This window comes from Bubalus kerabau, chromosome 20 (assembly GCF_029407905.1).
Source record: "Bubalus kerabau isolate K-KA32 ecotype Philippines breed swamp buffalo chromosome 20, PCC_UOA_SB_1v2, whole genome shotgun sequence".
Classification (NCBI taxonomy): Eukaryota; Metazoa; Chordata; class Mammalia; order Artiodactyla; family Bovidae; genus Bubalus; species Bubalus kerabau.
The window spans coordinates 60,325,383-60,466,765 of record NC_073643.1 but is presented as its reverse complement, the minus strand read 5'-3'; the positions used below and the strand labels follow the sequence as shown (position 1 = coordinate 60,466,765).

The window sequence follows — 141,383 nt, the reverse complement described above, 5'->3', positions numbered from 1 at the left end:
GAAGAGCAACGTCTCAGAGAGGGGCTCAACTTCGGACCTGGGGAATCACCCCACCTGGGGAATCACCCCACCCACCCTCAGGCCCCTTGTCTGATAAATGGGTGTTGTGGGAAGGTTTGCCTGAGGAGGTGGTGACAGGGGAGGGGCCTGGACCCCTGATCTGGGCTCAGGGCGAGGTCCTAGGCAGCCCTGCCTTCTCCTTGGACCCATAGTACAGATGGAGAGACTGAGGACAGAGATAGGCCAGGGGCCTGCCCGCAGCCACAGGGCTGGGCAGAGGGGCGCAGGAGGGGCCTGAGCTGACAGCCTGGCCAGTCCTGCACCCGCCAGGCTGTGTGACCTGAAGTACAGCACATACCCTCTCTGGGCCTCTGCTGGGAATTCCGGGAGGATGGGAGAGCGGACTGAAGCCTCAGGATGCATTTCGCTGGCTCGTGAACGGACGCCGGGGACACCACATCACATGCTAGGAGGCACACACCTGGCACACAGCGGGGTTGTGTTGCTGGTCCACGTTGGTGGCCACCGTGACCATTAGCGGGAGCTGGGGTGGGGCTGGAGCAGCCCCCCACCCCTCTACCCAGGGCGTTCACAACCCTCCCGGCGACGGAGAAGCGGTCCCACCCATTAGAGACGCCCCCCAGGACAGGCAGGAGCACAGGTTTGCGGGGAGGATGGCTGAGAAATATTTTAGAACCGTGTTCCCTGCTCACAGCAGGCCAAGCTCACTTCCTTCTCAGTGATAATCACCGACACCCCCCACCCAACCCCGCCCCAGCCATCTGGGGCTTTTTCCGCCACTCCCAGGCGCTGGGCAGGCCCAGCGGGAGCGCTGAGGACGCAATCACCAGCCTTTTAGGAACTGGTGCTTGTAAAGGAGGCGCAGACGGCTTCTCTCCAAGGATGCTGAGCGAGCCTTTCGGGGCTGGCAATTTGCAGAGCACTCCAGATGCCGCAGGACAATGGGGTCTGATTGGCAGAGGGTGGGAGGGGCCAGCAGCTGCCGCTTAAGAGCCGGGGAAGGCAGGGGCCCTGCAGGAAAATCTGACGGGTCCTGCGGCCACGCGGTTCCATTCTATGGCCCTAAATAAAAGCGCTGAGCCAGCTGCCCAGGGACAGGCCAGGCGGGAGGCTGGGGCGAGGCAGAAGGGAGGTGGCAAGATTCTCACGAGAACTCTGTCACCCATTAGTCCATCCGTCCATTCATTCATTCGAGCATCGACTCCCTGGAAGACAGAGAAGGACTGGCAAGAGCTCTCAGAGTCATCCAGAATCCACGGTTTAAATCCTGACTCCTCCACCACGAGAGTCCCTCTGCCTCACTACCCACAACAGAGACCCGGGCTTGGTAGGAGGCAGAGAAAGAATCCTAAATGCCCAGCGCCGTCCTGGCCCTGAGCTGGCGCTTGCAGCTGGCGCTGGTAGGCTCAGCTTTCCTGCCCCCCTTTCTCACCTGAGTCACTCTGACTCCTACTGGGTACACGCTGCGTACCGAGAACAGTATGACACAGACATGAACAGAACCCCCAGCCGGGCCCCGGCTCTCAAGGACTTCACAGCAGGCAGGGGCCAATGAGGGGAGGCCTCTGGGTGACCTCAGGGCAGGGGTGAGTGCTGGGAGAGCTAGTCACTCATTTAGTGACTCACCGCCTGTCCATCGAATAAAATGTCGCCTCAGACTAGGGCAGAGGACACAGACCCTCCCCACCAGGACTCACAGTCTAGCAGGAATTTAAGAAGGTAAGAAGCTGACTCAGTAATCAGGGAGGCAAGAAAAGGAGGGGCCATGGGAGGTGGGTTTTGAAGTATGCATAGGAGTTCCCTGGGGAGAGGAGACACCTGAGGAAAGTGCCCTCCCACAGAAGGAAAAGCAGGAGCAATGCACAGCTGCCTCGTGGTGCTTTGAACAACTGCCCTGGAGAAGGGCAACTCACTTGGCCCAGCCCGGAATCCTGTCTTCACGCCCCAGCTACACAGCAACCCCAGCTGCCCTCCAGGACCTGTTCTGGGCCTCTGATTGCCGGAGGAAGAGCTGCCATTTGTTGAGTGCCAACTGCACGCCTGAGGAACTCCCCCTAAGTGCCCAAGGCCTTGACATACGCAGCCTCCCCTCGTCTCGGCAAACCTCTCAGAGGGTCCTCCTGGCTCAGAGAGGGGAGGTACCGTGCCCCCAACACCGTGGGTAGGAGATAGCCGGGATTCGAGTCCCGGGTCTGCCTGACCCTGGACCACGCTCTCCCCCCACCAGCAATCGGATGGGGCTCCCGAGCCCTCCCATCACTAAGTCCTCCAGGTGGGACCTGGACTCTGCCCGGCTGCCCACCTCGCACCCCCGGGACCTGAACCTGGGACTCCTGGCCACACCCCTGTCAAGATTTCACCCACTGCCCTGCTCCAGACTCAGCCTTTCCCTCTGCGAAATGGGCCAGGCCCGCCGCTCCGTGCTCCCAGCACCCGCTCCCCGCTCCTCACACCCACAACTGCAAGATCCCAATAAACCTTCTCTGGGCCTTTAAGGGCCTTTTATGCCTCCAGCCACGCTTTTCTCTACATTTTGATAAGCTGCTTGCAAAACCTGTGATTGATGAGCGAGAATGAGGAGGATGTGGTGCTGAACACTTTTTTTTTTCTTGGGATCGCTTCTGGCTGCACGCTCAACTTTAAATTGATTAGCTGCATGCAGGCCCAACATTAATTATCAGCCATTTGTCACTGAGGAAGGCGGCTGTCCGAGCAGCCCGCTTCTCCAGCACCAGCTCCAGGTGCTAGGGGAGATGTCCGTTGGCCCACCTGGGTGTGGAGGGCCCTGGACATTTAGGGCCCCGAGCCCTGTGGGAGCCTCTGGAGGCCCAGACCGAGCACCCCAGGGTGATGGTGCCCAGCACCTGTCCTGCCCCAGGGGGCCCACGACCTCACCTGACCCTCGGGTATAGGGTCAGGGGACCCGGGAGAGTAGAGTCAGGGGACCCAGGAGACCCCAGAGTTTCTTTGTTCACTCGACAGACGCTGAGGGAGCAGGCATTACATGCAGCCATCTCTCGGGCACTGCAGGGACAGCAGAGAAGAAGACAAAGCTGGGATCTGGGAGGCCGACAATACACAGGGCAGTGTGGGAGGTCAGAGGGGCCAGGGCTCTGGGAGCAGAAAGGCTGGTGGGGGGCGCCCGGTGAACCACTGAGACGGGGGGGAGGGTAGGGGGAGGAGCCATGGAGATGTCGGGGAAGAGCCTTCTGGGCAGAAGGAGCCAGGCACAGAGGCCCTGCGCAGGGAGCACGGCCGCAGTGCTCCAGGGCCTGAGAGGAGGCAGCGTGGCTGGCACAGGGTGAGGGCTGGGGGAGGCCAGAGGGAGCGGGCGGGGGCATCCCAGGGAGGTGGGAAGGAGCCCTGTGTCCTGCGCTGACGGAGGGGAGGTGTGGAGGCAGGAGCAGGGAGCCGGGGGGCTGGAGATCGCCCCCCACCCACCCTGTGGTCCGGATGAAGAGCCACCGGGCCCTGAGCTGGGGGAGGAGGGAAGCAAGGAAGGAGCACGGTCCTCCTTCCACAGCAGGGCTCAGGCAGCACCCACCTCTCCTGTCCTGATACCGTGCTTGCCTGACCCCTGGGCCTTCCGACATGCCGTTCCCTCTGCCCAGAACACCCTTCCCTTCTCATCAGCCTGCTCCTCATGTTCCTGTCCTCTGGGAGGAGGGGTGACTCCTCCTTCTTGGCATGGCTCTGCAAGGTTAGGGGCTCTCCCTGCCAGAGGATGGGGTATCAGCATAGACCTGCCCCCGCGACTTCTCTGAGAGCCCCACCTCTCTCAGAGCTGGAGCTGGGTCAGGGCCCAGGCCAACCATCCTCAGGTCAGTGCTTGGGGGTGAGGGTGGTGAGCGCTCGGTACCATGCCACCAAGTGCTGGTAAACCCAGCATTCTGGGCCACGTCAGTCTGTGTCTCCGGCTGGATTCCTGCAGGGCTTCACGTTTTGTTCATCGATTAATTCTACCAATGTTTAGTGACCCCTGGGCTAGGCCCTGGGGACTGGGCAGTGAGTAGCAGAGGCGGTGCCTGCTGCCATGGGGGTGGGTGCAGATGCTGAAGCCCTCTGCTAACAGTCCTTCAAGAGGGCGCCAAGCGCTGCAGAGGGCTGAGGGGGTGGCCAGGGGTGCTCCCCTAGCTGAGACCCGAAGAGCAAGAAGGCTCCAGCCAGACCAGGACCTGGGGCAGGAGTGGTACAGACAGCTGGTGCAAAGGCCCTGAGGCCAGAGGACAGCCCAGGAGCTCAAAGAGCTGCTGGGGGAGTGGGGGGGCATCAGGGAGCCCCTCGGGGGCTCCCTCGGGGAGCACAGTGTCTGGGGAGGACGTCGGAGGGCAGGGGTTTGTGGGGTGCAGGCAGGTGCACTGTGGGGTCTGGGTTTTATCCTTAATGCAGTGCGAAGCTGCAGGTGGGTTTCAAGCACCTGAGACGACATGGTTTGTGCTTCTCAGAGCTCCCCTGGGGGCCGAGAGGGCAGGAAGGTGACCGGGGACCAGCTGGGGGTCCCAGTGTGGGTGGGGAACGTTTGTGCCTGAGGAGGCGCTGATGTAGGGGCCCAAAGTTCGGGGGCAGCAGAGGGGAGCCATGGAGGGGCGGCGCTATAGGCTGGAGATAAAAATCTGGAGGCCGTCTTCCAATGTCACTGTTTCAGAGACAAACACTTATAAAGTCCAGGAGTCAATGATGGCCTGACAGGCATTGTGCCCACCCAGATCCCGGGAGAGCCCTTCACAAGGAAGTGGTGTCAGGATGAGTCCTGGGGAGGGCGGGGGTGCCTGGGCACGGAGCCCATCACCAGCTGTGCCCAGGGCTAGTTAAGGTCCCCAGTCCCAGGGCAGGCGAGAGCTGCTCCAGAAGAGCCCAGCCTGAGCCCCCAGAGGCCGGCGAGCAGGCCTGGGGCCCACGCAGCCCTGCTCGGACCCCAGGGGACCCCAATGCGAGGCACCCACATCTCACTGCTGGAGCGGGGTGAGGGCCTGGGACCACGGCCATGCATCTGAAAAATGGGCACAAAAGGACCGGCGTCCTGGGTTCTGTGCGGAGGAGGAGGGGCGCAGACCGCGCTGCAGACGCCCAACCGGGCTGAGGGGGCGGGGCGACCTGTCGGCTGCCTTGACGACGTCCCTCTCACATCCCAGCTGCCGTGGCCGCCGGGTTCTCTCCCTTCCAGGCCGTGGCACACGGTGTGTGATCAAACAACGGACTAAACAGACTCTGTGGTCCGTCCCACTAAACGTGAGCCCCAGGAGGGCCTGGGTTTGGGGCGGGCTGCGCACGCCCGGAGCCGCAGAGCTGAGGACACGGCCTGTCTCTGCCCAGCTGCGATCACGTGTGACCCCATGGCGTCGCCGGGGCTCCGACGCCAGCGGAAGCTCCTCTTCCTCCCCCATGTGGAGGAAGAGGTCTGCACCCACCCCCATGGGGCCCAGAGTCAGCGCGGGGCCCTGGGGGGACGGGGGGGGGGGGGGCGGTGCGGAGGGCCCCTCCCAGCCCGCCGTGTCCCACCCGCCACCCCGGCAGGTCGGCTCGCAGAAGGCGCGGGATCAATCGCCCGGGGCCAGAGCTGTCTGCTCGCTCTGATACCATCAGCTTCCCATTAAGTGGATCAATAGCTTCCACTGGTTTCCAATTTGTGTTTCCAGAAATTCATCTCCCAGACACCTTTTTAATTAACCCCCTCCCACACACCCGGGACGCCCATAGATCATCCACCCCAGGCCCCGTCTGCGGGCCGGGGACCACGAGGCTGGAGCCTCGGGGAGCTGCAGGTGTGTTTAAAGCTGCCGGGTCGCCGTTCCCGCACCACGGGCCTGAATGTCAACCTGGGGGAGGGCCGGGTCCCCCGACGCAGAGACAGCCAAGGACCAGAGAGGTCTGGGCAGTGGCCGGGGCGCCTTGCGGGGCCAGCATTCTGTAAAAGCCCTCCAGACTGCAGAACAGTGGGGGTCTGGCTGGCGGGGGTCCCCCGGGGGCCAGCGGCTGAGGCCTCTGGGCAAGGGAAGGCGGGGTGGCCCCAGGAGGGTCTGCCCACCCCCACCCCCCTCCCCCGCACCTGCGGGGCCTCCCACCCCACGGGGGCAGGGGCAGCTGCCCGTCTCTGTCAATGCTGCGTCACAGTGCCCCGCACACAGTAGGTGCTTGGTAAATCCTTGCTACATGCACAGGAAGAGCTCTCCTTTTGTGCCGGGCATTGTCCTAAGGGTCCCACTGCGTCTTCAGTCCTCACCGCGATCCCCGAGGGGCACTGCTGCTGGGAAGACTGCGGCACAGAGAGGTAAGGTGACCCGCCTAAGGTCACACAGCTGGTGCGTGGTGGAGCAGGGCGGGCCTGCCGTCTGACCGTGGCCATCAGTCACCGCCCAGCTGACTGCAGCCGCCTGTCCCTCCACTCCCCGCTCCCCACGCCCACCTGAAGGGCCGGCAGTGTCCTGTGCCCCGTGTAACTTCATGACACGTGCTCTTCATGTAGACGTGTCTGTGCTCTCTGCTTTCCTTGAAGCACAGCACACGTGGCCAGTCTGGGGAGGGGGTGCAAACCTGGAACACAGCAGGCTGGGGATGAAGAGGAGGGAAGAGGCGCGCCCTCTGCTGAGTGCTCACCAGGAGCCCTCACCTGTGGCCTTCTGAGTCCACGCCGAACCTCCCTCAGCCTCAGATCCGGGCTCTCTGCAGTCTACAGGGTGGGTTCAGAGCCGTGATTTCGTTCTTACGTGAAGTCTTAAAACCTTGTAGTAAGTAAGTGGATTACAGCTGACCCAGCTTCCCAGGTGGCGCCAATGGCAAAGAACCCGCTTGCCAATGCAGGAGACGTAAGAGATGCGGGTATGATCTCTGGGTCGGGAAGATTCCCTGGAGGAGGAAACGGCAACCCTCTCCGGTATTCTTGCCTGGAGAATCCCACGGACAGAGGAGCCTGGCTGGCAGGCTACAGTCCATGGGGTCGCACAGAGTTGGACACGGTTGAAGCGCCTTAGCACGCATGCACAGCTGACCCAGCATCCAGGCAGAAACCCACCGGGGGCCAGAGCTCAGCCCCGGGTCTCCCTCGTCCTCTCTCTCCTGCCCCCCAAGCCCTGGCTCTGGACTCAGTTGCTCTCAGGGACCCCAGGCACCTGGGGTCATCACAGGTCCTCCTGTTCACCCCTCACCTTTGGCCTCCACCACATGCTGGCCCAGACAACACTGGGTCCGCCTGGAGGAGCAAGCCCTTCAGCCACCCCCCAACACGCTTGGCATGCAGGGGTCTTCCAGGCGTCACCTCCCCCCCCCCCCCTCCGCCCATGAGCTCGCACGTGCTGCGTTTGTGAAGCCACTGACTGAACAAACATCGCGGTGGTCACCCGTCTCCAAGGCAGACGGCTCAGAGGTCACAGCCTGGACACCCTAGGGACATGCCATCTCCCGCAGCATTTCAAGCCTGCTTGAGAAGGGACGCCACACGCCAGCTCCAGGGCCGTGAAACCCCCCAACCGTGCAGAGTTGGCCGGAATGATGGAAAGAATAAACAACCTGGGTGGTTTTATGGAAACGCTTGGATCTTAATGAAATGCCAAGCCAAAGCCACAACAAACATGTAAAATGCCACGAAGCCAGCAGACCCATGGCTGGCTCGTCGCCGGTGCCTTTTTCCACGTGGAGAAGGGGACCCCCAGACAGAGACCCCAGGCCTCCGCACACCCCCAGGAGGTACTGAAAGATGGTCACCCAGGGGCTGAAAGGTCAAGCCGGGGCCAAGCAAAGCAGTGAGCAGAGAAAACTAAAGCCAGTTCCCACCACCTCTCACCTTGAGCTCCAGACTCTCTAGAAACCACCCAGGTAAGTAAAGGCAGTGGACATCACCCCCATGACCGCCATCCCCATGGCCACTACAATTAACTGAGTGCCTATTGTGTGGCCGGCAGTCAGACACTTCCCACGTGTTTATCCTTCCCAGCAACCAGTTCAGGTAAGCATTCAGCTCCCCTTTATGCCTGAAGAAACTAAATGGGCTCAGAGAGGTTAAGTCACTTGCCGAAGGTCACACAGCTGCTGAGAGGCGCCGGCAGGGTTAGGACCAGGGCTTTGCTCAGACCTGAGCCGGAACACACATCCGGCAACCGGTACAACGTCTGCTGGTGTCACGGTGGCTCTGACTCGGTCGGGTCATTCAGCCTGGTTTTGGCAGGACTTCCACTCGTGCCTGAGGACTCTGCTACCCACCGCTGACCCCCTAAACCCTGGGCTGATGGGCCGACACTCTGGGATCCACTGGGCATGGGCATGGTGGTGGAGTCCTGGTTCACTGCCAGTGGGCGCAGACCCCAGCCACGGATTCTCCAGTTGCAGAGCGTGGGCTTTGAGTTACCCCTGGGCATGTCGGATTTTAGTTCCCAGACCAGGAATCGAACCTGAGTCTCCAGAATTGCCAGGCAGATTCTTAACCACTGGACCGCCAGGGCAGCCCATTAAGGACCCTCTGACACTCATGTGAGTGGCTGTAGTGTCAACTAAGAAATGAAGCCTTTATTTTCAGACAGAATGTTATTGAAGGTATTCTGCCATCATAAGCTCTGCGGCAGGGCAGTTCTTGTTTTCATCCATGAGGAGTTCCTTCAGGAGCCTGCCCAGAGGCAGGGCTACGGGTCAAAGCCCACGGACGCTTGGGGAGACTCGACACGAATGCCCACACAGTGCTCCAGGCCGCAGTGAGCACGGTCCTGCCCACTTTCCAGCCTCGCACACCCAGCTCCTGTCTCGCACAAGGGCATCACCCCATGCCATCGCGAGCCAGTCTTGGTGGGAAGCGCCCTCCCTAGCTCGGGCGGGACTGGCCTGTCCCCCTGAGTCTGGAGTCCAGACCTGCCTGGCTCCCGGGCAGAGAAGCCAGGCTCCCTTGCTCGTCGAGTCTTCTCTGCGCCGACAGAGCTTCAGAAAACGCCACGGGGACTCACGCAGGGCAGGCTGCAGAGAGAGAAGCACCCTGTGATTGGGTCTGTACGAATCTCACGAGAGAAGCACGGGTCTGCAGATCTCAGAGCCCCGCTGCGGGGTTGGCGGGGAGGCACCTGCAGGGGATGGCTGCCCAGTTGGGAAGTGCTCGGAAGGAAACCGGGAGGGATGGCGGGTGTGGGTGGGGAGGCCATGGCCTCCTGCAAGCTCAGGGGTCCCACAGACAGCACATCCTTCTGGGGTCCTGACCTCCCATGCCGACCTCCAGACAGCAACCCCCTGTGGGCATGTCCAGAGCACAGGCGGTGGCAGAGGGCTCACACAGGGTCCGCCAGGGCCCTCGGTGCCCTGGGCTCCGTGTCGACTTATGCAGGGGACCACCCACCCTGGGTGGCAGGGCGCAGGGCAGCTTCCTCTCCGTCCTCCCCTCCCTCCTCTTGAGGCAAAATGTAAACAAACTTCAGCACATCTGGATGGTGGCTGTAGGGGCACACGGGGCTGTCCACCCACCCCGCCCAGGCCCCTGGGCAGCTGTTTGGTGCCTCGGTTTCCCTAGCTGAAAACGCTGTACCCGCCTCAGGGGGTCGTTACGAGCATCTGCGGAAGTTTTGCTCATATTAAACGCTTTAGAATGGTTCCAGGAGCACAGGAAGAGTTATATACTGTATAGATGGTTAGTTTCTTTTCTTTAGATTTGGAATATTTTTTAATCTAAAATATACCCCATAGAAACGTAAATTGGTACACCCACTATGGAAAACAGGTTCCTCAAGAAACGAAAAATATAACTGCTACATGACCCAGCAATCCCACTCCTGGGCATATATCCAGACAAAAGTATAATTCAGAAGGATTCACGCTGTGTCCATAGCAGCTTTATTCACAGCAACTAAGACATGGAAACAAGCTGAGTTTCCACCAGCAGACGATGGATAAGATGTGACACACACCATGGAATATTACGCAGGCATTAAAAGGAGCGACCAATGCCGTCTGTAGCGACGTGGATGGACCTGGAGATTATACTGAGTCAGACAGAGAAAGACAAGTAGATGGTATCACTTACATGAGGAATCTGAAATACGGCTCTCGTGAGCTTAACTACAAAACAGACGCACACACAGAGAGAAGAGGCTGGCGGTTGCCGAGGGGGTGGGGTGGGGAGGAGAGGAGCTGGAAGTCCGGTGTTAGCAGGTGGATAAACAACAAGGCCCGGCTGTACAGCACAGGGAACTACCTTCAGCTTCCTGTGATAAACCATGAGGAGGACGAGTATGGAAAAGAGCGTCATACGTGTATAACAATCCTTGTGCTGTGCAGCAGAAATTAACGCCACATTGTAAGTCCACTACACTTCACGTGCCATAAATTAAGAATAGGGAGGGCGGTGGGAGAGGGGTGCAGGATGGGGAATACATGTACACCCATGGCTGATTCTTGTGAATGTATGGGAAAAACCACCCCAATATTGTAATTAGCCTCCAATTACAATTTTTTAAAAAAGAAAACAAACAAAAAAATAAAATAAGGAAAAAAAACTCAACCATACAACAGCAGTTGGGTGATTCCAAACCGGTGTCCCGACAAGTGTCTCCACGGGGTTCCGCTCTGTGGCCCCACCAAGCTGCCTGGCCCTGGCTCCCACGGGCCTGCGTCTGGCCCAGCCCTGCCCTGCCCATCCGGGCATCCCTCCGCCCTGACCCATCTCTGATTCTCCTTGGCTAGATTTTAGCCAGAGTTGGTTTCTGTCTCCTGAACACAAAAACGCTGCCAGATACCCCATCGTCTCAGGGACCTTCTGGGCTGCTGAGCCCCCGGACCCCAAGCAGAGGGAGGCAGCTGCCCCAGCCTCGAAGCTTGCCAGGTCCCTGCAATGCACGACTGAGGTCTGGAGATTTCCTCGGGGTGGGGCGGGGCGCCAAGTAGAGGGGCCATGCCCATGGACCTGTCTTAGGGGGCTTAGCCAGGACCCTCTGGAAACAAGGGTGACGGCGGGTCTGGGGAGAGACTGTGCCCAGCTGCCACCAGTAAGAAGAGATGCCGAGGGGGCTGCAGGGATGCGAAGAGGGGAGACCAGGACGCAGTAACAAACCAAAGGGAGCCCAGTCCCGCCTGCCCAGTCAGGCTGGAGGCCCCCTCCCTGCAGCCAAGGCTGGGGGTCCTGACCTCGCCCCCAGCCCGGAGAGCTGTGATGGGAACAGTCTGCGTGCGGCAGTCAGGGAGGGCTTCTCTGAGGAGGCGACACTTGAGCGGAGGTGGTTTGGACACTTCAAGGGTCTCCACTCCAGACACGGAAGCCTCTCAGCTGTGAGTCCGGCCACGGTAGCAAGGGTGTGGCTGGCGGGCAGGGCTGCCTGTGCGGCTTGGCAAGAAGGAGTGGGGGCCACCGGCTGGGGGTCCACATCCCTCTCCCTGACTCACTGCACAGCCTGGTATAGGCCCCGGGCCGGTGCACGGCGGGCATGGGGGAAGAGGGGGCGTCTGAAGGACCTCGGGGAGCTCCCGGGAGCAGAAGCTCCCCCACCCCCATCCTGCACCTCACCACAAGGCCGCACAAATCAGCGTCTGATCTGCCCAGCTTCACATGCTGTTCCCTCTGCCCAGAGTGGCTGTGATTAAACCCGCCCTGGCCCCGGGCCGCACAGCTGCACGCAGCCCCGGGTGGGAGCCGCCATCGTCTCAGGCTCCTGCTGAGCGCCTGGGCCATGGGGACCCCTCCAACGCCATGCCTCCCTCCCTCCCCTCCAGGGAAGGGTCTGCTGCCAGCCCTGCTCATGGAACATCTGCACACCGGCCCGGACCTGCTGCCCACTCTCCCTCGAGTCAGCAGCTGACGGGCGATCGCCTGGTGGGGGGAGCCCCCAGCACCCGCCGCCTGCCTCCCACCCCAGCCCCGCAGCGTTTCCCCGGCCAGTGTCAAGGGAAAGGGCCCTCAGGGAAGGGATGGGGGGCCTCGGGGTGAAGGAGGGGTCCGGTGGTACTCCACATCTGGACACATAAAGAACTAAAACTCAACAAGAAAGGCCCGAAGAAGCCAACTCAAAATCGGCCGAGACGACCAGCACCCGTGAGACAAGATGCTCAGCTGAGGGGGATGCGCATCAAAGCGTCAGTGAGATTCCACTTCAGCGCCTTACATTGACTACTGCCCAAACCCCACAAAACCCACAAATAAGCAAACCTAAAGCGTTGGTGAGGATGTGGAGAAACCAGAACACGTGTGTACTGTTGGTGGGAATGTAAAGTGGTGCAGCTGCTATGGGACACGGCGTGGGGGCTGCTCAGCAGGTGAGAAAGGCCACCCACATCCAGCAGTCCCACTGTGGGGCACACACCGCAAGAGGCCGAAGCAGGGCCTCAGAAAGATATATGCACACGCACACTCAAAGACTCACAGCAGCTAAAACGTGGAGACAACTCACAGATATACGTGCACCCATGTACAAATACTCACAGCAGCTAAAACATGGACACAACTCACAATATATGTACACCCATGTACAAACACTCCCGGCAGCTAAAACGTGGAGACGACTCGCAGATACATGTACACCCATGTACAAATACTCACAGCAGCTAAAACATGGAGATGACCCAAATGACCATCAGCGCATGACAGATTAGCAAAGCATGGTCCATGCATACAGCAGAGTGTCATTCAGCCTTAAAGGCAGGACATTCTGATTCCTGCTGCTACGTGGGGACTGCGGGGACGTGATACTCAGTGAAAAAAGCCAGTCACAAAGGACAAGCAGCGTGTGATCCCACTCACGCAGCGTCCCTGGAGGAGTCACGCTCACAGAGAGTAAACGGTGGGGGCGGGGCCTGGGAAGTGAGTGTTTCACGGGGACAGAGGGTCAGTTTGGGAAGACGGGAGGCTCTGGAGGTGATGCTGGGGTGGGCCGCACGACTGTGTGAACGCTCTTAAAGCCACTGACTTGTACACGTTAAAATGGGTCCAATGGTAGATTTTACATTACGCTGATTTTCCCAATAAAAAAGTAAGCAAAAAATAAGAAGCGTGAGCCCACATGAGCCATCTGATCCCTCCAAACCCTCCTTAAAAGGGATCCAGGGACTCGCGGGGCTCAAAGCTAAAGCTTCCTTAGCTGTAAACTTGCGATATTATGAGAAACAGACGTTTAAACCCAGGTCCATGGTGATGGAAGCAGAGAGGGAGCTGGTTGTGGGGTGTGAACCGTGAACGGAGCTCATCTAATGCCTTGAGACCATCGCCATGTTGCAGCTCGCCGTTTATACTTTAAAGCAGTGAGTGAAAGTCGCTCAGTCGTGTCCAACTCTTTGAGACCCCCACGGACTATACAGTTCATGGAATTCTCCAGGCCAGATTACTGGAGAGGGTAGCCTTTCCCTTCTCCAGGGGATCGTCCTGACCCGGGAACTGAACTGGGGTCTCCTGCATTGCAAGTAGATCCTTCACCAGCTGAGCTATCAGGGGAGCCTTTCACTTTCATAGTTCAAAGCAGAGATACTAATAAGCCACAACACAGGCTTAAGGAAGACCAATACAGTTCTGGGTTTTTTCCCTCCAGTGACTGATGCTTATTAGGAAATAAAAACCTTTCACGAAAGGAAGGAAACAGCAGCCAGGGGGCTGGCTGTGGCGGCGGCTTCTGGACCCCGGTGGAGAGCGCCTCCCAGGCGGGCTGTGCAGAAGGTCAGTGCAGAATGGGAGGGGCTGCGGATCCATCACTCACGGTGGGCGGCGATGGAGCTGATGACGGGCTGGGGGACAAAGTGTGGGCCCAGAACCCAGCTCTGGTTCCCAGGAGCAGCACAGCACTGCCGTCGGCCCCTGTGAGCACCCAGGCTCGTCCGCGCCCCACCCCACTGGCTGAGCACAGCGACCCCCTGCTCCCCCCAGTGCTCTGCAGCCCTGCCTGGGAGGTGGCCAAGGACTCAAGGGTGGAGAGGGATCCACCCCCAGCAGCTCTCGGCTCCCTTGGGAAGGCTCTGGCCTTTGAGGCACGCTCTTTGGAAGGCATTCTCTGCACACAGGCTGGCCGCCAGCCACTCCAGCTCAGGGACCAGGGTGTGCACGGGGCTGGCCAGGCACACTGCAGCAGCAGGGACCTTCAGGGCCCCGAGAGACAGGCCGGGACTCTGTCCTTCTCTCCCACCTCCCTCCCGGCCTCACAGAATCCAGGGCCGCCCTGTGAGGTGGTGACTGGCACTGCGTCCACTTCGCAGGTGAGCAAACTGAGGCTTTGGGAGAGTACCTCTCGCCACCCAGGTCTCTCCGATCCCAGCCTGGGTCCCTCATGCCGGCCCTCTCCCGGAGGATGGCGGGAGGGCCCTCGTTCCGGATCCCAGCTCCGCGGCTCTTAGGCTGAGCACACTCAGGCAGGCACGGGACCTGTCTGGGTTCCACGTGTGCCTCCCAAGGCCGCATGTGGCACACACTCAACTAATGCCAATTCTCCCCCTTCCCTTCCCTGAGGAGGAGTTGCTCTCAGTCTAGAGGGAGGAGGCGTTCAATTAGGAAAATCTTCCTGTGCGATCTACGATGGGGACCTGAGCAGAGGGATCTCAGAGCTTTGGGGAACGAGCGAGGACAGGGCCAGCGAGGAGTCCTGCGGGCAAGGAAGCAGGTCCAGGAGCCCCAGGTCCGGGGCCCCAGGGGCACAGCCCAGGCTTCCTTCAAAGTGCCGCTAAACCAGCCGCCTCTATGGGGCTCCGGGCAGACCTCAGTCACCGGTTAAATCCTAGCTTTCGTCTCTTAGAGCTCATACCCTGCCAGGTTAGGGGTTACACCCAGGGAACGCCAGCGGAAAGGGAGCTTACGCAGATTCAAACAGAAGGCAGTTTCATGTAAGTCTCACCTCCGGCCTGTGTGGCCCCAGCGCCCTGCGGCCCCTGGGGCACAGCCCTCATCCCCAGAGGAGGACAGCACCTCCCCTCGGCCACTGTCGTCCTCGGTCACGGTTGCAGCACCAGCTGCCCCTCACCCTGCAGCCACCACAGACCCTACACCAGCGGTCAGCAGGCCACGGCCCCCCGCCACATCCAGCCACTGTCTGTCTTTGTAAGTGATGCGTACATTTCGTCTACGGCGGAGACAGCTGCGGGACAGAGTGGCCCGTGAAGCCTAAAACAGAACGAGTTTGCTGATCCCCGTTTGACACTGGTCTGCTGGACTCCTCACAGCCTCCTGGGGGAGGGATGTCAGTGTCTCATTTCACAGAGGAGGTGCCGAGGGCTGGGAGAGGAACGGCCAGCCCCATGGAGGTCGGGCTTCTGGGCTCTTTCCAGCACGCAGCGCAGGGCAGGGCGGCACGGACAGCTGCTTGGTGACTGTTTGGTGAATGGACAGGTGGACGGTGATGGATGGGCGGGTGATGACGAGGCTGAATGACAGTCCAGTGTGGAGTTTGGGGTCACAGGGACCTTCCTGGTGGCCCGTGAGCACAGGCGCTTGCTGCCCTGGGGGGCGCTGGCCCTGAGCAGAGGCCTGCACCTGTGATGCGCCCAACCTGTGCCGAGGTCTAGGGCAGCCGGGACCCAAGTGGACCAAGGCCAGCCCTGAGAGGACGGGGCACCAGCCTGGCCGTCACGGGAAGCCAGGCAGGCACAGGACAGGCTGATTTTGCCTCTGGAAGATGGCAGGTTTGGGGGTCTGGGGGCCTGGTTTGGGGAAAGAGAAGGGAGGCGCCCTGCTCCGTCAACAGTGGATCGCTAAGGGCGCGCGGTCAGGACGGGCGCTGAGCCAGGCCTGCCCAGCTCCCAGCTGCGACACGGAGGGGCCAGACAGAGAACTGGTGGTGAGCAGCCCTCCAGAACCGCCGCGCCCTCGGGCTCAGGGGACCATTGGGGCACCTGGAGGCTGAAAGGGGACCTCCATCTAAACTGCAGGCCCAGCTCTGCAAGCTGGGTGCCAACCATGCAGGTCACCCAGGGGCAGCAGGCGCTCCCAGAGCCTGCCCTGGGCCGGGCCCTTCCCTTCCAGTGGGGAGATGACAGTGTGCCTGACCTGATGGGGGTGGCATGCTGTGAACCACAACTGCGCCCGGAGAAGGGGCAGCCTGCAAGTGCAGCGGGCTGCCCAGGGGCAGCCTCGGTGAGAGGAGGCTGGAGGTGCGAAGGCCTGAAGCAGATGAGGGAGCCACACGGCGTCTGGGAGGAGGGTGAGCCAGGCTGTGGGCTCGGCCAGTGCAAAGGCCCTGGGGCAAGAACTTGCCTGGAGCCCAGGGATGGCTGAGGCCAGGCAGAGGATGGGCAGATGGCCCGTCCACCTGGGGGGCTGCGTGGGGACAAGTTCTGTGGCCCCCGTCGGCCCCTCATGGGCAAGGCTGGCTGGGATCAGGGGCCAGGAGACAATGGGGTGGGCCGTGAGGGTTGCTGCAAGGACCCTGTCTCTGCTGTGAGTGGGCAGGAGTGAGCAGGAGGGACCCCTCTGGCTGCTCGGTGGGGAAGGGCTGACTGTTCAGAGGGAAGCAGGCAGAGCTCCGTGCAGAGCTCAGGGCGGCCCCTCACGGAGTCTAGCAGCTACTGCCCGATGCCCTGGGTGCTGGGGCTCAGCACAGGCTCTAGGGGGAGCCCCACTCCCGGGTCCCCAGTCTGCCTCCACCCTGCAGCCTAGACCCCGAAGCTCAGACAGTGACAAGGTCATAGGGTCATTACTGGACACCTGCGGACCACAAAGCCAGGCTTCTGGGCCCACAGCTGGCCTGCTCCTCAGACATCGCAGGGGCCACTCCCGAGTCTCCCTCTAGAAGGGGGGCCGGAGAGATGCAGCCTGGGGCTCCTTGAGGAGAGCTCCCACGGGACAGGCTCCAGGGCCCCCCTGACCCCGGGGCAGGGCTGGGGTTCACCACCCTCTTGAGTTTCATAAAGACCATTCAAGTCTCTGAGAATGAATTTTCCCTAGGAAGACAATTACATGTCAAGTAAGACACCCACTGAGCAGATGATTAAGAAAAGGATCCAGCCGAGAAGGCTCTGTGCGGGCTGACTGCGAGAGGCAGCTGGGAAGGCATCACGGGTGGCGGCCGCGGGAGGCGCTCGTCCTGACATCGGGGTCTCCCCGGCCCCGCAGCTGCTTTCAGAGCTGCCACTGGCATCTGAGGGGAGGCCAGCCTTCTCAGGTTGCCGATAAAAGGAGCGTAACAGGAGCACTCAGGCCCAGCGGGGAGGAAGCAGACATCCTCAAGCTGCGGGGCTGCGAGGGGATGTGGTCTGTGGCCCCCATCAGCCCCTCGCCAGCACATACCTGGTGGGCTCACCTCGCCGTGTGGGCTGGGGGCTTAGGAGAGGTTGCAGGACAACTGTGCCTGCGGCCATCCTTCGACGACAGAAATCAGAGCGGCGAGTGGTGGTGGGGATGCAAGAGGCAACGTCCTCCTCATGCTCGCTGAATTGAGAGGCTGCAGACTGGGGGCGTCCAGGCTGTGACGGGCGGGGGGCCGGCAGGTGTCAAGAGCTCCGGAAAGGGCTCCAGGGGGACTGTCCTTAGCGATGTGACTGGCCTAGGTCTCGGGGCCCAACCCTACCTCCTGACTCCACTCCCGGGCAGCCCCTGATGGATAAGAATTCATCTGCACTTTCCAGAATCTTATGCAAATGGACTCACACATTTCAGTCTGGCTTCTTTCACTCAGCATAATGATTTTAGATCCACCCAAGCTGACTGCAGCCATGAAATTAAAAGACGCTTACTCCTTGGAAGGAAAGTTATGACCAACCTAGATAGCATATTCAAAAGCAGAGACGTTACTTTGCCAACAAAGGTCCATCTAGTCAAGGCTATGGTTTTTCCTGTGGTCATGTACGGATGTGCGAGTTGGACTGTGAAGAAGGCTGAGCACCGAAGAATTGATGCTTTTGAACTGTGGTGTTGGAGAAGACTCTTGAGAGTCCCTTGGACTGCAAGGAGGTCCAACCAGTCCATTCTGAAGGAGATCAGCCCTGGGGTTTCTTTGGAGGGAATGATGCTGAAGCTGAAACTCCAGTACTTTGGCCACCTCATGCAAAGAGTTGACTCATTGGAAAAGACTCTGATGCTGGGAGGGACTGGGGGCAGGAGGAGAAGGGGACGACAGAGGATGAGATGGCTGGATGGCATCACTGACTCGACGGACGTGAGTCTGAGTGAACTCCGGGAGATGGTGATGGACAGGGAGGCCTGGTGTGCTGCGGTTCATGGGGTCACAGAGTCGGACACGACTGAGCGACTGAACTGAACTGAAGCTCTTGCATGTATCAACCATTCAGGGCGGTTTCCACCAAATGGATGTACCACTGCATGACCATCCACGCCTCAGTTCATGGCCTTTGCTCACTTCCTCCCTTTGGCTCTTACGAGCCGCACTGCTGTGTGCACTCGTGCACAAGCTTTGTGCAGATGTGGCTTCATTTCCCTCAGGTAAATAAATACCCAGGAGTGGAAAGGCTGGAGCATGTGGTAGGTACGTGTAACCTTTTCAGAAACTGCTAAACGGTGTCCCAGCGTAGTTACACACCAGCTCACATTCTCAAAGTTTCAGGTCCTCCACATGTTCAAGCGCACATGCTACATAACTCATTTTCATTGTCGCCCTCCTAACAGGTGTGTGCAAATACGTCGTTTCGGTTTTAATCTGTAATGAAGCCAAGCATCATCCCTTCATTCTTGGTATTGGGAATCTGTGCCTTTTCTCTTTCTTCCCTGGGTTAATCTAAGGGTTCATTACCTATATCAATCTTCTCAAAGGATCTGGGTTTTAGTTTCATTTATTTTCTCTGTTTTCTGCCTCATTGATTTCCACTCTGATAGTCACATTTTCTTTCTTCCACTGATTTTGGGCTTAATTTGTTCTTCTTAAAGAAAAAAAGAACCTGAAACTTGTTTCTTAATGTGAAATTTAAGCTCACTGATTTGAGACCATTTCTCCTTTCTAAATATTACTGGTATCTTGTGCCTTAAAACGTCCCTCATGTGTTGCTTAAGTAGCATTCCACAAATTTTTGATATGCAGTGTTTTTATTATTCAGCTGAAAAGACTTTGATTTCCTCTTTCACACAGGTTCTTTAGAAATGTTATTTATTTTCCAAATATTTGGGAACTTTTCCAGAAATATTTCTAGAAGTTCTTGATGTTTAATCAATTTCAGTACATCACAGAACATACTTCGTATGATTTGAATCTAAGGTAGTTTTATGACACAGAATTTGGTCTATCTTGGCAGACGTTCCAGGTACACTTGAGAAGAATGTTTACCTGCTGCTTTGGGTGGAATGTCAAGACAGGTAAAGCTGGCTGATGATGCTGTTTAGATCTTTTATATCCTTATTGATTATATCTACTTCTGTTCTATCAAGTATTAAAAGAGAAATAGCAAAATTTCCGATTATAAAAGTGGATTTGTATATTTCTCCTTGCCGTCTTTTTGTTTTGTTTTTTTTTTCCTTTATGTATTTCAAACATGTTATATAATGGCATAGGACTGTCACTGACCTGAATTGATCTGAATTGACTGAACTGATCTCTTAATGACTATGTCCTGGCCTTCTCCGTGCTTGCTAATGCCCTTTGCTCTGAGGTTTGATGTTAATACAGTCATTCCACTTTTCTTTTTGACTAGTGTTAGTTCTACATATTTTCCCATCCTTTTAAGCCTATTTGTATCTTTATATTTAAAACATTTCTTATAGGCCGTACATAATTCTCACTTTTTAAAACCATCTAATCTGAAAATCCGGAGAAGGCAATGGCACCCCACTCCAGTACTCTTGCCTGGAAAACCCCATGGGCGGAGGAGCCGGGTAGGCTGCAGTCCATGGGGTCGCTAAGAGTTGAGCACGACTGAGCGATTTCACTTTCACGCGTTGGAGAAGGAAATGGCAACCCACTCCAGTGTTCTTGCCTGGAGAATCCCAGGGACGGGGGAGCCTGGTGGGCTGCCGTCTATGGGGTCGCACAGAGTCGGACAGGACTGACGCAACTTAGCAGCAGCAGCAATAGTCCCGTGTGTGTGCGTGTGTGCATGCACGTGTGTGTGTATGCACGTGTGTGTGTGCATGTGTGCACACGTGGCTGCATGTGCACGTGTGCACACACATGTGTGCGTGCGTGTGCACACGTATGTGCACGCGCATGTGCACACGTGTGCACGTCCGTGTGGGCACACACACGTGTGCACGTTCGTGTGTGCATGTGTGTGTGTGTGTGTGCACGTGCGTGTGTGTGCACGTGTGTGTGTGTGTGCACGCGTGCATGTCCCCCATATCTTCTCCACCCTTTCATCTGCTGGTGGACACTTTGCTTCTCTATCTGGCAACTGTGAATAACGCTGCTAAGAACACTGAGCTGCGTGTGCCTCTTTCCGTTGGTGCTGTTGGTTTTTTTCAGATATATATACACACACCTAGAGGTGGAATCACCGGGTCCTGTGACAGTTCTGTTTTTCATGTTTAACGAGACCTCCATACTGGTTTCCACAGTGCATGCACCCATCTGCACTCCCACCGGCAGTGTATGAGAGCTTTTTCTCCACGTCCTCACCAACAGTTGCCACTTGCGGTGTTTCTGATGACAGCCGTCTGACAGATGTGAGGTGATAGATGACTGTGGTTTTAATTTTCATTTCTCTGATGATTAGTGATGCGGAGCATCTTTTCATATGCCTCTTGGCCATCTTTCTGCATTTCCTATTTGGAAAAACGTCTATTCATTTCTCCTTCCCATTTTTTAATTGGGTTGTTTTTTGTCTGTTTCTGATGTTGAGTTGTACGAGCTACTTATATAAGCTGGATATTAATCCCTTATCTGTCATATCATTTGCAAATATTTTCTCTCATTCCGTAGGTTCTCTTCTCATTTTCGTCAACAGCTTTCTTGTTGCGTGAAAGCTTCATAAGCTTAATTAGGTCTTATTTATTTTTGCTTTTGGAGACAAATCCAAAAAAAATTATTGCTACAATTTACGTTAAAGGGTGTTCTGCCTACATTTTCCTCTGGAAATTTCATAGTATCTGGCCTTACATTCTGGACTGTAATCCATCCTGAGTTTATTTTTATATTTGGCCTTAGTGGGTGTTCTAATTTCATTCATGGAGCTGTCAAGTTTTCCCAGCACCAATGACTGAAGAAATTGTCTTTTCCCCCACTGTAAATTCTTGCCTCCTCTGCTGTAGATTGATTGACTGCAGGTGCGTGGATGTACTTCTGGGCTCTCTATCCTGGTACATTGATGGATGTGTTTATTTCTGTGCCAGTATTATGCCGTCTTGATTACTGTAGCTTTGTAGTATAGTTTGAAGCCAGAGTGATTCCTCTGGCTCTGTTCTTCTTTCTCAAGATTGGCTATTCAGGGTCTTTTGTGTGCATATAAATTTTAAAAATATTGTCTCTAGGTCTGTGAAAAATGTGATTGGTATTTTGAAAGAGATTGCATTGAATTTGTAAATTGCCTAGGGGAATATAGTCACTTGAACAATATTATTATAATTCTTCCAATCCAAGAACATGTGCTGTATCTTTTCTTCTCTTTGTATCGTCTTCAATTTCTTGCATCAGTATCTTATAATTTTCCAAGTACAGGTATTTCATCTCCTCAGGTAGGTTTATGTCAGGTATTTTACTCTTTCTGATGTGATGATAAATGGGATTGTTTCCTTAATTCCTCTTTCTGATAGTTCATAGTTAGTGTATAAAAATGTAACAGATTTCTGATATTAATTTTGTATTAATCTGCAATTCTTTTAAACCAAATTCATTGATGAGTTCTAGTAGTTTTCTGGTGGCATCTTTAGGATTTTCTCTATGTAGTATCATAGATACTATCTCTATATAGTATCAGCAAACAGTGATGGTTTACTTCTTCCTTTCCAATTTGGATTACTTTTATTTCTTTTTCTTCTCTGCTGTGGCTAGGACTTCCAATACTGTGTTGAATAAAAGTGGCAAGAATGGGCATTCTTTTCTTGTTACAGATTTTAGAGGAAATACTTTTGACTTTTCACCATTGAGTATGACACTGTTGTTGCAAAGTCATGTCTGCCTCTTTGCAACCCCATGAACTGCAGCTTACCAGGCTTCCCTATCCTTTACTATCTCCCTGAGTTTGCTCAAACTCATATCCATTGAGTCGGTGATGCCATCCAACCATCTCATCCTCTGTCACCTCCTTCTTCTCCTGCCCTCAATCTTTCCCAGCATCAAGGTTTTTTCCAATGAGTTGGCCCTTAACATCAGGTGGCCAAAGTAGTAGACTTTTGGCTTCGGCATCAGTCCTTCCAATGAATGTTCAGGGTTGATTTCCTTTAGGATTGACTGGCTTGATCTCCCTGCAGTCCAAGAGACTCACAAGAGTCTTCTCTAGCATCACAATTTGAAAGCATCAATTTTTCAGTGCTCAGTCTTCTTTAAGGTCCAACTCTCACATCCCTACGTGACTAATGGAAAAGCCATAACTTTGACTACACAGACCTTTGTTATCAAAGTGCTGCCTCTGCTTTTTAATATGCTGTCTAGGCTGGTCATAGCTTTTCTTCCAAGGGGCAAGCATCTTTTAAATTCATGGCTGCAGTCAACATCCACAGTATTATTGGAGCTCAAGAAAATGAAATCTGTTAATTTTCACTTTTTCCCCATCTATTTGCCATGAAGTGTTGGGACTGGATGCCATGATCTTTGTTTTCTGAATGTTGAGTTTTAAGCCAGTTTTTCCACTTTCCTCTTTCACCTTCATCAAGAGGCTCTTTAGTTCCTCTTCACTTTCTGTCATTAAAGTGCTATCATCTGTATATCTGATATTTCTCTCAGCAATCTTGATTCCAGCTTGTGATTCATCCAGCCCAGCATTTCACATGATGTACTCTGCATAGAAGTAAATAGCAGGGGGACAATATACAGCCTTGACGTACTCCTTTTCCCGAATTTTGAACCAGTCCGTTGTTCCCTGTCTGGTTCTAACTGTTGCTTCTTAACCTGCATACAGGTTTCTCAGAAGGCAGGTAAGATGGTCTGGTATTCTCATCTCTTTTCCCATTCTTGTGATCCACACAGTCAAAGGATTTAGAGTAGTCAATGAAGCAGAAGTAGATTTTTTTTTTTTTGGACTTCCCTTGCTTTTTCTATGATCCACAGTATAACGTTAGCTGTGCGTTTTTTGTATACGTTGAGGTAAGTTCCCTGTATGTCCACTGTCTGGAGAAACTTTATCACAAACGGATGTTGAATTTTAGCAAAAGCTTTTTCTGGGCCTATTGAGACAATCATATGGTTTTTATTCTTCAGTTTGTTAATATGGTATATCACATTGACTGACTCGCAGATGTGGAAAAATCGTTGCATCCCTGGGATACGCCCTGCTTGATTGTGGTCTGAAAGTGAAAGTTACTCAGTGGTGTCCGACTCTTTGCGACCCCGTGGACAATACAGTCTATGGCATTCTCCAGGCAGCATACTGGAGCGGGTAGCCTTTCCCTTCTCCAGGGGATCTTCCCAACCCAGGGATGGAACCCAGGTCTCCCACACTGCAGGCGGATTCTTCACCAGCTGAGCCGCCAGGGAAGCCCCACTTGATCACGGTGTACGGTTCTTTTAATCCCTGTTGGATTCAGTTTGTTAGCATTTTGTTGAGGACTTATGCATCTATATTCATCAGGGACATTGGCCTGTAAATTTCTTTTTTGTGATATCTTTGTCTGGTTTTAGTATCTGGGTGATGCTGACCTCATAGAACGAGTTTAGAAGTGTTCCTTGCTCTGCAATTTTTTGGAACAGTTTGAGAAGGATAGGTGTTAACTCATCTCAAAATGTTTCATAGAATTCACCTGTGAAGCCATCTGGTCCAGGACTTTTGTTTATTGGGAGTTTTAATTACAGATTCAATTTCATTGCTGGTAATCGGTCTGTTCATATGCTCTATTTCTTCTTGGTTCGGTCTCGGGAGCTTGTACCTAAGAATTTGTTCATTTCCTCCAGGTTGTCCCTTTTATTGGAGTATATTTGTTTGGAGGACTCTGGTACTTCCTGGGGTGAACCTCGCTGCCTTGGTCTTCCGGGAGGGCCAGCTCTGTCTCCTCAGCCCAGGGGGCAGTTGCCCCGTGTATTCTGTTCACTATTGGATGCTGCAGGCCTCGCATTCGGTTTGAAGCCCGATTCAGAACATCACATGGGTTTTGTTCTCCAGCACATTTCAGGGAACCATGCGGGAGACTGGAAATTGATCCCACGTTACAGCAGAGACTCCCTTTACACCAGAATCTCCTCCCCATGTGCCCAGCACAGTCGCCTCTGCTATCTGAATACAGGAATGGGGAGGGGGCTGAAGCTCTGCTACAGATAAGAAAAGGAGCCACGTGTATCTTGCAACCATCTGATATTTAAGTCTGATGTCAATGCTGGTGGCCCAGATGAACTTGTGGTGTGGACATAACACACTGCACATCTAACCAGCTGCCCCATCAGCACCCGCTCTGTCCAGAGGGCCGGTGGTGGGGAAGGAGAGGCTGGCCAGGGGTCCGGTCATTCCTTCTGTCCAGGCTGTCTCAAGCATGGATACACGTGTCCCCAGAAGAGAGTGCTGGAGTGCACAGAAAGCGAATTTTTCATCAGTGTGAAATATCCGAGTGGTGATGAGCTCCCTGTCCCTGGAAGGGTGTAAGCAGGCACTGAATGATCAGGGATACTGTGGGGGACGCTGAACCAGATGGCGCTCTCTGCCCCTTCCGTGTGGCACAGATCCCATGATCTCGCTCAGGGAATGAGAATCCAGCCTCATTAATTTGTAAACCCTTGCTCCTTGCTAGGAGTGTGTTTCCATGGAAATGCCAGTGAACTGCAAGGACCTGAAGCATCTCCTCACAGAAGCATCTCCTCACATTGACCCCTGGAGGCTTGGGTGGTGGGCACCCTCGGCACGACTGGCTCAGCCCTGCCTCTCTGAGGGGTCTAGGGTGTGCCTTATTCAGCCAGTTATATAACTGACCGCTTTAAAGAGTCATGAGTCACACGGGTTAGCAAACTAGTTCAAGGTAATTTATGATTCTGGGACGCTTGGGTTTCTAAATACAACAGACAACAACAAATTGCAAAGGCTTCAACCTCCCTCCCCAAGGAGACAGAGCCTGGCCTGGCCAGGGCGGTGGCTCTGACGGTCCGCTGGCAGAGAAGGTTGAGGCACAAGCAGCTTGGCCTGCCCCGCCGTGGGCCCCGGCAAGGCCCACCCTTGAGACTCAGGGAAGACCACGTCCCCCAGCCACCCCTCCCTCCCTCACCTGCGCTGTGCATGCGGCGGGGACGAGGACTTTTCTCTTGCTCTGCGGCGGCGGCCACCCCTGCCTCCCTCACCTGCGCTGTGCATGCGGCGGGGACGAGGACTTTTCTCTTGCTCTGCGGCGGCGGCCCTGCATTCGAGTTGCCACAGCTCAATCGGCTTGTCTATGCTGATAATATTTATTGTGGGTAAGTCAGAGTTCAGGAGCAGGAACTCTGTAACTGGAAACTAACCCCCTGCCCAGGGCCGCCCGTGAGCCCCTCAGAGGACCGTCCACTGCCCCTCATGCGGGTCACCTTGCTGCCCAGCCCGTGGTAGACTGCTCGCCCTCCGTCTGGGGGCGCTGGGCTGCCTGCCACGCCCCTGTCTCCACCCACTCCCTATGCAGTGCCTGGGCAGCTCTCCACATCAGAGGTGGCCTCCAGTTTCCCCACCTTGAACCTGTGCTGCCTCCAAGACTTGCCCTGGCCTCGGGCCAGCAGATGGGCTGGAAAGGACAACTGAGCTCGTGCCGGGCCCAGGCCTCGAGCGGCCTTGTGTGCCCAGCCTCCTGGGACCCTTTTACAGCACGTGCAGAAAGCCCAGCGAGCTTCCTGGAAGAATGAAAGACACGCAGTCCCGGTCACCATTGCCCCCGGTCACCTCAGCTAGCAGCCGGCTGGCCACTGACCCCCGGCCGCATGTGGGGCCCCTGCCCTGCTTGACCACACGTGCTTGTGGGAGCCCAGGAGCCCACCCAGGCCACGAGCTACTCGTCTAGTAAGCGGTTCTTGACGTGAGCTGCTCCATGTTGGAGTGCTTGTTACGCAGCAGCAGCCAGCTGATGCAGGCGCCACAGAATCCTGAACACACAGGTCTCTGTGCAAAGGCTCTGGGATGCATGGACAGGGCCTGGCTGCGGACAGATGGGCTGGCCTCAGGCTCTTGCCTCCTGGCCCTCACAATAGCCATTGATCAGGCTCTGCCCTACAGACTGGACCCTGGGCCTCAGCGCACAGAGTCACAACCAAGATACAAGCTTGGGCACCCCATGCCCAGGCTCCCCGGGGTATAGGCCCTACTCAAAGCCTTCCAGCAGCTTCTGCGACCCTCAGGGTCAAATCCAAGCACACAGCTCCCACCGGCCCTGTGGCCCCTCAGCTCCGTGTCTCCCACCCTCTCGCACCACTCCAGCTCCACGGGCATCCAGCCCACAAAGCCCAGCCCCTCCCCAGGGTCTTTGCGCTCGCAGCTCCCGGGGCTGGAATGCTCCTCCCGGCGCCCACCGGCTCTCTCTGCACTTCCTGCGGCCCCTCTCCCAGTGCCTTAGCGTGCCGCAGAGCAGCCTGCTTCTTGTCAAGGGGCCCCACTGTCCCCCACGCCCTGCCCCTGCTCGCTCTCCTTTCAGAGCACGGGGCATGACCTGGTCCAACAACACCCAAGTCACGAGGCCTCCAGCGGGAGCCAGTGAGGGTTAGGGGGCGGCGAGGAAGGTCCCCGGGCTCCACCAGGGTGCAGAGCCTGGGCATCCTGCTGCTGTCCTCTCCGCCTGGCAGCTGCCAGCCCCTCTGTGGGCAGTGACGGGCTGCAGCCTCGTCTAGGAGCTGGGCTCTCACTCAGCAGCACGAGCCTGGATGTATGGCCACAGGACGGTTGCTGTAGGCCTCCTGTGGGTGACTTTTGTCAAAGATACCAGGACTTGAGGTGGCCCCAGAGGTCTGTTTCGTGGAGCATGGAGCCCCTGCTGTGTGAAACACTCTAAAATTAAGGGCCCAGCATTCAGGGCCGATTCTCCCACTGCGGGGAGCCAGGGTATCCTTACCCTAGAGCAGGCGGCCCGGCCCAGCCTGGTCATGGAAGAGAAGGGCATTCTCTATGGCCAGGGAGGCTGGGACAGGCCCAGGCCCCCCACAGATCCAGAGGTCAGGGGCAAAGCTCTTCTAGGCTCTGCGAGGGGGCACAGTCCCCCTGGGGAGTGGGCTCGGATCGGTCTCGGGGAGGCTGAGCCAGGGGCCAGGCCCAGGTCCAAGGGGGCCTTGTGGCCTTGTGCGGGGAGCATGGGGTCTGAGGCCAGGCAGCAGGGCTGCACACCCTGGGCCGCCCTCCGGCCTGCTGCGGGGCCCTGGGCTCTGGGCCTCGGCCTTGGCCTGTCAGGTGGGCACACCAGCATCTCTGCAGGGCTGCGAGGAAAAGCTTTCTCAGACCCAGGCCTGGAACGTGAAGCCGTCATCATGGTTATCTCTGTAGGGTGAGGGTCTGTGGGCCTCCGTGAGCCTCTCCTTGTGAGGAGCTGTCCTGGATCCCGGGCCTTCCTGATCCTGTGGATGGGTAGGGCAGAGATGGCAGGGGCTGGACTGAGGACTTAACTCCGGATCGCAGGTCCGGGAGGGGAGGCCACCTCCTTTCCTGGGTCCAGACCTCTGAGTGGGCCCTGCGTCAAGGGCCTGGGAGGTGGGGAGGAACCGGGGGGCGAGCCAGGGGCAGAGACCATGACTCGGAACCCCCCTGGCAGCGGTGCGGCATTCACCAGGACAGCCGCTCTGATCCAGGCTGCAGGTGACGGGTACTGCTCCCCGAGGTCTCCGTCTCGCTACCAGACCAGGCGCTGGAGGTCCTGCAGCGGCCTCACTGTCAACATGACGCCGGGGGATGTGGTGGGATGAGAAGCAGAAGCAGCGAGCGGCCTTCTGGAAGCACCTTCGGGGAAACGTGGCAGAAATGCCTCCACGCCGGGTCAGGGGAGCCCACCGGAGTGGAGCTGGGGGTCTCAGCCCTCTGCTGCAGCCCCAGACCGGGGTCCTCACCCACCAGCCCTGCTGTGTGTGGCCACGCTGCCAGGGGAAGGAACCCAGACCTTGCCCTCTGGAAGTCCCGGCCATCACGGGGTCACCCCACACAATCATCCCGTCATTACAGGCTCAAATCCTCCTCTATGCTTGTGTTTCCACAAAAACATCCAGGAATCAGGACACTGTGTTTTCTGGGGCCCTCGCACACAATAGAAATTGCAACTGCAAAATGAGGGGGAAGGGAAAAAGACACAGAGAGCAGGAAGGCCCACGGGGTGCTCACAAACCCCAGAGATCTGAGGGCCTCAGGACTGATGACTTTTAGACAAAAGGCTTCTAGATGTGAGACTGGAGAAAGGAGGCCCATTCAGTCAAGGACGCAGGAAAGCTAGGTTCATTCCGTGTGGGGAAATGAACCTGAATCCCTACCTCACACCTCACAGTGCATCCCAAGTCAGGTCTAAAGCTGCATTTGATAGGGAAAACGCGACAACTTTTAGAATAGTTTTCTGTGAGGAGTTATCTTCCTACAGGTGGGACTGGGAACAATTTCTTACACAAGGAAGAAAAAGCTCTCCAGGCTTGGGAAAAAACTGATGGGTACGACTACAGAAAAATGAAGGATTCCTTTTTACCGGGAGACAGGAGACAGAGAAAGCGCAAACGGCAAGAAGACATTTGAAATACGCACAACTGCAGAGCACACGCATCTAGAAAACAAGCTCCTGCGAATCCACAGGGGAAAGAGCGAGGAGTCAGAGGCCTGAGGCAGGGGAGGAAACAGGCGAACAGATGAAAACGTGAGACGAGGCACCGGTGGGCTCTGCTCGTGTGCTGGTGCCGCTGACACCCCGGCGCCTCGCTGTACGCCCACGAGACACGCCAACTGTGGGGCAGCTGGCACCACCAAGGGCTTCAGAGGCAAAGACCCACGAGAACACATAACTGCTGGGGAGGAGAGAAAGCTGCACGACCGCTGTGAAAGCCAGCTTGGCATTGCTTGTAGGCGGCCATTCATACACCCTAGAACCCCCACGTTCGCTTCCTAGGCATGACACAGGGTGCACGCAAGCGGACCTCCTCGCGGCGCTGTCCACAGGGAGCGCGCCCAGGACCCCGTACACACGGACCGGAGAACGGGGTAGGAAACTGCTGAGGGCTCTCAGCTCACCTTCACAGCAGCGGCGAACAGCTGCAGCTACACGCAGCGCTGTGAAGAGAGCCTGAGAAACGCAACGTGTTGACTGAAAACCGCGAACCTTGGAAGTCCACACGCAGCGTGCCATTTTTACGAAGCCCGAGAACAAACAAAACCACGCCTTGTTTAGACAGATGCAGCTAACCAACACACAGGCGATTCAGGACAGTGACCCTAGCGTGGTCAAGACTCAAGCTACTGAGAAGGTTCTGGGTCTGGAGCTGAGTGGCGGGTTCACGGATGCTGTTCTACTATCCCTTATAGTGGACAAAACACACTAACTATTAAGGCAGGCAAGGAGACAATAGAGGAGAACACAGTGTGGACCCAGACAGATCCGGTATGACTGATTCCTCGCCGCACACGTCACTGTTTTTCCTTTGTGTCCCCCGCTGGTACCCAGAGGCCAGACCAGGAGGTGGAAGAACCTGTGCTTGTTTCTCAATAAGCGAGATAAGAGGCTGTGCCAGGAATGGCGCACGGCTGGCACACGTCACCCAGGCCTGCCCACCTCACCCACGGCAGACATTACTAATGGATCGCAGCTCTCCTTCACACGGAGCGCACCTGCAGGTTAGGCCTCCTCCTCGGCTTCACGCTCGTGGCAGGCTGCCCGGGACGGTGGATCAGAGAAGGCCTACTAAACCATGCCTGCTCGTGGACTTGGAGGGTCCAGCCAGCTCTGACCCGGAAGGTCTGAAGCCCAGCTGGCAGGCCAGAGCGGCCCTGGAGGGCAGAACCTCTCGGGAAACCGCCTATCGGTTTTGGAGCCAGCCCCAGCCAGCCCCCAGCAGTGGGGGACGTCAGCTACTACCGCGCCCAGCCCTGTGGACTCCGGTCTCTTGAGCCCCTTGCTGGCCACCTGCCACCCTTCTGGGTCTCCGTGCTCCCACCTGCCACGGGGGAAGGCTCACGTCTACCCAGTGCTGGAGAGCTTCCCTGGACTTGCAGCCAGCTCCCCAGCACAGGCAGCCAGGCAGGATCGCCACCCTCTCCGGTCCCCATGGCACGGCCCCACTGAGCCCTGATCATCTCCCCACCCGACCCCACCCCACCCCACCCCCGGCACAGGGGCTGCACCCCCGTCTCCACCATGGCCTCCTCAGGCTCCAGGCCTTCCTTTCTTTGTTCCTGAGCTCCCTCTGTCTGCTGGGGGGGGGTCCCCATCTCTGTCTGCTCCCTCCCAGCAGGAGTTAACGTCCCTCCTCTCCGGCCAGGACCCACAGGTCAGCTTTCTCATGCAGAACGTGTCCGTTTCTGGGCGTGTCTGTCCCTCTAGTTCAGGGACCCCCTCAGGGTCAGCCTCACAACTGGCAGGAAATAAATAACACCGCCAGGATGATGACAACCATTTCTCAGAATAAGTGGGTCGCCCGAGCCGGTCCACTGATGGAAGGAATGCGCCTGACACCAGGGAGGCGGGCGGTGGTGTTGGGGGCGCACTTTACTCTCCTTCTGCACGATGAGAAAATCAAGGGCCACGGAGAGGGTGGCTCCCAGTGTCATAGCCCAGCTTCCTGCCTTTTGCAGGCCTGGGGCTTTCCTTCTGCCTCCCAGCAGGGCCCTAAAGCCCCAGGCCTGTGTGGACACGCCTCCCTCCCCAGCTCAAGGGAGGCTGAGTGACCACGGTCACTAGTTCCTGAGCAGCAGGCTCGCCCTATGTCATCCTGATTGCCGCCGACTATTTTAATAACAAGATCATATCAGAGACATGACAGCCAGCGACATGGTGTTTTGGTGATTCACCTCACTTCTATTTTCTTCATCTTACGCAAATATTAAACGGCTGCTGGGGCTGTGGGCACAGGAAGCCTCAGTTTACTAGAAAAAACTGTCTGGCAGCTTCTCTGAAAACAAGGACGGGAGCTGACGGCCCCGAGGCATCTCCAATGCGCCAAGTGGCCTCCGGCTGCTCCATCCTGAACAAAGACCCCCGCGTGCCCACCCTGGGCCCACCTGACCCCCAGGCCAGAGCGCTCACAACACCAACATACAGAAGGGCCTGGAACCTGCTACGATCCGCACTGTCCACAGACACCACACTCTGCTTTTCACCTACAAAGGCGCCAAAACAGGAGAGCTCTGTTCACAGCAACACAGAGGCTAGATGTTCATTTCTGGTTCTGGCTGCTCCTGGGTTCATCCTTTCAACCCTTGGAAACTCTGGACACACTGCTTTTTGCCCACCACACCCCCAGCAAGCCCTACACCTGGTAACTCCACGTCCTCCTCCAAATCAGGCTGCAACACCCCCTCCTCCAGGCAGTCCCTCGTGCCTTCCCTCCAGCCGCTGTTACACTCATTTCCAACCAGAATGATCCAGTGGGTTCAAATGCTGCTGTGTGTGCTCAACAGGGTGGGTCTGTGGGCCCAAGGCTCAGGGCTGGTATTCACCCCCATAATCTCCAGCCCCTCAGCCTGGGCCCTGGCACATAGTGGGAATGGAGCAGGGCCTCCAGAAAGCATGAGCTAGGGACTTCCTGGTAGTCCAGTGGTTAAGAATCCACCTTCCAATGCAGGGGACGTGGATTCAGTCCCTGGTCCAGGAATGAAGATCCCACATGCCCCGACGCAATGACCAGGCCCACGGCCACAACTAGAGAGAAGCCTGCACCCCTCAACGGAAGATCCCGCGTGCGGCAGCGCAGACCCCGCCTGCCACGACCCAGACCTGACGCAGCCAAACGAACGCATAAATAAATAAACGAGATAGTTTTTACAAAACCCCAAAGCACGAGCTAAATACCTAAGCTTTGCCTTCAGGAAACTTACAGTTTAGTGAAAGAGAGCTAACGACAAGCGAGATGAATTTAAGGCTCTCTGAACATAGGTCAGGCAATCCCTCCCTGATGACTTCACATTCAAGCTGAGATCTTACTGGTATTAACCAGGCAAAAAGGTATAAACAACCTTCCAAGGAGACAGGATAAAGGTGGAAGGCAGCACTTGTGGGATGGAGTAAAAGCAAGCATCCATGGGTTATGTGTCAAGTTAGGGCTGAGTTACACTGAGTAACAAACGCTAACCCAAATCTCAGTGCCCGTCAGAAAGGCTTATTACCCTCATGCTATCTGCTCACATCCTTTCCCTTAGGACTTGGGCTGATGGAGCATCTCTATATCAGTTCAGTTGCTCAGTTGTGTCCGACTCTTTGTGACCCCATGGACTGCAGCACGCTAGGCTTCCCTGTCCTTCACCATCTCCCAGAGTTTGCTCAAACTCATATCCATTCGTTGGTGATGCCATCCAACCAGCTCATCCTCTGTCACCCCCTTCTCCTCCTGCCTTCAATCTTTTCCAGCTTCAGGGTCTTTTCCAATAAGTCAGTTCTTTGCATCAGGTGGCCAAAGTATTGGAGCTTCAGCTTCAGCATCAGTCCTTCCAATGAATATTCAAGACTGATTTCCTTTACGATTGACTGGTTTGATCTCCTTGCTGTCCAAGGGACTCTTAAAGAGTCTTCTCCACACCACATCTTTATATGGATCTTCAGCATCTCTATGTGGATAATACCATTGCCAAGAAGAAGAAAAAGAAGTGGCACACACCAGCAAAGGGTACTGAATGTGGCAAATTGTAACTTGGTTCCACACCAGGCTTAAGATTTTGATGTGTGTCCCAGGAGCGATGGAAAAGCATTGCATAAAAATTTCCATTTTTAGTAAACCACTCTAGCCATAGTGAAGAGAGCCCCAAACTTGACTTTTAGTGATGGAAGGACCCGGTACTCACAAACACCCCCAAAGAGATTTTCTACAGCAGCAGCCCCCTCTGCCACCACATAGGAACTAGAGCCCAGGGTCCTCAGGCACAGAAAACCCCAGGCCCCCCCTCTGCCCTGGGTGCCCTCAGCAGCCACGGAGTGAGGAGGGGTTCAGACGCACAGCTGTGTGAGTGTGGACTCGCCTGAGCCCAGCCCGGCCCTGGGAGTGTTGCGGTCACTGTCCATGGTGCTCACGGGCTGACGCGGCCATGCTCAGACCCAGCCACGGGCTGTGAGAGCGAGGGGCTCCAGGACCTCGCTTCCCCAGGGCTGCATTTTGCAGAAACGAAGAAAGCAGAAGGCCAGTGTGTCTGTGTTAGCCGCTCAGCTGAGTTCAGTTCAGTTCAGTTGCTCAGTCGTGTCCAACTCTGCGACCCCGTGAATCGCAGCATGCCAGGCCTCCCTGTCCATCACCAACTCCCGGAGTTCACTCAGACTCACATCTATCGAGTTGGTGATGCCATCCAGCCATCTCATCCTCTGTTGTCCCCTTTTCCTCCTGCCCCCAATCCCTCCCAGCATCAGAGTCACTCAGTCCGTCCAACTCTTTGCGACCTCATGGACTATAGCCCACCAGGCTCCTCTGTCTGTGGGGTTCTCCAGGCAAGAATACCAGAGTGGAAAGCCACTGCTTTCTCCAGGGGATCTTCCCGACCCAGGGATCGAAGCCGGGTCTCCTGAATGGCAGGCAGGGAAGCCCCCTGGGGGGAGGGATTCGTCAGGGTCACAAAGTCAGGGGCAGGGTGGGAAAGCGCACCTTCAGATGCTTCCTCGGACAGAACTCATTCCCCCACGAGCCTCCTGCCCACTACTCAGAGCAACGGACAGGCCTGAAAACGCATAGCACACACAGCGGGCGCTCAGTGTGTAACAGAAGCGGGGCGGTGGTACCATTACCAGGCAACCGTTACCTCGAGACCATCAGCCCTGCGGTTAGAGGTCCTTTGCCGGCACAATACCTCCCACCCCAGGTCCCCTACACTCGGCATCTCTTTCTCTTGCTTTGTGTGGCAAATAGAAGCATGCTTATCTGAACACCAGGGCAGTCCCTGTCCATGGGGGAGCCCAAGAGCCTTGGCCCTACCCCTATCTCCCCTACTGGGACCTCCTTCCTTTGGGCCTTAGGAGACCCTGCTCCCCACCTGCTCACCAGAAGTCTTGTCCAGACCATGCAGAGACCTGCACTCAGGTTGGAATGAAATGGATCCACCCTGCCCTGTCCACATCTCCCATGAAACTCAGCTCACGTGCTCCTTTCTCTGCATCTTGGCCTCCGTGGCTGCCACAGGAGAGACCGAGCTGACTGTGAATCCACAGGTCAGCCCTGGAAGGCACTTGTGAGGCGAGATCTGACCGCTGAGAGGCTTTGGTTATGAGAGACCTCGCTCTTCCTGCTGTAGAGGCTGCCCGTGGTCCGGAAGCAGAGCTTAGGCCACAGTGAATCTGCAGCTGTTTTGATGGCTGGGGGCTTCTGGCCATGGTGGGGGTGGGGCGAGGTCCCTGAGGTTCTGAAGGCCTACTGTGTGCAGGCTGAGGAGGCACAGAGAAGAAAAGGTGGAGGCCTGCCCCAGAGGTGTTCACAGACCACCCGTGGACAGGCCAGCCAGGCAGACTGCACATGAGCTGCTTTTATGGGTGAAGGGTAGGGGCAAGGGCACAGACGCAGGGGAACTGGTGAAGCACAGAGACTGTTTACCTGAGACTGGGGGCTTGTATCAGTTAGTTACGTGCTTGGCTGAAGTAACAGACAAGCCTACTGAGCGTGGCTTAAATTACAAAGGCATCTAACATTTTATGTTTAAAGACAATATGTGAGATAGGAGGCCCAGGCAGGGCCTGGGGGCCCAATAGCGTCATCAGTGACTCAGATACCACCCACTTCTCTACTCCACCGTTACCAGAATGTTGGTGTCGTTCCCTCATGGATGCAATGTGGCTGCCTCTGCCCCGGCCATCACAGCACTCAAAGCAGAAGCGAGGGGGCACCTTCTTCCCCGTCTTTTCAGGAAGGAAAATCTCTCACAGAAGCCCCCCCCAGACTCCCTCTAAATATGTCACTGGCCAGAACTGGATCACGATCCCTTGTCCTGACCAATCACTGGTGGTGGTGGTGGGGAAACAGTTGCCATGACAGCTTAGACCAACCGTGAGTCCTCCAAGTCGGGCATCCACAGGAAGAAGGCGGGGTGGGCCAGGCAAAGGCTTCTAGCTGAGGAACCAATACCGTGCTGTCACAAAGCAGAAGCGGACAAGGGAGCTGAAGGTCAAAGACACGGGAACAGCAGAGGAGAGCAGCACGTGCGGTCGGCAGAAGCGCCAGGGGCAGCCCGGGGGCTCAGGGTCACTGGCGGGCCCTGCCCGGGCGCGGAGGGTGGCCAGGGTCTCCTCAGAGGTTCTGTGCCTAGAGTGAAGCAGGCTTGGGCAACGGGGAGCCACTGAGACTCAGAGAGCGATGCCAGGGCAGGTGGGAAGTCACAGGTGTGCAGAAGCCGTCTCGCTCAGGAGCTGAGCAGAGCCGCTCCGTGATGGGCAGTAATGTCACTAATAGACTGCGGAGGCCTCTGTTCAAACACGCGATTGCAACTGACGAGAGAGAGTACACGTGACCTTAAGTAACGAGTCTGCTGGGGCCGCTGCCCGTTTCTGGATGTCAGAACACAAACACTCAGCCAGTTCCCAGACAGCCCCACTGTCATACCGGCTGCACACACACCTCTCCTCTCTCACCTGCGCCCTGCCTGGCCTCGGGGTCTGCAGACCCCAGGGCACTCAAACGACCCCGTGTGGGCGAGGCTGGGCGTGGGGGGTGATCACTGATGGAGGCGTGGGATCTCAATCCATCAGCCACTTATGATCCCAGCATGCTTGCTGGGTGTGGAGGCCTTTTCTCTCTGTGACGCTTTGCCGGGGGCATATGTGTGACCCCCAGAGACACGTCATTCCTTCTTATGACGTGGGTCTCCTGGGCCTGGCACGAGGAATACTCTGACACATGGGGACTACAGTCCCTGGGGGCACACAAGGGCAGCTGTGCCCAGGACTGAGAGGACAGCACCCCCAGTTAAGGTCCCTCAAATCCCAGGCAATCAGGTCCCGGAACTAGGGGCCTTAAGGGTCAGGTGGCCATTTCCAGCCACGAGGGGCAAACCGTCAGCATCTGGGGGCTCGTTTTTTAAGTTAAATCACACATTTACAACCAACAGTCAAGGCCCTTTGTCAGCAATCTTGTAACCTTCAGCCTCTCAGCTTTTATTTCTCTCTGGGACTAAGTTCTGGGCATTAAATTGAGTCCCATTATGGACATAAATACTGTCCCTTTTACATGTCACCTTCAGTATAAGAGCTTCCCCCCAACTCCCCCTTCCTTCCCCTCGTCAGCCCCTCCCCACAGGTGAGTGGGGCTCTTTTAATGCAGTTCTGCAGATTGGTGAGCTAAGGATTTAGAATAACAGGGTGAGCAGGGGCCTGCCATACAGGAGGGCAGGGTGGGTGGCGGGCAGGGATGATTCACCTATAAAAACTCAGCTGGCTGAAATGTCAGGACAGCGGCCGCCAAGGGCTGAGACGTGCGGAATAAATGGATTCAGTGTTGGCCCAGCAGCCTTTGGGATGGCTGGCCCTGGAGCACAGCTCTAAGTGTGAAAGAGCGGGTTCCCCAGCGCCCGGACTCCCGCCTTCTAGAAATCGTGGTTGAGATGTGCAGATGCTTTGAAACCAGAATACTGGGGTTCAAGGCTGGCTCTACCCCTTGGTTAGTTCAGTTCAGTCACTCAGTCGTGTCTGACTCTTTGTGACTCCCATGGACTGCAGCACACCAGGCCTCCCTGTCCATCACCAACTCCCTGAGTTTACTCAAACTCATGTCCGCTGAGTCGGTGATGCCACCCAGCCATCTCCTCCTCCTCTTGGTTAGTTATTAAAATCAAAAGGAGCCTCAGTTTCTTCATCTGTAAAATGGGAACACTGAAGTCTCTCCCTCTTAGGGTGGGGAGGGGATTGAACGGGGCGACAGTGGAGCAGGGGAGTGACTGGGCTGAGGGTGGTCCCAGGATGCCGCTGCGGCTGCTACGACCACTGTCTTCCAGGGCAGGGTCAGCACGCTTTTCCTGTGAAGGCTCAGACAGTAAGTATTTTAGGCTGCATGGGACCTACAGTCTTTGTCCCAGGCATGACCCTCTGTTGCTGCAGGGCAAATGCAACTTCAGCTAACAAGTCATCCATCCTGCTCTCTCACTTCTTAACTTGAGATATAATTGGTACATTGTTGATATTTTCCCTAGCAGTCTTGATTCCAGTTTGTGCTTCATCCAGCCCAGCATTTTGCATCATGTACTCTGCACAGAAATTAAATATGCAGGGTGACAATATACAGCCTTAAAGTACTCCTTTCCCGATTTTGAACCAGTCTGTTGTTCCCTGTCCGGTTCTACCTGTTGCTTCTTGGCCTGCATACAGGTTTCTCAGGAGGCAGGTAAGGTGGTCTGGTATTCCCATCTCTTTAAGAATTTTCCAGTTTGTTGTGATCCACACAGGCTTCAGTGTAGTCAGTGAAGCAGATGTTTTTCTGGAATTCTCTTGCTTCTTCTATGATCCAGCAGATATTGGCAATGTGATCTCTGATTCTTCTGCCTTTTCTAAATCTAGCTTGTACATCTGGAAGTACTATTGAAGCCTCACTTGAAGGATTTTGAGCATTACTTTGCTAGCATGTGAAATGAGTGCAATTGTATGGTAGCTTGAACATTCTTTGGCATTACCCTTCTTTGGGATTGGAATGAAAACTGACCTTTTCCAGTCCTGTGGCCATTGCAGAGTTTTCCAAATTTGCTGACATGTGAAAAAGGAGGATGAAAAGCTGACCTAAAATTCCACATTCAAAAAACTAAGATCATGGCACCTGGTCCCATCACTTCATGGCAAACAGGTGAGGAAAAAAATGGAAACAGTGGCAGATTTTATTTTCTTGGGCTCCAAAATCACTGCAGATGGTGACTGCAGCCATGAAATTAAAAGATGCTTGCTCCCTGGAAGAAAAGCTATGACAAACCTAGACAGTGTATTAAAAAGCAGAGGCATCACTTTGCCGACAAAAGTCCATAGAGTCAAAGCTGTGGCTTTTCCAGTAGTCACGTGTGGATGTGAGAGTTGGACCACAAAGAAGACAGAGTGCCAAAGAATTGATGCTTTCAAATTGTGGTGCTAGAGAAGACTGTTGAGAGTCCCTTGGACTGCAAGGAGATCCAACCAGTCAATCCTAAAGGAAATCAATCCTGAATATTCATTGGAAGGACTGAGGCTGAAGCTGAAACTCCAATAGTTTGGCCACCTGATGCGAAGAGCTGACTCACTGGAAAAGACCCTGATGCTGGGAAAGACTGAGGGCAGGAGGAGAAGGGGATGACAGAGGATGAGCTGGTTGGGTGGCATCACCGACTCGATGGACATGAGTTTGAGCAGGCTCCGGGAGATGGTGAAGGACAGGGAGACCTGGTGTGCTGCAGTGTTTGGGGTTGCAGAGTCGGCCACGACTGAGCGGCTGAACCACAAGAACTGCCGTGGGCCGCTGTGTTAGTCTCAGATGTACGGCGTGAGTTGCACTTTGTCCATACTGTGGAGTGATCACCACAGCAAGTCTATTTAACATCCAGCACCCAGTTACAACGCTTCTCCTTGTGCTGAGAACCGTTGAGATCTGCTCTCTTAGAACTACTCCCGTCCAAACACACAGCACAGTGCTGCTATCCAGCATCACCCGCTGCACAGGACACCCCAGGACCCTTTATTATGTGACCCAGAGTTTGTGCCTTTTGACCGTGTCACCCACTTCGCCTTCTCTGACCCCGCCCCTGGCAGCCTCCAGAGTGTTCTCTGTCTCAATGAGTTTGGGGTTTTATTCAGGTTCCACATGGAAGGGAGGCTGTATGGCATGTGTCTTCTTCCGTCTCACTTCCTTCACAAGCATAATACCCTCAAGGTCCATGGCTGAAAATGGCAGGACCTCCTTTCTCTAACGGTGGGTTAAGATTTCACATACACATAGACACGCACGTCACATGTTCCCTGTCCGTTCATTTCTCTGCCGAGGTTGTCTCCGTGACCTGGCTGTTGTAAACAATGCTGTAGCGAAGGTGAGGACGCAGGTATTTCTCAGCACAGTGATCTCCTTCCCGGCAGATAAACACCCAGAAGCGGGGCTGCTGGGCCGCACGGCAGTTTTCTTTTCCTCTGTGGAGTCTCCATACTGTTTCCACAGCGGCTACAACAATTTCCACCCCATAAATGCATGAAGGCCCCCCTTTCTGCACACCCTGGCTAACTCTTGTTACTTCTTGTCTTTGGGTGGTAGCCCTTCTGGTGCGTGTGAGGTGGCACCTCGCCGTGGTTTTGATTTGCATTCCCTGGTGCTTGGCGATGCAGAGCATCTTTTCATGCACCTGCTAGCCATGTGCCCTTCAGAAGAATATCCACCCAGCTCCTCTGCCCACTCTACAACTGGGTTTCTTGGTCTTTTGCTGTTGAGTTGTATGAGTTCTTGAGATACTTTGGGTATCAACCCCCTATCAGATACATGATCTGTAAATATTTTCTCCGGGTCTGGAGGTGCCTTGACCTCTGCTTTCTGGAGGACGGTGGTTGAGGCTTGGGATTTTCCATTTTCACTCCTGTGTTTCCAATTGGTGGCGGTGCTGTGTTCTGGTTAAACGGCCTGTGGCCGGGATCACTACTCACTTTTCTGGGAGCCGGCTGCAAGGGGTGTGGTGGTGGGTGGGAATGGTTCTCCTGCAGTCATCGGGCAGGTGGTCATGGGCCCTGGATTCACATCTCCCAGCCTCAGATGGGGCAATTCGTAGAGGACCTCGCTGCTGAAACATCGAGCGGGTGCTCTGTCCCTTGTTGGAACAACCTGGAAGCCAAGTTGTGGGGAACAAGGAATTCCCCTGAGTCATGAAAGCTCAGTTGAGGCCTCCTGGGAAGCTAAACCCTGCTCCAGGCCGCTGTCACTGAGGAGGGGAAGGCCTCGGGCTGCCACGGGAGAGCTGCGGGACTGTACTTGCCCTGCTCGCCCAGGGTCAGCTCTGGGACTCGCGGAGTGCGCGCTTTGCTGGGGGCACATAAGAGGGTCGGGTCTCCGGTGGGGGAGACTCACTTTTCCTCTGGCTGAGGACCTCCTGTGTGCCAAGCACAGCCGTCCTCAGAGTCACGGTGTGAAGGCGAGGCGCAGAGAGGTCAGGGAGGGTTTCCGGGTCACTCGGCCGCAGGGGCAGTGCTGGGCTCCGACACACCCCTGACGCCTGGCCCCCTTGCTCTCCTTTCCCCAGAGCCTTCGGGTCCCACACGCCTGCATCCCGCAGAGAGGCCCAGGGACGGGCACCGGAGCCTCCCTGCCCAACGAGCCGGACCGCCGCATTGAGAGGGAGGCTGGGGCGTCTCCAGAGTCCCCGAGGCTGACGCTGCTCTCGGCGCGGGGCCCTGCGCACACTCCGGGCGGAGTCCAGCTCTGTCCTCGGGGCGTCTCTGTGTCCTCCGTGCCTATGTCCCTGTCCCCACGGGGCTGGAAGCAGCAGTCACTTCACAAGGTTCTGAGGGGCCTAGAGTCCTTGAAGCCGTGCCCGGCACGCAGGGAGCGCCGTGGGGTATCTTCTCCTCTTCCCTTTGCGGGACGAGGAGGGGGCCTGGGGTAGGGGGCACCTGGGCTGCACCAGGCTCTCACCCCACTCACCGTCCTGCGGGGGGAGGTGCCAGGCTGGGCTCAGTCCCCTGCCCCCCCGGGCACCCTCAGTCCCCATCTCCGCTGCCCTACGACTGTCTTCCGGAGGCGTCTCTGTGCCTCCCTGTTCCCTGCCTGCCCGGCAGCCCCTTCCAGGGGTTGTTCCAGAGCCTCCTGGCCCTTGGCCCCCACACCTTCTCCGTGTTGGGTGTGGGTGAAGCAATGGACAGTCTGGGGGAGTCCGACATCCCCGTGTGCCCACGGCCTTGAGAGCCCAGGTGGGGCTGGAGTCTCATTCATGTGCTGATGTGCTCCGTCTTAGCACCTACTTTGCTGGGTGGTCACAGGGGACAGACCAGGGGATTGCAGCACAGCCTAAGAAAGGGTGAGCCCGAGCTGGCCTCCTAACTCCTCTCAGCCTTGGTCTTCTCCTCCTTTGAATGGAGGAGCCTGCTTCTCCTGCTGTGGTGGGAGCAGGAGCCTCCCAGCACAGCCTGCTGTGAGGGGAGTGGCAGCCTGGCGCACTGCCACACACCATCGTCCACGCCTCAGAGGCCAGAGCCCACGTATGGAAGTCTGGGGGTGGGGGGCGGGCAGCAGTATCATCACGCCTTTCTGCAGGTGGGAAACAGGCATGGAGAGGTGGCGTGACCCCCGATCACAAAGCCCAGGCAGCCCAGCCCCAGTGCCCATGCTGGCCGCCCCTCATGCTGGCCGCCCTCAGCCTCCTCCGGGGCCCACAGCTGCAGCCTCAGTGCCATTATTCTGAGGGAGCACGGTGGGGGCATGGGGGCCCGTCTCTCTGAGCACTGCACACTGTGCTACATTCACTGCTGGACACCCAGGCCCCGCCAGCCCGGCCACACTGCAGGGCCTGAACCAGAGTTTGCTGAGTGACCGCCTGACCATCAGCATGGACCTGCACGGTGCCCAGCGCTTCCTCAGCTCTGCAGCACGCCTGGCTTCACGGCTGTCACCTCCATTGGGCCCCCTGTCAGGGACAGTCAGGGGACCAGAGCTGCTCAGCAGGGCACAGAGAGCCTTGGGATGCCTGTGGCTGCCTCAGGTCTCCCCTGGGCCATCCCAGGCCAAATCCCCAGGAGGCCCAGCTGGCTCTCAGGGTCAGCAACGAGCCCCATCCCCGGGGGCATGCACACAGGCGTGCACACTCAGCGTCTGATGGAGCGCTGGGGTCAGGCTGCTTTCAACGTCCATTCCAAGCCTGCACCCCTGCCGCCAACACAGAGCCGGCCGTAAAGACACTAGCTGTGCGGCCTGGATTAGAGCAGGTTCCCTGCCGTGCGACCTTGGGCGGAATGACCCCTGGGCCTCAGTGTCCTCATCTGTAATAAAGAACTACTAACAGGGCCTGAGGAAGGCTCACTAAGCTGCTCTTATCACCATCCCCATCGTCACATAGGGAGGGGGTGGAGGCCTGCTACAGGGACAGGGTCACATGGCCCCATTCCCCACACCTCTGAGCCACCGTGCATGCTGTTCCACCAAGCACACCCACACCCTTCCCTGTCCTGACCAGATCACACCACGGTGATGTTTCAAGGTCCCCAGACCCTAGCCCACCTTCCCCACCAGATGTGTCCCTACTTCGCCTCAAAGCCCCCCATCTCCTGGCCTCCTCATCTGGCATTATTCTGTCTCTCATGGACAGACATCCAGGCTTCCTCCTCACAGTCCCCTGAGCCCCCGACCCGGGACCAAGTACACAGCAGGTGCTCAAGGCAAGCTTTCTATGAATACATCCTATTTTAAGCCAGCCTGACATGACACTTTGCAATCACTTAAACAAATGAACAAATCAACTGTACAGTTTTTGGTTTTTTTTTTACCATATCTTCAATCTGTTGACTAATGTGTGGGCTTCCCTGGTGGCTCAGTGGTAAAGAATCCATCTGCAATGCAGGAGATGTAGGAGACACAGGTTGGATCCCTGGGTTGGGAAGATCCCCTGGAGAAGGGAAAGGCAACCCACTTCGGTATTCTTGCCTGGAAAATCCCAGGGACAGAGGAGCCTGGCAGGCTATAGTCCATGGGGTCACAAAGACCTGGACACGACTTGGGCATGCACCATCAGTTGACTAATGTATGTTAGGGTTCCTCTCCCTCTAAAATCACAGGCCATGACTGGAGGAGACATAAGGAGTTAAACAGGACTGGACACCCAGGAGGCCCTACAGATCCGTCTCCACAAATGGACAGCTCAGACCAAGGCTCGGCCAAGCAGGAGGCCCTACAGATCCGTCTCCGCAAACGGACAGCTTAGACCAACGCTCGGCCAAGCAGGAGGCCCTACAGATCCGTCTCCGCAAACGGACAGCTTAGACCAACGCTCGGCCAAGTTCTAGCCTCTGCTGTCGTGCCGTGCATGGAATTTGGTTGGTTTTTCAAATTAAGCTTTTATACTTGTCAGCCTAGCAGGGAAGTTGTCATTTCCGAACTCATTTTTCCAGCAATAATCAAGTTACAGCACGCGTGAGACGGCCTGTTCCCTGAGTTATTTAATTAGAATCTGCAGCTATTAGCTGGGAAAGAGTCAGTGCAGCATATTTCAAAACAACCTACATCTCTGGGAAGGGGCGGGGGTGGTGCCCCTGGAAGATATCAGCTCCTGACTCCTCCAGTCAGGAGCATCAATCTTCCCGCCGTAAATTTCCAGAGAAGCACCCAGAGGGAAGAGTGGGCCGGAGCTGAGCCTGGCTGTCCCCCACGGGAGGAAGGGCTGGAAACGTCAAGAGAGCCATGGTCCTGAGAGAGGCTGGGCCCAAGGGAACAAGAAATGTCCCCTGAGGACTGCTGCTTGGGCCAGGATAAGGCTCAGAGACTGTAACAGAGAGCCCCACAGCCGAGTGGCAAATGGAAGCTCCCATCCTTCCCACTGGGTCTGGAGGCAGACAGTCCAGGGCTGGTCCCTGAAGCTCCTCTCCCTGATGCCCGTCGTCCCTGAGGAGTGGCTCGTCTACATAGGGGCAGGATGAGAGCCAGCCTCAGAGCTCCTGCTCCCAGGGGCACGACCGAGGCAGAAGCAGCAGGAGCCAGCGTCTCTCTCCTAGGACACATTCTAGAGGCTCTACAAATCTCCTCCCTTCCTGTCCTGAAGGAAGGGAGCTTCACACGGCCAGCCTCGCTGCAGAGATGGGAATCCTTTATTCCTGGGTGGCTGTGTGGCCAGCTAAATGTTGGTATTCAGTGCTCTGGGAAGTGGACAAGACTATTGGGAGCCTCAGGGACCCCTCAGCCCCACCCCTTCTAATGTTCTGCCCACCACCCCACCCATCTCTACCTGAGGTCCTATTTTATGAGACTGTCGTGTGGACCAGACAAACCGCGTTAAGCAATTCATAATTCAGGAACCAGCTACATACTCTGGGCTTCTGGCTGCTGTTGAGTTTTGCTGGCAGATTGCTGGTGGGGATCCCTAAGGGACTGAGGTTCCCCCGCCCTGCCGAATGCCCTGGGCACCTGTGGCCAGATGTGCCCTGTCCAGTGGCAGGCAGCTGTGTCACTCCCTGCTCGCGGCTACCCCACTCTTCAGGAAAAGCCCATAGCCCTCCTCAGGAGACTGAGCTTGCACTTATGAGGGTGAGCAGCGGCAGCCGTGGCCCAGCCCAGGCCCGGGGCTCCCGGGAGAGGAGGCGGCGGTCTCGGGAGGGCGTGAGCCTCCGGCATCAGAGCTGCCGCTCCCAGGCGCTGAGCTGGGGGTGTGAGTTTGGAGCCGCCAAGGACAGCGCACCACCGGGGGTGCTCCTGCAAGCAAGGGGGCCAGGCCTGCCCCGACTCCCCATGTCTGCCCTGCGTGTGCCTGACACCCTGCTCTCTTCAGCCCTATGCCTGCTGCTTCCTGTGCTCAAATTCACGCATCGGGGGCCCGCCCTGATGGGGAAAGGGGAAAAGGCCCGACTCCTGCGTGACAGTCAGAAAAGCCAGCTGCAGAGGAAAGCCCAAGCCTCTTTGGGGGATCACCCCCCCCCCACCCCGCTTTTTCTGATTTCCCACACGGGCTGGTTCGTGGGGCTTTACTATCCTATGACGAACCTCTGGGTCGTACGGAACACAGACCTCAGGGCAGAAGTTCCCCTCGGTCCTTTGGGAGATGGGGTGATGTTGGTGCAAGATAGTGATGCGCGATTTCCACATTCCCACCCTGCGGCGGCCCCTGGCCTTTCCCGGTAGAACCGCATTGGCGGCTGCTGGGAATTGCCTGATACTTCTTCTAAGTAGTCATCCCATCTCGTTGCTCTGATGAACTCCAAGCACCATGTCACTCCAGGACCATACACAGCCCCACCTCTGGGCGGGGAGGATGCAGGACAGAGCATCTGTGAGGCAGCTTTCTGGAGCATCCAGTTCTTGTCACGATGAGGAAGGACCAAGTCCTTGATGAAAACCATCTCTCTTCCCCACCAGCATGGCCCTAGGTGGGTGGGGGGCTGGCAGGCTCGCTGCCCTGATTCCTGGTCCCCCTCAGGCCGCCACGTGGGGACGAGAGGCTCCTCTGCCCAGAGACATTTGGCTGAACCTCACGGGCTGGGTGAGACTAGACCTCACAGCTGCTGAGGTCAGCGGAAGGGAGCCCTGGCAGTCATGGGTGGGCCCTGCACGCTGGGTTTCCTGGAGCTGAGACCAGATTCGTGGCCGTCACTCTAAGTCCTGGATCTCGTCCCTTCAACGCCCATGGTTCTCATCCCCTCTGCCACCTGGGGGTCCTCGCTGTCCCAGGGAGGCTCATGTACGGCCTGTGTTGACCCATGGATTCCTCAGGATGTCTTCTAAAGTCCTCTGGCACTAGGGTCAATGGGCATCATTTTCTCCAAGAGGTTTCATGCTCAAACGACAAGGAACCCAGTGCTGACAACACAGTACCCGCTGCCGCAGCTCCACACAGTCCTCCCCACAGGGGGCAGGGGCCTAGTGGCCACGGTCCCAGGCTCCACGCTTGCACCAAGGGGCTGCCATAGTTTTGGCTCAGGAAGAGTTCCAGGGCAGCGTATGGGGGACTGCAGAAGTAGGGGTTCAGCTTACGGCCTGCGAACTTCCTGCCAAGGCCCAGCCTGCAGCCCTCACATCAGAGAGGAGGGCTCCCGGCTTCAGGCCCCTCACTCGGTCCCTTCCTGGTGGCCGTCCTGCGGGTGGAGGTTCGCTCCCGATGTGCCCAGGCCTGTGTGTCCTGCGAACAGCCTGGCGGGTCTCCTCCAGTCAGTCCCCACGGATAACTTCATGAACTTTGTACATAAGACCTTCATCCCGCGGCCTTCATGGAAAAGTGCCTGGAGGCAAAAGAGCCCTCCTGATTTTCCTTAAGGACCCTGACGGCCAGCCGGGCCAGGGTCACCTTGGTGAAGCTACAGGGGCCAGTGATCTCGAGGAGCTTGGAACAGTCCACAGGAGCCTCCTGTCAGCAGGGAGGCCTCAGCGAGGCCCTGTGCCGTGGTCACCTGCTAACTAACTACACTCACAAGCAATGCTAAGTGTACTAACAATGCCAGCAACGCCAACTAACTAGCGACGCTAGCAGCGCCCACTGTGCTGACTGGTGCTCAGCTGGCGAGGAACCCGCCTGCAGTGCGGGAGACCTGGGTTCAATCCCGGGGTTGGGAGAAGGGCAAGGCTCCCCACTCCAGTATTCTGGCCTGGAGAATTCCATGGACTGTATAGTCCATGGGGTTGCAAAGAGTCGGACACGACTGAGTGACTTTCACTTTCATACTAACTATACCAACCATTCTATACACTAACTATACTAAAAATGCAAAAAACAATCTAAGAGGAAAATCACAAAGAAAACAATTTAAAAGAGAGTAGAGAATAATGAAAGATTAACAAAATGGGATTAAAAAGGAAAAACCAAGCTAACTGTGGGACCAGAGGGTCACCAGAGGGAGGTCAGGTCACCAGAGGGAGCGTCCTGGGTTATAAGAACGGAAACCCTGGGCCCTGCAGGGACCTCTGTAGATTTCCTGCAAATAATCACAGCAGCGCCTTTTGAGGTCAGAGCAAGAAATGGACCAATCACAGCTGGGGATGAGCCACAACGATCTTCTCGCTAATTGGTCTCAAGACCTCTTTACTCTTAAAAACAAAAAAAAAGGACCCAAACAGTTATTTATGTGAGTTATTAGCGATTACTTCATTCAAAATGAAAACTGTAGGGTAATTCAGTGGACTTTTCATTTCTAGTTTGAAAATCTGTATAATTTGTTACTTTTAAAGACCTCATAACATCGACACTTAAAATGTTAAATTCTTTCTTCTTAAAGGTCTGGTCCCTAATACTATAACTCAGCTGACATCACGACACTCTAGGGAAATGATAAGATATGACAAGCATCTTTATTCTTTCTGTTACCAGGTCAAATATGCAGCATTTGAAAACTGGGAGGTTGAGGCAAGATTCTAGGATTTCCCCTTCACAATCCAACCAACCCGCACAGAGGAAACAGTTAGAATAGAACAGATGGGGATTCGTGTATTATCAGCTCTAAGAGCCGCTGGCTCCAGGAAGTGATGTGTGTGAAAAGCTACACAGAAAAGGAGAGAATGGCCTGGGTTGGATACACAATTAGCATCTGTAGAGCTGTAAGGAAGATAGCTTTCATCATGTTTTCACCAGTGATATTGGGAGATTTCTCAACCTTTGAGGCACAGGCTGATGTAAAGTCAAAAAAGCTGTCAACCACGAATCCTATATCTGGTAAAACTGCCCTTCAGAACTGAGGGAGAAATTAAGACCTTCCCAGAGAAGCCAAAGCTGAACAATTTCTTTACCACCAGACCTGCCTGCAATGAGGGGTTTCCTCAGGTTGAAATGAAGGATACGGGAAATGTGAAGAGATAAAGATCTCTGGTGAAAGTAAAGTCACAGATAATTAGAAAAGCTGGCACTCCTGTAACTTCATTTTGTAGGTCCTCTTTTTCTTTTCTACTTAAGAGACTAAAGTACTAAAAAAAACACCAAACACAGTGCATGAAGATGTAATTCTGGGACATCGGTAACTGAAAGGGAATGGAGTCGGAGCTGCAAGCAGCAGAGTTTTTATACTTTGTTACATTTGCTGCTGCTGCTAAGTTGCTTCAGTCGTGTCCGACTCTGTGCGACTCCATAGACGGCAGCCCACCAGGCTCCACCGTCCCTGGGGCTCTCCAGGCAAGAGCGCTGGAGTGCGTTGCCGTTTCCTTCTCCAATGCATGAAAGTGAAAAATGAAAGCGAAGTCGCTCAGTCGTGTTAAGTTGGTATAAATTGGCATTACAGAACTATAACTTTAGGATGTTAAGTGTAATCCCGTGGTAAGCAGAAGGAAAACAGTCAAAGAATATACACAAAAGGAAATGAGGCGGGCATTAAAATGGCTCACTAAAAAAAAAAAGTCAGCTAAAAACAAAAGAAGATGGCCAAGTTGGAAAAGAGGGACAGAAACGCCATAAAGCATATAGAAAGCAAACAGGAAAATAAAAGCAGCAAGCTTTCCTGACCAGTCATTATTTTAAATGTAAATGGATTAAAATTTCCAAACAGAATACTAATTGGCAGAAAGGATACAAAGGTCTCATTCTAGTTCCAAAGACACAAAAACGCTGACCACGAAAGGACAGAAGAAGAGAGTCCATGCGGACAGCAGCCCAGGAGGGCAGGGCAGCTGTGCTGATGCCAGACACCGGATTTGCATCAGGATGTGTCCAGTCACGTCTGACTCTTTGCAGCCCCGTGGACTGTAGGCTGCTAGGCTCCTTTGCCCATGGAATTTCCCAGGCAAGAATACTGGAGTGGGATGCCATTTCCTATTCCAGGGAATCTTCCTGACTCAGGGGTCAAACTCCCGTCTCTCGAGCCTCTTGCGTTGGCAGATGGATTCTTCACCACTGGTACCACCTGGGGAGCCCCAGATAGGCTTCACATCGGAAAAGGCTTCAAAAGGCAAAGAAGACACCACACATTCAGAGCAGCTAGAAGATAAAGGAGAAGGCGATGGCACCCCACTCCAGTACTCTTGCCTGGAAAATCCCATGGACGGAGGAGCCTGGTGGGCTGCAGTCCATGGGGTCGCAAAGAGTCAGACATGACTGAGAGACTTCACTTTCCCTTTTCACTTTCATGCATTGGAGAAGGAATTGGCAACCCACTCCAGTATTCTTGCCTGGAGAATCCCAGGGACAGGGGAGCCTGGTGGGCTGCCGTCTATGCGGTCGCACAGAGTCAGACACGACTGAAGTGACTTGGCAGCAGCAGCAGAAGATAAAACTGTAAACACGGATACTCCTAACAGACCAAAATATGCGAAGGAAAAATGGACAGAACTGAGAGAGAAATAGTTGGCTCTACGTAATAGCTGGAGCCTTCAATACCCCATCTCAGGGATGGCTAGGACACCCAGACAGAAGTGAGGAAGGGGGAACCTGAAAAACACAATAAGCCAGCTAGATCCAAGACATATGCGACCCTAGCAACCAACACAACACACGCGTTCACAGGAGGCCTTCTCTGGGACAGACCACGTGTTAGAGCACAATTTAAGTCTCAGGAGACTTTGAAAGGTAGATATACACAGTATCTTCTCCAGGCACAATGGGATGACGTCAGAAATCCTAACAAAGGAAAAGTGGGAAATTCACAATCTGTGGAAAGTACAGAACGCACTTAAAAAGAACCTGCGTCACAGAAGAAATCATGGGAAATTAGAAATTACCTAGAGGTGAAGGAAAACGAGGACATATCCATCTGAGAAGTGACCTGATCACAAATAACCCAACTCTGTGCAACTTAGAAAACTAGAAACAGGAGAACAAATTAAACCCGAAGCTGCCGAGGGAAGCTCCCAGTAAAGATTACAGCAGACAGCAAAACAAGAGAGAAAATCAACAAAACCCAAGGCTGGTGCGTTGGAAAGATAAGCCATTTACCAGACTGTGAGCTAAACTGACTGAGAAAAGACGAGGAGGCAAATTATTCAAACAGAAGTAAACATGGCGACATTATTACTCATTGTAGGAAAATAAAAAGGACTATAAGAGAGCACCAGGAACAGCGGTACTCACGCAAATTAGATAACTTGGATAAAGCAACAAAGTCCTAGAATCACAAAACGAGGCTAACAATTCACACGCAGGGGTGAGGTCAGTTCAGATGTGGTGAGACCCTGACCCACAGTGAACACGCGTTAACTGGTATTGTACTTAATTCCTACCAGTGAGTATGAGTTCACTTTGAGGGGCTGATGAGAGCCAGGGAGAGAAAAGATAACGCTTTACCCTGCAGAAAGCCTCTGCATCTTAAATACAGTATCAGCCCTCCTGGGCACTCCATGCAACTCTTCATTCTTTCCAAACTCTACACTCTGCAAATCTCTCCTTCTTCCCCCTAAATAAATCATTAAAATGTTCCAAGTCTGGCCCTCGGGAGCTTCCCCTGGAATGGAGTGAAAAGCAGACGCACGCTCCCCGGGCACAAGGAGCAAAGTCCTACGTTTGCAAAATGGTCAAAAATGAGTCATTTCATTTGTGGAAAATGAATACATCTGATCTTGCAAATGTTTCGCCTCGGGGAAAAGAAGCGCATGCAAATTCTCAAACAGGCTTCTCTTGGTAATAGTTGCTGGCTGCTCCGCAAGGCTGAGATACCCAAGCAGGAAGGCGGCGCCTCAGATGGTCTGCATCTAAACGGGGCCCAAGGAGGGTGGGGAACAGGGGTTCTCCCTGGATTCAGCTCCTTAACACTTAGCAAAGAGCTCACAGCATCCATCAACACCTCACTTGGCCAGGATAACGAAACCCAAACGTCAAAGGCGGCCCCTTCTGCCCAGTATCTGTAGTGAGGGTTTGCTAGGATGTGGGGACGTGAAGGATTCTCCATGGAGCAAGGTGAATGGTCCACTTTTTTCCTCCAAATTCATGGTCTGAAAATATTTAAGGGTCCTGAATCTAACAGAACAAACAGTTTTTCCTTGTTCTATGCAAGACGTGCTGCGTCTCCAGGTGATACCAAGGCAAATTCATTCCACTAAGGCCCGTGGGACCTGCTGTGTGCCTGGGGGTGCCGGCCCCACCTGGAAATGACCCCAGGCCTCGTCCTGGGTCCCTAACTCTGCCCAGGTGAGTAAGACAAGGGCTCACGTCACTAGGACACAAAGCACCAAGAACTTGGATATTAAAAGTGCACACAGCAACCACAAAAGGCAAGTATGAAAGCCAAGCAGGACCCGGTGGGCATCCTGGGCACGGGAGCCTTTCTGGGAACCCTCCATGACCTTTCCTGAGTTCCCAAGCGCAGTTCAAACAGCTGCCAACAGGGAAGGGAAGGGACGCAGGGACAGGGACAGGGCAGTCAAGAAACGGCCGTGCAGCCTTGGAGCAGGGTCCTGCTTTGTCTCAAGGGATACACGGAACACTCTCTCTGAGCTCTTCACAGAACCAAAGCCCAAGCAATGGAAGGTGTCAGCATTCTTCAAACCAGAGAGGACGCCTGAGGTCACATTAAAGCAAGCAGAGAAGTTCATCCCGAGCCCACCTGGGGCCAGGTTAAGGGGTGTGGGGCCTGCACACAGCCTCATCTTAGCAGCAGCCCCACTCTAGGACCATTGCTATAAAACTTCTCACCCAACACTCCCAGGTACAGACAGACAGTTATCAAGGACAGGAGCGCTGCTCTGCGGGAGCAGCTCGAGGGGGACTCAGAGGAAAACCAGGCTGCACCGGTGGGAGGTGCTGGAGGGGCAACAGGGCTCGTGGAGCAAGAAGCAGGGGGTCCTGGTGTCAGAGCACTCCTTCTGGTGGGGAAGGGGGTGCTGCAAGGAGGCCGCCCGTCAAGGTCTGGGTGCACAGACAGAAGACACCCCACCACACGCCTCCCCGGACACCCAGCTCTGCAGCTGTCCCGCGGGGCAGTCCCTGAGCACCGGGAGAACAGAGGGCCCATCGCGAGTCAAAGCTGAGTGGTCCGGGGGTCACCAGTCCTCAGCAAATGGAGGGCCGTGTGTGTGCTCTGCCCACGCCTGAGTACCGGCTGTGACGTGTGGCAGAGGCCTGAAGCCCACGTTGAGAGCCCCGGGATGAAATGCGGGATGGAGCCTGGTCCAGGACGGAACCCGGCACCTTCACGTCCTGAGAGTTTCCACCCACAAACCAGGAGTGCACAGAACCACGCGGACTGGAGCCGGCAGGCTGGGGTCCTCACGGAAGAGCAGAAACGCAAGCCCGCACGCCCATCCGAGTTCCTCCCTGCCCAGCTCCTCCGCTCCAGGTGCCCTGCCGAGAGCCGTCTGGCTGGAGCTGGGAACATATGTTCACTCCGCACACCGCTCCCCGTGTCCCAGGGCCGTTCCTGTTCCCACCAGGCAGCCAAGCCATGTGGCTCTGGGTCCTCATATGAGCGCCCCCACCTCCCCCGCACGGACAGCCCTCCTCCCATGGGCTTGCTGCAAGCACCACGGCCTTCAAACCCCACTTTCCTGACACCCCCCACCCCTCCATGGGGTGCGGAGGCTGGAGGTGGGGGGTGAGACCGGCCCTCGAGTTCTTCAGGCCCATTCGTCAGCCCCCCTGCAAGGCCCCTCCCCCTGCGTACACCTCCCACCCCTGCTCACTGGGAACCAGAACCCGCAGGTCTCTCGGGAACCGCCATGTAGCCCCGTCTCAACTGCAGCCCCTTCTGGGTGAGCGTGCCAGACGGGGGTAGGGGAGGTGCTCAGATCCCACGTGGGTGGTGGGGGCTGGTGGGACCCCACTCTCCCCTCTCCTTGCCAATCTGCTTTCAACATCTTTGCACACCTCCACTGCCGGGACCCTCACTCCCTGCCGACGGTGCTTGACTTTTAAGGAGCTTTCTGGAGAGGTTGTCCACGGGTCCAGTCCACAGCCCAGCAACTGCACCAGGACTCGGAGGAGGCTGGCAGCCGCCCTCCCCTGCCTGCCCTGCGCCCTGCCCCACCTCCTGAGGGGACAGCCTACTAGCTGTCTGTGTCTCCTGCCCTGGCTTTTTAATGCAAATGTTATAAAGCAAGAAATCACATTCTTCTATCTGACTTCCTTACCCGAAATGTCACGTGACGTCCAGGCTCACCTGCTCTGTTCGCGGACAGCACCCTTGAGCCTCCTCCTCACCAGCAGCCGGTGAACACCCCTCTCAGGGCTGCAGGCGGCTCTCACGGACCCCAAGCAGTCCCAGAACACCCAACCAGGCCGCCCCTGCACCTCCTGGACGCTGTCTCACAGGGCATCGCCTCCAGCCTCTCAGGTCTGGGGTGGCCTGTCCTTCTTCCTCGTGTGGCACTCTGCTCAGGCCCCTTGAGGGTGCCTCTGCTGCCTGCCTGACTCGGGGCCATCAGCCCCAGCCCCCTCTGCGGCCCCTGCTCTGTCTCCCAGGCTCGGGACCCTGCCGGCACCTCCTGGGCTAAGCCATAGCCCCATGCAGTGGCTCCAGGAGCCTCCCCAGGACACAGGCACCTTCACTCCGCCTCCGGCCCTGCCCCGGACCCCACCCCACCTGACACTCCCAGCTGCAGCCCCGCGAGCACCTCCTCTACCCACTTGGTCACGGGAAGGCACCTGGAGTCCCCCAGGCGCCCTGTGGGCCTGTGGTTCTTAACCACCTTCTGTGTCTCCTCCTTGCCCCCATGCTCACCACCAGCCACTGTCTCCCATTCCCCATGGCCTCCTTGGCCCCCAGCTCAAGCCTTGAACTCCACTGCCCCAGCCCCTGGGCTGAGGCATGAACACCCCTCTCTGGGTCCAGTCAGAGCCCCGGTGCCAGGGATGGGGAGGCAGAGGGCTCTTGGCCGCCAGCCCTGTGAAGGTGCCATCAGTCTGTGGCACGCACACAGAGACACACCGCTGCCCAGGTGGGGAGGGTCCGTCCCTCCGGACTCCCCAAAGACTTGCCCCACGCACCCAGCCTGGCCCCAGGGGCTGTCTGAGCTGAGAAGCTGCTGGTCCTAGGTAGGTCACAGCCCAGGCGAACCTGGCCACCACTACCCCGATGGGAAGGAAGCACCAGCAGGCCAGGGGACCTCTGAGAAGGTTACTCTGGGACCAGGAAAGGCCCGGCAGTAAACGGGCGCTTTCACTCCAGGACGCCAAGCCGGCACAGTGCGGCCAAGGTGCCTGGGCGCCGGGTAGGGCTTCAATCCCCCAGACCATGTCAGAGAGAAGGAGAAGCACATGGTTTCACCGTTGCGGCCTTCCCAGGACAGACGGACAGACGCAGACAGAGGCAGACGACACACTTACCTGACGCTGTGGGAACTTTCTCCTTCTGACCTGAAACGAGAGAGCAGACACTCAGAGTGTGGACTGCGGTGCAGGGGGACCCACACAAGCGCATGTACATGGGCCCCGGGGCCCTGCCGCCCAGGACCCCCTCTCCAGCCTCACAGACCGCCCCTGGCCCAGCCCCAGGGCCGCCTCTGAACACCTGGGGGCTCCTAGCCCGCCCCCGTCATGCCCGTCACTTCGACCAGAATTGTTTTTGTAGGAGGTGGGGACCAACCCTGGAGTTGGGGGGTGGGCTATGGTTCCAGAACTCTGTGAGGCTGCAGCCCCGAAGGCTGAACCAAAGAACGCGTGTGGGCGCGGCGCCCGCCTCGCAGCCCCTGCTTGCTGTTCACGGCGTGTCTCCCCACTCCCGGCTCTATTTTCAAGCACCCAGAAATCAATTCCACTGCATTACAGAGGAGACAAGCCTGAATGTCAAGAAACCGGACAATTAGATCGTATCATGCGCAGCTGAACTTTCATGAAGACTGAGAAATACCCGGGCATCCATCAACAGCAACGCCTTCTGCTCTATAAACCACAGGAAAGGGACTTTGGGATTAAACCACACGCAGCTCAGGGCTCAAGAGCCCGGTGGGCTTCCTGGGTCTGCGGGAGTGCAGGGCTGCCAGCAAGCACCCTGGGGATTCTAATCCCCGAGCACCACAAATTGGATTTCACTGCCAGTGTGCCTGAGAAAGAGAGACACACTCAGCCCAAAGTCAGATGACTTTTCTCTTGGCCAACGGCCTTTTCAGTCATCGTGCAGACAGGCTGCCCAGCCCCCTGGACACGGAAGACAGGGGGCAGCTTCTCCTGCTGAGGCAGCTTTGCTGACCTCGGGACACCAGCCTGCGCCCCGGCCCTCCGTCAGCTGCACTGGTGACGATGTCGTCCTGGGGGCCTTTCAAGTTCACTGCCGGCCGGGTGGCCAGCGCAGGGCAGTGTCCAGGCAGCTGGCGGCCGTCTAGCATCTCCACGTCGCGGGCTCTCACTGCAGCCGCGCGACGCCTGCCACGTTCCGTCAAACCTCGGGCACCACCAAAGACAACACACCCCTTCCTCAGCCCTCCCTGTGCCGAGCCCCGGGCCGGGCCCTGAGGCGGGTTGTCCCAGACCACGCCAGCAGCCTGGCGGGGCCGGCACGTCCCAGCTGCGCTCACGAGGGGCGGAGGGTCCTGGAGGCCGAGGGCCCCGGGGAGAAGGCCGCTGTCTGCCTCACACCACCCTCTCCCCCGCGAGGGCCCGCTCACTGCCCAGCCGGAAGTTGGCAGACTTCTAACTGCCGGACGTCCGCGGTAACGTCTCAAGATCACTGTGTCTGATGCCCGGCCCCCCGGTGCACCTCCAGTTCAGGTCACTCGCTCAGTCGTGTCTGACTCTCTGTGACCCCATGGACCACAGCATGCCAGGCCTCCCTGTCCATCACCAACTCCCGGAGTTTGCTCAAACTCATGTCTATTGAGTCAGTAACGCCATCCAACCATCTCACCTTCTGTCGTCCCCTTCTCCTCCTGCCCTCAATCTTTCCCAGCATCAGGGTCTTTTCTAATGAGTCAGTTCTTCGCATCAGGTGGCCAAAGTATTGGAGTTTCAGCTTCAGCATCAGTCCTTCCAATGAACACCCAGGACTGATTTCCTTCAGAATGGACTGTTTGGATCTCCTTGCAGTCCAAGGGACTATCAAGAGTCTTCTCCAACACCACAGTTCAAAAGGATCAATTCTTCAGCGCTCAGCTTTCTTTATAGTCCAACTCTCACATCCATACGTGACTACTGGAAAAACCATAGCCTTGACTAGATGGACCTTTGTTGGCAAAGTAATGTCTCTGCTTTTCAATATGCTGTCTAGGTTGGTCATAACTTTCCTTCCAAGGAGTAAGCATCTTTTTAATTCACGGCTGCAGTCACCATCTGCAGTGATTTTGGAGCTCAGAAAAATAAAGTCAGCCACTGTTTCCACTGTTTCTCCCTCTATTTACCATGAAGTGATGGGACCAAATGCCATGATATTTGTTTCCTATATGTTAAGCTTTAAGCCAACTTTTCACTCTCCTCTTTCACTTTCATCAAGAGGCTCTTTAGTTCTTCTTTGCTTTCTGCCATAAGGGTGGTTTCATCTCCATATTAGAGGTTATTGATATTTCTCCTGGCAATCTTGATTCCAGCTTGTGCTTCATCCAGCCTGGCATTTCTCATGATGTACTTTGCATATAAGTTAAATAAGCAGGGTGACAATATATAGCCTTGATGTACTCCTTTTCCTATTTGGAACCAGTCTGTTGTTCCATGTCCAGTTCTAACTGTTGCTTCCTGACCTGCATACAGATTTTTCAAAAGGTAGGTCAGGTGGTTTGGTATTCCCATCTCTTTCAGAATTTTCCACAGTTTATTGTGATCTACATGGTCAAAGGCTTTGGCGTAGTCAATAAAGCAGAAGTAGATGTTTTTCTGGAATCTCTTGCTTTTTCGATGATCCAGCACTTGCCCTGCCCCATTACAAAAAATACGTTTCTCATATGCAACTGGTCTTCACCGGCATTTCCAACTCAAAGCTTCCAAAATCCTTGGACTTTCCTAAGCTCTTAGAACCGTGGGAGCAGCCCTGAGGCGGGCAGAGCCCCCAGTTCGCTTCTCAAACAGTCAGATCCTTTGTCACAGGCTGAGATGCCTGGGCCCTCCTGGCAGCACCCCGCTTGTCCCTCGCTCTCAGTGGACGCAGTAAGATGCCAGGCGGTTCCCAGGCCTCAGCTGCCCTGTCCAGAAGGATCCTGGACTCCCTTCCAAGTGGGCATCAGCAGCGTGGCCACACCACCTGGATCCTGGCTGATGATGGGAACAGACCCTGTGCGCTCTGCCCCTGCCCCAGGGTTCGTGGCAACCTCAGACCAACCCTCTGTCGGCTGGAGACTCTTAAAGCCGTTCTCGGGAAGCCCGAAGCAAAGGCCAGCATGGGCTGGTGAGGAAGCGTGATGCCCAGTCCAAGGAGCTGGTCAGTAAAGCTGCCTGAAGCTCCCTGCCACGCGCAGAGGCAAGGGTGGCGTCCACAGAAGACAGTGCACCCCCAAGCCCGGGGCCCAGCAAGGGCCTGGCGCCAGTGCGCTCCAGCCCGCTGCGTGAAGAGCCCATGATGGAGCTGGCCCCCACCTCACACCCACGGCCACACATGGCGAAATCCCATTTACGCAAAGGACAGCACGTTCAAAGGATACCCTTGAACCCCAGGGCATATAGTTGCCAGTCCTAGGAGAGAAGGAGCAGAGTATGGCTCAGGAGGAAGGGGCAGAGAGGGGGTGGCCATGGGCAGATGATGCCCGTGCGTGTGTGCGGCTGTGGCGCCTGTGTGACCTGGGCCGCAGACGGCAGGAGCCCCCCAGAGCCCTTTGGTTGCCACCCACGGGCATGGGATCCCGGGGGAGGATGACTGCCCAGACTGGCAGGCACGGAGGCGAGGTCACAGAGTGGCCGCAAACCCCTTCACCCACCCCCAGGGGACTCCCCGCAGGTCACCCAGAGCCGGGACGAGGCTCCACACGTGTGCACCTGAGGCAGGTCAGAGATGCCTTAGATTGGGATGCTCAGGACACACTGGAGATGAGGATTCTTCTGGCACCGGAAGTTTGCTTGGGAGGTGACGGCTAGCGGGTAGGGAAGCGAGGAGAGGAACACCAGGTGGTTAATTACGGCTGTGAGCGACCCGCCTCCCACCGTGGGAGACCCCACTGTGGGCAACAGGAATCGGCCCACCAGGGAGTCCTGGGGGCAGGTGCCCACCCAAGGGTAAGATTGCTGGGGTCCTACTGGGTCTGCTCCCGGGGGACAGCAAGTCCCCACATTTCAGCCTGCCCACGGGAGGCACGGGGTCGCCAGCCTCAAGAGAAGCCCCCAGGCCCAGAGGTGCTGGCAGCTGGAAGTGAGAGGCTGGGGTGAGGGGCTCTGTGATCAGTGCTCCCTGGATGGAGAGAGAGCCCCTGCGGTCCTCCTGATACCGCCATGGATAACTGAGCCGCCGGTGGACTTCAGAAGGTCAAGGCCACAAGTGACTGTTTTGTCCTCTGGTTTCACTTCAGCGGTGGGTCCTGCAGACCGCTGCACCACCCCCTGCTTCCGTGCCCTGGGTATGTCAGCCTCTGGAAAACGGAAATCTGCATTTCCCAGACACCCTTGCAGCTAGGGCTTGGCAGGTGGCTTAAGTTCCTCTGGACAGCTATTGGTACGAGATTTAAGAAGTGGAAATGAACAATACAGGCTGGTGGAGGGACGGGGCTCCTGGCTGGCAGGGAACAGGGGCGTCTGGCCCTGGGCATTACAGACAGTGTGGTTTCCATGACAACAGGGTCAGATGGGGCTAAGCGACAGTCCGGGCCATGTTCTCCCTGGTGGTGGGGTCCCCTGGTAGTCCTAGAATCTGAGTCCTGACACCCAGGAATAAGTCTCCCCTCTGCTCAAATCAGAAAGAGTGGATTCTGTCATCTGCAGCTAATCACTGTGACTGATACAAATTCAGATTCTGAAATCATCAGTCATTGTTTTCTTATGTGAAAGAAATACAGAAAAGCTTAACATGAGTAAAAACCATCTGTAATCCTACCACCTGGAGGTACTGTAATATTTTTGCATGTTTATTTCTAGACTGTTTTTAACATTATTTTCATATAGTTAAAATGATGCAGTTTATATCATTCTGTGCCAGCTTTGCTCACTTAATTTGAATTATGAACATGTCCCCGTGGCCTTGTCCAGGGGGCCTACAGCTCCTGAGACCAAATCAGTTTCCTGTCCAACTTCTCTCTTTTTCATTTTTAACTATCATATTGAGGTATAATTGACATAGAAAAAGGTGTATGCATTTAATATATACGACTTAATGACTCTGGTTCAGTTCAGTTCAGTTCAGTCGCTCAGTCGTGTCCGACTCTCTGCGACCCCATGAATCGCAGCACGCCAGGCCTCCCTGTCCATCACCAACTCCCGGAGTTCACTCAGACTCACGTCCATCGAGTCAGTGATACCATCCAGCCATCTCATCCTCTGTCGTCCCCTTCTCCTCCTGCCCCCAATCCCTCCCAGCATCAGAGTCTTGAGATAAGATTAAAAGCAGAGACAGTACTTTTCGACCAAGGTCCATATAGACAAAGCTACAGTTTTTCCAGTAGTCACGTACAGATGTGAGACTTGGACCATAAAGAAGGCTGAGAACCGAAGAATCAATGCTTTTGAACTGTGGTGCTAGAGAAGACTCTGGAGAGTCCCTTGGACTGCAAGGAGATCCAACCAGTCCATCCTGAGGAAATTAACCCTGAATATCCATTGGAAGGACTGATGCTGAAGCTGAAGCTTCAAAACTTTGGCCACCTGATGCGAAGATCCAAGTCACTGGAAGAGACCTTGATGCTGGGAAAGATTGAGGGCAGGAGGAGAGGGGGCGACGGAGGATGAGACGGTTGCATGGCATCACCGACTCAATGGGCATGAGTTTGAGTCAACTCCGGGGGATAGTGAGGGACGAGGAGGCCTGGCGTGCTGCAGTCTGTGGTGACTCAGACATGATAGAGCGACTGAACAACAACACCTCTGTAAAACCATCATCACAAACAGTGACATAAAGATATCCATCACCTCCAGAAGTTTCCTCCACCTTCTTTACTGTCTTTTTGTGATAAGAACACTTAACAGAAGATCTACCCTCTTAACCAAGTTCCAGGTACATAACGTGGCATTATTGTCTACAGGTCCCATGCTGGGCAAACGTCTAGAACTCACTCTTCGTGCGTTACTGAAGCCTCGTCCCCCTCGACCATCACCTCTCCATCTCCCTTCTCCCCAGCCCCTGGCGACCACCACTCCCCTTACTCTCGTCTATGGGTCTATTTTATTCTTTTACATTAATCTCTGTGTTCATTTGGGCCATGCTGGGTCTCACTGCGAGGGCTCGCTGGAGTCGTCTGAGCAAGGGCTACTCTCTAGCTGTGGTGCACGGGCTCCTCACTGCGGCGGCCTCTCTTGCTGTGGAGTGTGGGCTCCAGGGTGCACGGGCCTCTGGAGCTGCAGCAGTGGGCTCAGCAGTTGTGGCTCTCGGGCTCCAGAGCACAGGTTTAGGAGTCATGGCACACGGGCTTAGCTGCTCCGCAGCATGTGGGATCTTCCCGAACCAGGGATCGAATCTGCTTCTCCTGCATTGGCAGGCGGATTCTTTATCACTGAGCCACCAGGGAATCTGGAGTCTGATCACTGTAGATTCCTCGTGTAAATGTCATTATGTAGAATTTGTCTGTCTGACATTCCACTGTGCATCACATCCTCCAGGTTTATTGATGTTGAGACATGACACGGTTTCCTTTTTTGAAGGCTGATGAGTAGTCCATTGCCCGTATATACCATACTTTGCCCATTCATCAGTCAGCGGACATGTATGTTGCGTCCGTGTTTTGGCTGCTATGAACATTGCTGCAATGAACATGGGGTGGAGATGCCGCCTTGAGACCCTGACTTCAGTTCCTTTGTGTAAATACTCAGAGGTGGGATTGCCGGATCCTATGGTGGCTCAATTGCTAATTTATTTTGGTCTGGCTTTAGTATCAGAGTAATGCTGGCTTCGTGAAAGTAGTTCAAAAGTGTTCCTTCAGTTTTTTGGAAGAGTTTAAGTAATGATTGATACCAACTCTTCTTTAAATGTTTGGTAGATTTCACTTGCAAAGACATGTGGTCCTGGGTTTTTCTTTGTTGGGAGGTATCTGGTTACTGATTCAACTGTTTTAACCTCCATATTTATTGTCGTGCTGTTCAAGCTTTCTATTTCTTCTTGAACCCATCGAGGTAGGTTATATGTTTCTAGGAATTTGTCCATTTCTTCTAGGTTTGATTTATTGGCGTGTAACTGTTCATGACAGTTTATGATCTTGGGGTAGAGCATCCTTCGTCCCTGCCTCTGGTGACTTTGTTCAGTAACGTCTCCGGAGAAGCACTACTGGTCCCATCACGGAGCACGGATATGCTTAAGGCTCCTTCACACGCCCGGCCGCACTGCCCCCCAGAAGACTAACACAAGTCCCGTAACCCATGAACGGGGAGGCTGAGCGACAAGAGTGGTTTTGTTTTTTTTTATGTATTTGGCGGTGTCAGGTCTTAGCTGTGGGACTCGGGGTCTTTCGTTTCAATGTGCACACGGGCTTAGTTGCCCCTCAACATGTGCGATCCTGGTTCCCTGGCCAAGGATGGAACCCGCATCCCCCGCACTGCAGGGTGGCTGTTAACCGCGGGGCCACCAGGGGTGTCCCGAGAGATGAGTGTGCAGACCAGCAGTGCACACTGATCCCCTGGAGACCTAATGAAAATTCACACTGTGATACAGGAGGTCTGGGGTGGGCCCCGAGATGCTGCATTTCTAACAAGCTCCCCGGAGGATTCCCCCAGAGGCGCTCATTCCTGTCCGTGTCTGGAGTCCATGCTGACCCAGCCCCGGGCGCCTCAGCGCGCCAGGCCAGCAGCTCCAGCAGGATAGCCTCCGCTGGCCTCCCTCCGCCGGCCTCCCTCCACCGGCCTCCCTCTGCTGGCCTCAGGCCCTGTCTCCGTCCACTCTCAGCGCCAGGCCCGGGGCCCCAGCTGCAGGTCTGGTTCTCAGGTTCTGAGTGGGTTCTCCACTCGGCGTGGGATGGCCTCGTCCCTCAGATGCCCGGGTGTGGGGTGGGGATACGGGGCGACGATGCTTCCTGCCTGCCCTCTGTCTCCTCTTCTGACGCCAATAATACCTCTTGTTTTTATTTTGAAGACCCTCCCCCAGGTACCCGGCCTTTCCCAGTCCCTGTGGTTTAGGCGAAGTTAACCCTCTGTAATACCAGAATAACCACAAGCTGGGCACGTGCCTTAGATCTCTCCAGTCAACGGAGCTCACCACCTTTGTTTCAGTAACCTGTCTGAGGATGAACATGTGACCTGGGTCCAGCAAACCCATGCCAGGACTTACAACACAGCTATTGTGGAAGAGGGACTTTCCTGGTGGCTCACTGGTTAAGACCACACACTTGTTTGTGTGTGTGCTTCCAAAGCAGGGGGCACAGGTTCCACCCCTGGTTGGGGAACTGAGATCCCACATGCCACTTGGTGTGGCCAAAAAATAAAATAAAAAAGAACTATTGTGGGTGAGATGCTCTCTCCCCTCTGAGGGGTCTGCCAGGGCCACTACATGCAGCTCACTGCCCAGAGAGCAGAGTTAAGATACCTTCTGAGGTCATAATTTGAGCCCTTGGGTCAAGCCAGACCTGAAGCTGACTTTGATCTGGACGGTGGTGGGCCACAGAGGAGCTAGAGCCAAAGCCATCAAACCAAGGCGCCAGCTTGGGCACTGAGGCTGGTGTGTGTGTGAGTGTGTCTGTTCAGCACAAACTAAGGCGAGAAGAAGCTCTAAAGAGAAACCCAAACAGCGTTGATGCCCCCGTCCTCCCCACACACACACAATGCACCCACACGCACAGGGGTGTACACGCAGTCCAGACCAGAGCAGCAGACGGCGTGGTGGGAGCGGGCGGAGCGCCGCTGATGGAGAGGGGGACCGCTCCGGCCTGATGGGAGGGTTCACAACAGTACTGGTATCTTCCCACGATATGCAATTAGCTTCAAAACAAGAATAAAAATACGGGACACATTAGGCGGCTATTAAGTAGCTTTAATGGGAGCGTGAGTCAAAACAGCATTTAAATACGGTACGGTGGCCGACTTGGAGTCTTCAAACAGCCGCACGGTTTCCACCTCTTCCTGGGAAGGAGGTCCTTGGTCTTGTCTTCCCCATGCGTGCATACGGGGCCCTCAGATGCGCCCTCTGGGGATCCACAGACAGGAGATGGCCAGGTCAAGGTCAAACGGCCAAGCAGACAAAGCTCTTCTTACTGAAACCCCGGGTTTGGCTCCCCCCACGGGCAGCTTTCCTTGCATGCAACAGATGCTGAAACCCCAGGGCACTCACTTGTTTGGCCCCATCTTAGAGCTGACACACCGAATCCTGGGTTCTTTTTCTTAGAAAGCACCACCCGAGCCATATACGTTCTACGGCCCTGCAAGGCGTGGATCAGCCAGCTCCCCGCCCACCCATTTCCCACTTCCTTTCTCCCACTCTTCAAGAATCCCAAACCCAAGGGCGTTGTCATAAACTTGAGACAAGTACCGCAAGGCGTCTGCTTCCAGGGTATCTCTGCCCATCCTGATTTGCAGTTTCTTCGCTATTTCTGATGATTTAGACACTTGTTGTACAAACGGCATCTACAGAGACCCATTCTCAGAACTGCCGACGCGCCTCTTTCAAGGGCTTCTGCATCTTAAAATAAAACCACATCCTCCTGCTTCTCCTCGGGCCAGTGCTGGGAGTCCCTGCTGCCAGAAACGGAGAGGCCCATGAGAAGCCCCCAGCCCTCCAGAGTCACCCCCACCTCCGGTCCCCTGCCCTCCAACCCGCCGGGGCTGGAGGAGTGTTAGCAGTCAGAGCTGTGGGCGCCAGTGCTTGGCCCTGACTCGGCCTCCATCCAGACCCCCCCGTCTGCCCTTCAGGGCTTGTCAGACTCCCGGGGGCACCTGAAGCTCCAGACTAAAGGGGCACACCTGCCTTTCCCACCCCCGTGCAGAGGAGCCCCCAGGCACCAGGTGGGGGCATGGGGCCATCTACAGGAGCCGGCGGTCTCACCAGACACCCTCCTACCTGGAACAGGTGACCCTCAGCATCCCTGGGGACCCTGCGCCCCCAGTATCAAAGAGGATCTCACGTCTCTCAGTGACACGACCCATGCGCGTGATTTTGCAGAGCTGCTCGAAATAATAATTATTATTACTGTTACAACAACTAACATTTACTCAACACTTAACACACACCAGGCCCTACTCTGATCACTTTGCAGGTATTGACTCATTTAATCCTCACTGCGCCCTGGGAAGAAGGCAGTACTTTTATTTAACATTTCTGCTTGCCAGGGCTGCTTTGTTGTACCTGCGAAAGGAACACGCACTCCTTGGAGCAAATAAACCAGAGCAGGAGCGTGCGCAGAGCAAGCTCGCAGAATGCCTCTCTCGCCCCGTCCGCCCGGTTCCACCTCTCTCGCCCCGTCCGCCCGGTCCCACCGCCTCTCCCAGCACAACCAGGGCAAGCAGACTCACGCACCCAGCCTGCCTTACGCCAACACAGGGAAGCACGTATCAGAAGGCTCTCTTAAAATTAGCCTCCCGTTTTGTGGATAACAAACTACAGCTCACACAGGTTAAGTGACTTGCCCAAGGTCACACAGCAGGCAAGTGGAGGAGCTGGCAGTTACCTGACTCCCAAGTTTAATGGCAAAGCCTGTGACCTCACCCAGTAGCCTCCACTGCCTCCACAAATCATCAGCTTAGTGCAAAAGGAGTAATAATGATTATAACAGAAAACAGCAGCTCAGGTTCACTGAGCACGGATCACAATAGCATCGTTTTGAGCTGTGGTGCTGGAGGAGGCTCGTGAGAGTCCCTTGGACTGCCAGGAGATCCAACCAGGCCATCCTGAAGGAGATCAGTCCTGAATATTCACTGGAAGGACTGACGCCGAAGCTGAAGCTCCAATCCTTTGGCCACCTGATGTGAAGAGCGGACTCATTGGAAAAGACTCTGATGCTGGGAAAGATTGAAGGTGGGAGGAGAAGGGGGCGACAGAGGATGAGATGGTTGGATGGTATCACCAACTCAATGGGCATGAGTTTGAGTAAACTCCTGCAGTTGGTGACAGACAGGGAGGCCTGGCGTGCTGCAGTCCATGGGGTTGCAAAGAGTGGGACATGACTGAGCAACTGAACTGAACTGACACACGTCTGCCTAGACGTCCCCAAAGCATTGTGAGCTGGTCCTAGGATGTGCACAGCTCCCCACTCCCAGCCCATTTCACAGATGAGAGAATCGAGGCTTCACGAGGGGAAGCCCCTGGCCCGAGTCACACACCTCTTGGCAGGACTCAGACTCAAGTCCTCTGACTACCTCAGCCCAGCAAGGCAGGCGCTACGTGGGAAGGAGCAGGGTTTGGTACGGAGTCAATAGGCAGAATGGCCACTGTCCCCACCCCAAGCTCCCACTGGCTACCCGGTGGCTCAGTGGCAAAGAATCCACCTGCCAATACAGGAGACAAGGGACTCAATCCCTGGCCCAGGAAGATCCCACACGCTGCAGATTAACCTAGCCCATGAACCATAGCTATGAAGCCTGTGCTCTAGGGCCCAGGAGCTGTGACTATGGAGCCCATGAGACACAACGACGGAGCCTGAGTGCCTTAGAGCCCGTGCTCCACAGCAAGAGAATAAGGCCCCGCTCCCCAAAAGCAGAGGAAAAGAGCCTGCACAGCAGTGAAGACCGACGCAGCCGAAAATACAGACATGATTGTTCTGAAAAAGGGGGTCCCCCTCCCCTCAGCCTTAAGTGGCCAAGATAATGCCCACTCCGCCTTCAGGGCTCCTCAGGCCCTGGATGAACCCCCAAAGGAGGGGAATTTACCCTTCCTTTGCTACTGAATTCTTGAAGCCGAGCAGGGCATCTGTGCCCAGCAGACATGGGATAAACACATGTCCAGGAAACTAGCGTTCAGGGAATAACGCGGTCCTCCAGGGGAAGGCTGAGCCGGGCTAAGGTGACACGGTGTGTGAAGGACGCAGAGAGGCATGGGGTCAGGTGGGGAGTGCGGCAGGGCAGCGGGCAGGCCCAGCAGGGTCAAGGTGAGGCCGGTGGGGAGGGCAGGGTTTCTGCACAGAGAAGTGCGGCACGCGAGGACGCTCCTCCCCTTCACGTCCTAACGGGAGACTCAAGTCCAATGAGCCCAGATGGCTCTCTCCACTGCCCTTGTTAAAATCTTCCCCAAAGAGAGTCCTTCTCCCAGCGAGAGCGCATGAGCGCTCAGAGTCAGGATGCCACCAGTGGGAGGGACACTCGCCAGGCGCCCGGCCAGGCCGTCCTGACCGATGAGGCCGGCACTGGGCACCCTGGGGCTAGCGTGTGGAACTGCACCATCAGCCCAGCTTCCCACTCCAGGGGTAAGGAGCCTGAGAGATGTCCCTCTGTAAATGTTCAGTCGTAAAAGATATTTGTGGCAAAGCAATCGATAGCCCTGGATCAGGCTGAAGGCAGCGAACCGGAACCTTATAAATGTTCCAATCAAAGCCTTGCGCACATTAAACGCTTCTGCCGTCCCCTTGGTGAGAATTATGAACTCCTTCAGACAGATGATGTTCGGAAAGGGAGGACGCGCTGAGAATGTGAATTGGGCGTCCAAGCAGGCTCCATCGGACCCTCCGCAAGCGTTGCGTGTACAGCAGCACCGAGCTCAGCCTCACATCCGGCCTCGCTCGTCTCCCGGAAACTTCCCCGCAACCACCCCGTCCGGCCCCAGGGATGGCGGGGGGGTGGGTCCTTGTCAGTGAGATCTGGAATTCCAGGGGGAGACCCAAGTGTGTCTGGTGGGGACCCCCAGCTGGTGAGGAGTGGCCGGCAGGGCTGCCCTCAGGCTTGGCACAGCTGCCCCGGGGCAGGGGAGCAGGCAGAGCCAGCCACGTGACCGTCTCCAAGGTCCCTTCAGCCACTGGGAGAGGTCAGGATGCTGAGATGTGACTGTTCCTCCCTATCAAAGCATAGCAGGAAACTCCTCGAGGGCCGGAGGAGAAGGGGGCGACAGGGCATGAGATGGTTGGATGGCATCACTGACTCGATGGACATGAGTCTGAGTGAACTCTGGGGGTTGGCGATGGACAGGGAGGCCTGGAGATGGACAGGGAGGCCTGGCGATGGACAGGGAGGCCTGGCGTGCTGCTGTCCATGGGGTCACAGGGAGTCAGGCAGCACCACAACAAGGAAACTCCTCATGGCTGGCTGGTGGAGAGCAGACTGTGTTTTGCAGGTAAGATAGCTCGCACATCATGTGTGTGCTTCTGTCTGTCCCCGCAGGTCAGTGCACAGGAAGCATGTGAAAAGCCCAGCGTGCGCTGGTCCTGGGGTGGACGTCAGCAAAGCCCAGAAGGGCCTCTCAGGGCCTGGCTCCTGGACAGGGGGGACGAGGGTCCCCGACGGGGCACAGGCTGAAGGGTTGGGGGATAATGAGGGAGGCTTCTGGGAGGAGACGGGAGGGAACCACTTCCCGGATGCATGTTCACTCACCCAGAACCTGGGGGAGGGGATGCCGCTCGTCCACACTTCCTTGCCTGTCCGTGGGGGGACTCACCCTCCCTGTCCAAACCACACTGTGAAAAAAGAAAGCCTAAGACTTTCTTCGTCCCTCCTCCCCAGCTGAGGACAGGGGGACGGTCTCTGTCTCCAGCTGGCCCAGGTGCTGGGGGCCGGGGCCGGGGCGGGCAGGGCTGCACGCGGTGGGTGTGTTTTCCAAGGTCCAGGTCACAGGGAGCCCGGCAGGATCTGGAGTGGAGAAGTGCCGGGTGAAACACTCCAGGAAGAACACTGTAGTCCCGAGGAACAGGTTCCCGCTAGACCAGGGCCGGGGGTTGTCCAGAACAGCAGAAATCGCTGAGATCAGCGCTCACGGGGCGCGGCGACGGGCTGTGTTCTGACTTGAGGTCTCTATCAGCTGTCTCGTCCTTTGCTCACACAACTCTCAGCGGTGGTGGTGGGGGGTGGTGGCCACTGCCACCGTCCCCTTTGTACAGACGAGCTCAGCGACCTGCCAGAGGTCACACTGCAGCGCACGGTGGCTCCAGGCCTGCACCAGGGAGGACGGTGTGTGTCCCCGTCCCCCCCGCCTCCAGATCTTTAATTATGAACGGGTGTGAGAAACACTGCCCCCCGTCCCTCGGGGAGGTTGCCTGTGACCCAGAGGCCCCGCGTGCTTTCCCACCACACTGCAGGCAAACGGCGCCGGGGAGAAGCCCCACCACCTTGTAACTTCCAGGAGGAGGAGGAAAAAAGCCCAAACGATTTCCTTGAAAGGCCAGTGGTAACCCAACTTGCTCCTTGGAAGACAAGCTATGACAAACCTAGACAGCACATTAAAAAGCAGAGACATTACTTTGCCAACAAAGGTCCATCTAGTCAAAGCTATGTTTTTCCAGTGGTCATGTATGGATGTGAGAGTTGGACCATAAAGAAAGCTGGCACCGAAGAATGGATGCTTTTGAACTGTGGTGTTAGAGAAGACTCTTGAGAGTCCCTTGGACTGCAAGGAGATCCAACCAGTCCATCCTAAAGGAAATCAGTCCTGAATATTCACTGGAAGGACTGATGCTGAAGCTGAAACTCCAATACTTTGGCCACCTGATGCGAAGAACTGACTCATTGGAAAAGACCCTGATGCTGGGAAAGATTGAGGGCAGGAGGAGAAGGGGACGACAGAGGATGAGATGGTTGGATGACATCACCAACTCAATAGACACGAGTCTGAGTAAACTCCAGGAGTTGGTGATGGACAGGGAGGCCTGGTGTGCTGCAGTCCATGGGGTTGCAAAGAGTTAGACGCTACTGAGCAACTGAACTGAACTGAACTGAACCCAACTTCCTGGCATTTTGAATTTTTTTTTTTTTCCTCAAGAGGAGTCTGGAAGGAATTACACAGTGTTCACAAAGACTGGAGAACTTCCAAGTACTTGAGAATTCCCCATACGTCCCAGCTCCGAATCAGTCACCTTGAAACAAGAGCCCACGCTCTTTCAGTGGGCACCTTGGGGGGAATTGTCCCATGTCCTCCGGCCACATCACATGCGTGAGGACGTGGGAGGGCTGGGCTTCGTGTCCCTGCATGCCCTCCACCAGCACAGCGGGGACGGGAGCCTGGGTCTGGCAGCCCTTCCTCCTGGCCGGGACCTCGTTCAGGGCAGGGGTAATCTTAGTGTCCAAGTCTGCCCGGGGTCTCGGGCCTGGCAGACCAGACCCAGGGCAACCTTGCCCAGCGGGATGGAGGGTCCCCCTACTCCTGGGGGAGGTCAGAGCCCAGAAGGGTGGGCCTGCAAGCCCTTCTCTGCACTGGAGAGAGCCTGGGGCCTCCTCAGGGCTCTGAGGATCCCCCCAGAGCCCTGCGCGGTCAGCACAGCCCTGGGCTCTCAGCCTTCCCCAATGCTTGGAGAGTTCTGTCTCCTGCTTCAGCAAAAGGGCTTCCACCTCCCACGAAATCAGCACAGGTTGAAAACCAAGCCTCCACGGTCAGCCCCGAGCCACCAGGACGCCTGCCCCAGTGGACCAGCCCCACGGGGGGCACCTTTCAGAGGGGAGCCGGGGCAGCTGGCTTTGCCATCATCCCGTGTAAGCCGCGTGAGCCGTCGGACACCCTCAGCAGGATTTAAAGCAGATGATTACCAGTTCCGTCAGAGCCAGGGGAGAGGGTTTAGGGCTCTCCTCCTCACCCTGAACGACACCAAGGAGCAATCACAGCTTCTCTGGAAGGTTCCACGGCTGCCTCAGCAGGCAGGCGGCCTCAAGGGGACACGGGCGGCCAGACCGCAAGCAGCAGGGAACCACCCGGGGCCCACCTCAGGCTGGAGAGCGAGGCCCCAGGAGAACTGTTTCTGGGAAGAAGTTCACCCCCTGGTGCAGTTTTGGCTCATGAGCAAGTTTTGAGAATATGAGTGTCTTTAAATAAGAATATTACAGTTGTGTCCTTAAATGTGACTTTAAGAAGGCATTGCTGGGCTTCCCTGGTGGTCCAATGGTAACGAATCCGACTGCCAAAACGGGAGACACAGGTTCGATCCCTGGTCTGGCAAGATTCCACGTGCCGAGGAGCAACTAAGCCCGTGCACTGAAAGTACTGAAGCCCGCGGGCCCTGCAGCCTGCGTTCCGCAACAAGAGAGGAGCCCCTGCTCGCCGCAGCTAGACACATCCTGAGCGGCAGCAACCAAGGCCCAGCTCAGCCAAATAAATAACTCTTAAATTAAAAAAAAAAGGCCACTGCTTTCTCACTTGGGAGTCGTTGCACCAGGGGGTCAAGCTGACCTCCGTTTCTTGCCCCTCCCACCCCCTCCCTTCTCTCTGAAGGAGAGGAACTTCCCCTTCACGGGGACTGACTTTGTAGCAGAGCGCTGGCCAGGAGCTCACAGACATGCAGTGAGCCCTGCATGTAGGGCAGTGAAGACGTGAGGCTCAGAGAGGCCCTAGGTCATGACCGGGCCCAATGTCCACACGGAGGGTGCATGTAAATGAAACTACACGTGGGCCCCACGGCCCACCTTTCACACATCTTTGCACCCTTAGAACTGAGCACACCATGTGGCACACAGCAGGCACTTATCAGCAGAGTGGACGTGTGGGAGGGAAGCCACCAGCGTGGTGGTGGTGAGCCAAGGCATGCAGAAAGACACACACAGACACCCCGGGCTGACGAGTTTGTTTGACACCTGGATTAAGCCTCACCTGAAGCCAGACTTTCCCTGGAATTCAACCCCATGAACCAATGCATGAATCCTCTCCTCTCTCCCAGCTTTTCTGGAGCGTCTGTTTAAACTGGCCTTCCCGTCACTTACAACAACGCTCACACACACGGTGCAAGTGCGGAGGTGTGCCTGTGTGTCCTGCCGTGGGCTCCGGCCCAGGGGAGGACAGGCAATCCCCTTTTCCTCCGTCCTCCCCCATCACGCCCCCGCTCTCTGAGCCTCCTGCTCCTCGCCCCCCAGCCCCAGACTCCTGTCCTTCTTTCTGACGCTGTGGTCGGCTGTTCCGCCAGTGGGACCTCGGGTGCAGCCAGCACAGCCCTGACTCGGGGCCTTTGCACCTGCCGCTCCCTTGGCCAGGACCTCACGTGTCCCGCTCTGTCCTGCTTCCCCCTTCACGCCAGATCCAATCAAACATCGCTGCCTTAAGAAATCTGCTCCCCGCCACGCTGCCCTGAGCTCAGCCTGAAGTCACATCCTGTTTGCGCGTGGATTCTCTGCCGCCCCTGGAGCGGCCACGCCGTGAGGGCCTTGCCATGGCCCCAGCACCATGCCTGCTGTGGATGGAAACAGTGACAACCCCAGAGCTTGAGTTTGGGAGAGATCTTTTCTTAGACCATGAATTGTGACCAAGGAAGGAACAGGGACAGAACCTGAATAAATCTGGTCCTCGTCAGAAGTGAAAAGTCCGACTAAAGGGGGTTTACAAGCTGCAAATGGCACACCCGCGAAGAACTCACTTGGGGGGACGGGACAATCTGCGGCAAGGGCTTCCGAGGTGGCTCAGTGGTAAAGAACCCGCCTGCCGATGCAGGAGACACAAGAGACGCAGGTTCAATCCCTGGGTTGGGAAGATCCCCTGGAGAAGAGCATGGCGACCCACTGCAGTATTCTTGCCTGGAGAATCCCATGGACGGAGAAGCCTGGCAGGCTACAGTCCATGAGGTTGCAAAGAGTCGGACACAACTGAAGCGACGGAGCACACACGCATGCGCGTTTAAAAGACGTGCCTACTCTGTAGTTCAGAAGTGGAGAGGGAGGCTGGGGTCGGAGCTCGTGGCGCTCGGGGAGGACCCGCTGATGAGCACAGCTGAGACATCTTAGGCATCTTCAGACAAGCGTGAGCGTCCGGGGTCAGGGAGGATGGCACCACGGCTGACCTCTGCAGGCGGGCGCTGGCCGACCACCCTACACGGCCTGCGATGCTCCCTCCAGCCCGGCCTCGGCCACTGCGTACAGGGCAGCAGCTTCCCCCCGGGGACAGAGAGACCGGAAGGGCAGGGCCCTGTCTCCCTCCCTCCCAGACAGCGCATTCATTCAGCTCCCTTCTTATATTTCTCCTCTCTTCTATTAAACCTCCGCAGCTTGGACGCCGGGGCTGGAAGGTTCCTGAGGTCGCCTGGCCCAGCCCTCCCCTGGTGCTTCATCCACTTGCACCCACCACCTTCCCAAAATCAATACATATCTTTGAGAAAAAAACCAAAAACACAAAACTAACAACGTGCTTCCGGGCAATAAACTTCCATCCGCCAGTCACTTTCATGCAGCTCCTGGCAGGGGTGGGGGGCCCTGCCCATGGGCCATCGACCCTGGAGCACAGGGCCTGGCACCGAGTGACCCGCGGCCGCCCCAGCCTGAAGGTCGGGGGGCCCGGGATCCCAGGCTTGAGGCAGGACAGCAACGCGCAGTCTCTTCGGGCCACCCGGCAGGAACGGCGTCCCCACCCTCCAGCCCCGACGCCCCTTAGACAGGGGTGGGAGCTGCAGGAACGTCCACACCCATGACGGACGCCAGCAACCCTCTCATCAGCCTCTGGCGACAGCCCGTGGGCACTTGCCCGCTGCACGCGGCTGCCAGGGCCCTCTCTCGATCGCAGAGGCGCCCGCGTGTCCAGCGTCTGTCGCCCGCTCCCAGGCTCAGCCCCAGGAAACGCGTTTCCCGGAGCAGCGGCTGTGCGGCACCAGCGATGCCCCGGAATGGGTCCGTCCGCTTGGAGGCCGCTTGGAGGCACATGGATGGCGCGACCCCGCCCCCGTCATGAGCCAGACGGGCTCTGACCTCCCGTTGAAGATTAAAAGCAAACAAAGCAAAACACAGCCGTGCTCAGGCAGGAGACCAACTGCCTGCAATAACCATCCGTTTCTAACCAGCATGAGAGAGGCCCTTCAGGCAAACACGAGCCCCATACACAAACCGCCAGCCGTCCCAAAGCCCAAGACCATAATAACGATAATTACTATCACCATTCCTGTTATAATAGTAGCTTGCATTTTAACAGTCCTTTGCAGTATGAACAAAAATCACCGCAGACATGTAGAGAGAACTTGCTCTATACAGGCTGCCGTTGAGACACAGGAGGAAGCGCACTCTTCTTGGGGGGACAACTGAGCCCATGGTTCACTGACCCGAACCTCACGTCCCATACAGGAATGAACTCTGCACCGATCATGGGCCAACGTGCAAAAAGGAAAAAACAGAAACCCCAAATCCATCAGGAGGAAACCAAGGCCTGGAACTGGCAAGCCTTTCACTCGACACTGAAAGCGCAACCAGAAAAGGAAACGTCAGCGAGTTGGAACTTGGGGAGTGTAACAGTTTTGCCTCATGAAAGGCGCTACAAAGACGGTGAAAAGACAGGCTATCGACCGGGACAAGTATTTGCAAACCACGCACCCGACAAAGGAGTGGTGGTTAAATTTATCCAGATTATTGAGAGAGTGCGCACAGTTCAACCGAACAAAACCACCAGCCCAGCTGGAAAATGGGCAAGAGACATGGACACGTCGCCTATTCAGACAGACAGACGGCACAGATCAGCACGTGAAAACATTCAACGTCACCAGCCGTTAGGGAAACACAAGCGAAAACCAGGGAGTTCCACCGCACGCCCATGGTGAAGCTGAACGTAAAAATTAGCGGAACGCCAAACGCTAGGAGAGTTCGCTGGGACTGCAAGACGGTGGTGCAGCCACTCCAAAGACGCTGGCGGTGGTTTCTGATAAAACTAAAGATACAATTACCACGCAAACCGGCAATCACGCTCTGGGGCATTTATCCCAGGAAATGAAAACCTCTGTTCGCACAAAAATCTCTACAGAAACGTATACGGCAGTTTTATTGTAATAGCCGAAAACTAGGAACAACCCAGATGGCCTTCCATGGTTGGTGGTTAAGCAGATCCTGGACCGTCCACAGCACAGAACGCCGCCCAAGAGGGAACGCTGCTTGGATGGATCCCAAGGCCACAAGCCAGCGTGGAGAGAGCCAGTCCCGAGGTTATATGCCGTCTGCTTCCGTTTACATCACATTCTTAAATGACAGAGTTACAGAGATGGAGACAGATGAGTGGTTGCCAGGGGTGACATGATGCGGGCAGAAGGAGACGCGTGTGGTTGTGAAAGGGCAACGAGGGGAGTCCTGTAGTGCAGACGCTCCTCTGCGCCTTCTGCACCTTGACGGTGGGGTGCAGACGCGCTGCCAGGGCCATCTCTCTGTCTCTCTGTCCCTGGACACTCACGGTGGGAGCCCGGCCACCAGGCTCCAGGGAGCCCACACCACACGGAGCGGCTCTGACAGTTGATAGCTTCTACCAGACCCCGAGATGAGACCAGCATCGTCAGCGAGACGGGGAGTGGTGGAGACACCAGGGGACCCAGTTTCCACCCCAGGTCACCCCGAGCCTCGATGCCCGCCAGCCGGTGCCCCAGCCGTGGTGCGGCTCAGGCCATGTGGCCCCACGGGGCCTGGCATCACATGGCTTGAGGTACCGAGGTCGCAGAGCGTGAGTCCCCAGACGAGTCCTCCTCCCTGTCCCCCGAATCAGGCCTGCAGTCTTGGCCGCCTGTCACTCAGCTCCACCTCCTAGTCAATGGCAGGGGGCGGTCTGGGGGTTGAGAGGGTTGGGTTTCTAAGGCTGCTGCAGACAGGGCCCCTGCCCCCAGGGCACCCCCACCTGGACCTGCAGGGCCGCCCGGGCTGGACGTCTCGGATCACAGGCTGGGGCGGCAGGTGCTTCAAAGGCAGCCTCGCCCTGTGCTGCGGAGACGGGCAGGCCTCCCGGGACCCACAGAAATGTTCCTGGAGAAGCAACCCAGCCCTCGTCTCCCTTAATTAGAGCGGGCGCGCCTGCTCCCCATGCACGTGGGATTTACAGCCTCAACTCTGCCCCCCCAGGCGCGTCCACAGAGCCACGAGGGCTTCCTGAAGGTGGCGTTCTGTCAGGCAGGACTGCGCTGCGGGGCCCTGCCAGGCTGGAGCAGGGAGCAGGCGCTCGTTCCGTGAATCCCCCTTATATGCAGTCTGGAGACAGGAAATAGCACCTGGCCCGTCTCCTGCGGGGCGGGAGGCTTCTACATGGCACACCCCCACCCCCGGCCAGCATTTACAGTTCAAACCAACTCCAGGGCGAAGCCGCAGATGTGACCTGGAAACCCACTGCAGCCAGGGCACAGGGTCCCCGGGGCCTCAAGCATCGTTAGACAGAGAGTGACTGTGGACCCCGAGATGGAGCCATTCCGTCCCCATCAGCGGCACCTCAAGGAGTAGCCAGACTGGACACCAAGGTCCTCACAGCACTAGGCAGTCACCAGGGGGAGCCCCATCTTACAGATGAGGAGAATGAGGTGCAGAGAGTGACCTGCCAGGCCTGGCTGGCGTCTGACATCCGAACCTGCTAGGGATCTGTGTGCCCATTTTACAGGCGGGCACACTGAGGTCCAGAGGCGTCTTGTGTGGCAGTGGGAAGAGCCAATGCTCTGAGCAGCTGATTTAGAGAGACTCTGGGGAGTCATGTTGGGGCTGGGAAGGTCCAGCCTCTAAGCTCAGGTGAACCCCCTAGTGGCCAGCCACCCTCTCTCTCTCTCGCCCCAGCCGGCCTCCAGCCCACCTGCCCAAATGGGTCCCCGGGAGGTGAGGGCCTCCCGCAGCCAGCCTGGGTCCACCCCAGGTCCACCACAGGCCAGGCCCTAAGATTCAGCACAAGGCTGGCCGTGAGGTGGGTGGGAGTGAGCCCCCCCTCAGTACAGCAGGAACCACGGGCTCTGAGGGCCCAAGGGACCTGCCCAAGGTCACAGGCCTGGGAGCATAGCCCGAGCCTGCAGCCCCCACCCCCCGGGCCTCCCTGCTGCAGGGACTCTGCCCTGTGCCCCCAGAAGCGTTTCTAGTCCGAGCAGCACGTCTGAAATGACAGACACCCCCTTCCCAGGGAAAGCAGAGCAGAGCACACCAAGCCCGCCCAGAACACAGTGAGCCAAGTGGCCTGACTGTTTCCCTGATTGGAACAGTTCCTGCTTATCCCCCACAGAGGACCTCTGTAACTCTGCCCCGTGGTCAGCCAGCTTATCCGAACATTAAAAGCTAACTTACTCGCTGCCTCTCCCGCCTGTTACAGCCCGTCTGTGGGCTTTCCTCCCTCCAAAGCATAAGCTCTGCCTCCTCGTAAACACGAAACATTTAATCGGCAATTCCGAGGCCTGAGCCTTGGCGTCCAATCACGTCTTCCCGGGGGGCTCCATGCGGCCACGGCCACGGTTCAGCACCATGCGGGCCCCGCGGAGGCCCAGCCTGAGAACTCCCCCGTTGGGGCGGGCGGGGGCAGGGAGGCACTTGGCCAGAGTCAGAGGCGAATCCAGCTTCTGGCATGCGGGGGACTCAGCGCCCACACAGTGCCGGCCTGATGGAATTTTCTGCAGCCACGGGGAGCCCTGTCCTGTGGCTCTGGGCCCATGTGCCGACAGTGGGGGCAGCCGGGTGGATACTCGGAGTCGGACCCGGCACAATCTGTGCGTTTCTGTCTTGCGTTGACAATAAAATCACGTATGTGTTGTTGTCCAGTCACAGCTGTGTCCAACTCTTGGCGACCCCATGGACTGCAGCACGCCAGGCCTCCCTGCCCATCACCCACTCCCCGAGTTTGCTCAGACTCATGTCCGCTGAGTCGGCTATGCCATCCACCCATCTCACATTGCCATTGAAACAGCGCCTCTGATCATCCATGCATTCAACAGCCACGTGCTGCCTGCTGTTGGCGCTGGGGAGACTGCGAGCAGCCCGTGTCACCAGAGCTGCAGGGCGGACGGGGGTTGAGGAGCGAGAGGACTTCCTGGGGGAGGTGGCGCCTGCCCCTTCTCAGAGGGGCGGAAGACCTGATGTGCCTTTGTGGAGGGGCTGGAGGGCGAACGTGGGGCTCGGGGCTCAGCCGTTCCCCTGCCCCCCCACCCCCGGCTGTTAGGACTCAGAAAACACGATATGTGTTGACCCTCATCCTGAAGCGTAAGGCAAGCACCCCGACTTCCTTACACGGGACATCAGGGGTGGGGGCCACACACAACCTCTCTGCATAGTGACGCCCCCCCCCCCGAGCTGGGCCCCTAGGCTGGGTCGGCCTGCACCCTACACCCCGCAGGGGGGCCCCAAAGCCCACCCTGCTGCAGAAGCCACAGAGGCCTGGCGCTCAGGGGCCTGCTCAGGGGGCTCAGGGCACTGTGAGGACCCGGGCGGGCGTCCGCAGCTCCCCACATCCTTCGCCACCTGCTTGCCGGCTGACCTCTCGGGTCCTTGCCGCCTCCGCAGAGGCCAGCCCCGCGGTCAGCGGTCAGCCCACCCCTGGGGTGGTCTCATGTGACTGCTCGGGGTCATGCAGGCATCCTTTATCAAAGCCTGCGGTGGCCGTCGGGACTCCCACGTGCTGCCCCGGTGGGCCTGCTGAACTAGAGGGACACCCCCTCTGGGACAGCTGCCCCCACGGCCGAGGCTGCCAGGCTGACCACGGCCCCGAGGGCCTCCTTCCTGCAGTGATGGGTCCAAGTCCTCCCACCAGACCCTCTTCCCTACAGTAACGGGAGCGGACAGCAAAAGCGGCCCCACAGGGCTCTTCCACTCCAGCTTTACTAGGTGTGCCTTGACAGGAAGTGCACATGACGATCTGAGAAATGTACATTGTGAAACACCTCAGTCAGACTGATCAGCATGTCCTACCCCTCACAGCTAACTTCCTCTGGGGGGCGGGGGTCGTGGTGAGAAAACTTAAAATCTGGCTCCAAGGTGGATCAGTGGGAAAGAATCCGCCTGCCAATGAGACGCGGGCTCCATCCCCGGGTTGGGAAGACCCCCAGGAGAAGGGAATGGCACCCCACTCCAGTGGTCTTGCCTGGGAAATCCCACAGACAGAGGAGCCTGGCAGGCTGCAGTCCACAGGGTCGCAGAGAGTCGGGCACAACTGAGCCCACACGCACAGCCCCCGTGCGGCACACTAGACCCCAGAACACGTTCCTCTTATAAAGGAAAGTGAGCGCCCGTCAACCAGCGCCTCTCCCTTCCCCACACTCAGCCCCTGGCAACTACCAGTCTCCAGCGACTTAAACATTCTTCATGTCGATGGGACCATCTTTCTCCCCCACTTATCTCACTCAGCATAAGGCTCCCCAGCCTCCTACCTGCTGCCAGGATGGGAGGATGTCCTTCTTCGTGGCTGAACAGGACTCTCTCCAGCCAAGCCGTAGAAGCGAGCTGAGCGGCCTTCCACCAAGAAGACGCAGAGCACACACACAGTGGGGCATTAGCCTGATGGAGTCCTCAGGACACAAGCCCCACCCCGTCACCGCCCGTGAGCAGAAGCCCAAGTGCTTTCACCTGTGAAAGGTCCACTCATCGACCGGCAGGAAGTCCCCAAATGTTAACAGTGTCCTGGACTCCCCAGATCAGAAACGATGACCGTGCTCCACCTGTGTCTCTTGGAGCTGGAGTGTGTCACCGGGCTCCTCTCACTCCGCATGTGCAGGCGCACGCACGCACGCCCACCGGCGCATGCACGCACAGACTCGCTAGCAGCAGCCGCAAGCGTGCATGCCCTATGGTTATGCGAATCAGGACGATGCCGGGGAGGGGGCTGATCTCGTAGCTCACCTACAAGTCCAGGAACACATTTACTGAATAACAAAGGGATCCAGGAGATGGACAGGCAGGGCTCCTGCTAGCAGAGGGCTGACCCTGGTCACATGGCCCCAAGTCCAAAACTCAACGCTCCCTGGCCCCCTGCTTCCGTCCTGTTGTATCTACTCAGCACCCACCATGTGCCGGGCGTCAGGAATTCACTCAGGAACAGGCAGGGATGCAGGTGGCATCTATAGGAGCTCCCAGGGGGCATCCCCTGCTCCACGCTCAGCCTTCTGCCCTGGTCCCCTGGTCCACATCCCATCTTCACCGATGGTAGAGCTGGGCTCCCCGCTCAGAGAGCTGTTGGGGGCCAGCGTGAGGCACTCCGCCCGTGGCAAAGGTCATGAGGAAGGAGGCTCAACATACGCAAAGGCAGGATCGAGCCTCAGGAGTCCCCCTGGAAATTCTCGAGCATCTACCCCCATAACCAGAGCCTGCCTACTTTACTACTTTGTGCTCTCCCCTACACCTCTGACTTTATGGGGGGCTGTCCCCCACCACCTCTTTCAGAGAAGGAGTTAACTTAGAGCTCCAGTTAATAATAATTCCTGGGCGCGACTGGAATGTTTCAACCTACAAACTCCTCTGAAGGTTCTCTAGCCTGCCTGACAGGCTTGTCCGGCCACATGTGATTGCTCACAGCCTCCCAACCGTGAGAGGCATGAGATGCTTTAAACCTTCTAAAAACAGGTTCCTTAGAAAAGTTAGAAAACCATTAGTATAAGTATAGTGGGCTGATTAGAAATTGTATTGGTGAAGGGTTTTTCATTTGTTGAGCTGATGTTTACTGCTAAGTCTCCACATCCCCTGCCCTTACACACATTAATGAATATATAGAAAAAATAAGTATTAACCTTTGATATTAATCACGTTAGACCTTAGGCTAAGTAAATTCTTTCCTTAACTAAAACCCACTACACCCTCACCCTATAGGAATGTAACTTTATTTGGGTGGCGTCTGTTTTAAGAATAATCACCCCTGGAGAAATGAGTGTCCTGGTTGACTGACCGCTGTCACAAGGAGAGGGTCATAAATTGTCAGCAGGCCCCCTGGCCAGAAGATGATGTAACACCCCTAAGACCTCTGTATACATTTGTATGAAGCACCTGACTTTGATAAAATTCAGGACTGCTGACCCCGTGTGACTTCTGCATAACATCTCAGTGTATAAAAGTAGACCATGGGAAATAAAGAATTGGGATCAGTTCCTCGAAAGACTGGTCTCCCCATGTCGCTGTCTCTCTCAAACTCTGGCTGAGTCTCCATCTGGAGCGCGGAACCCACCATGCTTACTAATTATGCCTGGCCTTCTAAGATCCGACCGGGGAGGCCTCAGTGTCTCCTCTCCTTCGGGAGAACGGAAGGACGCCTGCGGCCTACGTAAGTGGTCAAGCTTCTTGTCTTGAAGTTTTATTGGTCTCCCGCGTAAACCAAGCTACTCAGCCTCTTTTCTCCACTGAATTTTCCTACTGAGCTATCCTCATTCTATTACTCTTTACATCTCTAATTATCTAATTGAAGCTATTGTATCCTGATCCTCGCCGAAGCCATCTCCCCTTCAAATACCCTGGATCAGCCGGGGCTGGACACCGGCAGAGAGGTGCCTGCTCCTCCGCCCCCTGTGCACGAGTGGAACCCCTTCCGGGTGGGTATCATCCAGACTCAAAAGTGGGGAGGAAGGCATTTTCCCCCCAGAAGGGGCCATGGTGATGAGTCCTTGCTGGTCAGGGGAGATTACAGTCCCCATAGAGCCCAGGCAGGGCCGCAGGGAGTGGGCGCCACCTCCTGCATCTCCCGCGGCCTCCAGGGTGCTAGTGATAAAGAAAACCCTTGGCTCGCAGCTTAGGCGTCAGAAAGGAACCTGGCATCCTGACGAGCAGCCGTGCCCTCCAGCTCCAGGGCAAGCCCGAGTCAGGCCTGAGAGGAGCAGCATCACCTTGGGCTGGGCATCTGCAAAGCCCCGTGGGACTATTCTTACGATTCCTCGTGTTCCCCCACCCCAAACCTGCCAGCCAGGCGCCCTTCTCATCCTTGCTTTACAGTTGAGAAACTGGGGCTCAGAGAGCTGAGGAAACTCACCCTGACGGCTGGAAGCATCAGTTTTCTGATCTTCACAATGGGGACGGGGCGCTCGGCTTTCAGGAGGCTTGTGCGAGCTGCGTGTGGCACGTGGGTGTGGCAGCCCCCGGGGCTGGGACAGGAGGCAGGGGCTCTGACCCTTCCCGTGCTCCTGTGTGCCGCTCTCTCCCGCCTCCACCCAAGCCACGGGTTTCGCACAGAACATGTCCTCCCGCTATACTTCCCAGGGTGGAGTCAGCTCCCTCCCATCCTGAACGGAAGACCCAAGCAGTAAGGTGACTCAGCGTCTACCTCAAAACCAAGCCACCCTGCGACACTGGAGGCCATTCTGTGCCCCGAGTTCTCCTTCACACGAGGATCGGCAGACTCGTTCAGCCACTCAACCCATCAGAACCCCAGACGGGACCTGAAACACTCACCTGCACCAAGACATGAGAGTGTGTAAAGCTGCTGCCACACGGCTTAGCCATGCCTGTTCAGACAGGAGATGCCTCCCGGCCACCCCAGCAGTCCACCCACCCACCCACCCACCTACTCATCCGTTCATCCAACCATCCACCCACTCAACCGTCCACCTACTCATCCGTTCATCTTCCCATCCACCCACTCAACCGTCCACCCACCTACTCATCCATTCATCCTCCCATCCATCCACTCAACCGTCCAGTGACTTACCGATTTGTCCATCCATCCATTTGTCCATCTATTCATTCACCCACACATCCACTCACCCACTCACTCATCCATCCATCCACCCATCTATCCATACATCCATACATCTATCCATCCAATCACTCATCCATCCATCCACCCATCTATCTATCCATCCATCCATCATTCATCCATCCAATCACTTATCCATTCATCCACTCACCACTTCCACACCCATTTATCTATTCACCCATCCACCCAGCCACCCACCTATCCTTCCATCCACCCATCTATCCATTCTTCCATCCATCCATCCATTCACCCACTTCCACACCCATTCATCTATTCACTCATCCACCCACCCACCCACCCATCTATCCATTCACCCATCTGTCCATTCATCCATCCAATCACTCATCCATCATCCATCCACTCACCCACTTACAACCCATTCATCTCCTCACCCATCCACCCACCACCCACTCATCCATCCATTCACCCATCCATCTATCCACCCATTCACCCATCTATCTATCCATCCATCCATTCATCCATCCAATCACTCATCCATCCATCCATTCACTCACCACTTCCACACCCATTCATATATTCACCCACCCACTCATCCATCCATTCACCCATCTATCCATTCACTTATCCATCCATCCACCCATCCACCTATCTATCTATCCATCCATCAATTCATCCATCTAATCATCCATCCATCCATCCATTCACTCACCACTTCCACACCCATTCATATATTCACCCATCCACCCACCCACTGACCCACCCTTCCATCCATCCACCCATCCATCCTTCCATCTATCCACCCATCTATCCATTCTTCCATCCATCCAATCACTCATCCATCCACCCATCCACTCACCACTTCCACACCCATTCATATATTCACCCACCCACCCATTCTTCCATCCATCCATCCAATCACTCATCCATCCATCATCCATCCACTCACCAACTTACAACCCATTCATCTCCTCACCCATCCACCCACCCACCCACTCATCCATCCATTCACCCATCCACTCACCCACTTCCACACCCATTCATCTACTCACCCACCCACTCATTCACCCGCTCACCCATCCATCCAGCAACCTATATGCCAAGCGCTGTTCGGAGGCAGTGGAGATGAAGCAGTGGACAGGACAGAGAGGAGCCCCCGCGTCGTGGCGCCGTTGGGCTTGCAGAGGAGAACAATAAAGGGCAGGAGGGCGATGCCACTCGGTGAGCTGGGGGCGCCGCACACACCAGGTGAAAGGTGAGGACGTTCCACAGACCGGCCCTTCCCTCCTCCCCGGATTTTGGTGAGCTCCACTATTATCTTTACATCATCCAGGTTATCCAATGCACATTCTATTCACAACTGGATTTCCCATTCACTCTGTAAATAGGTGCATCAAATGATCAATACCGGTCTTTTAATCTTTATCAGCATCTCCTCTCTGGTCTCTTCATTCTGAATCAGCTGCAGACTGAATGCCCTGCTCTTGTGTGTCCAGCTTTCAGAAAGTCTGCCTATCGCATTTAGACACAAACGAGAGTGAGGCTGAGTGCGTACCTTGTTCTCCAGGGACACACCCTTTACCCCCAGCTCAGAACCGTGTGGACCCCTCTCCGCTCCTCTCCGGCATCGAGGCAGCAGAGGTGAGGCGAGCCTCGGGTTTCTGTCCTTGTAGCTGACACACCCTTTCTGCAAGGATGCGGGGGCTTCTTCCTTTGGTCTGATGTGGAGGCATCTTGGCGTTGAGGATTTGATGAAATGTTTCCAGGACATTGTGGGCTCATCTGACCTGCGGGTATGGCGCTTCACCTCTCTGGTAGTAGCAGCCTCACGGGTACCTTTTCTGTCTGAGCGTGAGGACTGTCAGCTCCGCTCTGAGCATCACAAGAGCGTCCTCTGTGCCCGTCGTCTCTCTTCTGATTGCCTGCACCTCCTCTCCCTGCTTCCAGCTGCACTCAGTCGTCTCGTCTTCCTTTTTGACACTTCCTCCATTTCAGCAGCGCCTCTTCTGTTCCTCACTGCTCCTGATTTATTTATCTGCCCCTTAAACATACTGCTTTGATCTTCAATTCTTTTCCTTAGGTCTTCGATCTCCCTTTTCATTTCATCCTGATTTTTTTTTCATCTTCTAATTTTTGAGCTCTCCAACTGAGAGTTCTTAAGCTGCTTCATAGCATGAAGCAATTATACAAAATTTTCATTATGTTCTTTGAGTTTGTTTTCTTTTTTAAATTTTGAGGTGGGATTCTTTTCTCCTTCTATCATCATATTACAAAAATTTTCAAACAGAGAGACCAATTAAAAAGAGCTCAGAAATTGCTGATATGTGACCATTTTGACCTCTGAAGCTAGCAATTTCATGTTTCAAACTGATACCGTAAAAACTCAGTTGAATACTTATTTATATACTTTTCTTGCTAAAAAAAATGGTAAGTTACCAGGATCACAATACTTCACGCCTAAAGATTTAGCCCACGTTTCCTAAAGAGGACACTATTCTACAGAAACCACGGTTCCCTGTTGGGTAACTTGTCTGTCCTTACTTCCCTCTGTCTTTCCATCATCTCATCTTTCTCATTTTATCCTCGAACGTGTCTACGCTGCCTGTCTCCTCTCACAGACGCTCCACTGACTCTGATATGGTGAGCATGGATTCCCCCCTCTCTCTCGGGGTCCGCTGTCCCCTTCTGGGTGCAGAGTAAGGGCTGGGTACCTGGGAGTCCCACCCCCTTCCCAACCCAGAGGCTGCAAGCTGGAGGCACACAGCTCGGCCCTTGTTAGGACACCCCAAAATCCCAGGTCACACTCTGGCCCAGGACACCCCAAAATCCCAGGTCACACTCTGGTCCAGGACACCCCAAAATCCCAGATCATGCTCTGGCCTAGGACACCCCAAAATCCAAGGTTATGCTCTGGCCCAGGACACCCCAAAATCCCAGGTCACACTCTGGCCCAGGGTAGCAACCTGAGTCGTCCAGGGGCTGCCTGCAGAGGGCTGGGGTGACCTGGGAGATGGGGGAGGGCATTCCAGACCTTTCTGCCCTCTACTGAGGGACCCCTCTTGCCCTCCCCTTTGCCCAACATGTCACCTCCTCCAGGAAGCCATCCATGTTTCCCCCACAATGATTTAGGGGACCCTCCTCTAGATGCCCAATGTCCTAAGGGTTTTCCCCATCACCCCCTTTTCACTCAGGGATGTCATTGATGGACTCCACGTCTGTCTCCTCCTGCTGGACTCTGGGAGTCTTACCAGGGGGTGGATCTCCACCACAGACGTGCCAGGCATGCACACGGCCTGAGATGTGCTTCAAAACACACAAAATGCAGGTGGTGTGAAAAAAAGTGCATCACCAATAAGGAGGCGTGTCAAGATTGTATAAAGACACGCATTGAATTTTACTGAAATTAAGCCATTCTGTCACCATAACACCTTAAGGAGAGAGCGAAGACAAGCCAGAGTCAGACAGTCACAAACGTCAACCTCACAACAAACACGCATCCACAGTGTGTATTTTTTAGAACCTCCCATGGCTCAGGAACAAAAAGACAATTAAAAAAAAAAAAAAAGCGAATGGCCTGTAGAGACATTTCACCAGAAGCAGATTCTGGAAGCTCGGAAACTTCTGACGGACAGGAAAATGCAGACGAAAATCACGAGCAAGTCCCGCTGTGCACCCAACAAGGGGCGAAAGTCAAACTCGAGGCCGGATCTTTCCTCCTTCTTCCTCAGTGGGGAAGTACAATGCTGTTCGGAAATTTGATTCTCCGAAAGCAGGCCCTTGGCAATCCCAGTCCTGAGTACAAACATGTGCACGTGTGCCCTCAAGCCACAGAATACCCAACGGCAGTGAAAGTGAAGCAGTGTGGACCCAACCCCACACAAAAACATGTGCCTCTCACACAGTCTTGGATGAGAGAAGCCAGACTCGGACACACACACTGTGTGAGCCCGCTGATGCAAGCACAGAGCAGCCACAGCTCGTCCACTCCCGTGCAGCTCAGGCCAGCGGTGGGGGTGGGCTGCTGGCTGGAAGGGGTGCCAGGGAGGATTCTGGGGCACTGGGGATGTTTTCTTCATGTCTGTGGGAGACACATGCATGCTGTGGTTCTGTTCAGTCACCCATCATCTTTGGGATCCCATGGACTGCAGTATGTCAGGCCTCTGTCCCTCACCATCTCCCGAAGTTTGCCCAAGTTCCTGTCCATTGCATCAGTGATATCATCCAGCCATCTCATCCTCTGCCATCCCCTTCTCCTCCTCCCCTCAATCTTTCCCAGCATCAGGGTCTTTTCAAATGAGTTGGCTCTTCACATCAGGTGGCCAAAGTACTGGAGCTTCAGCTTTAGCATCAGTCCTTCCAGTGAGTATTCAGGGTTGATTTCCTTTAGGATGGACTGTCCAAGGGAGTCTCAAGAGTCTTCTCCAGCACCACAGTTCAAAGGCATCAGTTCGTTGACACTGTGTCTTCTTTACGGGGCAGCTCTCACAGCCAGACGTGACCACTGGGAAGACCGTGGCCTTGACTAGATGGACCTCGGTAGGCAGAGAAATGTCTCTGCTTTTCAACACACTGTGTAGATTTGTCATAGCTCTCCTGCCAAGAAGCAATTGTCTTCTGATTCCAATATGAACATAAAGACTCAGTGAGCATGGGACTTCCCTGGTGGAGCAGAGGATAGGAATGCCCCTGCCAGGGCAAGGCACACAGGTTTGATCCCTGGTCTGAGAAGACTCCACGGGCCTCAGAGCAAGCAAGCCTGCGTGGCCCGGCTTCCTGAAGTGCACTTGCTCGAGAGCCCAAGCTGCGACACGAGAGACGCCACTGCAATGAGGCGCCCCACACGGCAACTAGAGAATAGATCCCGCCGCCACAACTAGGGAACGCCCATGCCCAGTGATGAAGACTCCTTCCAGCCCCAAATACTAATTAATTAATTAAAAAAGAAAACTCAGCGAGCGTGCATGGAGATGGGCCTGCCCTCTGTGCAGGCGCAGCTGAAGAAAATGCTTTAAAATCAGCAAAATGAAACAAGCTCTTTGGCACACGCTGTGTACTAAAGCAAAGCGCGGAGAGAGTCACACACAAGACCCAGGACGGCGGTCACCCTCACGGGGGTGGGGCTGAGCGGCTGCCGTGTCCCCCTCCCGCTGCTGGCCCACGGCTCCCGCCTGCTCCTGTCTTGGGGCAAAGGGAGCAAGTGGGGCAAGGCCACCGTGGGGTTTCACTTCCTGTCCTGCAGGGAAGTCCATCGAGTCACAGCCGACGGGGAGGCAGGGGGGCAGCCTAGGCCAGGGTCCAGTGGAGCAGTGTCTCCAGGCGCAGACGTCAGGGCTCCACAGGGTGCTGTCCTGGCCGTGTACCTGGATCCTCTGGACCCTCAGTTGCTGCAACGCCCTTGACATCCTCTGACGACTCTAAACTAAAGTGGAGATTCTACCCTGTGCTCCGGGGCCCTGAGACAGACCTGGGCTTGCAGTAAACACGGGGTAAGCGAGGGAGTAGGTGAACGGACGTTTCCAGGCCGTGAGACCATCCTGCTCAGAGCGGACCCTGGGACGTGCCTGAGGATGGAGATGGGTGTGTGAGCGCCTACTGAATGCTCCGAGCCGCACATGCCAGCTGGGATGCGAGCGAAGGGGACTCCTGACTCCCCATCGTCTCCCCCGATGCCCACAGAGCAGGCAGCATGTCCATCACTACCAGGAGAGGGAGGCTCACGGCACGGAGACAGGAAGTGGGAGAAGGAGGAAGCAGAGGCCCCGGGAAAAACCACCCGCCATCATGCACTTGCCTGGAGGGCAGAGCGTGCCCTGTCCTGGCTGCCCCGTGAAATCAAGGACACTCCGATTCAGTCAGAGACAAAAAAGGTCTTAGTCACTCAGTCGTGCCCGACTCTTTGCGACCCCATGAACCCTGCCAGGCCCTCTGTCCATGGGATTCTCCAGGCAGAAAGACCGGAGTGGGCAGCCTTCCCTTCTCCAGGGGCTCTTCCGGACCAGGGATAGAACCCGCATCTCCTGCATCGCAGGCAGATTCTTTACCGTCTGAGCCACCAGCGAAGCCCAAGAGACAAGAATCAGCCACAACCAGAATATCTGCTGGGGCCTGTGCTCCAGGGACCCGCAGGGGGCAAGGGTCCCACGGCCAGCATCACGGTCACCACGACGATCACCCTCTCGGAAAAGCAAGGGGTGGCGATGGCATGACTTTTATTTTAGAAACAGTCCAAGTCTGAACAGCTTGCGAGTCCTAAGTGGCAGGCAGGGCAGTCTGCACGTGAGATGAGGACATTCATAAATGTCTCGGGGGCTGCGGCAGGGTGGCAAGGCTACATGGACGAGAAAAAGCCGAGATATGGCAGAACATCCTCAGCACCGACACGCGGAGGCGTGGACGGGGTGTGGAGAAGGCGGGTGGCGGCCTCGGCGTCTTGCCCCGGTGGGCATTGCGCTCGCCACCCCTTGTCGTCACGTCATTTCAACTGACGCCACTACTCTGGGGGCTCAGAGGGCCCTGGTGGCCAGTGAACAGCTGGCAGGCCGCTGGGCGGGGCTGGGGAACCCGCCTCTGCCAGGGCCTCAAGAACATCTCCTGACTTCAAGCCTGGGGGCGCCAGGGCAGGGCCTGCTGGCAGAGTTCACAGGACAAGCGCCCTCGAGGCTCCAGCATAACGGGGCCCCCGAACCACCCTGCTGTTCTCAGCTCTCGAAGCCAGAGCCCGTGTTCCTCATGCCTCATCAATGTTCCTGACGCTGGGGTCGCAAAGAGATGGATGTGACTGAGCGACTGAACTGAACTAACTGAACTCAGGCCTCCTATGCGGCAGCAGGAGAGGCCTTGAAAACCACACCACACCACACCACCCCACCCCCAAACCCTGGCATGAACCCCCCCAAGGCTCCCCTGGCACTGAGTGCCACCGCCGGCCCCCACCCAGCTCACGCTGGGCCCCCCAGGACCCGCTTCCAAGTTCACTAGCAAGAGAAAGCCGAGGGTGGCAGACCCGGACCACCTGGCAAGCAGTCACGGTGCCCACTCTGCACGGGCGCAGGAGTGCCCCTGAAGCTGCCCCCTGAAGCTGCTCACTGTGATGCCACCCCCAGGGACGCCCCCCTCGCTCCAACACTGGGGCCATCCAGAGCCCTGGTGGCCCAGCTGGGACGGCCCCATGGCCATCGGGGAGGCCCCACCCTGCCGGGAAGGCGCATGAGGCAGACACAGGGAGCAGAATGTTGCCTCATTAATATTCATTACAGCCTCACTGCCCGCCTGCCCAGCGGGTCCTTGGGGAGCGCAGGGAGGACGTGAGAAATGGACTCATTAAGATGTTAAATAATTCAAGACAGGCAGCCCTGCCAAGCCCTCACGCTTTCTGCTCTGCAGCAGTACTGATGCTGGCAGAGTTCACAGGACAAGCGCCCTCGAGGCCTGTCCAAGGCCGGCCCGGGGGACACTCAGCCACGCGGCCCCCGGACAGCACGGCCCCCCAGGGAGCACGATGGCGAGGCCTCGCCTGTGTCATCGCGCATCTCAGCGAGGCTCCGAGGCCACTCCCAGCGTGTGTCAGCCAAGCTGACATCGCCCAAGGTGGTCGAGGAAGACGCCTTCAAGGCCTGAAGGTGTCTGCAGAGAGAGAACCCAGCCAGGTGGGGCCTGGACCAGGGCGGTCGGTCCCCAGCGACGGTGCCGCTCAGCTTCAGGGCCACATCTTTCAGGAGCCCCAGATTTCAAACCTGTACACATCGGCTGGGACCAGAGGTGGCCCCTCAGCAACATCTGGGCGCCCAGGGAGGCAGACATCCTAATAATTACTGAATCAGGTGACTAATTAATAGTGACGTCTACTTTCTGCAAAGCAAGGGACAGCCTGAAGACAAGAGCTGACTTACTCCTCTGGTTTTTTAAATTGTCTTGGAGCAGTCCCCCGAAAAGCAGAGCCAGATATGTCCAACCTTAACAGGACCCTCTGCCCAGCTGTGAAGGGCGCGGCCCCCCTGGACCCCGCTGTCCTGGGCCCAAGGCTGAATCAGCCACGCTGGTGCCCGGCCACCCGCCCCACACACATCCCTTTATCCCGATCTGCATGGATGGGGTTTGGCTGCCAAACTCCTGTTACTATTAATAGCTGCCAGCTTGGGAAGGCTTGTTTCTCAAATGGCGTTGGGAGCAGCTCACCCCACAGGGGAGAGATGGTGCGGGGGCCGCGGGGAGGCCAAGGGCAGCAGGGAGGCCAGGGAGCAGAGGGCCGGGAGCACCCACCGCATCTGTCTCCGAGGCCACAGGAAGGCCTCCAGCAGGGGCGAGGGAAGCTGCTGGGGTGGGGTGGCTTTTCTACCCCCCGAGGGCTGGGTCAGTCCCCAAGGGTGGAGGCCAGGGTGGGGTCACCTCGGGGCAGCACCCAGAGGGTCACGTCCGCCTGCCCGCCCACGGTTCCTAGGGTGGATGCAGGGCCCAGGTTGCCGGCCCCCTGCCCTCTGCAGACCCCTCCGGCTCAGCCAGAGGTTGATGGGCCCAAGACCCTGCGGGAGGAGCCACAGAAAGGGCAAAGGGGTGACGGACCCCTCCTGCAGCCCACCACAGCATCTCCACGAGGCACGTGGGGAGGCGCCCCGTAAGCAGCAGCGCTTACCCCCCTGCAGCCCACCGGCCACCTTGGGCCCCATTCCCACCCAGCACTGGGTCTGGGAGCCCACCCCCCACCCCCACGCTCACAGAGGGCGTGCTCCCGGGGCTTCTGGGAACAGACGCTCTGGCGCGGGCTGGGGGGCCTCCCGAGCTGTGGCACCGAGGCTGCTACAGCTCAGGGACTGAATCAAAGGGGCTCCCGCACCAGCAGCGGCCGTGGACAGGCTGTTTCGCCTGAGATTCATGGTCTGGAAGGCGGGGCAGGGCGCCCACAGTGATGAGAGTCACAAAGGACCTCAGGGCCCGGCAGCTGCTTAACTGGGCAACTTAATGTGTTCCAGAGATGACCCCAGACCAACCCGCCGTGGCCCCCATCAGAGGCAGGAGCCCCCAGAGCAGAGCAGCAGGGGGAGGAGGGGCAGCCAGCCTCGCTCACACCCCTGCAACCCCAGGAGGACTTTCTATTTATTGTGATGAAAATTGTTCGTGTTGGTCGCTCAGTCGTGCCTGACTCTTTGTGACCCTATGGACTGTCGCCCGCCAGACTCCTCCATCCCTGGCATTCTCCAGGCCAGAATACTGGAGTGGGTTGCCATGCCCTCCTCCAGGGGATCTTCCCAACCCAGGGATCGAAACCGGCTCTCCCACACTGCAGGTGGATTCTTTACTGTCTGAGCCAGAGACGCCTAACGCGAAATCCACCACCTTTCAGGGTGCAGTTCAGGGGCATTAAGCACACCCAGGCCATTGTGAAACAGCCCCACCACCACCTCCAGAAGCTTTTTGTCTTCCCAAACTGAAGCTTCCCCATTCAGCACTAACTCCCAGCCCCTGGCACCCACCTCTGTCTCTATGAGTCTGACTCCTCTAGAGGCCTCAGGTAAGTGGAAGCATGTAGTATCTGTCTGTCTGTTTGCGTCTGGCTAATCTCACTGGGCATGATGTCCTCAAGGTGCATTCTTGTCATAGCAAGTTTCAGAACAGCCTTCGTTTTTAAGCCTGCGTAATATTCCACTGCCTGTAGAGACTACGCTTTGTTCATCTGTTCACCTGTTACTGGACTCTTGGGTTGCTTCCACCTTCTGCATCCAGCTATCTGTTGGAGAGCCTGCTCTCAACTACTCTGGGTCCATGCCCAGAAGTGGAATTGTGGGTCATATGGTAATTCTGTGCTTAATTTGTTGAGGCACTGCCATGCTGTTCTCCATGATGGCTGCACCATCTGCATTCCCACCGGCAGTGGAGAATTTGGACAGTTCCAATTTCTTCACTGGAAGGACTGACACTGAAGTCGAAGCTCCAGTACTTTGGCCACCAGATGCAAAAAGCCGCTCAGGAAAAGACCCTGATGCTGGGAAAGATGGAGGCAGGAGGAGAAGGGGGCCTCAGAGGATGAGACGGCTGCATGGCGTCACCAATTTAACGGACATGAGTTGGAGCAGCTCAGGGAGATACTGAAGGACAGCCGTGTTCCTTGGGGCTGGCTGACCTGCCGGTGAGAGGAAGCTGGGGATGGATGATGGACAGGAGAGGCGGGCGGCGGGTGGGAAACTGCCTCCCACCCAGCCCGCCCTGTGCCTTCCCCAGCGGTCACACCAGATCCCAGAGTCCAAGCTTCTGCCCATGAGAGGTACGCCGGGGACGCCAGGGAGATGGCGGCCGTCTGCGGAGGAAGCCAAAACAAAGGCATTAGAGGGAAGAGGAAAAGCTTATTAATTTTTGGGCCCCAGTCCAGACTTCACACCTGGCCCATTTCGGCATTTTCTGAGTTCACAGACTCCGGCAGAAGGAGGGAAGAAGAAGGACATCTTGTGTCCTAGAAATTCACCGCCTGGAGCCACCTACTGAGGGGACGCTGATTCAGAATCCCAGGATGTTAATTAGCTTTGGGAGGGAGGGAGAGGCCAACACCAGGGGGAGGGGATGGTTTCAGAGCTGGGCTCCGAGGCTGTGCCGTGAGGCTGAGTCCTCACCCAGCCTCAGAGCTGCTGGGCAAACTTGAACAAGTTATGCAACCTTTCTGAACCTCTCGTTCTTTATCTGAGAAACGGAGACAATAAGAAGCCTCCTGAGACTGTCACGAGGTATAACTGGGGGGAAGATAGGAAGCGGTGCCATCCAGGGTGACATGGAACAAGAGGGGGCGATGGGGACCCTTAGAACTAGCACCCCGAGCCTTCCCTGGTGGTCCATCCCGTGGTTAGGAACCCTCCTGTCAATGCAGGGGACGCAGGTTCCATCCCTGGGGCAGGAAGATCTCACGGGCCACGAGGCAACTCAGCCCTCGAGCGTACAGCCTGTGCTCAGCAACAAGAGAAGCCACCACAACGAGAAGCCCACGCGCCACAAGCAAGGGTAGCCCCCGCTCAACACAATTAGAGAAAGCCTCCGTGCAGCAGTGAAGACCCAGTGCGGCCAAAAATAAAGAGGAATCAATCCAAAAAAAAAAAAAAAAAGACCTAGCATCTCTAACTCCCCACCCAGGCTGGGAGTCCCCTGCTACAGCCTGTTCGGCCAGAGGTGGGGAGCAGAGTGGCGTGCCCTGGCTTCCAGGTCCCGCAGGAAGAAAGATGCTCGCCACATCTGGGTAGCAGGCCTGGGCAGAGCAGCCGACGGGACCCTCAGAAGGGTCTTCAGCAGGTCTAGGGCCTGGGCTCAGCGTGGCCAGGGTGCCTGCCAACCCGGGGGCCGCAGGGCAAGGGGCCCTGCACCCACTGGGGGTCTTCGGCCTCCTGACTTCACCCAGCCCAGCCACTTTTCCATCGAGACCCCCCAGGGGTCGCGATCAGCACCATTCCCTTACTCTTCACTACCATGTCAGGCAAATACTTGAGCCACTTCTTTGACGCCTACCAGAGCACGGTTTAGGGTGGACTCCGCGTTCAGAACCACACGCCTGTCTTAGGCCACCGTCCACGGAAGAGGACTCGGGATGGAGGCACGGTGCACAGCGGGGGTCCTCTGTTCAGCCACCACACCCCCATCTCGGGGACCACCCAGGGGCAGGTGGGTGTGGGGGCTGCCCTGGTTTGAAACCTTCTGCCCCACGGGGACCCGGGATCCCCACTGGCAGCTCCACCCGCACCGCATCCAGTCTCCCGAGGGACACAGCCGGTGCGAGCGCCGTCAGGCTCGCAGAGCTCAAGCCCGGTGGCCCTCCAGGTGTCCGGGGCCCCAACCTGTGCGGGCGCAATGACCAGCCAGGACACCTTCTATCTCAAGCGGCACCGCCTAGTGACACAGGAGACAGACTCCGTTTGTCTGGTTCCCAGGAAAACAAGTAGGAAGTTATCCAAAGGTCAAATTCTCATGTGATAGAAAGGGGTTTGCTTCCCTCAGTCCACACCTAGGATGCTTGGCTAACACCATCACACAGATGGTAGTTCATGCATGGCCACAGGATTGTCACTGCCCCATGGACACAACCAAGTAGACTCTACCAGTTAAAGCTGTGGTTGTCCCAGCGGTCATGTACAGATGTGAGAGCTGGGCCATAAAGAAGGCTGAGCACCGAGGAACTGATGCTTTGGGATTGTTGGAGAAGACTCTTGACAGTCCCTTGGACTGCAAGGAGATCCAACCAGGCCATCCTAAAGGAAATCAGTCTTGAATAGTCACTGAAAGGACTGATGCTGAAGTTCCAACACTTTGGCCACCTGATGCAAAGAACTGACTGTTTGGAAAAGACCCTGATGCTGGGAAAGACTGAAGGCAGGAGGAGAAGGGGACAACAGAGGATGAGATGGTTGGATGGCATCACTGATTCAATGGACATGAGTTTAAGCAAACTCTGGGAGATCGTGAGGGACAGGGAGGCCTGGCGTGCGGCAGTCCAGGGGTCGCAGAGTCGGACACAACTTAACAACTGAACAGCAGCAACAAATAGACTCTCCTTACGACCAATTCACCTTGTGGTCTACACAGTATCTTTTGATCCTGGGGATTTAATGTAACTTTACACTGAGTAACATTTGACCTGTGTGTTTCAGAGGCCAAAGACAGCACAGTGTTTCACCAGAAGCACTTCCCTCGAAATGAATGGCATGGAGAGTTACCATTAGATAGGATTTTATTAGGTTGTGATGATCTGGACCCATCTTTCTCTCCTTGAAACAGACGGGCAGAGTAAAAATGAGAGTTCATCAAACCGGGTTCAATATGCATATATTCACTCAGCAGGTTGCAGGCGCCAGAAACACTTCCAGTCACACACTCAACAAATATTTATTAGGCTTCTAACACGTGTGAGACACAGGCTGGGAGAGACAAAGAAATTAAAACACAGTCCCTGCCGCTGACAGACTCAGAAAGGGGATTCAGAGGGACACATAAGTATGCAGCTTCTTGGGGCGCGATGAAGGAATATCCCACAGGGCAATGAAAGGAAGGATGAGACAGAAATGAACTCTGTCCAGCGAAGGAGCAACTGAGCTTGGGTTCTGAAGAATGAACAGGAGCTCTCTAAGTGAGCGGGCATCCTAACCAGAGGGAACAGCATGTGCAAAGGAATGGAGGCAGGACAGAGAACCAAAAAGAAGCAAGGTTTGATGATTTAAAGCACAGGATACACGAAGAAGCTAGAAAGGCTAGGTGATGTACTGATTCATCACTTTTAAAATTGAACAGGCACAATCAGTTAGAAATTAAGAATGCAGATTCTGAAACCAGTGTGCCTGGGTTTCAATCCCAAACCATTTGCCATCTAGGACCCAACGTGGCCCCGGGTTAGTTACTGAATCTCTCAATGCCTCAATTTACTCATGTGCAAAATGATCAAACCATACTCAGATCCCTGTTCATTTCTGCAGCACGTAATTCCCAAGCGCCTACAGGGGCTCACTCTAGGCACGGGGCGACATCAGAAAACAAAACAGGGATTCTCACCTGCTTGTAGCTCACACTGCCGTGGGGGACGGGAGAAGAGCGGAGGACAGGCAGAGGATGAGGGGGAGGACGGCAGGGTCAGCAGGGGCAGGGCCCGTGCCCAGGCACCTGGGTGGGGCGGGCGCCGTGGGCACCAAGCAGAGAGGGACGAGGGCCGACGCGGGTCTCTGGCTGAGGGCCAGACCAGGAGACCACTCAGGAGGCCTGCGGGAGCATGGCCCAGGCAGGGGCGGGAGAGGTCACTGGGCTATTCCAGGGGAGGGCCACCCAGGCAAGCTGATGAATAAGGTGGGGGGAAGGCAGAGCAGCTGAGAGCACTCGGCGCACTAGACGGTTCAGTTCAGTTCACTCGCTCAGTCGTGTCCGACTCTTTGCGACCCCATGGACTGCAGCACGCCAGGCCTCCCTGTCCATCACCAACTCCCGGAGTCTACCCAAACCCATGTCCATCGAGTCGGTGGTACCATCCAACCATCTCATCCTCTGTCATCCCCTTCTCCTCCTGCCCTCAATCTTTCCCAGCATCAGGATCTTTTCAAATGAGTCAGCTCTTTACATCACATGGCCAAAGTATTGGAGTTTCAGCTTCAACATATTTAGTCCTTCCAATGAACACCCAGGACTGATTTCCTTTAGGATGGACTGTTTGGATCTCCTTGCAGTCCAAGGGACTCTCAAGAGTCTTCTCCAACACCACAGTTCAAAAGCATCAATTCTTCAGCGCTCAGATTCCTTTATAGTCCAACTCTCACATCCATACATGACCACTGGAAAAACCATAGCCTTGACTAGCCGGACCTTGTTGGCAAAGTAATGTCTCTGCTTTTCAATATGTTATCTAGGTTGGTCATAACTTTCCTTCCAAGGAGTAAGCGTCTTTTAATTTCATGGCTGCAGTCACCATCTGCAGTGATTTTGGAGCCCAAAAAATAAAGTCTGCCACTGTTTCCCCATCTATTTCCCATAAAGTGATGGGACCAGATGCCATGACTTTGTTTTCTGAATGTTGAGCTTTAAGCCAACTTTTTCACTCTCCTCTTTCACTTTCATCAAGAGGCTTTTTAGTTCCTCTTCACTTTTTGCCATAAGGGTGGTGTCATCTGCATATCTGAGGTTATTGATATTTCTCCCGGCAATCTTGATTCCAGCTTGTGCTTCTTCTAGCCCAGCGTTTCTCATGATGTACTCTGCATATAAGTTAAATAAGCAGGGTGACAATATACAGCCTTGACGTACTCCTTTCCCAATTTGGAACCAGTCTGTTGTTCCATGTCTGGTTCTAACTGTTGCTTCCTGACCTGCATACAGGCTTCTCAAGAGGCAGGTCAGGTGGTCTGGTGTTCCCATCTCTTTCAGGATTTTCCAGTTTATTACGAGTTAATCCTGCAACAGTGCAGGGTCGGGCAGCGCCCCCAGCGAGGCTGGCGTGGCAGCTGGGGTCAGCGGTCCATCCTGACCCCCCGGCCCCTGCACCGTCCCCCCACCAGCCGCCCCCTCCACCAGGAGGCCCTACATACTCCTGCCGTTGGTGCTGACCTCACTCGGGGGACTCGGCAGCAAGAGCTGTGATTATTCCACTGGGATAATCACAGGGGATTATGTGATTATAATGTGCCAGGCAGCCTGGCTCCCGCTAATAAATGAACTGAAGAGTCAGTCTTCACTGCTCACAGCCCCACCGAGCGTCCCAGAGCCCATTGTCTGGGAACAGCTGATGTTTTGATGACATTTGCTAAGAAGTTCGAGGTTGCTTTCGCTTCGCGCAGCTCACAGGAACACACTGTCATAAGAACCTGCCAGAAGTTTCAAGTTCACTAAAGATCCTCATTTAGCATACAGGGGACAACAGAGCAGAGAGCAGGCAGGCTCTGCGGACGGCCTTCCTGTGCACGGACTGAGCCAGGCTGCTCCACGGCCAGGCCCCCAGCCAGCCTCCCCCTCTGCAGACACTTTCTCTCCGCAGGCTCTGGGGGGCCGCATTGGCCCAAACCCTGAGACCAACTGCATGACCTTGGTCAAGTCACATACCTGCAAAGCCTCCCTGTGTCAATGGGCCGTGGGTAGTAAGGATGCCCTGGGTGCGGGTGTCAGAATGTAGGGTCACGTGTGTGAAATGCTTGTGAGAAGCAGACATGAATTATAGCCACAAGGACATCCCTGGTGGTCCAATGGTTAAGACTTTGCACTCCCAATGCAAGGAACCTGGGTTCGATCCCTGGTCAAGGAACTAGATCCCACATGTCGCAAGCAAGACCTAGCAGAGACAAGTACGTAAATAAAAATAAACATTAAAAAAAAAAGTTCAGCAATGACTTTCACTGATTTCATATTGCAATAGACCTTGGAATTCTGAAAAGCCAAAATCTCACTATGACTTGCAAAGCTTGCCTTGGTATTTTTTTTAATGATCTGGTTTTAAAACAGTACAGAACCCCTTTGTAGGGCCTGCAAGGTGCCACATGGTCTGTCCCCGTATGTCCCTCCGTTCCCAGCTTGTCCTCTCACCCCGGCTCCCCGCGCTCCAGACTCACTGTTCTCTGAGTTCTCCTAACAAGTGAACATACGTGTGCCTCAGGGCCTTCGTGCATGCTGTTCCTTCTGCCTGGAACACTGTTCCCTCCACTCAGTATCTGCCAGGCTCCTTCCTTGTCCTTCCTTAGACCTCAGCATAAACATGACTTCCCCAGCAAGCTCTCCCAGGCCACCCAGGCTAGATGCAGCCCCCCGCACATTTCTCCTTGTGGTGCCGAGGACAATTTCTTTTCAGTCTGACAGCTCCCTAAGAATGTCTGTCTGTTTTTCTCTCTTAACTGCACGAGCTCAGCCTGGCGCCTGGCGCATGGAAGGCACAGGTACAGATTATAAAACAAGTACTGTGATGTTAGTTGGCAGCACCGGCGCACAAATACACTCTCACACAGCCAGCGTAGCACTGTGCAGCGTCGTCTCGATTCTGAGATCACCCCCACCCCCACCCCCGCCTTGCCCTAAACAGCCCTTAGATAAGTTGCTTGCTAATTTCTGAGGCTAGAGTGTTACTTCGGTTCGCCAAGATCTGAGCATCCCAACATCGTGTCAGGACTGTATGCCCCTCGATGTATACGCAATATACACGGGAACAGCAGTTAGCACAAACTGATTTTTCTGACGTGTTAACCATCGTTAGTGGCACCAATATCACAGACGCAGACCATTCAGCAGGGGCTCCGCCAGGGAGGATGTCACCAAGGGGAACTCATTTATTCAAATGTTCGTTCTCCCCTCAAACTCACCAAGCTGGATCCTGCCCCAGGGCCTTTGCACAGCAGGGACTGCTCCCTCCTTGTTGGAATGCTGCTCCCAAATCCTTCCCTGACTTCTCTTCTGCATGGCTCAGTTCTCAACTAGAAAGTCAGTTTCTCTGGAGCCTCACTCGGGCCAGCCCAGCCGCTGCCTCTAGATGACTCTGTCTGGATCTGCCGCCTCCCAGCTGTGTGACTTCGGGCCAGTGACTCAGCCCTCTGTGCCTTGCCTTCTTCATGTGTCAAGTGAGAACAGAAATAGTACTTACGGCATTGACTTAAATTTTGCGTTTATATCTGTGAAATACACAGAACAGTCCCTGGCATACAGTAAGCCCTGGGAGGGAGGTCTGAGACGGAGGGGATATATGTACACAAGACAGCTGATCGCGTGGTATAGCAAAGACTAACACGACACTGGAAAGCAATTATACTCCAAAAAAAAAGTGCAACTTGCCTAGCCTCTCCACAAAACCAGCTCGGGTCGGGCACACACGTCACATGATTGGAGGAAATGAGACACAAAAGCTAAGGAAACCCCCCGCCCTCCCCGCCCCGACAGGTCAGCCCGAGGAGGAGAGTGTGAGCTGCCCGGGGACTCCTTCATTCAGCGACTTCAACTCCCATGCTTCCCAGACTTCAGCTCCTCCTCACCCCTAGAGCGGGGATAAACAAAGTGTGGTCTAGCCACGTGATGGAACACAACACAGCCTTGACAAGGAAGCAGGGTCTGACCCACATGACAATGTGGATGCACCCTGAGGACGCCATGGTAAGTGAAATAAACCAGACACGAAGGATAAAGACCATACATGATCCCACTTATATGAGGCGTCTGGAGCCGTCTAACCCACAGACAGAGCACAGCTGCCAGGGGCTGGGGGCAGGCAGGTGGTGCCTAACAGGGACAGAGTTTGGGAAGACGACAAGTCCTGCAGGTGGGTGGTGGTGAACGTGGGTAGTGCTGCAGATCTCTATGCTTAAAAACGGCCACAGTGGTAACTTCCATATTATGCATGTTCTATCCCAATAAAAACAAAAGCATCACCTGGGATGTTTGTGGACAATGCAGATGCCAGGGCAGCATCCCTCAGAGTCCCAGACTCTGCAGGTCTGGGGTGGGGGCCTGGGAAACTGTGTCTCAGAATCTCCCCGGGGGACCTGGCTGCAGGGATTTCAGGGAACACACCTAGAGGAACAGGCCCGACCCTCCCCCCACCCCCACAGCGACGGCCCGGCCCTGGGGACCCCCAGAGGCACCTGCTGATACTCCTGAATTCTCACTCAGACCCAGGGACAGGATTGCCATCACGGCCACATGCGGCAGCCGGGAGGCTGAGACAAAGCACCAAGGCCCTGGGGGTCCCGCCCTCCCCGCGGGGTCCCTCAGGGCTGACTCAAATTCAGGTCCCTGGAGGGCCGGCCCCGGGGGGCCCCCCAATCCCTGCTGCACACCCCTGCGCCCACCAGCCTCTCAGAGCCGCCCCCCCAGCCGGGCCTGGCTGGGTGGGCGTGTCGCAGGGCGAGGGGTCCGTCCCACCCGGCCAGCCCGGCCCCCAAGCTTCCTTCCCTGTTTCCCTCCCTGAACGTCTCTCAGCTCCCCGGGAGACTCCTCAGGCCCACAGCAGCCTGCCTGCTCCTCTTGCAGCTCCGGCTCCTCACACCCCCTCGTCGTCTCCTTGGGAAACAAAGACAGGAGCCGCTGGGCTCCCCAGGGAAGGGCTCTGGGGCGCTGGGCTCGCTTCAAACCCCAGCCCGGCCGCTAGGGAGCGGTGCGGCCCCGGGCCGGGCGCCTGACCTCTCTGTGGCTCCCCTGTAAAGCAGGGGTGATTCTAGCGCAGGCACCCCGGCTGAGGTGCTGGGGTGAGACGAGGTAACCCAGGTAACCGTGCGGGCTCCGCGCGGGGGGGAGGGCGTGGGGGGCGGGGAGGCGCTATTTGATTGGGGGGCGGGGGAGACAGCAGGAAACGGATGCTCCCAATGTGACTCCTGGGATCTGAATGGAACTTCTACAAAACACAAGCTTCCTCCAGCTCCTGAATACTTAGGTTTAATTTTATGCCTTCAAACCGCGGGACGGATTGCTGACGTGCGTGCGCGCGTGCGCGCACGTGCTCGTGTGCGGTCTTCCTACACGCACATCCGCCTACCTCCCCCAGCGGAGGCATCTCGGGGCCACGCCCCCCACCAGGAGGACAGACCCCAGCCCACGGCCCGCGGTGGAATGGAGCCCACCTCCCCCAGGCTCCTCCTTTCCTCTGTGGCCCGTGCCCTGTGCGCACCTCCCCACCCACCCGCAGTGCCGTCCCTCCACGTGCCAGCCACCCCCACGCTCTGTGCCCTGCGCACGCCTTCCCCTGCGGCACGCCTCCCCCAGGCCCCCCAAAGACCCCCAACCCGCCTCCTCAACCCCCAGAACCATGCACGCGGCCCTGCCCTGCCCACACCTCCCCGGCTCCAGGGACTTCTCACGTGTCCCTCCCCGGGGCAGGCGTCTCTGCTGCCCTCGTGCTGTGGGGCTCCTGGGCGGGGTGTGGGTGCCCAGCCCTGCGCCAGCAGAGTGACCACCTCCACTGGGTGGTAGGACCCCTGCGTCTTGCACCACGGGCCCAATCCTGCCCACCCCCCACCAGGAGGAGGAAGCCCAGCCCAGCTCCTGGAAGAGGCATAGGAACTTTCTCTAAATTTACTTCCCCTCCTTATTATCTTGTCCCGTTGCTGCCGACAGGGATACATCCTTACGGGCGGACAGGAGGGGTTACTGGAGCACCTCCATATTATCCCTTCTGGGAACTGGTCCGGCTGGAAAAAAGAAAAGGAAGAAAAACCCATCCCGGGCAGGTTAGGTCTGCAGTGACAGCAAGGATGGAGCCACGCTGCCCAGTGGGCGCCCGGTGCTCAAGCCCAGGCGTCCAGTCCCCGGCTGAGGCAGCTCTGGTTGTGCTGGAGGCAACACAGAACACACCACGGCTCCTTGATTCTTCTCCAGCGTTTACGGCCAGTGAGAGAAGCACCCTATCATTCCGGGCCTCGTGGCTTCTCCCCACGAAACCTGACAGCTCTCCCTCCCTTCCCGTGGCCGTTCCTCACGCACTTTCCTCTGAGATGTGCGGAGCGTGCCGGCCGCCACGCTGAGACGGGCACTGCTGCTCAGCCTCTGGGGCAAGACGGAGGAGGGGCTTCCGTGGGGAAAGCAGGGGCTCTGAGCACCCCAGCCTGGAGCAGGGCCCCGGGGTCCAGTGAAACTTGCCAGTCTTGCGTGTCCGCGCGTTTGATTTTCAGGTCTCCGTGGCATCAGAGACCCCGAGGAGGGCTCAGAGGGGGCCCCCAAGAGAAGCAGGGCTGGGCTGCCTGGCCGCTCCCTCACCAGGGGACTCTCCGGGGAGGCACTGGGGCCCTTCTCTCCCCCGCAACGCTGGGGTCAGAGAGGGTGACTACACCCTCCCAGCTTGGGGCGAGGTCACACGGTCAGCCCCGCCAGCAGGAGCTGGCCACGCAAGGGCCTGCAGGCACCCTCTTCTGTGGGCTCAGAGAAGGGGAGAGCCCAGGTCCCCTGGGAAACAGCCCTGCTCACGGGCAGGTCTGTGCGCCCCACACCAGCCCAATGACAACCCCCCCGAGATGGGCCTGGAGGACCCTCTCTGGGGAGACGCCCTCCGGGGCTGGGCCTCTCTCCAGGGTCTCCCTGTAATCGAGCTGGTTGTGGGGGGCTGGGGCTTTGGAGGTGACAGCACAACAGCCGTGGGCGGGGGCTTCTCTTCGGGTTCCGTCTGCCGACCTTGAGGCCAGCTGTCCTAAGGCTGCAAGCCCACTGGCCGCTCTACTGCGGGTGTGGAGCCAGGGCCCCAGGCGGCCCGGGCAGCCGAAGAACGAGCCCCTGGCGCTGGTGATGAACGGCTGAGCAGATTACTGACTGCTCGCTGCCACCAGGCTCAGCGGAGTGCTTGTCGTCTGGAGGGGCAAGGCATTAGCGGACCTGGGGTGGGGGCGCGTGCGGGGTGGGGACCGCCCCGAGGGTTAGGGTCTTGAGCCCTGTTCTTGATGGGCCTCGGGCACCCGAGAGCTGCCAGCTGCCAGAACAGGCCCCGCCACCTCCGCAGCCTTGAAGTTTAATTAGGTCCCGTTTGTTTACTTCTGCTTTTATTTCCATTACTCTGGGAGGTGGGTCATAGAGGCTCCTGCTGTGATTTATGTCACAGAGTGTTTTGCCTCTGTTTTCCTCTAGGAGTTTTATAGGTTCGATGCATGAGACGGGGTGCTCAGGGCTGGTGCACTGGGATGACCCCGAGGGGTGGAAAGGGAAGGGAGGTGGGAGGGGGGTTCAGGATGGGGGACACGTGTGCACCCATGGCTGGTCCATGTGAATGTATGGCAAAAACCACTACAATACTGTAAAGTAATTATCCTCCAATTAAAATTTTAAAAATTAATATTAAAAAAAAATAAAGACGCAGCTGCTCCGTCTCCGCCCCCAGGACGCCGAGGGTGGCCGTGACGGTGGCCATGAGCTGTGTCCCTGCGGGCACAGCTGACATCTGCTCAGCTCACTCCCCGTGGCCTGACGCAGAGAAGTTCAAGGGCGGGACCACCCCGCCAGCTCCCAGCGGAAACTGTGCCGCCAGCCCAGCAGATGGGAGCCTGAACCCGGGTCTGGACCAAGCGCCTAACAGCCGATGGCCCGGGCGGCTCCACCCCGGGGCTGCGGCCCTCACAGCCTGGCCATGCGGGACTGGACCCCCGGACGACCTCCATCGGCCAGTTTTCCAAATGAGACCAGCTCCCCTGTCTCCTTAGCTGACACTTCCAGGGTCTGGGCCCCTGCCAGGGATGGGACCCAACTCTCTGCTCTGCCCTCACTCCTGGGGAGACTATGGCTGCCGGTGGTCCTACAGACACCCCAAGCTTGCCCCCCACCCCAACTTACATCATCCGGAGAGTCTGGAGAGTTTTACTAAAAGAAGAAAGTTGGTGCCTCATGAGTATTAATGCACCCTCACTTGGACCCAAAGAGGCAGGTCCCACATTCACCCCATTTAACAGATGAGGAAACTGTGCCACACGGCACCCAGGCTCTGAATGAGCACACCCGTGGCTCCCGAGAGGTGCCTGGTGGAGAGAGCTGCCATCGAGCAAGGGCCCGAGACCCGAGTGGACCCCCATCAAGCCTCCGCTCCTCACCCGCTCTGCTTCCATACATTCCAGCGATGGGAGGCTCACTACCTCACAAAGGCCTTGCCCCATCTTCAGGCACCGACGAACCCCAGAACTGTCTGCTATTGCGATGGGCCCCCCTCTGCCTTCTCAAGGGAAAGCATCTGCTCTCTCGGCCCCTGACCCCAGCCCTCAGCACGCGCGCACACACACACACACACACACGCAGATGCGGATCTGTGAAGGTGCCAGCTGCATGCAGGGCCTGGCCTGGGGCTGAGACCCACCGGAAGGGGCAGGGCTCCAGCCCGGCTCCCTGCACCTGGGGCTTCTGGCCTCTGCTGGACGCAGCCAGGCCACCTCCCTACTCTGCTGGCCGGATCTCCAGGATCCCGGGGCTTTTCTTGTGGCAGCAACAAAACACCCCCAGCAGGTTCTGAGGGCTGTTCTGCTTGTTTGGGGCCGAGGGTGTGGTCTAGAGACCCCAGGGCAGCCAAAGGCTGCGCACACCCACTGCCAGCTCCTGACACGCCAGCACACGGAGAAGCTTCCTGCTGTGGGGTTGCTCCCCCGTGTTCCCCGAGCCCCTGTCCTCATGGCCAGGAGAGATGTCTCATGACATCTCACGACCCCGCTCATGCGGTCCTCATGTCTTGGGGAGACCTCACCCTGTTCCCCCTCAGGAGCGTCTCTGATTCTCTCCAACGTATGCATCCCAGTTTCAGGGGTTCCATGTGGGCAGAAGGTTTCGCTGAGAAAAAATTAAAACTATAAAAAGCCTGGGAGCCTCCGCCATCCGAGACCCAGTCCAGCGGGCAGATCGCCCTGAGTCGGGGTGGCCCAGAACAACCGCCCAGCTGACAACAACCACTCCGTGGAGGACGGTGACCCCCCACCTCCCGGGCCAGACCGCAGAAACAGGGTGGCCGCCCCCTAGAACCAGCTGGGCTCACGAGGGAAGGGGTCAGCCCCTCGGACGAGGACCCTGCTAGCCAGGTCGCAGCCCCTGTCTTGTACCCGCTGGCTGGCCAGAGCCTCTGAGACCATCAGCGTATGAGGGGCAGCTATGGGGCGAGGGCTCTGCACAGACTTCCGGCGGGACCACGAGGCCATTCTGGCCGTGGTGGTGATGGGCACTCCCCAGGGTGGACACACGTGATGCCCTGAGCGGGGCACTTCCAGACGGCCACGACGGCCAGCCCCACGTGACGGGTGTTGTTGCTGTTTAGGCGCTCAGTCACGTCCAACTTTGCAACCCCATGGACTGTAGCCCACCAGGCTCCTCTGTCCATGGGATTCTCCAGGCCAGAATACTGGAGTGGGTTGCCATGCCGGGTGAAGGGCTCCCGAGCATCCACCTGATTCTGTGCACAACGCAGTCACGTGCTGCCCCACAGCCGGGACCTGCATGGGAAAGGTCACCGCGTCTCCAGCTGTCACCTCTGCGTGACCAGCTATTGCCCATGCGTCACAGGCCAGGCTCCACCAAGTGACGGCCCCAGGTGGCTGGCGGGGACCAAGCCCGACTGGAACCAGGGCCGCTTCATGCTTTTCATCCACAGGTGTTTCTGGGGCGTCCAGGTGCCTGGCCCCACGCTGGGCCTGGGGCTCCCAGTGACACCTGGCTGTCCCTGCCCCGTGAGGCTTGTTTTACACACACACACACACACACTTTATTGATACTCATAACATACTTCCCAGATGGTGCAGTGGTAAAGAACCCACCTGCCAATGCAGGAGACATGGGTTCGATCCCGAGGTTGGGAAGATCTCCTGAAGGAGGAAATGGCAACCCACTCCAGTATTCTGGCCTGGAGAATCCCATGGACAGAGGAGCCTGGTGGGCTACAGTCCATGGGGTTGCAAAGTTGGACGTGACTGAGCGCCTAAACAGCAACAACACCCGTCACGTGGGGCTGGCCGTCGTGGCCGTCTGGAAGTGCCCCGCTCAGGGCGTCACGTGTGTCCACCCCGGGGAGTGCCCATCACCACCACGGCCAGAATGGCCTCGTGGTCCCGCCGGAAGTCTGTGCAGAGCCCTCGCCCCATAGCTGCCCCTCACACGCTGATGGTCTCAGAGGCTCTGGCCAGCCAGCGGGTACAAGACAGGGGCTGCGACCTGGCTAGCAGGGTCCTCGTCCGAGGAGCTGACCCCTTCCCTCGTGAGCCCAGCTGGTTCTAGGGGGCGGCCACCCCGTTTCTGCGGTCTGGCCCGGGAGGTGGGGGGTCACCGTCCTCCACGGAGTGGTTGTTGTCAGCTGGGCGGTTGTTCTGGGCCACCCCGACTCAGGGCGTTCTGTCCGCTGGACCGGATCTCGGATGGCAGAGGCTCCCAGGCTTTTTATAGTTTTAATTTTTTCTCAGCGAAACCTTCTGTCCAGATGGAACCCATGAAACTGGGATGCATACGTTGGAGAGAATCAGAGACGCTCCTGAGGGGGGACAGGGTGAGGTCTCCCCAAAACATGAGGACCCCACGAGGGCAGGGGTCTCGGGGAGCACAGGAGAGCACTCTGCAGCAGAATGGAGTGGAGGTTAGGCTTAGCAGGCACCAGGTTTTGTATATAGAAAGAAAAAGCATTCAGACTGTACTGTACCGCAGAGAGAACTATGTTCAATATTGTGCAATAAACCGTAATGGAAAAGAATGTGTATACACACACACACGTGCACACACACACACACGCGTGCGCACACACACGCACTCACGCGCACACATGCGCGCGTGCACACGCACACACGCGTGCACACGCACACACACGCGCGCACACACGTGCACACACACACGCACACACACGCATGCACACATGCGCGCACACACAGGCGCACACGCGCGCACACATGCGTGCACACGCACACATGCACACACATGCACACGCACGCACACACGCGCACACGCACGCGCGCACACGCGCGTGCACACACACGCGTGCGCACATTTGCTCCTAGACCCCCCTTGGAAGGGCCCCCTCTCTCTGCTGGGGGCCGGCACCCTTGAGGACGGCCCTCCCCATGCCCTCCTCCGGGGGTTGCTCCCGATGGAGACACACGTGCTCGGAGTGCTGTATCCTCAGAGCCCTTTCGGGCCCTTGGGGAGCTCCAGCTCCAGCCGCGGAGCACGGCTGACATTCCCTGGGCGTCTCCCTCTGTCCGGGGAGGCCCCTCCTGCAGCGCCGCCTCCCTCACGCCGGGCTCCAAGACTGTTTTGCTGTGGCTGAGCGTCCCGTCGGCCGCCGCCGTGGCTACAGCTTTAGAGCCTGGCTCCACATGGGCACAGACAAGGCACGGAAAGACACCTCCTTCTTGGCCTTTCTAGAGCTCGTCATAGAGTTACAGGGGACACGGCAAACAGCAACAAGGAAAAGCCAGGTCCCCGGGTTTGGACCAACCACAGACGGGACACCACCCACACCAGCCCCCGTCACGGCTCGCCTGGACCACCGCAGCGGCCCCCGCCCTCACCCCCTCGGGCCTGGCCGCCTGCAGCATCCAGAGTGGCCCGAGAGCAAGACCATGTCCTTCCTGTGCTCAGAAATGCCCGTGGCTCCCCCGTCCCTGGGGTAAAAGCCAGAGTCCTACCAGCCCCTAGAGACCCTCTGTCTGTCCTAACCCTCCGTCTGTCCTGACCCCCTACTCCCCCCGCCCGCAGCCCCACGGGCCTCCTCCTGGTTCCTGCATCACGCCTGCCTCAGGGCCTTTGCACCGGCTGTGCCCTCTGCCTGGCCTGCTCTTCCCAGGAAGCACTCAGCCCACCCCCTCACTTCCTGTTGGTCTGAAATCCCAGCAACATCCCCCTCCACAGCTCTCTCTGCTGCTCCTGCGTGCCCCTCCACAGCCCCCTCTAACATGCTAAACACCGTCCAGCTTCATTGCAATTTCTCTGCTTCTCCCCAGTGCAGTGTAAGCCTGTTCGGACAAGGATTTTCTGGTCTTGTGCCCTGTCGTAACTGGGCAGCGCCTGGATGATGCCCGGCCCACGCGGCTGTGCTCAGTAAATATTTTTTGAATGAATCAATTTTGCTGAAGAAGCCAGGCTTGCAGGAACCAAAGCTGCTGTGATTCTCAGCCTGAAAGATGCAGGGGGAAAGCCTTGAGAAGCCGACTGTCACGGGCAGGACCCAGCGATGGAAACCGCAGGGTCTACACACCAGTATCCAAAAGAGTGAAAGAGTTGGAGCCTGGGAGAGGAAGACAGAGGTCCTGATAGCACTGCAAACGGTTCCTGAATCAGGCGGCTGAACCAGGGCGGCTTCTCCTGCTCGGGGGGCTGAGGAATAACTCCTGGACCTCACAGAATTAGAGGCCAGGCGGCAAGTTCGACAGAGTATCACGTGGTGGGAGTTCCTGGGGGTCCAGAGGTTAGACTCCATGCTTCCACTGCGAGGGCTGCAGGTTCAATCCCTGTCGGGGAACTAAGATCCCACAGGCCTTGTGGCCAGAAAACCAAAACATAAACACAAGCGAATATATCAACATAAAAACATAAATATAAAGGAAGTGAAAGAACGCAAAGTCGCTCAGTCCCTTCGGCCTCTTTACGACCCCATGGACTGTCGCCTACCAGGCTCCTCCATCCATGGGATTTTCCAGGCACGAGTACTGGAGTGGGTTGCCATTTCCTTCTCCAGGATATATAAAGAAAGAAATATATAAAAAATATAAAAGTATTCGTTAAATATTGTAACAAATTCAATATAGGCTTGACAAATGGTACACATCAGAAAAAAACCTGTTAAAAAAAAAAAAAAACCAAGAAACCTTCCCTTGGGCCCTTGGGCCTGAGACCTCAAAGTCCCCCAAATGGGGGGATTTCCGGCCTGACAGTGTACAGCTTAACAAGCCCAGAGGCAGCAGCACAGAGGAAGCCCCGCACTCACTGCAGACCAGATGCTACGTTAAGGGCTTCATAAACATCAACCCACGTAAGCCGCAAGCGGCCCTAAGGGGTAGGCCCCATTGTTATCCCCATTACAGAGATGTGGACATCGAGGCACAGAAGGTCACAGCACTCGCCAAAGGGGACGGAACCCGACTCCGGGAATGGGAGAGATGTCGGACCTCACAGAGACTGCAGGGGTGCCCAGAGAAAGGGCATGACACCCCCGGAGCCCCTGGCTCCTCCCCGGAAGTGACCCCTCAGTCCCGGAAAGCGTCTGATGCAGCCCACTCAGCTTGCAGGGCGGCTACAGGCGGTCAGTGCCACGAGGAGGGGCTGGGAAGAGCTCGCATGCAGCAGGGTCAAATGGAGCGTCAGCAATACTTGACAGTAAAAGGCGTTTCAGTGCGGCTTGAGAGAAAACGAAATTCAACTCCATTATCATGAAAATTACATCCATTGAATATTAGATAAGGAAAAGTCAGCGTTCGATTTCTGAAGTGCAAGATGCAAGTGCATGCCGGGCAATAAATGTAATGATACTCTTAAGCAACTCTATTCTTGAAGCATCGAGAGCCTCACGTTTAGGGAGACCGCTGCCTGGGGGTCGACATGAGTATCTGTGCGCTGGGTCTGTACAGCCTGGCGCCTGCTCGCTAGGGGGGCTGGTAGATGCCCAGCAAAGGCTACTGGAGGCTGAGCTTGGAGGGCCCATTAAATGGGGGCACCCCCAGCAGTGCCCTGCCCCCTGGGGGACTGGGCCATGCTGGGGAGCCAGAGCGTGGACCAGGAACAAAACCCAAGGGGGTTTGTGGTGAGGCGCATCAGGTGGGCGGCGCAGCAGAGAGGAGCCAAGCGCACAGCGGCGACAGGCGCCCACTGCGAAGGCGTCAGAAGAGCAGAGGAGCTGCGGGAGCCCAGGAGGCCCACCTCCCCCAGGCAGCGGCCCCGCCCCCTCCCTGCTCCTGCCCGGGGCTCTGCTGTGTGTTCACAGGCGAGTTCCGTAACCCCTCTGGGCCCAGTGTTCTCTGCTGTGAAACGGGGATGCTGACCAAGGCGTCCTTCGGTGAATGGATGGATACATAAAGCGTGGTCCATCCAGACCATGGAATACTACTCAGCACTAAACAGAAATGAGCTATCAAGCCATGAAAGCCACGGAGGCAACGAGCGGGAGAAGCCAACGTGAAGAGGCCACAGCGCACTGTGCGACCGCGACTCTGTTGTTCTAGAAAAGGCAAAGCTGTCAGAGGCGGCCAGGGGCTGCGGGAGGGGGCGGGACAGACAGGGGGCCCGCGGATGCAAGGGCAGTGAGGCTGGCCTGCACGACACGGCGACGGCGCATCCGTGGCTTCACACACGTGTCCAGACCCCCAGAACGCACACCGCCGCGAGTGAGCCCTCAGCATACTGGGCTTTTACCACTAACAACGTAGCCGGTCCAAGGCACAGCCAACAGGGGGACTGAAGCATCTCCCAGCCACCCAACCCTGGAATGGCACCTTGCCCGGCAGCCCGATCACAGAATCGGGCACCGCTGCCCACTGCCAGAGACCTAGGGGGTCTTCCAGGATTCCAAACCTCGCCTCCAGCCCACGTGTGAGTCTTGGGCTTCTGCTCTCAACAGCCCCCAAACCTGGGCGTCTGGCCACCTCCCCCCGTCCCCACCAAGCTCTCTGCCTCCCCTCTGCTACCCTCAGCCACGCAGGCGCTGGCCGAGACGCTGCCACTGGAACAGGGCGGGGCACGTACCAGGCGCTTGGCGAACGCCGCCAAACAACGTGCGGAAACACACAGCCCCGCCCATGCGCTGGACACACGTCATCACCTGCGCTCCACACTCGGGACTCGGGCAGCGCCGCGGTGCCCCCGGGCTTGGGTGAGGATGGCTGCTGCGTTTAAGCCGTAACTGTTGAGCGTACGTTAACTTGATGTTGGGAGACCCGTTACTCTGTCGCCGTTCAAAACTCTGCGCTTTGGAAATACCTCCTCCAGAACTTAGAGTCCCCCGTCCTCCCCCCCCACCCCCGCCCCATCACTCTCCCCTACCTGCTGCCACCTCTGATCACTGATCAGTGCCAGCAGGGGCCGGCGGAACACCACCCCCCAGCAGGGGCCGCCCAAGGGATCATCCGAGGGGCCCAGCTGTTGCGGCTCTCGGTGGGAGGACTCTTGCATATATGGTTATTAATGACTTTATTTATACACCAATATTTAGTACTGCTTGCAATTAAGCAGATCTGCTTTCAAAATATGACTAATTAGAGAAGAGTCATGTTGGCAGGGAGGAGGCATGGCGTCCCGGCAGCCAGAGGCGAGACCAGGTGCTGGATCTCAGACCTGGTGGGTTTTTGGGCCCCCAGCCCTGGAGGACCCCAGCAAGGGTGGGGAGAGGGGGAGAGGGGAGAGGAGGGCAGGAACGTTGCAGTCCTCAAGCCAGGAGCCCTCGTTCGTATGATGCGTGTTAACCATGTTCTCTGGCCTGACACTGTCTGCTACCTGGAAGCCAGCAGAGAAGTTCGGAGCTGCCTGGTCCCAGGCTGACATTTTGGGGCCGGGGGCAGTCCTGGAGCGAGTTTGGGCAGTGATCCATACGGGGTGGTGGGTAAAATCTGCTATTAGTCACCGACGGGCACCTGTCCCTATGACACCTTCACTGATTTCCATCCAGTAAGAGGCAGGACCTGCTCTCTGACTGTACCGAGTGCCTGTTTTCGGTCAGAATATGGTGCTGGTGGCAGAGGAGGCTGAAGGCCCTGGTTCCTGGGGGCATCGTTAACAGGACTGTCCCAAGTGCTGGCATCCCAGGCAGTCTGAGACCCAGTGTTCCTGGCAGGCGTCTACCTGACCCACAAGGGTCCCTATCCTGTGCCAGGCGCTGAGCCTGGGGCCGAGGACGTGGAGACCGAGATGGCCCAGAGGCCAACCCTGACGTTGACCCCGAGGTCCTCCAGGTGGGTGACGTGGGCATGGAAACAGACAGCTACACGGCCCATGGCGGCATGGAGCGCGTGGTGGATGACGGAAGCCTCGGGAGTGGCCCGTCCCAGCCCCCGGGGGCGGGCTTCTGAGCGTGGTGGGCACCCCCAGACCCCACGCCCCTTACCCCTCACCCCTGCTGCTCTCAGCACCAGCTCACCCACCAGAGGCCATCCCTCCAAAGACCTGGAGAGCTGGGAGAGTAGGAAGGGCGGACAAACACCATGAGGAGGTGATGATGCCCGCCCAGGCGTGCAGACACAGCCCCGCCTTCTGGGGAACACACCCTCGCTATTGGGGTGAGTGGGACCTGGGTGTCTGCCCGGTCCTTGGCACCTGGAGCGTAGACACACCAGAGATGTCCCACCCTGGGGTGGGACCACCAGCTTCTGTGGTCCCACCATGGGTCGCTAGAGTCAGGGTTGGGGAGTGAGGTCTAGGGGCCTCTTGGTGAGGACCCCATCTGGCAAGGTACCTCTCCAGAGAAGGCCGGCCATGCCCCCCACCCCACCAGCCATGGCAGTGGCTGGTGGCAAAGGGCCGTGCCCCGGGAGCCCTGTGTGCCACGCACACCGAGGGAAGACGCAGAGGGACGGGAGCCCTGTGTGCCACGCACACCGAGGGAAGACGCAGAGGGACGGAGACCCAGAGAGGCAGAGGAGGGCGGCTGTGACGCCGGGGGTGGACCAGGAAGGATGCAGGGCGGAGAAGAGGTGAAGAGACGGAGCTTGGTGGCGGTGGTGATCAATGCACCGGGTGTGTTTACGAACTCGCCTCCTCAGGCCTGTGTGGAGGCCGGGTTAGGAGAGGGAGGCTGTGTGCATCCTGGGCCCCCAGGGGCACGCCTGCACCCTCAGCGGGGTCGCTGCTTCCGCGAAGCTCCAAACCCACACAGCAGCCCCCAGTCCCGGCCGCGAGAGCCCTGGGAAGCGAGCTGATAAGCAGAGCGGTGGAGAGCCTCCGTCACCGTCAGCCTGAGGGCCTGGCGGGGCGGCTGTGGGCTCCGGGACGGGGCGCCTTCTACGGGGGGTGGGTCTGTGACCCTTGATGGCGCAGGTGGGGTCAGGCTGACCAGATCCAGCAGGGAAGGGAGAGAACACCCAGCCACCCACCGTGGGTCACTCAGGAAAACTACCCAAGGGCCTTCTGTGTGCTGGCTCTGGGGGCTTCAAGACGGAGCCGATGGGAGGAACAAGCAGGGGATCCACACGCGCCCAGAACAGGCTGTGTGCAGGGCTGTGCAGGGGACAGCAAGGTGCAGGACGGGCTGGTGGGTGCTGGCGTCTTGGGGCCCTGGAAAGGCAGGGAGGGACCGGCCACACACCAGTGGGGCTCAGAGCTCCCCGTGGAGGGGGGCGTTGGGCTGCCCTGCCATCCCCCCGGTACTAGAGAACCAGCACCTCCCCCGCCAGTGCTGTGGGGCTGAGCTCCTGGGTCTGAGAGTCCACGTCAGCACACGACCCAGCACCGCCACCGCCAGGGGGGAAGCAGGGCTTCAGAGAGTCACATGCACCCCGCGTCCACGGCTGCGTTATCGCAGCAGCCAAGAGGAGGAAGCAACCCCAGGGCCCTGACAGATGGATGGACGGACAGGGTGGGGTCCAGGCCGACAGCAGGAGGCTAGGCAGCCTTAAAGGACGTTCTGACCGCTGCTACGGCACAGGTGGACCCGGAGGACGCCACGCTCCATGAGACGAGCCAGTCACAGGGGACGTGATCTGTGCGGCTCTACTTACAGGAGCTCCCTGGAGGAGTCAGGCTCACAGAGACAGGACGTGGATGGTGGGCGACCAGGGACGGGGCGGGGAGTTGTTGACTGGGGACAGGGAGCTCCCTGGAGGAGTCAGGCTCACAGAGACAGGACGTGGATGGTGGGCGACCAGGGACGGGGCGGGGAGTTGTTGACTGGGGACAGGGAGCTCCCTGGAGGAGTCAGGCTCACAGAAACAGGACGTGGATGGTGGGCGACCAGGGACGGGGCGGGGAGTTGTTGACTGGGGACAGAGCTTCATTTTGGGAAGAGCAGGGTCTGGAGGTGATGGTGCGGATGGTTGCACAATGTGAGTGTACTTACCGCCACTGAAAAGCATACTTAGAAATGGTTAAAATGTAGGTTTTCTGTTATGTACATTTACCACGATTTTTTTTTTTAAGATAAACAACCTCCTTCAGGAGGAAAGGGCTTCCCTGGTAGCTTAGCTGGTAAAGAATCCTCCTGCAATGCAGTAGACCCCAGTTTGATTCCTGGGTCAGGAAGATGCCCTGGAGAAGGGATAGGCAACCCACTGCAGTACTCTTGGGCTTCCCTTGTGACTCAGCTGGTAAAGAATCCACCTGCAACGTGGGAGACCTGGGTTCGACCCCTGGGTCGGGAAGACCCCCTAGAGAAGGCAAAGGTCACCCACTCCAGTATTCTGGCCTGGAGAATTCCATGGACTGTATAGTCCATGGGGTGGCAAAGAGTGGGACATGACTGAGCGACTTTCACTTTCCTTTCGGGGGGTGGGGGGAGAAAAGTACTTTTGTACATAGTAGGTACTCAAGTAATACCTGTTTCCTGCCAGCCTCCCCTCGCCCTAAGGACAGAAACAACTGCCCGCCGCAGAGACCCAGGCCTGGGCTCGCCAGCCAGCGGCACTGGTGAGCACTCAAAGCCCGTGTGGGGGGTGGACAAGGAGGCCCTTCAGGCCAGCCCTGCTCTGCATTCAGCCCTCGTCCCTGAACTGCTGGTCAGCATGCAAGAGGCCAGCACGACGCAGGCTTTGGAAAGGATCCTTGAGATCAGAAGATTTGCTGGAGTGGATATAAATAGCCCAAAGCTCCCAGCCCAGCTGCTGAGCCGGCGATGCAGGCCAGGCGGTCAGGGGGACTCCCTAAGCCTGGGTCCAAATTCGCCTTCGTGGAGCGGCCGCCCCGCAGTCTCCTCTGCCCTCTGGGTCCTGTGCCCCACCCCGACCCCGCTGTCTGTCCCGGTTCCTCTCTCCAAACGGAAACTGCTTCCGAACGAAGGCAGAATCATCCGCGGGCCCCTGGTTTGCTGTGGATGGACTCAAGGAGCCAAGGGCAGGGGGCACACATGGGCAGGGACGCCTGGGGTGCTGGGGGGGTACAGAGCTGTAAAGACACGCCCTGGTGTCTGTGACCCCAGGCCAGGGCCCGTCTTGCTTTCGCCCGATCCCTATAACAAAGTCCCAAAGTCCTCACTAGTCCCAACATCAAACTGCAGATACAGCACCTTCAACACCAGTGAAAGGCATTTTCTGACAGGTACACAGCACCCCTTCTCCTCCCAGCGCCCGCCCCCACCACCTCCCATCAGATCTGCGTCCCCCTGGGGGGGCTGACCCCCTGCGTCCCCCTGACCCTAGCCTCTCCGCTCCAGCATCCCCCGCACTGTATAGGCTGGCACTTACGAGGCTTGGCAAATACTAGTTATATGAATGAACAAACGATGAGCCTCTGGCGAATTCAACACATGGGGGAGAGAAGAGACGGTCTGTGTCCCTGTCTGTCCCTCCATCTTGTCTGTCTCTGCCTTGTCTGCCGGCAGCCCAGGCAGTACCCTATCTGTCACAAGACACACACCATCCCCGGGGCTCATAGTCCAGGGGCGCTTGCCCGACCCACCACCTCTGTACCTCACGCTGTAAGAAGTAACCAGCCCTCGTGGCCCATGTAGGAGTCTGGAGGTGAGCAGTCCAGGCCGTGTGGGGCAGCTCCCCCCACGTGTCGGGGCCCTGGCGCCTTCTGGCTCACTGGCCCTGCCCTCCCTGCCGTGCAGCCATTGTCCTCATGGTCCAAAATGGCTGCGTGTGCTCCAGCCATCACCTCCTCATTCCAGCCAATAGGAAGAAGAAGCAATGGGAAAAGGAGCCACCTCTTCCTTTTAAAGACACTTCCTGGAAACTGCACACTTCTGCTTACCTCTTACTGGCCAGAGCAGTTACACAGCCATATCTAACTACCTGGGAGGCTGGGAAAGGTGTTCTTTATTCTCCCTGGCATGGTGGCCATATGAAAACACAAAACACACCAAAAATGAGAAGTTTTAATAAAGAGAGAGCAGATACTGGGAGGCAGCCATTTAAGTCACACATCCTCCCCATCCAGGCCAAGGTCACCCCCTTTCCACCTCCAAGACCTCTTTCACCATCTTCCCCACAACCTGCCAAATAATAAGGCCTGAGAAGTCCTGTTCAGAGAGCTCTCCCCGTCTCCCGTGCTGTGCTGACCAGCTCTGTCCCATGAGAAGGCCTCTCTCCTTAGGTCCACTTTTCCAGGTGAGGAGGAAACCTGCCAGCCTGCTAGGATGAGGCCAGGACCCAAACCCAGGCCCATGTGCTCCCAGCTCGGCAATTTGTTTTAATCAAACCGCACTTGGCAAGCTGGGGCATGAGCGGGCCCCCAGCCACCAACCTCCTCACGGGATGGAGCAGCCTGAGACGCACCTGCCCTGGAGATGGCCCTGGAGATGTCCCAGCTGTGAGGACTGCCCCCGTGCAGCGTGGGTCTGACTGCACCAAGGCCGGCCTTTCACAGACAGAGAGCCAATCTCCGCCTGCAGTGTGGCCGGGCTGGGCTGAGCCTGCGGGCCCCAGGCGGTCCAGACCCCGCCTGGGGTCCCTCTCATTAAACCAGGGGCTCAGGCGCCCCAGCTGGGTGCACAGAGAGGTCCCCACGAGCTTGCGAGCTGGAGAGGGCGCAGTCTGCTTCAATCAAACGAAAGCAGAGGAGAGCTATTCAGGGAGAAAACCGGTGAGCTCTGGCTGAAGCTGTCACCTTGAGAGACATCAAACACCAAGCCTTCCTAGAGGGACACGCAGAGCCCCGAGGGCTGTGCAAGAGAGAGATGCGCCCACCTGGGGCTGGCTGTGCCCGCCCCGACACCTGCCCCCACGCCCTGCATGGGGCAGAGGGGGCACCTGCTTCCCCAGAGGCAATGAGGCACCTCCCTGCACCACTAACTCCCCAGCCCGCACACGTCTGCACATAGCAAGGCTCTGAAACTTGCTGGATGGAACCTGGAGTGTGGGTTCAATGGAGAGGGAAAGACAGCCCCTTCAGACTCAAAGCAGTCCAGGCAGAGGCGGCAGGCCGAGGTGAGGGCAGAGCAAAGGCAACTCCCCCACCTCCATCCACCCCGGTCTCCTGCAGTGCAGGGCACAGGGCAGTTGGCATCTGGTGAATGACAATCCAGGGAGATGGCCATGAATGAGCTCCTCCCCAGCTGCCCTCTCCCTCACAGACCAGAGTCGGCAGGCTTCTTCATAAGGAGGTCGCGCCCCACAGATGCCGGTCCTGCTCGGCACTGTCCTGCAGATCCACCCTCACCCTCTGTTACTGGCCCGGAGCTCTCAGCTCTTTGGGGACGGGAGAAAAGGGGCTCCCAGAGCCCTCCCCACAGGAAGGGGCCCCCGCAGGCCTCATCCGGACCACTGCCAGCAGGACTACCCTCCCATCACCGCCACTGCCCGGCCCCTGGGCAGAGCCCCAGGGCACGGCCAGTGCTCGTTCTCAGGACCACAGACACAGAGCGGAACAGAACACGGGTGTGGTCTCATCTGGCCCGGCCACTTCCTAGCTGTGCAACCCTGGGAAAGATGCTCCACCACTCTGAGCCTCAGTTTCCTCATCTGTAACAGGGGGAGGGGGGCACACAGATTTAAAAAGGGGTCAGGGAGCACACAGCACGCACTCAGCCCACCTCCCAGCAGAGACCGCGTGCCCAGAGAGCCACCAACTCCAGGAGACAAGCAGGGAAAGCCCAGCTGCAGGTGAAGATGCCAGGCGCTAGGCTCTGCTGAGTCCTCCCTGCCCAAAGAGAGAGTGGGCACACGTCCACATCATAACTGCATCTGCATGTACTTACTAATCATGTGTGAGCACAACCTCAGTAATATCACACGTGTCGCAAAAGATTGCCCCAAAAAGACACTGAGGAAGAAATTCAAGGCTCAGTGGAAACAGAAGCCCCCTGTACCTCCAAGGATGGCACTGACTGCCCCTGGGCTGCACACACTCCTTTCTGGAGCCCCTGGACTTGTTCACATGTCGACTGTGGGCTTATTTCAAAGGTTCTTCTGTTTTCTTGTTTAGTGGCTCAATCACGTCTGACTCTTTGTGACCCCCTGGACTGTAGCCCACCAGGCTCCTCTGTCCATGGTATTATCCCAGCAAGAATACTGGAGAGGGTTGCCATTTGCTTCTCCAGAGGATCTTCCCCAACCAGGGATCAAACCCATATCTCCTTCATTGGCAGGAGTGGCTTTACCACTGAGCCACCTGGGAAGGCCCTCATTTAAAATATCTCATCTGAAACATAAGTGATTTGCTGGGCAGGCACATGAAGGGAGCCAGGATCCGGCACGGCCAGCTTGATGGAGGGGAGAGGCAGGGCTCCCAGCAGGGCAACGCCACAGCAGGTCAGATGGGACGCCCCAGGGGACCCAGGCCTGTGGCACATGCAGAAGACAAGACCCATTCTAACATAGATCAGAACCACGAGGAGTTCCAAGACCGTAGCCAGTCCCTACGGAACACAAGGGGTCTCCAGGGGCAGGAACGAAGCAAGTCCAGGCAGAGGGACCCGCGAGAGCCAAGGTACAGAGCGTGAAAACTGCATGCATCGGGGTGAGCAGCAGAGGGCAGTGCCGGCGGCCACCCCATCTGGGGCAGCTTTGGGAGCGAGAGGGAGCCTGCCGGGAAATGCTGTCTGGGCCAAGATGTCCCGGGATGGGGGAGGAATGGAGAGAGAGGAGGGCCATGCTCCTCGGGCTCCCTGAGAGGCAGTCAGGGGCTCCGCATACCCCTTGTGCATGATCCCGGCCCCCACAGGCTGGCGGCCCCCTCCCCAGCAGGAGTGAGGCTGCTCAGGGTGCCCGCGAGGCTGGGGGAGCAGGGGTGTGCTCTTAATTACCGCGGTTATCACAAACGCCTCAGCCGTGATCAGTTCCTCCAGACCACCCCCCACCACCACCGCCCTCCTCCCTGGATGTTTTGGCGGCTCCGCCATATGGCGGAGTTAAAAATACAGCTCAGAGTGAGGGGGTGCAGACAGGAGTGGGCAGGTTCCCGGCATGGCGGGCGGGCATCTGGTCAGGCTGGTCTGGGACGCACTCTGAGCCCAGGTGCCTGGCTCCTGCTGGGCTATGGCTGGACAATGCCCATCAGACACCTGGCACCATGGACAGCGACCCACCAGAGGCTGGACCGGCGCCAGAGCCCACACAGAGAGTGACCCTTTTGGCCTGGGGGGAAGTGACAGCATGGTGCCTGGGGACCCTGAGTGCAGGGGGGAGGAGGGCTGCAACTCCTTGCTCCTCCTCCCAGTGAGGGGCGTGTCCAGTCCCCTCCCGCCTGAAACTGGCCTTGGGATCTGCTTGACCAATAGCAGGTGGCAGAAGTGACCTCGTGGGATCCCCAGGGTTGAGCCACAGTAAACCTCAGAACGTGGCATTCCCAGCCTCCCTCCAAGCCTCAGAACCCCGGCTCTGGGGTCTCCAGACCCCCGAGCTGGAGAGGCCAGGTGTGGACACTCTGGTCCACAGGGCCAACTATCTGCGTGTCTCCACTGGTTCCCAGATCCCCGAGGAAGGTGTTCTGGATGCTCTAGACTAGTGCGTCCACTATTTGAACACCACTGAGTAACTCCCAGCAACCGCACAGGGAGCAGAAGACCCAGCCGTACCAGCCCCGCCCTGCAGAATCTCAGCTCTAAGGAGGGGGCTCGCCTTAAGCCTCTAGATTTTAGAGTAATCTGTTACTCAGCCACAGATAACTGGAACACTCATTCATTCACTGACTGACTCATGCATTCATTCAACATGTATTCATTAACATCCACCCCGAGGCAGCCACCCAGGGGAGGCAGATGTCCCTGCCTGGGCTGCTTCTCTGGAGGGGTGAGTGAGGGATGCTGGAGGCAGGGTCCAGGGGATCAGCCAGCCCCACTCTCTCACCAGTCCAGAGACACCACAGACAACACAGGCCAACATCTGGGCTCCTTGCTGTTCAGTCACTAAGACGTGTTGGACTCTTTGTGACCCCACGGACCGCAGTACACTGTCCAGGCTTCACTGTCCCTCACCACCTCCCGGAGCTTGCTCAAACCCATGGCCATTGAGTCGGTGATGCCCTCCAACCGTCTCATCCTCTGTCGCCCCCTTCTCCTTCTGCCTTCAATCTTTCCCAGCATCAGGGTCTTTCCCAATGAGTCAGTTCTTTGGATTGGTGGCCAAAGTATTGGAGCTTCAGCTTCAGCATCAGTCCTTCCAAAGAACACCCAGGACTGATCTCCTTCAGGATGGACTGGTTGGATCTCCTTGCAGCCCAAGGGACTCTCAAGAGTCTTCTCCAACACCACAGTTTGAAAGCATCAATTCTTCGGTGCTCAGCCTTCTTTATGGTCCAACTCTCTTGTCCATACATGACTACCAGAAAAACCATAGCTTTGACTAGATGGACCTTCATCTTTCTGGTTAAGCAACGAGCTCTCCCTTCTGTCTGGACAGGCAGTTGGGGGATTAGACAGGATGGGGCTTGTTCCTTTTATCCAGAACCCATGTGCCCGGCTCGCCTCCAGGACCCCCAAGTCCTACGGCATCTTCTGCAGCCCCTGCTCACTGGTTCCCCCTCCCGGAGCCAGGTGTCCTGTCCAGCGCCCTCCCCGGGGCAGCCCCCTCTGGGGACGCCCAGTGTCTCCTCCCAGCACCCCTCAGGGCCTCTGCAGCCGCTGGTTCTGCCCACCCACCGCCTGCAGCTTCCCCGCTCGTCTCCCTCGCTGTCCTCTGGGTCCCTCTGCTGCAGACACACCAGTCTCCTCACAGCACCTGGACCACGCCAAGTACACTGTCCCCTCAGGCAACCAAAAGGGAGACCCAGTGACCGCTGTCCCCACCAGAGACAGCAGTGCCAGGGCCCTGAGAGAGTCCCCTCACCCTTCAAGGGGCGAGCAGGAGGGGCAGGGCCTCACCCCAGGCTGACCTCCCGGGCCACCTGCCCATCCACAGTCCTCCTCAGGCTGTCAGGGAGCCCTGAGGCCTGTCCTGGGTCTCACACCCTCACCCATAAGGGCCCTGGTGCCATGGCCGTCCAGGAGGACACTTGGGTTTTACAGGGCACCTCGTGCCAGCCCCGCCCACTGGACACCCGATGGGCATGACCAACCACAAGAGCCAGGTCTGCCACCAGGACGCGGGTTGCAGGAACCCCGTCTTCTGCCTGCAGCAGGCCTTGTCCCCCAGGAGGCAGAGGGCTGCCCAGGGGCCTCAGGGTCCATGTGGTCTGACACTCTCTGTGCAGAGCAAACAGGCCCCTCCAGCCAAGAAGATGGGGGGCAGAGGCAGGGAGGGGCACAAAGGACTGCATGCCCAGTGCGTCCCGAGGGTCAACACGCCGGAGAGGCCTCAGCGGCAGGCCGGCACGTCCTCGCCATGTGCTTGGGAAACGCACCAGTCCAGCTGGTGCCTGACAGCTTCAGAGTCCCTCCCCTGCACACGGCACCTCCTGCCGCCACCACCCCCATCATTTTGCAGGTAAAGGACTCGGGCTCCTGGTGGTAAAGTAACTTCCCCAAGGGGACCAGAGCACGGCAGAGGCCAAACCCGACACTCAAAGGGAAAAGGCAGGGCTGTGGCAGGATGGACGGTGGTGCTGGAGGCAGTCCTGGCTCCTGGAGCCAAAAGCCTGGGTGAGCCGACCACACACAACCGGAATCGCCCCAGACACTGACGCCGCGCGATGAACAGGCCTGGCGCGATAGTGCCCGGGTTCTGGAGGCAGACAGACCTGCATGCGAATTCTGCCTCTGCCCTGGCAACCACCGGCAACCTCTCTGAGCCTCAGCGTTCACATCTGCAAAATGGGGTGATGGTAGCCCACACGTGTCATGGCGCTGGAGCACCAGGAAAGGCTTCATTATTACCAGGGCTTTATCGTCATCAAAGTGCTCCAGAGTCTGGGTGCCCAGAGCCCAGGATCACTGCCTGCTCCTCTGTGAACCTCGCTTCCTCCAAGGAAAGCTGAGCGTCTCGCAACGAGGCTCAGACAAAGCTCAGTTGAGGGTGAGCGGCCTTGTTCCCCACCCCCACCCTCCAAAGCTGACGTCAGTTCTCAGCAAGCACCCTGGGCTGTCTGTGCCCACCCGGGCCTCGCCTGGCACACTGTCCCCACTCCCAGGCCCGGCACGACCACAGGTAGCACGTCCAACCCCAGACAGCTGTGCACCCACTTCCTGTCTTGGCGCCCATGTGTGTTGTCTGCTGCTGAGAGAACATGCTCTCTCTCGCTCGTCAAGCCTGGCCTCAAACGCCACCTCCTCCAGGAAGTCTTCGGAGGCTGACTCCCGAGGCTGGCCATCTGCCTCTTGCTGGGGGCTGCCCGCACACCACTCAGCCCCTCTCTCACCCCGGCCCAGGGTCTATGTCCCTGCCCACGTGGAGGCCATGGGGGAGCTGCTGATCAAGACCAAGGATCAGGCAGGGCTGAGTCACCAGGAGCAGTCAGAGGGGACAAGGAGATAGTGGGTTCACGGGGCCCACCTCAGCTCCTGCCTCTAACTGGTTCCACACACCCTCCTGGATAGACAGGCATGTCCTGAACAAACTACAAAGCCTTCGCTGGAGAATCGGGGGGGTGGGGGGTGGGCGGTGTTCTGCCTGGTTCAGTCCTTTCGACGTTTCCACAGGTTTGGAAATTTCACAATAAAGCAACCCTCAAGGGCTCTCTGGGTACCCCGTCCCTCCCCCAAGCCAGCATCCCTGGTGTCCTGCAGCGCCAGGCAGCCTGCAATCCCGCAACCTGCTCTCTGGAGCAGGGCCGCCTCCCCAGCCCACTGGCCTGGGGGCACCCAGGGCAAAGCCTGTCTTACTCCATCCGTCCTCCCCCTGGGAGGTGCCCGAGGCTGACGGGTGCCTGCAGACCCGAGCAGGGCTTAGCAGCTGAGGCGTCATCATGGGGCCGCCCAGAGGGTCCCTATGAGGCCGGGGAACGTGGATTGCAGAAGGTGTTTAATAACCTCAAGGCTGCGGCTCTTCACTCAGTAAAGCATAAGCACTCAGTATCCCTAATAACTGGTGTGGCATCGCCCATCAACACGGTACTCCTGGAAGAGCAGGATTCGGACACTGAAGGTCCACGGCCTTGGGGATTCCTAGCAAGGCCGTCGCTCTGGGAAGCTTGCTCTGAAGTCAGGGCAGTTTCCGCTGCAGCCTGCCTGTGTCTGCATGGTGGTGGGGCGGGGGGTGGTGGAAGATTCGAGGCCCCCTGATTTCCCGGCTGCCTCGCGACCTCCTCTGTGGCTTCTGCTCCGTTTCAGTGAGGTCAGCTCGCATCCCCCTCCCAGAGCCTGCCTGACACCCGGCCGGTCACTTTGTTCCTGCTGCTCTGTGGCCAATTACCCAGATGACACCCTGACTCTCTCAGAACGGTGCCCTCCCCAAGTCGGGCAGAGCTTGGCTCTTTCTTACAAAAGCAGAAAGCAGGGAACAAAAAAAAACCCAAGATCAGCTGTCAAAACAATGTCATCGACAAAGCAGCTGACAAGCAGCCATACCGCTGACTGAAACTGCCCCTGACCCCAGACTCCTGAGTGCAAACCTCACAGGCATGGCCCTGAGACCTCCGCAGACTCGGAGGCCTGAACCAGATTTATCTCAGGACTTATCCTCCAGGCTGTAACAGAATCACTGGCTTAGCGTGTCGGACGGCCGGGAGACAGCGTCAGAGAAGCATCTCCTTGTTTCTGCGGACTCAACCATCTGCCTGAGAAAGAACGGCTCGCCCCGCTCCCTGGGATGTGACCACGTGTTCTTCAGCCGGACTGAGGCCCTGCAGGCACAGAGCAGCCCGTTCCCAGCGGGGGGATGTCCTCCCCAGCACCAGCTACTCGGCTGGGAGAACAAGAGCATCATTGACCGAGAACGGGAGCCCAGTATCTCCCTTGGCCGCCCCCTCCGCCCTTGCAGATCTTCCGGCCTGTGTGAGGCCCCAGAGGTAGAATCAGAGGCGGCCGGGACCTCCGACCCTGCGGCCCGGGTCTGGGGTTCCCCAGCCACTCTGAAGATAAATGTGCTCTCGGAGGCTCCCAGCCAGGACCCGCCCTGTAAGGTGCTCGAGTCCCCTCCTCCAGCCCACCCCTCATCACTGGTCACCCTCGAGCGTCACCCCTTCCCTCTCCCCCGAAATTGATGCGCCCTCGTCATGGTTAATGTCAGCACAGACCGGAGGAGCGCCTGTTTGGAAAGTCAGCAGAGACTGAATGCCATTGGAAACCTCCCCCGGAGTGAGTCACCAGCTCGCAGCTCCAGAGAGACGTCCTCTCCTGTGAGCTGACAGCCCTCGAGGGCTGGAGGGGACGCGGGCGCCGAGGGAGGCGGCTCCATCGGGCCTCCCAGCCTTGTCAGGCCGAGGCTGACTTCTGCCGGAAACTCAGGAGCAGAGGCTGGGAGGCAGCGTCCCATGCCACCCTGGGCCCCTCCGCACGGCAGCCTTGGGCTATGCTGCAGACCCCGCCTGGGTATCAAGGGCCCAGGAGGCAGGACAAGCACCATGCACGCTGGGCCTCCTCCAGCGCTGCGGGCTGGGAGTCACGCAGGACCGACGGAAAGATGTCTGATCACGGGGGAGTGTGAAGGGCAGATGTGGGTGGTGGGGTGAGAGCAGGGTCCCCCACTCCTGGCTCCACACTGGACAGGCGGGAGGGCCAGAGCCAGTCCCGGGACCTCTCTGAGCATCAGTCTCTACATCTGTGAAACGGGAGAGGCCACCGTCCCCGCCTTGTGGGAGCGCTGAGCCCACAAAAGGAGCTGGTAAACATGAAGACCCGGAGCAGGGCGGGCGCATGGGGCGCCCTCGTGGACGCCGCAGCGACGGCCGCACCTGCTTCCCCCGCGTCCGGGTCTGCATGTTCATCGGCACAGCTGTACCCACGAAAGCCCACACTGACTTTCTAATGGAGAACACACGGATCCTAATCAAGCCCCCCGTGTTCAGCAGGATCTACCGAGCATCTATTATGAGCCCGAATTCCTGGAGGGTTGGGAGGGGCCGGTTCTAGAAACATTAGGATGGAGCTGACTGAACACTGGATGTGAATTTTGATGTCACCAAAAAAAAGCAGTGAGACGCCCAACGGAACCAAAGGCGTCCCATTCCTTCCCCGTTATTACCCTGTTTTCCCCAAAGCTGAGAGACTCATGATGTCAACCTTCAGCAGAGATGGAACGGGGACTTCCTGAGAAAGGGGTTAAAGGTCTCTGGGGGGAAAGGTTTCCCCCACACCCAGGAACTCCCCTGAGGACTGCCTGGGGGAGGCGGTCCAGAGATGACCGGCGTCCAGTGTGAGCCTGTCCTGCGGCCTCCATCTGTTCATTCCCCAGCAGGACACTGTGCCTGCCAGGCATGTGGGGCACCCTGTCCAGCGGCCAAGGGGCCAGGGGTTGCTGACTCAAGCCAGGCCCAGCCAAGCCTGCCTGCTCACTGGACCCTCAACCTCAGGGGCCCCGGTCTGCAGGTGGGGGGCAGGGCTGGGAGACACTGGGGGTACTAGCGCTGCAGAAAGTGGAGCGGGTCCCCCAGCAGGAAGCAGTCTCAATGGTGTGGACTCGCACTGCCCGTCGGCTCGGGCCAGCCAGCTACAGACCTCCTGGTCTCTACCCCAGGGAGCCGACCCCCACCCCGCCCCACCTTCTGGACCATCTCCTCCAGGGTGCTGTGCCCCCACTCCACATGCCCCAGAGGTCTCACCCGCCGACCTGTGCTCACCTGGCCCCCCAAAATGAGAACCTGCCTGACAAGGAAAGAGTGTGCCATGCATTACGCACCTACTGTGCACACTTCCTGTGCACCCTTCATCTGCTCTTTATCCTCAGAGCCTGGTGGCAGCTGTGTCACCCCGTTTCTGTGAATTAAACACCCCGAAGCTAAGACAGGGGACCTGTCCCGCAGCCCCTGGGGCCTGGCCGCCTGCCCGCGCTGTGTACCCCCTGGTTGCCTTCTCCGCTCTCCGTTTTGGGTCGCCAGCACATCACCAATGGCTCCACATCCAGTAGGTGCTGAATAAAAGCCGGTTGCTCTCAGGGGGTTGGTTATCCCCTTGCTCCTTAGGAATAAATCACCTCTCTCCACGGATGGGCAGGGGCCCCTCAAATCTGGGCTGGAAAAGCAGCCCACAGCTCACTCCCCCCACACTGCAGGGGCCGGAATACACCCTCCAGAAGGGAGAAGGCACGTATGTGCCACCAGCCCAGGGCACGGGCCCCGTGGAGGGAGAGGGGCTCCGGCGCCCTCTCTCCTCAAAGACTGGGGAGAGACACGGACAGGGAAGTGGGCCCCCAGTCCTGTCAATACTCTCGAGCCTGCCAGCCTGACTCCTTACTCCTCACGTGTGGCCCCAAAGCCACAGCACCCCCACCCCCAGGAGTTTGTGAGACCCTCGGGCCCTCCGCCGCCCCGCCCCCAGACCCACTGGTCAGCATCTGCTTCTTAGCACCATCGCCAGGCCCCTGTGTGCACCTTCCAGCCTGAGACGCTCCCCTCCACCCAGAACTCGGTGTCGCCACCGTTCCTCTTGAAAAAGATGCGACCACAGGCTCTGAAGCCACGCTGGGGACGCTTGACACAAGCCCCACCTCAGCACCCCCAGCTCCCTCCCTCCGAGCCTGCCGCCCACACCAGCACTGGGGGTGGGGGTCCCCAAGCAGGCTCACAGCACCCTCCGGCCACACCTGGTCACTGGAAGTGACTGTGAAGGGGAAGAAGGAGCGCTTGGACGCTGCCACGGGGCACCTGCCAACGTTGGGCGGGCGGCCGGGCCACATGGCCCCGGGGCCCTGCCTGCCGAGCCGCTGGCGGCTTCCTCTGGGCCCGGCTCTTCCATGAGTCCCTGCCTGGGGGGGTCAAGGCTCAGGCCCTGCAGCCAGCACCAGGCGACCACAGAAGAGACAGAGGGACAGAGGGCGTCTAGGAGATGCCGGAGAGCCAGGGGCAGAAATACAGAAGCGGCGCGGGGGGTCTCTTCCTTCTCCAGTGACCCCAGCTGAGAGCTGTTCCATCCTGCCTCTGCCCTCCCAGCACACAAACAGAAAGAAGAAGTTTGCCACTGGCCTGGCACCGCAGAGGCACCGGGCTCACCCGCGCCTTGACCCACCCAGGCGCCCCTCCTCCTCCAGGGCCCACTAGAGCCAGGAGCACGGCCAGGTACCACGCAGGAATCCGGGCCGCAGGGAGGCTTCTCTGTCCCCTGACTACAGCCTGCACAGCCCGGCCAGGGGAAGAGGCACACCGGGTCTCAGGTGACCAGAGGACCAGATGCCACACCTGGATGCCTGGGAATCAGTAGCCCCTCCTCCGAAAGACTTTGGAGTCAGGATAACTCTCCTCTCATCATTTCTGCCCACCCCTAACCTCCCAGAAAACCTTCCCTGAAGCTGCGTACCAAGGGCATTCCACCCCTTACCCCAAAATCCACGCTAACAGTTTCTCCTCCGCCCCAGTCCGTGGTGTGTGGGCCAGGCGGTCCCAAAGACACGGGGACCGAGGGGTTAGACAGGGCGCAAAGCACACAGGAACCCCACCCCCCAGGAAACCCGAGCCCCAGCGACCCCGAGCCCCACGCTCCCCGCCTCGCCCAGATGGGCATCAGGACTTGTGCGGAGCAGGGCCGCGCACACGACTTCGGACCCACGGGAGGCAAACGCGCGGCAGGGACTCCGGGCCCCGCGCGGCCAGGCAGTCCTGCCCCATCCCGTCTCCGGCTTAATCCTCGCTCCGAAATAGCCCCGGGTAATCCCAGGGCCGGGCGGGTATTAACCAGGAGCCGCGAAGGAAGACACGGAGGCGTCCCGAGGGAGGAGGGCTCGGCGCGTCCTGGGCTGGAGGCAGCAGAGAGTCCCTTCCCGAGGGAAGCTACCCGCGAGGGACCCAGGCCCGTTCGAGGGCGGGATCTGCGCCTGCGGCGCCCCCGCGCTCCGGGTCTGGGGTCTCCGGGTCAGGGGTTCCGGACTCGCCACCCAGAGCCCCCGGTGCGCCCGGACAGCCCTCTGTGGCGAGACCATCCCGCATCCGAGCTCCCGGGTCGCTGGAACCCGAGTCCCGAGCCGGCCGTCCTTGGAGAGCCGGGCGCGCGGGAGCGCCGGACAGCGCCCCGGAGCCCCTTTCCCTGGGAGCTCAATCCCGCAGAGACCGCGTCCCAGGGCGGGCCGCGACCCCGCCAGGGGTACCCCGAGGTGCCCCCCGGCTGGGCACCCTCCACGCCGAGCCCTGAGGGGCCCCCGGGGGCCCCCAAGAAGTTCGCGCGCTCCCGACACGCCCGCCGCCCCCGGTCCCCACTTACTTGTCGCGGTGGCCGCCGAGCTCCGGGGTGGCGCCGAGCGGCTGCGGGCCGGGGCCGGGGTCGGGGCGGTGGGCGCACGCGGCCAGGTGTCGCCGGTGCCGCTCCAGCAGGCCGGCGTTCTCGCGGCTCAGCCGCGCCACTTGGCGCTCCAGCTCCTCGATGCGCCGCCGCCGGCGCGCCAGCAGCTCTTGCTGCGCCGCGACGATCCGGGTCAGCTCCTGCAGGTACTCGGCCGCCTGGCCGGGGGGCTCGGCGGCGCTCGCCATGGTCCCCGCCTCAGGCGCGCGGGCGGCGGGGCGGCGGCGGCGGCGCGGCCGTGGCTGCGCGGCGGGGACGGCGGCTCTGCGCGGCGCGGCGCGGCGCGGGGCTCGGCCCGGGGGGCGCGGCGCGCGGGGCCCGGCGCGGCCCCGCCTCGGCGCCCGGCTCCCGCCTCCGCCCGCGCCCGCCCCGGGCGCCTCCGCGCCGCCCGCGGCCCTGCGGCCGCACCGGAGCGGACAGGGCGCGGAGCTGCGGCCGCCGCGAGCGGGCGAGGAGTTTGCAAAGTGCCGGCTGCGGCGCGGGCGGAGCGGGAGCCCGCGCCCGGCGGCCGGCGCGGGAGGAGCGGGCGGGAGGAGGCGGCGGCGGCGGCGGCGGCGGAGGGAGGGCGCCGCCTGCCGGCCTCGCGTCCCGCGCCCGCCGCCGCCGGGGTGCGACTCGCGCCTCCTCGCCGCCGCCTCGGTCGCTCTGAGATGCTAATCTCACCAAGAAATTCGGCAACACAGACGTTCCTACATATTGTCAGCCGACGACTGGGCTGTGAATAGCAAAATAAGGAGCTCAGAAGCACTCTGGCATTTTTTACCAAGTGTGATAAAAACGCGGGGTTCGTTCTGTTGCCCAAGCACGACAAGTTTCCTAGGCCGTCCGTTGTCCTAGACGGTTCTAGGCGGCTGGCGGCCCCGAGGCCTCCACGATGCGGCTGTGAATCAACTCCCAAGGCCCGGGCAGGGACCTTCCTTCACACCCCGGGTCTGGTGTGCCGGGCCTGCAGTCCCAAGACCCGCCTCTACCGCGGCCCTGAGCCTTTCAGCGGTTCCTTTCGTCTCTGAGCCTCAGGTTGCCCAGCGATCGTATTTTCTATTTCTTGACTTTTAATAACCTTCTATCCTTTTCATGCTCTAAATTTCCTTAGGACTAACCTTGTTCTTTTCCTGCCTTTGGGAGAGTTTAGTTCTTTCCACTGTTTGTTTTCTGGCAAATGTTATAAATTTGCCTCTGGGTAAAGCTTTAGCTACATCTCATGACTTTCTAAAAACCTTGTAATAATGTACATTTTGATGGTATAGTGTGTCTTTGTTAAGGCTGGCGTCACACTGGCTTCGATAAAACTTGGTTTCCCACACCCACGATTGTTGACACCCCTTTACCTCGAGGAGATGATGGGCCCCACCTAGAGAGACCCCTGACCCTCCAGGGCCCTAAGGCCTCCTTGGGTGGCCCCTGGGCATGGCCTGTGAAAGAGAGAATGGCAGGAGGAGCTGTTTCGAGGTCCTCAAACTCACCAAGTGCTTTTCCTAGGCTACTTGTGATGTTGTAGAAATTAATACTGTTTTTATAAATCCTGTAATTATTTTCTCTAGGGCAAAATTACATCCTGCTTGTGTGTGTAAAATGTGTTTATCGCTTCAGTTTATATTTTGAAAATATACCAACATCTTTGCAAGCCGGTTCTATAATATTTCCTCCCTTTATAAAGATACCAGGAGCTTTCCCAAAAGGGATACGACCTTGGCATCTAGTGAGTTATTTGGGAGACCTGATCCTCGGGCCACACATATGGGGGTCTCTGCCAGTTTGGGAATGAAGGAAACTCAGGTGTAAATCCTGGGGCACTTGAGTGAGGAGTGGGGGTGGGGAAAAGCTGATGGGAGTTGAGGAGCAGCTTCCCACATCCCCCCACCCAACTGCCGTATCCTGTCCCCACCCCCACCCCAGCACCCTCTTGCAGCAGTTCTGGGTTGAAGCTGACCTCATGGTTCTATCTCCATGCTGCCTCCCCCGGGCCCCCCAGATGCAGTGAGCTAACTGACCTCCCTCTGGATGAAGGACGAGACTCCGGACTCTTAGCCACCCAGACGTCCTTTACAGTCTCCCCACGCAAGCCGATGATGTCAGAGCATTGATGGGCAAGGTGGCAGATGGTGGAGAAGAGAGGTAACCCAGGGTGCTTTAACACACCTGCAAAATGAAGCAGTGAACACACACACAGGGCATCCCGTTGTGACACTGCCTCTCGTGTGGATCCCCGCAGGGGACAACAAAGGAGGCGTGTGTGTGGACGCCGCGGCAGCCGACAGGACCCCGCCCCAGGACGGGGCTCTCACCCGCCACCCGCCAGGCACGTCGGCATCTGACAGCTCAGCAGTGTCCCTCTTTGGATACTGCCCCGTGCCCACGGACTTGACCGCATCCAAAGCTACGTCCCTGCTTCCCTGAGGCTGTGACTGGTCCATGCAGGAGCTCAAGAGCCCAGCGCCTTTGTCCAAACTTGGCCAGCTCTGCAGGGTGGTCCCAGCTCCAGAGCCACTGACGGGACTTGCGGAGGCCTCTGCTGGGACGGGCCCGTCGGCCGGCCCTCCTGCTGCCCGGGCCTGGTGCTGATCCTGAGAGCTCGGCCAGCAAGCCTCCTGCACCAGCCTCACATCCCCACCTCTCCTGACCCTGTGTCCCCCTCGTGAACATCCCCTTGCTTTGTGTGGGGAGATTCTAAACCTGAAAAGCCAGTGATAGGCTTTTCCAGGGTTATCATTACCTGAATACAAGGCCAAGGGGCAGGAAAAAAAAAAAAACATATTACTATTAGCTGTAAAGAAAAGAGAGGTACACAAGTTTGGAGGAGAGAGGGGAAAGAGAGGCATGTTATAATCATTTATTAGCTTTTACTATTATTATGCACATTCAGCTTCTGAGTGAGACCATCTGTCTTTTAAATATCACTCTTTGTTGTAGAATCTTCATTTTTCTCCTTAAAAACCCTCCTGAGAGCTCTCTGACTCACCGTTCTAACTTGGCCTGGTGCCTCCTTGGCCTGCTATGTGGCTATCATCGGCGATTTCTTGGCATTTCCCTCCTGGATTGGATCCATGCTTTCTTGGATTTTATGAATTCTCTTTCTTGGATTAATTTTGTATTCTGCTGTGAACGTCCTCTAGCAATTCTCCCAGAGACAGCCTGTGGGAAGGTCCCAGAGTCCTTGGCTGTCTGAAATGATATATTTTGCCCTCGCACTCAATTGACAGTTTTTCTGGGTATAGAATTCTAGGTTAAAATCCGTTTCCTCAGAACTTGGAAGGGTTTCTACCATTTTCCTCTATCATTTAGTGCTGCTGATGCTAATCTGATTCCTCTCCCTTTGAGGAAGAAATTCTCTTGGAGGGGGGTGGTACTGCCCCCAATCACAACTTTTGGAAATCTGGTGGGGGGGTTTTTTGATCATCACAGTGACTGGGTTCGCTCTGGTATTCAGCGCAGTAAAGTCTCATCTAACGAAAGCTGCTCCATTCAAATTGCCAAAAAGAGCAAAGATGGAGGGGCACGCTGAATGAGCTCAAGCTTCACTGTGAGGAGGGAGCAATCAGAGCAAGCGGCCCTGGGCAAAGCTGGACAAAAAGGCCAACAGAAGAGAGGAGAGGGTGAAAAGAGACCCCCACACATGTGGTCAACTGGTCTTAACAAAGATACCAAGAAGCCTAATAAGGGGAAGGATAGTCTTCCAACAAATACTGCTGGCACAATTGGATATCCACATGCAAAAAAATGAAAGCTCACACTTGCAGCATCTACAAAAATTAACTGGGGACAGAGCATGAACCTAAATGTGAGACTTAAGTGTATATACCTTCTAGGGAAAAAGCCCCAGGAGAAAGTCGTAATGGCCTTGAGTTTGGCAAAGATTTCTTAAGTATGACACCAAAAGCATGAACTCTAAAAGAATAAAAAATCAATACATTGGACTTCATCATGATGAAAAAAAAAGAAACACTGTTAATGGTCTTTTGCCCATCTTTTGATTGGACTGTTTGTTTTCCTGATATCGAGTTGCCTATTTACAATGGAATATTACTGAGCCATAAAAAGAACAAATTTGAGGTGGATTGTTCCAGTGAGGGGGATGAACCTAGAGCCTGTTATACAGAGTGAAGTAAGTCAGAAAGAGAAAGACAGAGTATATTAATGCATATATGTGGTATCTAGAGAAACAGTATTGATGAGCCTATTTACAGGGCAGGAGTGGAGACAGAGACGTGGGAATCACTTGTGGACTCTGGGGGAGGGAGAGGGTGGGACGAGTGGGGAAAGCGGCATCAGCATATACGCACCAGCGCGTGTGGGGCGGAGAGCTGGTGGGAAGGTGCTCCATGATGACCCGGAGGGGTGGAATGGGGGAGGTGGGGAGGCTCATGAGGGGAATGTGTGTAGTTATGGCTGATTCGAGTTGTGTGGCAGAAACCAATGCAACATTGTAAAAAAAAAAATTTTTTTTAAGACACTTAAGGGGATGTTCCTGGCAGTTCAGTAGTGAGAGGCCTCCTAGCCTCCACTGTAGGAGGTTTGGGTCTGATCCCTGGTCAGGGAACTAAGAGCCCACATGCTGTGTGAAGAGCCCTGCATCCCGGTAGACGTGCCTCAGGTCCAGGTGATGGGCCCTGCTCCCAGTCGCCGCCCTGGGTGGGGACGTGCTGGTCAGCACTGTGCCTTCTCTGACCTGGGTCAGAGCGGTTAGTCAGGGCCCCCGGCTGCAATGGCTGCTGCTTCTCAGTCCTCACCTGGCACCACAGAACCAACCGCTGCTGGCTCTTCAAGACTGCTTTCCCTTGGAGTTTCCTTTGAAAAGGAAATCCTCTACTTAAACAAAAAAACACTGTTAAGAAAAAGAAAAGTATGGGAACAAATATTCACAAAATGTACATTCAACAAAGAACTTGTGAGTAGACTGTATAAAGAACGCTTACAACTTAATAATAAGACAAACAACCCAATTAAAAATGGGGAAAAGATGTGAACAGACATTTTACCAAAAAAGATATATTAATGGCAAATAAGCACACAAAAATATGCTCAGCTTCATTACTTGCTAGGGACATGCAAATCAAAATCAAAATGACTTATCTGTGAAACCAAAACCATCAGGAGGGCTTCCCAGGTGGCACAGTGGAAAAGAATCCACCTGCCAATTCTTCAAAGGACATCAGTCAAGAAATTGAAATGACAACCCTCCGAACAGGAGAAAATTTTTGTGAGTCATACATTTGATGAGACTTTTGTTTCTAGAATAACTAACTTTTTTCACTCAACAATCTAAAAAGACAATCCAGTGTAAAATGGGCAAAAGCTCTAAATAGACATTTCTCAAAAAAATATAATAAGCACATGAAAAGATGCTTGACATCATTAGTGATCAGGGAAATGTAAATCGAAACCAAGCTGACATACCACTTCACCCTTACTAGGTTAGCTAAAATTAAAAATACAGAAAATAATAAGCATTGGCAAGGATGTTGAGAAAGTGGACGTTCATACATAGCTGGGGGGAATCTAAAATAGTACAGCTGCTTTGCGAAATAGCCTGGAAGTTCCTCAAACATTTAAGCACTTATATGATCCAGAAATTCTATTCCTAGATATATAGCGAAGAGAGTTGAAAACATACATCCTCGCAAAAACTTGTACACAAATGTCATAACAGCATTGAGCAAAAATATGGAAACAAGTCTCTATCAACTGATTGATACAAAGCGGTCTATCCACACAATGAATACTTCAGTTCAGTTCAGTTCAGTCACTCAGTCATGTCTGACTCTTTGCGACCCCATGAACCACAGCACGCCAGGCCTCCCTGTCCATCACTAATTCCCGGAGTTCACTCAGACTCATGTCCATTGTGTCAGTGATGCCATCCAGCCATCTCATCCTCTCTCGTCCCCTTCTCCTCCTGCCCCCAATCCCTCCCAGCATCAGAGTCTTTTCCAATGAGTCAACTCTTCTCATGAGGTGGCCAAAGTACTGGAGTTTCAGCTTTAGCATCATGCCTTCCAAAGAAATCCCAGGGCTGATCTCCTTCAGAATGGACTGGTTGGATCTCCTTGCAGTCCAAGGGACTCTCAAGGGTCTTCTCCAACACCACAGTTCAAAAGCATCAGTTCTTCGGCGCTCAGCCTTCTTCACAGTCCAACTCTCACATCCATACATGACCACAGGAAAAACCACAGCCTTGACTAGACGGACCTCTGTTGACAAAGTAATGAATATTTACTTGTTAATAAAAAAAGAATACAATACTGACCCCTGCTATATGGACGAACCCTGAAAACATGATGCTAAGTAGAAGAAGCCAGTCACAAAGGACCAGCTATTGCAGGGCTCCACTTACACAAAAGGTCCAGAATGGACAAATCCACAGAGAGAGAAATCGGCCAGTGGCAGCTGAGGGGAGGGGGTGGGTGACTGGTGGGTAGATGAAGATTTCTTTATGGGGTAATGAAAATACTCCAAAATTGATTGTAAAACTCTGTGAATGTGCTGAAAAAGCATTGACTCGTACACTTTAAAAGGGAGAATTGTATAGTATGTTAATTATGTCTCACCGAAGCTATTAAAAGGAAAAACACTCCACCATATCTGGTAGCGCGGCTTCAATTAAGGAGTCTGACCGCTCTTCCCGAGTCTTATCTGAAGCAGGGCGATGCGGGTGGGTGGCCGGGAGGTGGGTAACCAGCTTCTCCAGGCTCAGCATGCAGCCCACCTAGGAGCTCCCCACCCCGCCGGGTTGGGGCCTGTCTCGAGGCTCTTCCTGCTGCTGTGTTTAAAAGACGGTCTTCAGTTTGATGGCGCCCTGGGATGACGTGCGCTAAGCCTGTCACAGCTGGGGTGGCAGCGGCACGCGCCTCGGAGAACGCGCTCCCCTGAAGGCAGCTGGGACTGGAACCCTCCTCCACTCACACGCACAATTCCAAACTCAGGGGTTTGTCCCACAGTAAACCCACTCACGAGCTCCCAGGCATCATGGACAGTGCCTTTCATGGAATGTCTGTGGCCTCAACCAAGGTTGTTCTCTACGGACCAACAAGGGTGACCTTCGGGATAAAGGAAGTGATGAGGGTCAGGCACACAGCGGCAGGTGTGGGTTTCTCCCAGCAGCACCAAAATACGAAGGAGTGTGCAGAATCGTGCGCTTGAATTTGTATAGACTCTTTCCACAAGGATATGCTCCAGATAATGCCAAAGGTAGGCACCGCTGGATTTTTTATACCTCCTCACGTATATTTTACCTTTTATATAATGACATCATCCTAGGGGTGGAGAGAAGGCTGACTCTATAGCCTTTTGTACAGTTCAGATATTGTCTTCCATGCATGTATCACCTTTTCAAAGTATAGCCATAATAATAAGGAACAAAGAATCTCCAGGCCCTGTTTCCTCTGCACGGCTCTCTCTCGCCTCGCCTGGATGCCTTCTGATCCCCGAACCATCCCCCTGCCAGGAACTGCCACCAAGAGGCGCTCAGCAAGCATCTGATGAATGAGTGGCAGAGAGAGGCAGCCACCCCCCCGAACCAGCACAGAGGTCCTCCCTGGAGCATGTGGGCAGGAAGGTGTGCCCCGCCAGGGCTCAGTGGGGCTCTCAGACACCCTGAACCCACTGGCAAGAATCAGGCACCAGTCAACCACGGGGAGGGCCCTCCCCTCTCTCCCCTGCACACACTCAACTCTGACTCTGTCTTCATACTCCAGCTCACTGGCTCTTTGTTGAGGAAGTACAGACAAGTGGTGAACCATACAGACAGACAGACAAAAAATGGCAGAAAGAGCCAGGACTTAGAACTCCTGCTTGGCCACCCACTTGCTGATAAGCCCTGGACCCCCGTCTTCGGCTCTTGAGCGTCACTTAACTCATCCATGAATGGAAGGACGAATCCTTCTTTCCAGGCAGCTCTAAGGATAAATAAAGGTCATACACGGAAACAGAGACAGTGCCTGGCACCTTGTGCGGCCCCTCGCCCACTCCCTAATCCCTGCCTCGGGGATTTATCAGCTTTCACAAAGACCAGGCTGGAACAGAGATGGTGTTAAACAATAAACATTATTAGAAAACTAAGTATGTGTGTTGAAAATATACAGTTATTCACTAGGCAAACAGAGACAGAAGGCATAATTTTCAAAGCAGTTGAGGGGGGAAAATGAAATAGATAATTTGATCAATGAAATCATGATGAATTAAAATAAGATGGCCAAGTAAGTCTAAATAAACCAACAGTACAATAAAGGTTAATGTCTTCCACTCTCCTATCAAAAGGCAGAGACTCAGGCGGGAGGGTGCTTACCTGGTGGTTCAGTGGGTAAGACTCCAAGCTTCCACTGCAGGGGGCGTGGGTTTGATCCCTGGTCCAGGAAATAAGGTCCTACACGATGTATGGCATGGCCAAAAAATAATAAAAAGAGCAGAGACTCAAACAGGACTCCCAAGAGGTCCAGGAGCACAAGTTTACGAGAGTTAAGGTGTCTCAGGAGCTCCCTGGGGATTGGAGTCTCTTCTGACTACCTCCCAGCCACCTCACCTGTCCTGATGCTCCACGTTGCTAATCCTCAGAGATGGCCATCAAGCCTCTCTCTTTCTGAGTAGCTGAGGAGCAATTTGTGGTTCTTCTAGATAAAGCTGCTTGGTGATTAAAGTCACCGTATCAATCACCTTGTTTCTGCAAATCAGGAAGGATCCTCTTTCCTCAGTCATCTCACCTTGCAGGAGCAGGTGGCTGGCCTGGAGTTGGTCCTACAACATTGCTCCTTGCAGTGACTCAAAGCACCTGTGCACAACTGCCGCGGAACCGAAGCCCTTCACCGCGTTTCTCACCCCCAGTGCCAGGCTCCTGGCGCCTGCATGCACAGAATGGAATATCAGGACGTGGGCCTGTTCCTCCACACGCCTTTGGTCCACTGTCTGCTGGACCTGTATGGCAGATGTTGACCTGCTCTTTAAAGAAGGGGAAGACAATCAGAAAAAGGAATCTTTAGTGTTAGATCCTTAGCACTGGACCTTGTCTGCATTAGCAATCCTTATCAGGAATGGGACGGCCCAGAGAGGTGGACTGACTTGTCTGAGGAGACACAGCAGAGGGTGTGCGGATGGTTGGATGGCATCACCAACTCTGTGGATGTGAATCTGAGCAAACTGGGAGACAGCGAAGGAGAGTGAAGCCTGACGTGCTGCAGTCCACGGGGTCGCAAAGAGCCAGACACAACTTAGCTCCTGAACAGCATACGGCATGCTAACCGCAGCCCAACCCCATGGAACCCTCAATTTGGCCATTCAGATGCAGCCTTCACGATGGCCACCATTAAAGAGTCTACAAATATTAAGTGCTACACTGTTTGTGGGAATAGCCACTGTGGAAAATAGTACAGAGGTTCCTCAGAAAACTAAAAACAGCATTGCCATATAACCTAGCAATCCCGATCCTAGACATATATCCAGAAAAAATTACAATTTGAAAAGATACATACATATGCAGATGCACCCCTATGTTCACAGCTGCGCTGTTTACAACAGCCAGGACACGGAAACAAGCTAAATGTCCATGGAATGGATAAAGAAGGTGTGACGTGTACACACACAAATACATGCAATCGAATGATACTCAGCCACCAAAAAATGAAGTAATGCCCCAGAGATGATCATACTAAGCAAAGCAAATCAGACAAGAAAAAGACACACGCCACATGGTATCAGCACATGCGGAGTTTAACGCACAACATACATGAGCCTGTCTGTGAAACAGGAGCAGACGCGTGGCTGCCGAGGGGAGAAGAGGGAGGGATCGGGAGCTCGGGATTCGCAGAGGCAAACTGTTACACACGGCACGGATAAACATCACGAGCCTCCTGCCGAGCGCAGGGACCCATTCAATATCCTATGATGAGGCCTAACAGGAAAGAAAGTGAGCAAGAATGTATACGTATGGATGACTGAGCATTTGCTGTACAGAAGAAATTAACATAAAACACTGTAAATCAACTATACTCCAATAAAAAAAAATGTTTAATGCTGCCTTCATGAATTTTGCTGTTACTGGGTATACACGAAACACATATTTAATTTTTTTCTTTACTGTTTTAAACAAAAATATTTTCAGGGGCGTTCCCTGGTGGCCTCGTGGTGAGGATTTGGTACGTTCACTACAGAGGCCCGGGCCTCCCTGGTGGCCCAGCAGTAAAGACCACACCTGCCAGTGCAGGAGATGCGGGAGATGTGAATCCAATCCTGGGTCAGGAAGATCCCCTGGAGCAGGAAATGGTAACCCACTGCAGTATTCTTGCCCAGGAAGTCCCATGGACAGAGGAGCCTCATGGCCCACAGTCCAGGGGGTCGAAAAGAGTCTGACACGACAGAGCACACACCCAGGGGGGCGTTGAAGACCCGTCAGCAGCTCCTGCTCACGGTCAGGACTGAAGGGTAACGGGCCTGCCCCCAGGGTGAGTGATGCACTTCGGCCCACACCTCCTTGGGCAGGCCAGGACCTCCCAGGGCTGTCCGCACCTCCCAGCCTCTGCCTTTCCACCTGTAAAGTGGGGATAGGAACAGCTGCTGATGCTGGTGCCCCCAGCAGTCAATGGCCCTGTGAGATCGGCAGGGACTCTCACCCCCTGTCTCTGAAGGAAGCGGGAGGGCTCTGATAAGCCTCCGCGTGGGAGGACGCACCCAGGTGGTCACCGCATCCACCGTCCCCCTTACAGACAGGCTGGGGGGGTGGGCACTGCGGCCCCGAGACAAGGCCACCTGCTTAGCCACGGGGCAGAGCATCGGTAGCCGGGAGGCTGTCGGGGGCCCAGCAACGTTTTGCAGATGGGGGTCAGGGGGTGGAGGACAGAGGAAAAGACATACTAACGTGTCAAAATGAATAAATGTTCAATTAAGTGTCCACAGAACAGAACCTCAGTTGACTAGTCCATGGCATCTCCACTCATTGCCGTGTCGTTATATAGAAATTCTATTTAATGAGGCACGTGGGTGCCTTTTAATCTGTTTGCTGTGACGTGGAGTGGAGGCGCCCACACAAGGCCTAGGGCGAGGCTTAAAATAGCCCAGCCATGAGAAGGAGGGGGTGGCCAAAGTGCCCTCACTCATTCATTCTTTCTTTCATTCATTCATTCAGCAAGCGCTGAGCCCCAGGGGGGCCAGCAGAGCCCGCATGAGGGACCCAGACGCCGCCTCTGGGAGCCTCTCCTGCAGCTGACTCTGCCCCCATCCGTCCCCCAAGGCCCACAGGGAGCAGGGCAGGCCTGACGTCACGGACTCTCGCCGCCAGCTGCAGAGCACTGTGCACACCCAGCCCCACCGCCCCCCCCGCCCAGTGCCCTTCCTGGGCACACAGCATCCCCTCAGACCCTCTCCCGGTTCCTCGTGAATGCGTACGTGGTAGACGCCCCCTTCCAGAGGGCTGCAAGGAAGCCCATTACAGATTCCTAGGGCTCCGACTGCATCTGTAATTAGGAGAACACAGTGGTTCTAATTTTAACATCACTCCCACTACCCCGACCGCCTCCCCTCCCTGTCGTTTCTGGGAGGGATGCAGCCTGAGATCTAGTCTGTGACTTGCGATGAGTCATCTTTTGGAGAATTCTCCATACAGCGAGTGGCCCAAACCTCTTGTTCCGGGGTCCCTGACAGACACCTTCCCCACTGAGCTGCAAGCCCACCCATTTTAGTGCCTGGGCCAGCATGCAGGTTGGAGGCCTCAGCCCTGTTAACCCTGATCCTTAGAAAGAAATCCAACCACCTCCCCAGGCCGGCCAAGCCTCCATCAGGCTGATGAATCACTCCCCCCCCACACAACTCCTCCCCCGAGCGTAGGACTGCCAGATAAAATAGAGGTTCCCAGTAAAATCGGAATTTCAGATAACAACAAGTGACTTAGGCAACGTTTGGAATACACTTATATTAAAAAATCCTTTTAACCAAACCAGTGAATCCTAAAGGAAATCAATCCTGAATATTCATTGGAAGGATTGATGCTGAAGCTCCAATACTTTGGCCACCTGGTGCGAAGAGCTGACTCATTGGAAAAGACCCTGATGCTGGGAAAGATCGAAGGCAGGAGGAGGAGGGGACGATAGAGGGATGAGCTCGTTGGATGTCTTCATTGACTCAATGGACATGAGTTTGAGCAAACTCTGGGACATAGTGAAGGACAGGGAGGCCTGGCGTGCTGCAGTCCATGGGGTCACAAAGAGTCGGACACAACTGAGCCACTGAACAACAAAAAATCTTTTGCTGTTCAGGACTTTAACTGGGTGCCCTGCATCCTCGTTCGTTAAAACCTGGGACCCTACTCCAGGCACGGGGCCCCTCTCCGTCCCACAGTCAGGCCCAGAGAGCTCCTACCTCAGGGCCTCTGCACATGCTGTTCCTCCGGCCAGAACACTCCTTCCCCGTCTCTGCCGATTCCTTGGCTCTGAGATCTCGACTCAAACGTCGCTGCAGAAAAGTCTTCTCTGACCACCAAACAGAAGCAGGGTCCCCTCCGCCATCATCCTGTCCCCTCCCATCTTGTCTGGTATTTCTCGGGGTACTTAGCACTATCTTTGCAACCGTGCTGTCTGTTTATGCTTTTTCCGTCTCCCCCACTACAGCGCCAGCTCCACGAGAGGAGCCAAGCCTGCCAGGCAGAGGGCCAGGCACATGCCCGTCTGCTGGCTGCTGAACATTCACAAGCAGCCCTGCAGGAGAGGGCGGCCCTCACCGCCGCGGAGGAAGCTGAGGCTCAAGGCAGTGGGCCACCTGGCCTTGGGCTCCAGCTGGCCCCTTACACGCCAGGAACGCTTCCCAGTACTTTCCACGGATTCCCTCATTTAATCTCACATCCGCTCAAACGACGGAAGCACCGCTGTGGCCTCCATTTGCAGGGTAAGGAAACTGAGGCACAGATCGGATGCTCGCAATAAAACAGCACGTGGGAAGTGGAGTCAGAATCTGGACCCAGGCTTTCTGACTTCAGAGCCCGCTCCTAGAAAACAGTGGCCTGGTCCAGCCTTTGACTTCACTCGCTTCAGTGTTTACAGCAGACCCACAGAAGCCCTGTCTGAGCCACACCACCTCAGTCCCCTCCTGACCTCGGCGATGCCCTTCCCTGGAACCGCCGCTGTCTGTTCAATGCAGACACACAGACACACCCACCCCCCACCTCCTGGTTCCCTCTGGTCATCTTTGCAAGGGCTGTCCCCTCCTCTTGGTGACCCTTGCCAGATTAGGAGTTTGGGATTAACATTGAATCCAGGGAACTCTACTCAATGTTCTGCAATACTCTACATGGAAAAAAGAATTCGAAAAAGAGTGGGTATGTGTATAACTGAATCACTTTGCTGTACACCTGAAGCCAACATAACATTGTAAACCAACTAAACGCCAATATAAAATAAAATTAAAATAAAAACAAAACCCTTGGGAAGAAAGCAGGGCAAATTGAAAGCAGAGTCAGCAATCAGCAGAGGGGCTACAGGTGAGGCTGCAGTTTGCCACTTTAATGAACTGATTACCCTGTAATTAGAGAAGTGCACGAGTCACCCGGGGGGCTTGTTGAACTGCAGGCCCTGACGCAGCAGGGCTGGGGTGCGGCCTGAGAGTCCGCATTTTCTCACAGGCTCCTGGGGGGCACCCATGCTGTCCATCTGAGGACCAGAGTCTGAGCAGTGAGGCTGTAGGGTGTTGCGGGAGAAGGATGGGGAGGAAGAGGAGAAGGATGGGAAGTGGGGGGAGGCCAGGGGGTGGGGAGGAGGAGGGGGAGGGGAGGGGTGCAGGAGGAGAAGAGGAAGAAGGGAAACTGCGGAAGAGAGGAGAGTCCTGCCCTGGAGCAGGAAGTCAGGCTGGCGGAGAAGGGAGACGAGAAGAGCAGCAGGGCAGGCTGACGGACCAGCCCAGGCTGCCGGGAGCATCGCCCCACTTGGGGTGGGAGGAGCCGAGGCAGCTCAGGTGTTCTGAGTCAGGCAGGAATGCGGAGCGGCTAGCACTGCCCTTCAGGGCCTCGCTGTGCCATGCCATGCCATGCTGGTTAAATCAGGCCGCGGTTGGCAGAGGAACCGGCCTGCTGGGCTGCCCAGCGCACCCCCCTCTGCCCGCCACCGCCGGGGCCTCTGCAGTTCCGTCTCCCACCTGCCAAGAGCGTCTCCCACCTGACAAGAGCAGGGCGGCCCCAGGGTGGCAGCTGTGCTCCCTGGGGATGCGGCTGCAGCGGGCAGGTGGGCGGGCAGGGCCCCGGCCTGGGGTCTGCGCCCTTGCTAGACCCGCAGGCTTTTGGAGCTGGGGCATCTAATCAGAGCCAAGGGGGAT

The 141,383-nt window shown here is 56.7% G+C and overlaps 1 protein-coding gene, 2 long non-coding RNA genes and 1 other non-coding gene across 6 annotated transcripts; 1 reads left to right on the top strand and 3 right to left on the bottom strand.

Moving 5' to 3' along the window:
- Positions 1-62,503: 62,503 nt before the first annotated feature.
- LOC129634860 (IQ motif and SEC7 domain-containing protein 3-like) lies at positions 62,504-127,303 on the bottom strand. 3 transcript variants are annotated; one of them, XR_008705955.1, is made up of 3 exons: positions 63,542-63,646; positions 63,014-63,219; positions 62,504-62,671 (listed from the first exon to the last, which is right to left on the bottom strand). XR_008705955.1 is itself a non-coding variant. In XM_055557248.1 (3 exons), the coding sequence occupies exons 1-2, from the start codon at positions 127,292-127,294 to the stop codon at positions 63,165-63,167; spliced, it is 321 nt and encodes a 106-aa protein (XP_055413223.1). In that variant the 5' UTR covers positions 127,295-127,303; the 3' UTR covers positions 62,504-62,671; positions 63,014-63,164. The 3 variants fall into 3 exon arrangements, 2 of the variants coding, with proteins under 2 accessions (XP_055413223.1, XP_055413225.1); XM_055557248.1 differs by lacking the exon at positions 63,542-63,646 and adding an exon at positions 127,029-127,303; XM_055557250.1 differs by lacking the exon at positions 63,542-63,646 and adding an exon at positions 127,029-127,303 and having other exon boundaries at positions 63,014-63,216.
- On the bottom strand, positions 64,344-80,346 carry LOC129634862 (uncharacterized). Its single transcript, XR_008705956.1, has 3 exons — positions 80,222-80,346; positions 77,643-78,111; positions 64,344-64,479 (listed from the first exon to the last, which is right to left on the bottom strand). It is a non-coding gene; the product is annotated as an uncharacterized LOC129634862 (long non-coding RNA).
- Positions 96,566-96,638, top strand: TRNAG-CCC (transfer RNA glycine (anticodon CCC)). Its single transcript has one exon. It is a non-coding gene; the product is annotated as a tRNA-Gly (tRNA).
- A 4,224-nt stretch (positions 127,304-131,527) lies between the features above and the next one.
- Positions 131,528-140,652, bottom strand: LOC129634783 (uncharacterized). Its single transcript, XR_008705895.1, has 4 exons — positions 139,443-140,652; positions 135,800-135,937; positions 135,388-135,465; positions 131,528-133,294 (listed from the first exon to the last, which is right to left on the bottom strand). It is a non-coding gene; the product is annotated as an uncharacterized LOC129634783 (long non-coding RNA).
- Between the last annotated feature and the right edge of the window lie 731 nt (positions 140,653-141,383).

Excerpts from the sequence above, each read along its gene's own strand:
- LOC129634860 (XM_055557248.1), bottom strand. The coding sequence starts at position 127,294 with ATGGCGAGCGCCGCCGAGCCCCCCGGCCAGGCGGCCGAGTACCTGCAG. Across the intron at positions 63,220-127,028 it reads CTCGGCGGCCACCGCGACAA|CAGGGACTCCCAGCACTGGC; the intron begins GTAAGTGGGGAC and ends CGTTTCTGGCAG.